The sequence below is a fragment of the Cornus florida genome, unplaced genomic scaffold, assembly GCF_030987335.1.
Source record: "Cornus florida cultivar Cherokee Brave unplaced genomic scaffold, ASM3098733v1 CherokeeBrave_3.0.0_Hap2_Chr08, whole genome shotgun sequence".
Lineage (NCBI taxonomy): Eukaryota > Viridiplantae > Streptophyta > Magnoliopsida > Cornales > Cornaceae > Cornus > Cornus florida.
In genome coordinates, this window is record NW_026775578.1 from 57,840,353 (window position 1) to 57,984,531 (window position 144,179).

Here is a 144,179-nt window from a genome sequence, read left to right on the forward strand (position 1 = left end):
AAAATCACTAACACAAAAATAGATACAAATTATTATTAGAAAATAAATAGCAATTTTCAAATTAATTTTTTTAAAAATTATTCTTCTTTAGCAGTAAGCCTCCAACTCATTTTTTTTTCTATTGATTAAAGGGATAATTACGTATAAATGGGGTTAGGGTTCCATATTTACTCATAGGCGGAGTCAAAGTTCCATATTTCCCTAAAATGGATTGCTGACGTGGCACATGGATTATTACTGTTCAAGAAATGTTTTGCCAAAAATGCCCTTATCACTATTTCAGCACATTTACCTTATTGCCCCCATTTAATTTTGTCACCCAAATTGTTGCCCTAAAATACACACACAGTCGTGCATCACATATCCATCTCACATCAGCGCCCCCTCTCTCTCTAACCAACGAAGCAAGACCAGGCAACCCATCTCGGCACACACCATCACCGAACATGGAGCCCTAACCCTCCGTCATCTCATTCGTGAAGAGCCCTCAAGAGCCCCCTCTCTTTCTTTCTCCCCCCCCCTCCTCTATGTAACAGGATTAAAGCATCCTTGGTTGAGCCCTAACCCTCATTCAAGCCCTCTCTCTTTCCCCCTCTGTAACAGCGAAGCACTTCTCCACGTCTAACCGTCATTGGTGCGCCCTCTGTCTCTGCCCCTCTCTATAACCCAGCGAAGCATTTCTCCACTTCTGCCATTCATTTATTGTTGTTCTTGAACTGAAGTAAGTACTCTCTCTCTGTCTCATACACACACATGTTTATTTTTTAGATGATTATGGCCCTGATTTAGTGGTATAATTTTTTTTTTTTTTTTTTTTTTCCAATTGGATGTCTGATTTTCATCTAGGTTATGTTTATATGTATTCTCCTCTTATAATTTCTATTATGCAATCATATATATATATAATTTCTATTCTGCAATCAAGATTGTTGTTGCTCTGTTTGTTGTATATGTTTGAAATGTGCGTAACAAAATGTTGCACAAATTTGGGCTAATTATAAGGGCTCATTTAAAAAATTATAAGGTAGTTCCTCCCCTGCACATGAATTATAATTTTTACATCTAACATTTTAAAATCCATTCTAATTACGTTGGTTTTAGCCTGCCTCTTTGTCTACTACCAAAAGGACATGAAAAAATAGTATATAATTGGAGAAGAAGAATTCAATAATCTCAAATTTTCAATCAATTTTTTAGTCAACTAATATAAATGAACACCAAAATCTATGTCACAGGTATATATTGACGGGTATAACAGACAATACAGTTTAGGTATAACAAGAAAGATGTCTGTAACAAGAAGACATGGAGAAGAAAACAATGAGAGAAAAGACAATGAAGAAGATAACAAGAGGAAAAAAACCTGGTAGATTAATAAATAATCTCCTATTGTGTACAGAATCACAACACTTACTCCAAAAACAAATATATATAATTATATATATATAATATTGTGAGTTGAGTTGAGAATTTCACTTGACAGAGCTTTGATGTCAAATAAATAAAGAAAGACAGGTTTCATAAATGAGGAGTGAAGAGGTTAAGGGAACACTGACAATATTTCTTTGTATTTTGCTTTGTTTTGAAAAGGCCACATGAGAGAGCTCTCTCTCTCTCTCTCTTTGAGGTGGATCTATTTTTTTTGGTCCAAAACTCTGGCACTACAATCAAACCAAAGACACCACCTTTATGTGAAGGTGAATACGGATACTACTTCTCTTTGCACGAGGGAAGGAATCAGAATCAAAATCAAAATAAAATTAAAAACAGCTAATGGGTGATATAAAGTTTTCAATTCCTAGCAGATAAGTGCAGTACTACTAAAGTCTCTTTTAAGAGATAAGCATTAAAACATGGTAGAGTTTATAGATTTTTGTAGGGATTGCTTTATTAAATCTGCCTATGCTCTTTTAGCTGCATTATATATTTTGATGAATATCGAGATATACATGGTTTTACCCCACTAATTCTCGGAGCTCCCAAAGAATTATTTGTACTCATGAAAGCGTAGTCTCAAAGAATTATTTGTACTTATGAGGAATCTAATTTTAAATCTGGTGCTTCATGTACTTTTATTATTTGTCCCTCAATTGTATCCAAACATCTTATTTTTTTATATTTCCATTAAAATGGTATCTCTCTTTGATTTTGGATCAGGTGTGTGATTATGAAATTATGTGTTGATTTGTAAGGTTGCTTTCAGCTTTGGACAAAAATAAAATGAAATGCTCTTTGAATTATCGACTCTCAATTAACTATGTTGGCAGCCTATTGCAATCGATTAGAATGATTAATAAATTCTTAAAATTTTGTTTCTTGTGAGGGAGGGTCTAATTTTGTAATTTTGCTTTAATGGTATTTGATAGTAACAGAAAAATTCAGTAAGTTAATATTTATATTTGGTTTTATACTAAGTCGCATAAAGTGGTAGATAGAGCGCAAAAGCAACAAAATTAAATTACAAACAAATCGTGAGAATGGGAGCTAGATTTACACCTGTTAAAAAGAATTGTATGACCTAGATTTTAACACAAACACACTTGTCATAGGCTAGCTACACCTATTGTAACTTCTGCGGCTAGCTATTGGTCACTGTTGGTGTTTGTTTGAGTGTGTTTGGATCATAAAAAAACAAACATATTTCAGCCACTACATGAATAGCTTCCCAATGAGATTGAGGAAAAACTTCAAGACAAAATGGCTGAGCTAAATCTAGTTTATGATTATGTTAAGTGCTGTTAGGAGGAGATTGAAACAGCACTGGACCGTCAATAAGCACATCAATCTTAAGAATCATAGTGTGAACTATACTCTAATACAGGTCCATAGAACACGTGTGCCATTAGGGGAGAGAAAACCCTAACGTACCTCGATTTGGAAGGAGAAAGAGAAGGAATGAGAGAAATGGTATAATAATACTTGTTTAACCTTCCAAAAAAAAAACCTTTAGGAGTCATCCAAACCAACATGAATTTGTTCTAATTTTTACAAGAGTTAGGCTGAAATATTTAAACATAACACGACTTTGTCATATATATGTATGTTTATACATGATTTTAACACACACACACTGGCCATAAGCCTAAATACCACACATTAACTAGTACATAATGGAACACATACACAAAACTAGTAGTAATCATGATGCAACTAATAAGCTCCATATGATCAAAGTAGTTTCACGGCTTATTTATCATTAAGCAGTAGTTGCCATGGACTGATATAGATATATATTTAAAGCATATAATTTTAAATTTTTAAGCTCATTACATCAACAAACTATCAAGACTTTCATTTTATTTTTGTCCAAATCTGAAAGCAACCTTACAAATCAACACATAATTTAATAACCACACACATGATCCAAAATCAAAGAGAGATACCATTTTAATGGAAATATCAAAATTTAGTTAAAACCATTAATACTGACCATGGTTATATCCATTTGAAATTTTAAATTCACATTGTCAGTTACAACCAATACACACCACAATATTGCTCGATAGCTATGAGTAGTATCAATTCACTCCGTTAGAAAATAATATCTATGTAAAATCAGCTATATCTGTATCCTCCTACAAAAAGAGTCAGAATTTATCAATTTTTTACTATTATTTTTTACATGGAAATTGAATCCTTATTTGGAAGCGACATGAGATACCACTCAAGCTGAGTCTCTTGGATGGGGAAGGGTGGTAATAGAAGTGGAAAAAGTAAGTAATACAAAAAATAAAAAATGGTTCCTATTAGAAAGAATTCTGAAACTTAACAATTTGTTCAATTTTAAGATAACCAGACTATTTACGGGAATCTTCCATGCCCACATAGTCAGAGGGCCAAAGAAGAATGATTTTATTTGTTTTGGTAGCTTTTTTCATTCAAGCTATATATTCAAGGCTCTTTGATGACTGCAGACTAAATCCTCAGCAGAACCTAGGAATTTAGGAGTTAAAATTCAAAGCCACCAACACATAGGTAGTCCAATTAGTTTTTATGTATAATTAATTATTATAACTCAATTTAGATCAAGAATTATTCAAGATTGTTGCCTCTTTCTCAAATGGCATGTAGAGTATACCTCTGTGTAATATGTCTTTAGGCATCTACGCACATGATAGAATTGATGCAAAAGCTAGCAAACTCTATAAATGAGGCTTTTTTAATATATGTATTTAGCATTAATTTATCAAAAAAAATGTATTTAGTATTAATTTATTATTCCAACATTCCCTTGTACTTGTCTCCCCCATTTTCAAGACTTACACATAAATTATGTGTGTGAAAAATATTCAACACTCTGCTCTCTCTCTATTTAACTCTCAATTTTTTATTTTCAATCTATATTGTCCCATTTAACTCTCTATTCATCTCATAATCTCCCTCATCTTGTATATATGTTTGTTGTACACATAGTGATACAATTATCTAGTAATCAATGGCATTGATTTTGTGGTTGTATTTTGATTTGAAAAAGGTCTGTAGTGTGTGTTTAGGAAAAGTTTAATCTTGACACCGCCTATCCCTATTGAGGGAATTAGTAGTGTTTCGCTGTAAATAGATCTCTAAATTACATTATATAATTATGATATTTAATTGTTTTATATTTCATTATTTTTTGAACTTCATATTTAGGTTTTTTTTTTTTTTTTTTTTTTTTTTTTTTTTAAACTAATGAGTCAATTTTCGAAGCAGTTGGACAAATGGATGAGAGACAAATTATATGCTATTGTCGATTTGATGGGAAAATTGACAAAAATGAGAATGGGGAAATTATATACATCGGCGGTGTCACAGACCCTTTTATGATAACAACAACAACAACATACGAATCATTTATAAATGAGTTACAACAACGTTCATCTTCAAACATGAGTGGTAAAGTCATATATTATACCACCGAATCTAACAAGAATGAACTTTTGAGGATGACGGGAGAATCTGGATTTAGAGTGATGCTTGTAGTGAGTGGTCCCATGCTAAATGTGTATATGGAAGATGCAGAGCCTGTAATTGCATCATGCACAATTCCTACTGATCATAGTGAGAGGTAAGACACATATATTTAAAGTAATACATTGATGTATGCGCTGCATAGGTTATGTGATTTTTAATATACCTTTTTATCCACTTGTAGACAATTTGTTGAAGCCACATCGCCAATTGGTCTTCTACAAAGTGTTGCGTCAACGTCTTCATTTCCTCCGATAAATGCGCATCAGGATTCTTTCCGACACATTGATGACATTCTTTGCGTGGATCAGCTTTTTGACAGCCCAAATGATTTCAAAGATGCACTTGTTTTGTTTGGTCTTCGTAATCATTTTCGGTTCAAGTACTTGGACAATAGCAGAAAATATTATAGAGTTGTGTGCGAGGTTAATAATTGTCCATGGAAATTATCAGCTGGTTGTGAAGGAAGTGGTGATATAGTGAGAATCAAGCGGTTTAATAATGTTCACTCTCACATTGCTCAAGGCATTTCAGATTATAAAGCCATTTTTTGGTCGAAGGAAATGGGTCGAGCTATTGTGAACAAGGTTAGGGACAATCCTAAATGCACCCCCAAGACTATTTCCACAGACATAAACGGTGAATTTTCTGCTAAAATGACTTACATGCAATCGTGGAGAGCTAAGGAGTGTGCACGTCATATCATTGAGGGAAATCCCAAGGATAGCTATATTTTAGTCCCGTGGTTGTGTGAACGAATAGCAGAATATATTCCTGGGACAATTACATCGTGGGAGTGCACGGATGATAGGAGATTTAAGCGAGTGTTTGTAGCTTATGGGTGCTCCATACGAGGTTTCATCAACTATTGCAGGCCCATGTTAGCAATCGATGCTTGCCACTTGAGTGGCAATTATAAAGGAACAATGCTTGGTGCAACGGGGTTCGATGCGAATGATGGCTTGTGGCCTTTGGCGTATGCTGTTGTTTCTTCTGAGAATGATGATGATTGGCATTGGTTCTGGAGCAAGGTGAAAGAGATTCTAGATGGTCGCATTGTGACAATCTTAACCGACAGGCATCCGAGCCTAATAAGTTGTATTAGAGATATTTTTGGCTCCCAGTACCACTCATGGTGTCTTCGTCACCTAACGGCGAATTTTTCTACATCCATTCTTGGGAGACAAAGTTTAGGATTGAGGGCTTCGGGTAAAGAGCATGCGAAAAAATTACTCGATAAAATTGCATATGCTCGAACTGTAGATGAGTATAAGAATGCATTGGCTGCCATGTGGGTATTTCGAGGGGAGTTATGCGATTGGGTTTTGGCAAATTCACCTGAACATTGGTCAAATGCTATGTTTACTTCCAAGCGTTAGGATAAATTATACACCAATCAAGCAGAGTCCTTCAATGCATGGGTGAAAGAAGAGAGGGTTTTTTCAATCACAAGGCTGATGGATACACACATGCAAAGACTCAGCAAATTTTTATACCAAAAGAGTTTGGACGTTCAGAAGTGGACTATCCGGTTGGGGATCGTATTGAGGAGAAAATAAAAAAAGAGCAAGAGTTAGCTCTTGGTTTTCAGTCGATGCGTGTTTCGCCTACTGAGTGTACAATATATGATCGAGACAGAAAACCATTCAGGGTGGTATTTGGCAGTGAAAATTCTTGTAGTTGTTTGAAGTGGACCATGAGTGGGATTCCTTGTTCGCATGCATGCTATGCCATCCATGAATTATCTTTAAATATTTATGAGATGGTTGATCCATGGTTTAGGGTTGAAACACAACAAAAACTATGTGAACATCTCATGTCTTCTGTCCCCATGCATGATATGCCGAATGCAGCTGCTGTTGCTGCTGCTGACGGTGAAGGTGCTTCCCATCTTAGGCCTCCTGCGGTAACACGTCCCCCTGGACGACCTCGTATTAAACGAATCGAATCACAATTTCAAAATGTAAGGTCGTTACACTGTTCGTGATGCGGCGAGAATGGTCATAATCGTCGAAAGTGCAAGGCTCCTATACCTGGATAGAATAGTTATATAATTGCTAATTCTGGTGGAGTTATTTTGTAAGGTGTTAAGGCCTTAAATATGGAATTATTTTGTAATTACTATTAATTCCTTAGAGCTCCCCTACTGCATTAGTATAACTATGTTGTGATAGTATTTCTAACTTATTTAGAAAACATTTCTAAGTATGATGTAACTTATTCTAAGTTGAATCTGTATTATTCGTCTGGTGGTTTATTTTGGTATTGAAATTATTTTCCTGGGTCCTCGTATGAGTCTCATGTGGAGTGTTATTTAAAAATCATAGGTGTGTGAGTTTTCTGGCAGTTGGAGGGTCGTGAAAGCAAGGAGGTTATGGGATTATGTGACAATGGACGGGCTTACATGTTACATGCTTACGGAAGGCTAGGAAAATAACATCATATTAAAGTCATTATGACTTGTTTCCTCACTATTAATTCCTTGGAGCTCCCCTACTGCATTATGACTGTTACTTCAACCACAATTTACCTCGTGAGTCTCTCTCTTCCTCACTTTCTTTGTGTCTCAAAAATTATATGAACATTGTGTTTACGTTATCAACATTGTTTGACAGATGAGGCTGAATGGATAAATCAGTACAAAGGAAGAGTGTTCAGTTTAAACGACAAGCCTGTGGTGCATAAAATTTGGCTGCCGAATGAGGAATGCCCCAGATTGGCAATGTCTAGAGCCTTTGGGGACTACTTTATTAAGGATTTTGGACTTATATCCGTCCCTGAAGTGAGGTGTTGTCACATATAACCAGCAGAGACCAATTTGTTGTGTTGCGAACCGATGAGGTATGTATGGCACTTTTTGGTATTTATCACTTGTTCTTTTTTATACAATGACAAAGAAAAAGACTTGTTTGTTTCTCTATTAAATGTCCAAAAGATCACGTGAACGAATACGTTTCAAACTCACGAGCATAATTGACAATAATCACTTCAAATTATGTGATATCAGTTATTATTAATGAGTTTACAGGTTTTTGTTTTGGCTCAAATTGATTGGATTTTGAAATTAGTATGGATTTTTGAAGTTAATCTTAACATTCTGTGATCCTTGTTTTGTAAGCAGAATTTTTCCTATCTTTTCCTTCAAACCTTATTTAATCGGTAAGAAAATTTATTGATTTAAATTGATAGAAGAAAAATTGTGTGTTTAAGCTTCCAATGGACTTGGTTTCATGCAAATTGTTTGAGAATTTCTTTTTATTGATTTTTCAAAGGGAAGTATGTATTTCTGGGAAAAATTGTTTCAAATAGATTTTTGGGCTTCCTTCTGATTTTTTGTGGTCCAAATAGTCCAATCATGTTTGATAGAATAAAAAAATAAAGAAACAATAATAAAAAGGATTTTGCTATAATCTTAGTTGACTACTGTTACCCCATTTATTTATTTATTTTGTTTAGAGTCTTGCTTTTGGTTACTAGCACCTAATAAAAAAGTTGTCTACTCATATGTCCCTTATTTTTGAGTTTTTTCATTTAACCATCTCCACTTGTACAATATTTTGGTGTTATATTTTGTTTAATTGATTTGCATGTACTTCAAATGTAGTCTTCCCGCTAGGGGCTGGGAAGAGATAACAACGGGAGCGTCGATTGCATGGCTATCAAGTACATCAAATTTGTAAGTTATATGGTCTTTATGTTCGATAAAAATCTTTTATGATTGCACATTTGTAATGCTTTTTATACTCATACTCGGGGGGGGGGGGGGGGGGGGGGGGTCACATGCCTTTAAGTGACCAATTTTATGGTGTATCTTGAACTTTATTACCTTATTGCTACATCGGCCCATGTGGAGGCCATTTTTTTTTTTTTCTTGTTTTAAAATGTTGAAAGCATGGGAGTATGGGATCATCGTATGTGGAGGTTTTGATTGATTGTTGTGGAGGAGAAGTTGTTGATATGTTGTTTAATGAGTTAATGTAAGTTCTCACGTTCTTCGTACATGTTGATATGTGGAGGTTTTGCTAATTTTCTCTTAAACCCAACTCATTCATCAACGCTCTCTTGCTCTCTCTCTCTCTCTCTCTAGTCTTGTTCATCGTTTTGCTAGGATTTCTACTCTGTTTTTATACAATTTTGATCCCTATATATATATATATATATATATATATATATGCTGTTCCTAAAACATCAATTTTGGATTCAGGAATTGGACACAAAAATGTCGCGATTCCCTCTCTCCGATCAGAAACTTCGAAGGCAAAATTTGTGCGAAAAAGTATGTGTTTCCATCTGCTTGTGTGTGTTTATGTATGTTCGCCAACCAATTGATATTTTCGGCTTTCTGTTTCGTTGCAATGAATTCAAGAAAACGAGAAAAGTTTAAATTCTTTTAGCTTTTGTATCGAATTCCTTTTGATTTTCTTTCTTTTGTTTGTCTTCGTGAATTTGTTGGACTTTTGGATTTACTGTGAACTACGGTTTCTTCGTCTACTATTTGAATGTTTCTTTTTTTTAGACGATATCTAGTGTTGTTTGCAATATCTTTAGATTTTTGTGGTTGATGTTCCCATTAATTTCTTGGATTTTGATTTTTTTTCACGTAAGGGTTTCTTTAGCATATTTGGATGGTTTATTGTCTACGAATATAAGTTTTCAAGAATTTAGGGTTTATTTGTTCAACTTGTATAGATTCTGCACGACTAGAATTTTTGACATCATTAGATAATTTTTTAAGTCATAGTCCTGTAGGTTTCTTGGTTTGGATTTCCATGGGATTCAACATGAAGATTCAGGGAAAACACACTCAATATGTTTTTGTTTCTATTTGTATAAATTTGGATTTACGTAGTTCTTTCTTTATTCAGAGAAATAGACCCAATAAAGTTTAAATAATCAATAGGTCCCATAATCTCTTGAGAGAGGTGCAATGAGATTGTGATCAAAGACACATCAAAAGAAGAAGTGAATTCAAATATATTTGATAATGAAGCAATAGGTATAGCCATTTTAGGGCTTTCCTTTCACAATTCCTCATTGGGGGGATCCACAACACTTCTCCCTTTTCCCCTTATAACTTCCTCCCACTAATTCGAATTAGGTCTAGCCGTCCTCCTTCATTCTCCATTTTTGTGTATGCTTAGTAGTGGGCTTAGAAGAGCAAGATTGGGTTGAATGACCAAAAGATTCACAATCTAACATCTGTGACTTCTCATATAGCTTCCTCTCTATATATACCAGTCTCGAACCTTGACCAGTGGGTTTATAATTCAAACCATAAGCCAACAGGCTATAAGGTGAACCGGTAAGCATTTTCATTTCTCCAGTTGTTAGGTTTCTAAGTGAGGAAAAGAGATAATAATGTAATATTATCTTATGTCCTATTGTCTTGGATTACAAAGAATTTTTACTCGAAAGGAACCAAAATAGTTGTAGAAGACAGTAACGATAGTTTCAGGTTTTGTTTTTGTGTTCCATATAAAGAAAATATTACATTTCAAAATATACTCTCTTTATTTATTTAATTTTTTTTTTAATATCTTTGCCTGCCTTCTTTTGTCATCGCAATAGGCTTCATACTAATCTTGCTCCTGGGTTTTAAACTCTATGGCTGATTTTTTCCTGTCATTTTGCCTTTATATATATATATATATAGGTTTTATTGGAAATTCACACTAATCTTGTTCTTTTGGGATGGCAGCTGGATAGGTTTATTCCCAACCGATCTGCAATGGATTTTGATTTTGCACATTACATGCTCAATGGTGGGATGGTGAGAAAGGAAAGCCCAACACCATGCTCTCCAGCCAAAGAAGCTTACAGGAAGAGGATCCTTGCTTTTAAGAACAAGTCTAGGAGATAGATTCCCCAAGTGGGTTTTCTTTCTTTCCTTTTTCTTCTTCTTATTGCTAAGCTCTCATTCTGATTTGTGTTTTGGATTGATTGCTTTCTTGTTGACATGTGTTTGTTTGGTAATTTAACAGTCTCCAGAAAGGATTCTTGTTGTTTCTGAGCTCCTAGATGAGTTTTATTTGAATTTACTGGATTGGAGTAGCAGTAACATTGTCGCTATCGAATTCAGTATATTTGTGGAATGCTGCTAATGGCGCTACTTCTGCACTTGTTGTGATTGATGAGGAAATTGGGCATGTGACAAGTGTCAGATGGGCGCCGGATGGAGTACATCTTGCTGTTGGACCCTTCATCTTGTCGGATGGTAAGAGTTTTCTTTTAATTATGCTTTCGTTTTTTCTATTTTATTGATCATTTATGCTTTTGTTTCTTTGAACAGATTATTGTAAGTAATTAGATGAGGCATGGTGAAAAGTTGGCATTCTTTTTTAATGTTGTTCTGTTAAAAAAAGATGACAAGCATTTTTGACTAGTTGTAAGAAACCCTGATCAATAAAGAAAAATTTTATTACAAAAAATGAGATGATAAACAATAAGATTCAAAACACATTCTCGCTGAAAGAAAATTTAAATCAGAGACGAAAAAGCCTAAAAATAAAGAATAGAGGCACTCACACCCCGAGTGGTTGGAGAAACGAAACGTTCAACTGAATAACTACAAACCAGGAACTCTGCTCTTTGATATTTCATGAACTCATGTTTTCCATGATATGTAGGTGCTAAGAAGAAATTGGGCTTCTGTCAGTTTCTCTAACTGCATTTTGTGTGGAAAAAGAAAAACTTAAAGAAAAACATGGGTTTAAATGCAACACAAGATGCATTTTTATATCCCATTTAAGTTCTGATAAAGTTGGTAGTTTCTTTTACCTTTTATTTAGTTTGGAAGAGAACAAAGTCCAGTTTAGTGGTGAAGTGCAAGGTTGAATGAGGCATGTATCATTGAAGATTTTATTATACTGATATAATGCATAAAGTGAACTACTATGAAGGATTATGGCTTGTATAGTTGGCCTATATTTTAGAAAACAAATATTAGAACTAAGAGTATTATATTCTTTATTTGGAGTGAAATGAAATGTATTTATTGCAAATTGTCACATTTCTCATGATCTAGGCATTAGATTTGATTTTTCTGGTGCCACCTCTCCATCCCGTACTCTAATTTTCTTGGTTTTTCTGAACAGCTGAGGACTTTGCAAGACGGGCATAGTTCACACACTGTATTAGAAAACTGTATTAGAAAATTAAAAGAAACCAAAAACTGTCTTGGTATGGATGATGGCTTTAGGATACTGCTGAAGAAAATACTAAAAAAAAAAAAAAAAAAAATAACTGTGTTGGTGTAGGAGTGATCCCGAAGTAGGGTTATTAAAGAAATTAAAGACTCAAAAGGTGATGTTTAACTGGTTAATCTTGAAATATAGTTGCAGTTTCTTTGTCCAGTTCTTTTATGATCTTGTTTTCTTACCCCTTGCTGAAAATATCCTATACTGGATCTTGGTTCCCTTTACTATTTAGTCTATTACTACTTACATATCTTGTTCACTGATAATCAAGTTAAATTATACTTGTACTTGAGAATCCAATATAATTAATTGGTCTTTCTGGGTGTATACCAAAATTTACATGAAAATACAAAACCTTTGGAATTAAATTAGGTGGGTCACGGGGATTTAGACCTCCATTACCCAAATTAATTGTATGGGAAAGCAGTATTGTTTATCAGGAGTAGGCGGAATTAAGTTGCCTACTGCCCAAATTAGCACTAGGCTCTCTTATCTTGGTTTTGTTTATTTATGTATGTTATTTTGTTCGTACGTTTTGGTAGTAGTTTCTTCGCTACATTTTGTTTGTCAATGATGATGATATCTATTTGATTCATAAATGACAATCTTATTCGTTCCTTTTTCTGATTAGCATACTGAATTTGAGACTTGTGTGATGCAGCTACTTGCTTGGATTTTGTACCGTGGACAATGAGGTGATTTTTTGACAAGTGCAGACTGAAACTCAAGTGCTAGAAGGTTTATAAATTTGGTAAATAGCAGTGCTAGAAGATTTTGTTCCTGTTTTGGAACATTGATGAATGGTGAATTGTTTTGGAACTTTAGTAAATGATGAATTTTTTTAATGTACAATGAATTTTTTGTTGTAGTGATAGGCAGACACCATTCATGCACAACTTGAAAAAGTGATGGATGAAATAATTTAAAGATTATCCAAATGATATAAATAATTTATAGGAGGAAATCTATTTAAAAATTAAATTAACATTATAATAGTTTTGTTAAAATAAAGACATTAGATTAGTAAATTGTAATTACAAATAGGGATGTCAATAGTCTGCCTCATGACAACAATGCCACTATTTATAACTTTTTCAAACACTAAGGCTTTTTCTTGATGATGTGACCATACCTCTTTATCTGCCATGGTGTAAGGCTGTTTTACATTATTTGGCTTTTTGTTCAATCACATGGCTAGACACAGAATGGGACTCTTACTGAATAAATCAGCTCTTGTAGATAAACAAAAGCAACCCACTTTCATATCTTATCATCACATGGCTAAAGTTAAAAATAGTGGTGCTAGGTGCATGAACTATTATGCAAAACACCCCACTTCCTGCCAAAGAGAGAGAGGTGTAAGTCCCTTTTGTCAAATCATCACATGGGTAAAACTCATTCACATGTCTGTGAATTGGGCTTTGTAAATAGACATATGGCATATGCACAATGCCATAACATTAGCACTAGTAAATCTCAAGGACTGAGTTTTTTTGAGCAATAACGGGGAGGTGGAATTCATACAAAATACTGCATAAAATAAATCAAAAATACATACATTTCATATACATACTGCATAAAATTTAACTCAACTACTAAGTTTTTTTTAGCAATAACGGGGAGGTGGAATTACAAAGTCATCATCCCCTGTATCTGAATAATCTGACAACTCTGAAGCAACTTATAAGTCTGGATCATTAGTAATGGCTTGAATAACTTCAATTGGATCCTTATGCATCTTCTTTGCAATGGAAATGCTCTCATTCCTGCAACATCTGACATATAGATTTTTTAATAGCTTTGATCAAATATGAGAAAAAATAAAGATACTACATAATCAAAGTGCACTTAGAAATCTATTTAAAAAATAAATTAACATTATAATAGTTTTGTTAAAATAAAAACTTTAGATTAGTAAATTGTAATTACAAATACGGATGTCAATACTCTGCCTCATGACAACAATGCCACTATTTATAACTTTTTCAGACACTAAGGCTTTTTCTTGATGATGTGACCATTCATCTTTATCTGCCATGGTGTAAGGCCACTTCAAATTATTTGGCTTTTTTTTCAATCACATGGCTAGTCACAGAATATGACTCTCACTGAAAAAATCAGCTCTTGTAGATACACAAAACCAATCCACTTTCTCATCTTATCATCACATGGGTAAAGTTAAAAATAGTGGTGTTAGGTGTATAACACGACAACTATTATGAAGACACCCCTATCATGCCAAAGAGAGAGATGTGTAAGTCCCTTTTGTCAAATCATGATATGGGTAAAATTCATTCACATGTCTGTGAATTGGGCTCTATAAATAGACATATGGCATATGCACAAAACCATAACAATAGCACTAGTAAATCTCAGTTGTTGATCTATGGACCGAAAGTATATAGAACGAAAGTACTCGTTAAGAGATGCATGGATTGAAAGTAGTTGTTTTACATTCTCAATCGTTCTCAAAACTATTCCATTTATAACTCCTCACATCGATGGTTCATTTTTTTTTGTAAAACTAACCTGGCATGTAATCGTCGTCACGTCCATCGAGATTTGGTGTGTATTTATTTTGCTATTATTTGGCTTCTATTCATTATAGCATTATAAGCTATTCCATTTTTAACTCCTCATATTTGAAACTATTCCATTTTTAACTCCTCACGACATTTCGTGAGGCCATGAGACCCCTCCGACGTATAGGATTTTGCTGCTTGCCATTGTCTTCAACCAGCAAATGTTCTTCCTTCATATATAAGAAAATACTAGGAAATCTCCTCAGTATATATAATAAGATACTAGGAAATTTTCGAACTCTAGTGAATTGTCTTCCATAAATTCATGCTAACCCTTGTAAAAATATTTTGTGTTATTAACCTCTCTCACTTCAACCCGCTACGATTTGCTTGCATAACTCCTAATTATAGACTTAGAAGGTAAAACTCTATCAAATTGCTTAAGGAACGCTGGTGGAAGTTGTAGTCGTTGAGAGCTCCGTTCCGGGAGAAAAACTTTGAAGAACTATGGACACTAATCAGGTAAGGAGAACTTTTTGCAAAGTACTATTTCATAATGGAACTGGCTTAAAAGCAGCTTCTTTACCTATTAGGGAGAGAATAATTGTTTTTAGGATATCTTATAGAATAAAAAAAAAAAAATTAGCTTATGTGTAATGTTTTAAGTGATGTTGGAGTATATTTTGTATTACTCATTCCCTCAAGTTAGATAGATTGGAATAAAGTTTGTACTCTTTATAGCACTAATGGACTTATTTATGGATGTAATGTGCAACCTAATTAGCGGTGTGGGTTATAATACCATTTTCAATTGCAAAAATAAATCCCTTTTGCGAAGGTAACACTTTTTTTCCAAAGGTACCACATTTTTGAACTGAAGGTACCACTTTTTGGCGTCAAGGTACCACGTTTTCTCTAAACACTTATTCATGGCGCTAATGGAGCTATTTATGGATGTAATGTGCAAGAAAATTAGCGGTGTGGGGTGCAATACCATTTTCAATTGTAAAAATAAGTCTCTTTTAAGAAGGTACCACTTTTTCCCCAAAGAGAACACGTTTTTGAACTGAAGGTACTTCTTTTTGGCGTCAGGGTACCACATTTTGTCTAAACACTTATTCATGGTGCTAATGGATTTATTTATGGATGTAATGTGCAACCAAATTAGCGGTGTGGGGTATAACCATTTTCAATTGCAAAAATAAATCTCTTTTGCAAAGGTACCACTTTTTTTCCAAAGGTACCATGTTATTGAACTAAAGGTACCACTTTTTGGCGTCAATGGACCATGTTTTCTCTAAACACTTATTCATGGCGCTAATGGAGCTATTTATGGATGTAATATGCAACTTAATTAGAAATGCGGGGTGTAATACCATTTTCAATTGCAAAGATAAGTCTCTTTTGCGGAGGTACCATTTCTTTTCCAAAGGTACCACGTTTTTGAACTGAAGGTACCACTTTTTGGAAAAAAGGTACCACGTTTTCTCTAAACACTTATTCATGGCGCTAACGGGAGCTATTTTTGGGTGTAATGTGCAACTTAATTAGCGCTGTGGGGTGTAATACCATTTTCAATTGCAAAAGTAAGTCCCTTTTGCGAAGGTACCATGTTTTTGAACTGAAGGTACTTCTTTTTGGCGTCAGGGTACCACATTTTCTCTAAACACTTATTCATGGCGCTAATGGATTTATTTATGGATGTAATGTGCAACCTAATTAGCGGTGTGGGGTATAACCATTGTCAATTGCAAAAATAAATCTCCTTTGCAAAGGTACCACTTTTTTTCCAAAGGTACCATGTTATTGAACTAAAGGTACCACTTTTTGGCGTCAAGGTACCACGTTTTCTCTAAACACTTATTCATGGCGCTAATGGAGCTATTTATGGATGTAATATGCAACTTAATTAGAAATGCGGGGTGTAATACCATTTTCAATTGCAAAAATAAGTCTCTTTTGCGGAGGTACCATTTCTTTTCCAAAGGTACCACGTTTTTGAACTGAAGGTACCACTTTTTGGAAAAAAGGTACCACATTTTCTCTAAACACTTATTCATGGCGCTAACGGGAGCTATTTATGGGTGTAATGTGCAACTTAATTAGCGCTGCGGGGTGTAATACCATTTTCAATTGCAAAAATAAGTCCCTTTTGCGAAGGTACCACGTTCTTGAACTGAAGGTACTTCTTTTTGGCGTCAGGGTACCACATTTTCTCTAAACACTTATTCATGGCGCTAATGGATTTATTTATGGATGTAATGTGCAACCTAATTAGCGGTGTGGGGTATAACCATTGTCAATTGCAAAAATAAATCTCTTTTGCAAAGGTACCACTTTTTTTCCAAAGGTACCATGTTATTGAACTAAAGGTACCACTTTTTGGCGTCAAGGTACCACATTTTCTCTAAACACTTATTCATGGCGCTAATGGAGCTATTTATGGATGTAATATGCAACTTAATTAGAAATGCGGGGTGTAATACCATTTTCAATTGCAAAAATAAGTCTCTTTTGCGGAGGTACCATTTCTTTTCCAAAGGTACCACGTTTTTGAACTGAAGGTACCACTTTTTGGAAAAAAGGTACCACGTTTTCTCTAAACACTTATTCATGGCGCTAACGGGAGCTATTTATGGGTGTAATGTGCAACTTAATTAGCGCTGTGGGGTGTAATACCATTTTCAATTGCAAAAATAAGTCCTTTTTGCGAAGGTACCACGTTTTTGAACTGAAGGTACTTCTTTTTGGCGTCAGGGTACCACATTTTCTCTAAACATTTATTCATGGCGCTAATGGATTTATTTATGGATGCAATGTGCAACCTAATTAGCGGTGTGGGGTATAACCATTTTCAATTGCAAAAATAAATCTCTTTTGCAAAGGTATCACTTTTTTTCCAAAGGTACCATGTTATTGAACTAAAGGTACCACTTTTTGGCGTCAAGGTACCACGTTTTCTCTAAACACTTATTCATAGCGCTAATGGAGCTGTTTGTGGATGTAATGTGCAACTTAATTAGCGATGTGGGGTGTAATACCATTTTCAATTGCAAAAATAGGTACCTTTTGTAAAGGTACTACTTTTTTCCCAAAGGGACCACGTTTTTTGAACTGAAGGTACTTCTTTTTGGCGTCAAGGTACCACGTTTTCTCTAAACACTTATTTATGGATGTAATGTGCAACCTAATTAGCGGTGTGGGGTATAAAACCACGTTTTCAACTGCAAAAATAAATTCCTTTTGCGAAGGTACCACTTTTTTTCCAAAGGTACCACGTTTTTGAACTGAAGGTACTCATTTTTGGCGTCAAGGTACCACGTTTTCTCTAAACACTTATTCATGGCGCTAATGGAGCTGTTTGTGGATGTAATGTGCAACTTAATTAGCGATGTGGGGTGTAATACCATTTTCAATTGCAAAAATAGGTACCTTTTGTAAAGGTACTACTTTTTTCCCAAAGGGACCACGTTTTTTGAACTGAAGGTACTTCTTTTTGCGTCAAGGTACCACGTTTTCTCTAAACACTTATTTATGGATGTAATGTGCAACCTAATTAGCGGTGTGGGGTATAAAACCACGTTTTCAACTGCAAAAATAAATTCCTTTTGCGAAGGTACCACTTTTTTTTTCCAAAGGTACCACGTTTTTGAACTGAAGGTACTCATTTTTGGCGTCAAGGTACCACGTTTTCTCTAAACACTTATTCATGGCACTAATGGAGCTGTTTGTGGATGTAATGTGCAACTTAATTAGCGATGTGGGGTGTAATACCATTTTCAATTGCAAAAATAGGTACCTTTTGTAAAGGTACTACTTTTTTCCCAAAGGGACCACGTTTTTTGAACTGAAGGTACTTCTTTTTGGCGTCAAGGTACCACGTTTTCTCTAAACACTTATTTATGGATGTAATGTGCAACCTATTTAGCGGTGTGGGGTATAAAACCACGTTTTCAACTGCAAAAATAAATTCCTTTTGCGAAGGTACCACTTTTTTTTCCAAAGGTACCACGTTTTTGAACTGAAGGTACTCATTTTTGGCGTCAAGGTACCACGTTTTCTCTAAACACTTATTCATGGCGCTAATGGAGCTGTTTGTGGATGTAATGTGCAACTTAATTAGCGATGTGGGGTGTAATACCATTTTCAATTGCAAAAATAGGTACCTTTTGTAAAGGTACTACTTTTTTCCCAAAGGGACCACGTTTTTTGAACTGAAGGTACTTCTTTTTGGCGTCAAGGTACCACGTTTTCTCTAAACACTTATTTATGGATGTAATGTGCAACCTAATTAGCGGTGTGGGGTATAACCAATGTCAATTGCAAAAATAAATCTCTTTTGCAAAGGTACGACTTTTTTTCCAAAGGTACCATGTTATTGAACTAAAGGTACCACTTTTTGGCGTCAAGGTACCACGTTTTCTCTAAACACTTATTCATGGCGCTAATGGAGCTGTTTGTGGATGTAATGTGCAACTTAATTAGCGATGTGGGGTGTAATACCATTTTCAATTGCAAAAATAGGTACCTTTTGTAAAGGTACTACTTTTTTCCCAAAGGGACCACGTTTTTTGAACTGAAGGTACTTCTTTTTGGCGTCAAGGTGCCACGTTTTCTCTAAGGAAGATCCAAACCAATTTTTCATTCATTAAACTATCCATTTATCGACACCATGGAACCAAGGAAGATCCAAACCAATTTTTCATTCATTATAAACTGCTTCAGTTTTAAAGTCCATCAAATTTGAAATTAGTACATTAATATAGTAGTGAAAGAAATTTCATTGAGACCCTAATATAATAAGCCATACAATACTAATTCCTGAAAACCCAAAAGAGCAACTTCATTTGATTTCATGTAAGGTAGATGCCAATATAATAAGCCATACAATAGTTGCAAAAATATACCAACCTAATCCACAATCAAAAGTTGCAAAGCTACTATTCTTTAAAACTTTAAAAATAGCTAACACCAACAGAGTGCAAAATGCATGAAAAAAAAAATGACACTATTGAACAATACAAATGTCCCATATCCCACATCATTGCAGGTACCACTTTTTAGAAAATTCAACGATCCTCCTATCCCACTTCCTCTAGCTTCCAACTGGGCAAATACTGGTATGTGAGGTTCCTTGAGGTAAATGGTACCTTGTTGGCTGATGGAGGTGATGTTAGAATCATAAAAATAAAAAAAATAAAAAAAATTACTAACCACAAGTAAGCTGATGGAAGCTTACTTGAAATCAACATGCTTGACCAAATGGATAAAGTGCTTTGTTCTTTACAAAATCCTTCATTTTGTTATTGTCATCTGAAAGCAAATTTGAAGCAATAATTGCACGTAATCTATCAACATCCACCTGCAAATTAAACCAGGTAAAGACAAATCATGAATATAGGATAGGGAAATGGACTTCATGCGTGAATACATATAAGTGTAAATAGATAGGAATCTAGTGTTGCAGAAACTATATATTTGATAAAGAAAACTTTTTCAACAATGTTGAATTTGGCATATGCACAAAATCTCGGTGATACTAAACTTTTATATGTGAAATATTGCATAAACAGGTAGCTTCATCCTTGGGAAATATGTTAGCAATTTGATCAGATCAGCACAGAGACAGAACATAAACAAAACCAAAACAAATCTAATAATACGAAAGATCTCCCTGTCCCAAAATAGTTATCCCTTTTTACTGATTCCAAACACTCAATGGCACGCACCTTTTTTCTGACATTCCAAAAGTAATCTTAAAGTGACTATTTATTTTGAAATTTTTTAATCATTCATTTCAATATGTCGTAGTTTCAGTATCTTTTGTGTTCGGTTCATTTTTAATGAGCACCACTAAGTACAGTGAAGTGACCATATAAACTGCAATATGTTCATTTAAAATGACAGGAGTCCAGTATTTGCGTATCTAATTGGTTAGGCGATGTAGGAAAAACAAGGTTGACTGATGATTTAAGCTACCGATCTCATACTGAATTCTTTGACAATGAAAAACTGTCTGAAAATATTTAAGAGTATGCTATTCATTTAAACCTCATCTAGCAAAGCTTGTTTCTACTCGATAGGACCCATTATACAGTGGATGTCAAACATTTTCTATATCATTCATTACATGGTTCATTTTATTGCTTACTTCATGTTAGATCCGTACTCACTAGAGCTGGATGCTTTCTCTTTAAAAAAAATGGCACACATTAAGGGTATACTGCATTAGGGGGTTCTAAGGTTGAAAATTTTGTTGCCTAAAGGGGGTGCTTACCGCTCTCTTTGTTTCAACACGTGTCGTAGTCCCCTGGTCTTCCCGCTATTGACACTACGACATTGCAGCCTAGCGGGGAGAGATCGGAAAGCGAAGTACTTGCACACAAACATGGGTTTAAAAGATGCAAAAAGAAAAAAGAAAGGTATAAGCTGGAAAACGTGTAAAAATAGAATAGGGAGTGCAGTGAAGAGGAAGGAAAATGTTATAGTGGATGCATTTTGTGGTTGGATTAATTTTTTAAATTATGTTTGCATGTATTGGAATTGAAGACCCTCCAGTTTCAACCCTTGAACAAAAGTATGTAGGAATGTGGATCAGTTTTACAAATATATTTTTTGAAACCTTTAAAGGCAAGACCCATTTCTTCCTTTGAAGACTAATGACCAGTGGGTGCTTAGATTAACAATGCACCAATGGTTTAGAAGAAAACAGAGAATTAAATGATTAACGAAGAGTATCGAGGAGATTGTGTGATTTAGTAATTCGGTATTTTCTTCATTCGGGGAAAAAAATAAATAAGACCCATGTAAAAAATAGAATTGGGCTTCACCTTCTCTTTTGGGTGACTGAGTGAACCATCCCATTTCTCCATGAAGTCCAATATGAAAGCACCACAACTATCACTGAATAAAAGACTGTTTAGGTATCTGTTAATTATAATTGTGAACATAATCAGTACACCAAACTAGGAACATTAAGTGATAAAATTACCTATCGGGCTGTTGAGGTACGTTGGGCACATTGTATATGAAGTTTTGTAGATCTCTTCTGGTGAATATCTCAACCAACATTACCTACAAATGCACAATATATAAATGATTAGAGTAAAAAATTCAGTACCACGTTCTTCAACTTGTATACTTTACCGTCCTAATTTAACAGTAAATGAATACATAATCAAAAAAATGAGCTCATATGTAATAAGCGTTTACCAAATCTTTTGACATCTTGTCTGGAGTACGCTTATCATGCGAACATTGCTTCATTGAATCCAACACATCCATACGACTATCGCAAATGTTAAAGACATACAAGCACCAGTGTTTCTCATTTACAAGTATTAGAAAGAAAAGCTGCATATTTAACAATGTAAAAATTTAATTACTTTTAGAATCATATTTTTTTTGATAAAAGTATAATAATTATTTATGTTTGTAAGCGATAAATATTACCATATTGAATTGGCAAACTTTGTTATCATCGACATTCCTTGTCCTTTTATACTTGTTCCAAACTGCTTGTATTTTACCTTTCCTATCAACCACTTTTGAAGGTATCTTGGAAAGTTCAATCTGAAAATGCACACAATTGATAACCTAATATGTGTCAAACAAACACTCACTATAGATAGAAGAATTTGTTACCCCAATCGAAGGCGGGAAGAAAAATTTGGTTCCTCTACGCTTTTGTTTCAGCTGGAGCATTTGGCAATAGACTTCAACCACCTACAATGATCACATTTAAACCATTAATGCATGCGTGTGATTGGTTTGAAAAATCAATGAACTTTAAGTGAACATACCATATTTGATATCCAATGATTGTAAGAGATTGTTCTCATCTCTTTTCTTGTGAGGAAAATATCATTTATGTTCACCAGCATTTCACTATAATTAAACAATAACATATTAAGTGTTTGAGCATAGAAAGTAAGTAAATATAGAGCAAATAAGAAATTATTTATATAATTTCTCACTCATCATTTCTGCTTTCATCCATGGCATATGAGATGACTGCCTTTGCTTCTGGACGAAGGACACGCAATCGGTTGACCTTCATTTCAACCCAAGGTGATCCCTTATGGCGCCCAGGCTTTATAACACGTAATAAAGGGATCACTGCTTCCTGCACATCACGCTCCTCTTCCATTGCTGTGGAGGTTCCCACTTCCTCCTCCATTGGTGCGGGGATTTCTCCTTCCTCCTCCATGGGATCGTGTTTTGTAAAAGATTGCCAGGGTGAGTTTGCTTGTCTTGTGGAGGTTTCGAATTCCTCCTCCACTGGTATGTGGGATTCATCTTCCTCCTCAATCGGATGGTGTTGTGCAAACAATTGCGAAGATGGGTTAGGTTGTCGTGTGGATGAACTGGGTTCTGAGGATCTCGACCCCCTGCCTTGGCCTACATTGTGCCGTTGCTTCCATTTCTTAACAACTTTAATAATTTCATATGCCAACTCCTAACAATTTTAAACAAGTTTAATAAATATATGTATCAGTTAATATATAAATGTAACCGTAGAGTTCCAAGTAATTATGAATATGCAAATATAACCGTATATTTAGTACCAATTATAAAAAGCCATAATTGACGTGATTACCTTATCGGCATCTTCAGATGTATCAGTTGTAAACTTTACCTCACCGAAGCCGAAACCATTATATTTATGCTTCTCTAAATTCAACCTCTCGCCTATTAATTTGTTGGTCCATCCACGTACGCAAGACATCTCAGGCTTCGGTTTTGGTCCATTGACATCCACACGGTGTAGGTAGAAAAGCTACAACATATAAGCCATTATAATAATGACATTATAGCTATTTAAAATAAAATGATAGACACATTACAAATATTATATCTTAGAACATACCATGAGAAAGAACAAGCATCCATGTATGTATGTACAACCTTCTCTTCCTTCCTTTCCTTTATAGGACGCAATTCCTTTTTTCAACCAATCTAAAACAAACTTCCCCCAATTATACGATTTAATAGCATCCACATTGTCAACCACTGCCAATAACCTTTTGCTTGTCTCATTTTTCGATATGGGTGCTATAAGTGATCCGCAAGCGAAAAGGACAAAAGCCCTCTTGAAGTCATCCCCAACAGGAAGAACGTCTAATTGATGCACTAATTTTGGCACTTCTATTACACCGTCCTTTAAAAAAATGCCATTTTCTAACCAATGCACACTTTGTACAATATAATTTGGCACATCTTCTCCTCTTCCCGAGGGTAGGCCAAGTACCTCTTCAACGTCACTTGGCGTAACATGGATCCGAGCGCCAGATTCAAGGGTGAGATGAGATGTTCTAGGGTCAAAGTGTTCTACCAACCATAAGCACAGGTTGCGCTTCAAAATGGTACACTCGATGTCTAAAAGGGACCCAAACCCAATCTCTTGTACGGCAACCTTTTTGTCTTCACTTAAATTGCAAACCGTTTCCTTGAATTTATTTGGAGACCGTTTCCTTGAATTTATTTGGAGAACACCGGGTATTCAACATCTACAAATAAATTACCAACACAGGCACATTAGATACAAAAAGGAAGGATAGAGCACATATATGGACATAACAGTCCAACTTAAATTTACCAATTTGCACTTCTACACATTACATGTTGAAAAGATTCAATCTCAAATCTGCTAGCTTACAAAGGCACTTGGGAGTACTCATATATTCCTAATTCATTAATTCAATACACATTCTTCGGAATTAATCCAACTAAGCACGTTAATGATAGGTAAAACACACAAAAAGAAGCATATATAAAGCATCACTTAACCCGATCGAATAGATAAAAGGAAAAAAAAAAAACACTTACAGTTTTTATTTTTATTTCTTTTATTGAAATTGTTGAAAAGTTCTTTTCCTTGGATGTTAATGGTCGTATGGTTTACCTAATAAGGGAAGGAGGAAGGATCCAATGTCCTCATACCATTTGTTATAGGAATGAAGGTTCTACCTCGTATTTTTTAATTAGAGAATAACTCTAGGGGGTTTCGATTACCATTGGAAATGCTCAGCTCAGAGGATAAGTAATGGACCTTTTTGTTGATGATCTTATGTTAATCGCAGCTGGGATGTTGAATCTGTTAAAATACTGACAGAATCAATAGCTCAATTTAGTTTTAACTTCTATTTCTAGCTTGATTCCAAATAATGCAAAGAGGTGTCATATTCTGATCTGGTATAGAGACTGCTACTCAAAACCTAATTCTCAGAAAGCTTAATTTCTCTATTAGGACCCTCCCAATTAGATATTTGGGAGTTTTATTATTGTCTAATAGACTGAATAAGCAGCACTGTGATCCTTTAATTGAGGAGTTTTGGACTACCAACTACTCATTTTGTGCTGGAAGGTTACAACTTATAAAGTCTATGCCATTCTCAGTGCAAGTTTATGTGGCTTCCCCCTTTGAATCTAGGACATTCAAAATTCAAACACACAATCAATTACCAATTAAGCACCCAAATTGGCCCACAAATATTAATAACATCAGTTTCTCGAGTCAAATAAATAAGTTAAGAATTATCCTTTTTCAAATAAAGTTTTATGACAACACCATGATAATGATGATTTTTATTTTTGGGAAGCACTGGAAGTGTTTTTGTTGCTTCTACAACTGAATAACTACACAAATCTTTCAACCTTCAAACACAAAAACACACACACAAAAGAAAGTAAAAAAATAAAAAAATGAAAATTTTGTTGTTTATATATTAATAAATTTTGTTACTTTATATTGTACTTTGTTTCATATACAATTGGGTGCCTGTCTTAATTGACAGATTTATGCTTCATGCGGTTAACATCCAATTTATTATTAGCATGAAAAAAACTGGAATAAAAAATATATATATATATTTAAATAATTAAAGATATGACTTACCAGTATGAAGTGATGAAAACACTCTAAAATATGGTAAGACCGTAGGGTGCTGCAATTGTAAAAATTATAATCCACAATAAGGGCCTTCAGCTTGTTCAAGACTAAAGTTCAACCCAAATTTACCAATTAGTCTTTCAAATCCTGCAAAGGGAGATCCTGTTTCAGTCATTATCTTCACAAATATTTATAACTAAAATTCATAAAAAAAAAAAGTATATAAAAAAGATCATAAAAATTTTCAACAAATAGGATTTAGTTTGCAAAACAAGAATTACAGTTACAAATCTCAGAACAAGATAACCATAAACACGATAAGCTAGAATGAACACGAACAGTCATCTTAAGACATATACACCAACTTATTAACTATTAATAGAAAATCGAACATGACACAGATATTCAAATTTATAAGTCCAGTCTTCATTTAAGCTGAGTCTTATGCAGTAGTTATGCTACAAAATAGGAACCACATGCTTTAGCTTTTATGTTACTATAATTATAAATTAAGGAAGGCTATTCTAAGTGTAAAGAAATAAGAAAGTGTGCATCAGAAACAAAGAAATAAAGAAAGAATTAATGAAAGAAAATAGAGTTAGCATGCTTAGGAATGCAAGGCTCTCTTCAAACTGGCAACTGTATGCTAAACTAAAAACTACTTCAACCCTTGTTTTCTTTAGATATACTCTTGTTGAAACTCAGAATTTGTAATTTGGTGGTTTGACAAATCTCACACATATATGTTACTTTCACAAAAATATGTGTACATGAGTCCAGTTAACTGATGGGAGATATTCTGATGACGTTTTCTTGAGTCTCCATTCAAGTTTCAAGCTTAAATAATTTATCCTATCATGAATTTATAAATAAGGTCACATCAAATCCAACTTCTAAATATTAATTTTTTTGTCTTTCTTAAAGGGCAATAAGAAAATTGAAGACCCAATCAGGGTCATCTCTCCTTTCTGCATTTCGATCAGCAAAAGGAGAAAAGGTTTTGGAAGTGGAAGGGACAATCACCAGCCAGCCGGTTCTTCAAGACGTGGGAATTTCTACATGGCCTAGTATATTTTTGTGATAGTTCAACTCTTTAGTATTCAAAATGCTACTTTATATATATATATATATATATATATATATATATATATATTTGATAAAAAAAAAAGGGGTCAGGTGACATGGTGAAAGCTTAAACTGGCCACTATAAGGAGACATATTTAAGTATGAGATCAGCCATTTCGTAGGCTGTAAACAAGCTGAGTCAAGCCAACTTTATAGAGCTTATGCTCAGCTTGGCTGGTTAGAAGCAGTGTCTGAGCTTAGTTTGAGCTTGGTTAATTTTTTAACAGTTGTGATCAAACTTGACTCACTCAAATAAACCAATTACTCAGCTCGGTTCGCATAAATGAATTGAGTTCTTAAGAAGTTTTGGAGGATGGGAAATTTGGAGCCTTGTTATCATAATTGTTAGTCAAAATAAAATACGCGCGTCATGCTTTGCAACTTCTCACTGTTGGAGCAAAAGATTGAGAAAATGTGTCTGTGTGACTGTAGATTCTTAGTTTTAATTGTTGATTAAATTTGGACCATTGACTTCTTTTTCTGTAAACAAATGAATATCAAATCTAAAAGATAGGTGAAACGCATGAAAAACTTAAATTAACAGGATAATTTGCCAAGGAATGCTCTACGATGTCTCTAAATGCTAGTTCAAAGTTTCAAATTATGTATCCACATAAGGTATAAAGGAAAAAACAATCATGAGACTTGCTACATCAACAATATTCAAACATATATACAATAATAACAATGAAATAGTAAAAAAAGGTTCAATAATTGCTGTACTACTTTCACAAGTGATTGAAATTTGCAATAAACTGTACATTATGCATAAAAAGGCTTCCTAATAACTATTGGAAAATCTGAAAATTTGGATACAAGTCCATTCAACCAATCTTTTCCTAAGTCCTTATACTTTATCCTATGTTTGGTTGCCAAGAAATTGGGAAAACAAGAAGAAATTAGGAAACATGGAATCTTGTAACAATTCTACTCCTTTATAGAAACTTGTTAATCTTAAAGTTTTTCTTCTTTCCTTATTTTCTCTGCTACCAAATAATGGACAGTTCAAAATTGTTGTGTTCTAGCCTAATTTAACCTACATCTTAACTTAAAAAGTCCAAGCAATGACTTAAACTTTTATAAAAGATTGGGATGATCAATACCAAAGTCCATGCCTTCTAGCAAACAAATTTAATGACATAGCTAGCCCTTTGTCCTACATTGTTAATTCTCAACATACACAAAGAAACATCATCCACATATGCTACAAAATGAAATTTTGCATATACACCATTATTAGTAAGACAAATCCAACAAAATGAGATTAATTAATCAACAATAATTTACTTATCCTAAATTATTTTTCAGTCAACTTGTTCATTCTATAGAGAAAAGAGTATCACCCAGTGGCCCAATTGATAGAGTGGCCAGCTTCCTGTGTTCGAGTCCTTTCTCCTTCTAGTTTGCCAAGGAAAAAAAAATAGAGAGAAAATACCATTTTCATGGTTGGGAATAACATGCACTTCTACTGTTACGTTATTAGAAATAATTGTACTTTAGCTTGATGGAATGTCTGGAACAAAATTTTAGCAACTTGAGGTATAAAATCTACAAAAGAAGTACATTATTCGCTTGGAATTCAACATTTTAATAGAAAGAAATCTTTAGTATGCATATGTTTCTGGTAAGGGGAGAAAATTGTGACATTTAAGTAATCAAATAGGCATAATATGGAATCTAATTCCTAATAATTGAGAAGTAAAGTTATAAGATTAAAGATGCAAAACTAAGACAAAGATGAAAACATTAACACATTTATTGTATAAGATAATTGCAATTGTTGGTAGAATATATCAACTACTTATTCCTATATAAGAGATTATACCTAGTTGATACTTCCATAATCATTATCTTCACCTTCTCACCAAAATTAAAGCACGTATGTAAAAAGCATGCTATTAACCACTATTAAACTTAACTAGAAAACTTAAAAATAATATTTTTGGAGTAATTATCTAAAAAACAAAAGTGACTAAACAAGATTCTTGAAATTGTACCAAATAATTGAAGAAATATAATGTTAGTATCATTATTGGAGGTAGTGCATACTATGTCCCAGGAGGTAGTTAGTAGCCAATACATATATACTCCATATCTTGTAGCAAATATTTTGTAGCCGTAGTTCCTTATTTTGTAGCAGATTAAGGTACTACTTCTTTCCGATATTCCCTATGGCAACCACTTAGTTATCGCGTATGTGTCTAACTTCTGGCTATAAAATAGCACTTTTAACTACACAGTCAGACATAGCATAGGTACGTAGTCTCTTCTATACATACCAATATTGAAGAGTTTCTTCCTTACATAACTACTACTATATTAGGAACTACTTGACTGCCTTACCCATTATACATGGATTTGTGCTCTATGGTAGATTGAGTTTATAAATTTGTATATAACCTCTCATCACATGGTACTAGTCACAGTTGTGAAGTCCTTGAAGAGAGTTCATGCTTATGGGTTTTTGGTGGAGTAGCTCTGATTGTCTTTTTGGGTTAATATAATTTATAGTGATTTCGATTATATTCTTAAGAGGATTATAGAACCTAACCTTCTAAAGTTCACAAGAACAGGAATGACATCAGTTTAAAAAATGTTAATAACAACTTCCACTTTATCTTCACTAGCTGAGAACTTATCCTGTCATTATCTACAAAAAATTGAAGTCAGTGAAGGTTTCCTGTCTCGAAACAACAGAAATTTGAGATTTACCACAACTTTATGAAATTCTGCATGATTAGTTGCAAGTGTTTCCCAATGAGAACTCATTAACATCATAGTTATTTTTCCCTTAACTTTTGGATTTGACTTATTTACTTCCTTGCATAATATATAACCAATAATTGTATTGCCATCACACCTACCATGAACAGAGGAGTTATCAATAGTAATCATAGTCATATTTACAATGAGACTACAAAGAAATTACCAGTATTACTGGTATGCAGTTATTTTGAAAAATCCTCTAATATTTTTTTTTCTTTTTTTTTTAAAGTAAAAAAAATCCTCTAATCTTATCTTTGGAGAAACAAGAAAGTTTATTTCCACTTTTTATTGCAAATTAGTATGCACCCAATTGGAGCAGTAGCACAACCAAAACCAAAAAGGATAAAACTGAATCATTCTTCTATTAAAAAAATAAATAAATAAAAGAAAATAAAAAAAACCAGCAACTTCATAAGACAGAAAAACACAGCTTACAGCATATGAATCCTCAAATCTAGTGAATATGTAAACAACACATGAATTGAAATCATGTCAGCAGAAAGTAACAACAACTTAATTGATTAAAATTTTCAACACATAGTATCATTTACAGAGAGACTCTACAACTTTCTAGGGGAAGGCAGAGATGAAAGAGGAAATTGGAAAATAGTACCCGGGTTAGAGAGGGTTAGGGCTTATCCCTATGCTTGAAGAAATAACTTCTGCGATTGAAGAAAAAATTAGAAAATTGATGAGAGTTCAGAGAAGGAAGAAAGCAGAATAATAAAGATCAATGAAAGTTTAGAAAAGGAAGAAAGGAGAACAAGGCCGGTACCTGGGCGATTTTCCTCTGAAGGTGAAACTTGCAAAAGACAAAGCTTCAAACAATCAGCCTTTGTGATTGAGGCAAAGTTATGTCAGTGCTTAGAAAGGGTTAGGCTTTCATTGATGGATTCAATAGAGTGAGGGCTAGGTCTCATTTGAGAATGGGAGAGAGAAGGGTCTGCACAAATAGAAATATGAAAGAGCATTAGGGCTCTAATTAGGTCAAAGTACCTATTTCAAGAGTTATAACGTGACCGGAGGCTGAGATGACGGTAAAAAACCCCAATTGTTTGCAACCGTCCAGTTATTGCCGCTACACCAGAAATTAGGAAGAGAAAGGTTAGGGTTTCAGCAAAGAGGGAAAGAGGAACCGTTGAGCCTGAGTATTTGATTTCCCTTTAGCAGATCGAAGATTGTTCGTGCCATGGCAGATTGTATCTGTATCGCAGGAAACAAGTGAGGGAGAAAGAGTCGTGAGAGAGGGTTACACCGAATGGAATATGAAAGGCCTTAGGGCTTGAAATTAGGCAAGTGTAGAAAAGGGCATTTTAGGCAACACATAAAATAGGAAGAAGGGTATTTTAGGCAACAGAAATATCAAACAGTATTTTTTCATGTGCCACCTCAGCTTTTGGGTCAAACCCATTTTAAAGAAACTATGGGACTTTGACTCAATCTCTTAGTAAATATGATACCCTAAGTCCATTTATGTGTAATAATCCCTATAATTTATAACGATTTCGATTATATATCCTAAAGAGTATGATAGTGTGCAGGGGTATTTTTCAGAGGATTATACATTCTTAAGAGGATTATAGAAACTAACCTTCTGAAGTTCACAATAACAGGAATGACATCAATTTAAAAAATCTTAATAACAACTTCCACTTTATCTTCACTAGATGAGAACTTATCCTGTCATTATTTACAAAAAATTGAAGTCAGTGAAGGTTTCCTGTCTCGAAACAATAGAAATTTGAGATATATCATTTTTCATATATTGGTCAAGTCAAATGCTCAAAGAATATTCTTTCAAAAGAACAAAGAGGCTCAAGAAAGATGCTGATTGCGAGTGTTAATCATCGAACACAGACAATTATGTTATGTGAAAACCATTGTAGCAGAAAGTACATAACCAATCCAATTATTTTAATGCATAATAGGATATAGCTTATTTTAACAAATCAACCATTTAGTGGGTACATTCAATTTAAAGCCACTGTCTAGAAAGCACTAAGTTTAAAAAGTATGGAACACATATTGGTTAGTATTTAAAGAGTATGATACGAGCACGATAAGAGTAATTCCTTGCTTCTTAAGTGACTACTCCTCAAATTTGAACTCTTGTTTTTCAATTGCAATGTAAAACATTTTATAAGTGCCAGCGATCCAACCCGTAAAATCACGCTCTCTACATTTTTCCTATTAAATTGAGTGAAAAAAAAAGGAGTTGCAGCCGGCTCCTTTTGTGTAGTCCCCTTATATCTAATAGTTTCTATCTTTCTTTTTAGAAAACCCAATAGCCTACAATAGCAAGATATTGACAAGATATTTAAATATTCTATACTCAAAAAACAGATAACACATTAACAAGATATATAAAGACTACCAAAAAAGAATATGGAGCTAGAGTCCCAAAAACTTTTAGGCCAATGATTAAATTGCAACGACCGTTCAAGACTCTATTTTATAAACCCAAACTGAATATATATATAATATTACAAGCAATAGATAATAATCAAGTTTCTATTTTGTTTTCACTTATTAGATGCATGAAATGGATCAAAAAGTTAAGACAAACACTAACTTATGAAATTAGTGTTACATTTCTGCATTTCCAAATAAACCTTTTAAATTAATAGTAAAGCTATCCAAAGATCTCCAGTTGACAAGAGCCATGAATTCTCTTTATGGATAGGACTGATATAAGATTCTCAGACTGTGTTTTTACATTCACAAATTACGATATTTTTCCCAATCCAATAGCCAGTGAAGAGAGCTTATGACTCTTTTCAAGAGAGGTTGACTTCTCCTTTAAATTGATGTCTATTTCCAGCTGAAAGTAACTTTCTTTGATAAATTATCCACCACCAACAAAAGTTACTGATCATAATGTGTGAACAAAAAATGAATTCTGAAGTTTGAGTGTCCATAGTGTAACATTAATGCCAGACACCCAATATGTTAATTATTATAAATATCATACTTTATCATCATATAAATAAGCCTAAATACTACAAGAAATTTCTTGAGACACCATGTATGTTCTCACCAGGACTAAAATGTTCTCATTTCATGACATCAACTGCTTTGTACTCATATTTGAGATCTATGTTGAAAGAGGCGATAACTAATGGTCAATAATTAACAAAAAAAATTTTTTTTTAACTAAAATCAAATAAAAAATCAGGGTTTTAGAAAGTGAAACCGGCAGAAGAAATTGACTGATCAAAATTTAGAGAGGGAAAGTAGTAGAGTGAGAGAGACCTTTGAAGTTGAGAGCGATACGAACACGGCAAGAGCAAGAGCTCCCCCAGGAAGAATATAGCTTCAGCTTCATTGGCTCCTCACCATTACTCGCCTATTCACAAACAACCAATAGCTTGTTAGACAGTTAAATCAATCAGTTGAGTCTGTAGTGATTGATGTGATGGTGCTCTGTGCAATTGATTGATGATGAAGTAAGAAAATTTTAGTGACAATTTCTTTTAAAAAAAAAATAAAAATTAAAATAAATTGGAAACAGAGCAACTGATTCACAACGAATTTGAGAGACACCAACCATAGTGCACGATAAGAGTAATTCCTTGCTTCTTAAGTGACAACTCCTTAAATTTGAACTCTTGTTTTTCAAGTGCTATGTAAAACATTTTATAAGTGCCAGCGATCCATGATGTAAAATCACGCTCTCTACATTTTTCCTATTAAATTGAGTGAAAAAAAAAAGGAGTTGCAGTTGGCTACTGTTGTGTAGTTTCTATATTTATTTTTGGAAAACCCAATAGCCTACAATAGGAAGAAAACCCTAATTTTACAAAACCGAATAGCCTACAATAGGAAGAAAACCCTAATTTTAGAAAACCCAATAGCCTACAATAAGAAGAAAACACAAAAACAAGAACCATTACAACAAAAAAGCTTAAGAAACACCAAATCATCATAACTCAATCCAAATTTACAGCCAAAAAAAGAAAACAAGAAAAATTCAACTGAAACAATGAAAATGCACTGACAAATGTATGGTTTGAAGCTCACCGAGAACCCTTGATCCCTCTTCTGAGCCCATTGTAGCTGGACTGAAAATTGAGCTGGGTTTCTCAATTCCTACAGCGATAAAGCTAGAGAGAGAGGGTGGAGGGACCGGCTTAGAAAGAGTCGTGGAGAAAGAGAGAGAGAGAGAGAGCAGCGATGAGAGAGAGCAGCGAATGAGAGAATTTTATTTTTAGGGCCAAAGAAGATCGTATTTACCGAACGAATTAGGGCAATATATTAAATTATGGAGAAAGGGCATTTTAGGCAACACAGAAAAAAGTGAGAAGGACATTTTTGGCAAAACATTTCTTGAACAGTAATAATCCATGTGCCACGTCAGCAATCCATTTTAGGGAAATATGAAACTTTGACTCCGCCTCTGAGTAAATACGGAGCCCTAACCCCATTTATACGTAATTATCCCTTGATTAAATACATTACTTTTTAACTTTAAGATGAAGTTAAAGTAAAAAGAATATATATATATATATATATATATATATATATATATATATATTAGGGTAAACAAATCACAACACAAGAAAAAAAGAGATGTAGAACTTTCATAGTTGACGACTTGACGTTAAATATTAATAGGATAGTTTGGTAATTATATTTATTAAAATGAGTAGGTGGAGAGCCAGAATATATTTGTGAAGTGTTAATATTTGCTCCCTATTAAAAAATTATATAGAGACATATAATAATTGGTCATTTAATATCTCCATTACGGAGGTCAACTAAATTTACATATTGATTGACCTTACTCTATATGGTCATCAATAAAAGTCATCAATAATACAATAAAAAGGTGATTTCATGATTTTTGACTTAGACAATAGTGATTTAAAGAAAAACTATGAATTACTTAATTAATTCAATTACTCACTTATTTAAAAAGGAACTACCTCACTTGCCTATTTGACCAAAAATATGATTGGTAGAGAGTAAATTGTTTTAGTTTTTAAAGAATTATAATCACATGATTTAGACATTTTATGCAAAGTATTAATTAATAATCTTATAAAATCACGTTGAGGTGCAAATATTATGTATGGCCAGCTAATCCTTTGAGTAATTTAGCTAACTAAATTTAAAGAGCAATTTACCTCACTTGTGATTTTGTTTGACCAAGGCATTAAATTCGAAGAATAAAATATTACTCTTTTTTTCAAGCAAGGATAATCACCTATTAAATTGCATAACATAATATGGTCCATGGTTGTTACATACATACATATATATATATATATATATATATATATATATATATATATATATATGGAGTCCTGATCTCTTGTTCCATGTGGAGCAAGAAAATTAATCCACACTTTTTATATAGACCGTTAGATTAAATCTAACGGTCATTTTTCAAACCCACCTACGGTATTTTTTTTTAACTCAAAACCACTCTCACCCTATTTTTAGTTTCTATCTTTAATTTTACTATTGTCACCTATTAACAATAAAAGGTAATTATCAAAATAAAAATAGAAACCTTTGAAAAAAAAATAATACTAGTATATTTTACTTAAAAAATTGTTTTTATTTAGATATTTCTTTAAAAGAAAAACAATACTCGTATCTTTCAATTTTGCAATAACAGTTTGATATTATAACATTGTCCAAAAAAAATCTTATTGTTCTCCGTATAAGTAAATTAATATACTTCTCTAGTATAAGTAAATTTACCAACAGATATACTGTAATATTTGCATTTTGGAATATCGAATTGATTTATTGGACTTGAAATTGAAGAAAATTTCATTTAAAGTTTGAACAAATATTCTTTCTATTTCAATTTGAAGTTGGGCATTTGGTGAAATTCATTATTGAATTTGTGAATCTGTGAGTTTGATTATTGGATGATGATGTACTGACTATGGTGGGATTGTAGAATCCACCTCAGAAACAACAAAGTAACCCAAAAAAAATAGGTGAAACTTTTTTCACAACCTTATACATGGAGAGTAATCATTTGTCCACAGTTTTGTCTATGGATTCAAATTCAACACACGAAGAAATGGAGAGAGAGTTGATAATTACATTTTATTGTTATGTAAGTGGTAATGATAAAATTAAATATAAAAACTAAAAATAGGATGAAAATGGTTTTGTGTTAAAAGAAAAGGCCAAAGGTGGGTTTGAAAAATGACCGCTAGATTTAATCTAACGGTCTATATAAAAAGTGTGGATTAATTTTCTTGCTCCATGGGGAGCAAGAGATCATGACTCTATATATATGTGTGTAAGATTGCAAACACAGAGTTGCACCTCAACTCAATTTCAAACCCTTATGCTACGTTTGGTGTGCAGGAATGGAATGCCCATTCCAACCATTCCTTTGTTTGGTATGCAACTTAAAGTGGGAATGGTTATTCCATTGGAATGAAAATTCATTCTTAGGAATGAAAATCCATTCCACAACTAAACCTATGGAATGGCCGTTCCATTCCCAAGTAATTTATTTTAAAAAATCGACTTCCTAAAACACCCTCATATTCCAAGTCCAAAAACCACCATTACCTTCCACCACAATCATATCCGCCTTTCACCACCACCAACTTTCACCATCGCCCACCACTTTCCACCACCACCGCCGCCACCGCCTTTCATCACTGTTACTGCCACCGTTTGCTGTAACCACTGCTGCCGTCTTTCACCACAGCTACCGCCACCACCACCACTGCTATTGCCTTCCACCACCTTCCACCACCACCGCCGCCATCGCCTTTCACCATTGCCACCACTTTCCACCACCACCACTGCTATCGCCTTTCACTACCACCACCACCTTCCACCACCGTCACCGCCACACTGCCGCTGCCTCCCGCCACCGCTACCACGACCTTTCACCACCACCGCTGATGCCTTCCACAACCACTAACACCGCCGTCATCGCCTTCCACCACCGCCATCGCCTTCTACCACCTTCCATCACTACCACCACCACCACCGCCACCGCCACCACCTTTCACCACCACTACCTTCCGCTACCGCCACCACTACCACCACCGTCGCCACCTTCCACCACCACCACTATCGTTAATTTAATTTAATTTATTTGTTACTAAGAGGGATATTTTGTAGAATTCAATTAGAAATTTATTCCATTCTAAATTTTAAATTAATCCAATCAAATACTAGAATGGTTATTATCATTCAATTCCTACACATTTCATATTTACAACCAAACAATAGAATGGGAATGACCATTCCATTCCATTTCCATTCTTATTCCATTCCCACTTGCATTACATTTCATTCCTGCACACCAAACGTAACATTAATTCTTTCCTTTCCAAAGAACTCAAAAAGATGAGTTTGTTTAACAAATGTCTAATTTTACTTGCTTTGTTCACTTTCCTATAGAGTGGGCTTGTCATCTCTGTTCGCCTTGATGCTACCATAAAATATGGACAACATTTGCCTACTCACCGATGAGTAGGGAGTCTTTACTGACTCAATAGGTGGTATAACAAAATTATGACAAGTGTTTCAAATTTTATAAAATATAAAATATAACAAAAATTTAACCAGAATGTATTTAATCCATTTTAATCGGGTTAACCGCATCTTTCTCTCCATATATATCTATACACACACTTGTACATACATAGGTACAAAATAGGCTTTAAAAATTGGCTTGTACAAAATTAGGATTCAAGCTTCCTAAAATAATACCTTCTAAAAACAAGATCTTCCTAAAACAATATATTGTTTTTGTTCTTCGGAATCAAAAGATCAAAATTTAGGTTTCACCATAGCTATACAAATATAAATACATATATATATACTTACATATATATATATATATATATATATATATATATATAAACAAACAAAAATCATGTTATTAAAATACCCATTCATCTCCACTTCTAAAGTAATTCTTATTCTCATTGCAACAATCCTAAGTTGGACAAGAGAAGGGTAAGAATTTTTTTTTTTTTTTTTTAAGCACAAACTGGAAGCATTTTATGATTTTAGCAATGGTTCTTTATATCAATCACATATTTTCCACTTTGAGAATGTAGAGAGCAAAACCAAGCCCTCAAAACACTATTGCTATATCTCAATTCAATTATTTTTTTATAACGCCTAGACACATATTCTGATATTTCTAGGAATAGAGGTTAAGGATGTATACAGTGTATTTTTAGAAAAATTGTGTTATATCATATCAGTTATGAGGTAAAAGATAATATCAATCCAATTAAAAATGGGTTAACCCAGTTCTAATTCTATTTTTGTTATATATTTTTTAAAAAAAATTTAGGACACTTGTCATAATTTTATTGTACCACCTACCTAGTCAGTAGAAATTCCCTACTCACCGGTGAATAGGCAAGTATTTTCCATAAAATATAATGCATGGGCTAAGCGTATAATAATTATTTACAACATCACATAGGGGGTAAATCTAAACATTGATTGTAAATCAGGGGACAATTGAAAAGATGGAAACAAGATTGAATTTGCTTGAATAAATATTATTGATACTGAATCGTGTATTTGTACAGGGAGATTTCTAATCATTCCTACAAGTCAGGAATCTTTTACTACATTACAGGTTGTCTAGCTATAAGTCAGGCATTACAATAGGAAAGATAATATATAAAGATTATCTATTCTTAATATAGAAGATATGAAAGTTTGACTTCCTAACACTCCCCCTCAAGTTGGAGAGTGGATATCTTGCACTCCCAACTTGTGAATCATAGGAACAAAGATCTCTTTCCCCAAAGGCTTGGTCAAGACGTCTACTAGCTGATGTGCAGAATGTACATACCTTGTAGTCACATAACCATCTTGGATCTTCTCTGTAATGTAATGGCAATCTATCTCAATATGCCTAGTTTGCTCACGAAAAACTGGCACTACAAGAAAAGTGGGCTTTTACGACATAGTATTTACGGGGCTTTTTTATTTTGCCTTGTGATTACCACCATTTACGGAGTTTTTAAAAGAATCTTCATAATTGTTATATTATATGACATGCTTTCACGAGGATTTTATAGAATTATCGTAGAAAATTATTTTTACGGCATATTAAAGAGCCCGTGAATATTTAGATATATTTACGGCATATTTGTACACCTTTAACGGGATAAATGTTCATCGTTGAAGAAGCACTAAAATTTCACATTTAAGGCCTTTTTTTTTTTTTTTTCCCGCAAATAAGCTTGAATAGGCACAATATATTAATAAAATTACTTAAAAAATATACACAGGAAATAATGGAAAAATGAACTTAAGTTCTTTTGCGGTGTATTAAAGGGCTTGTGGATAAATTTCACATCTAAGGCTCCTTTTTTGCCCCGTAAATAAGTAATAAAAGTTTCCCACCACCCAATTTTTACTCCCCCGCCAAATTGCCAAAGTAAACAGGTGGTCGGGCACAATTAATAAAATTACTTAAAAAACCAAGAATGAATTTCACATCTAAGGTGCCTTTTTTGCTCCGTAAATAAGTAATAAAAGTTTTTCTCCCCCAGACATTTTCACTCCCCCGCCAAATTGCCAAAGTAAATAGGTGGCGGGCACAATTAATATATATAATCCGCTTAAATATATATACTGGACAAAAAAAAAAAGGAGGAAGAAGAAGAAGAAGAAGGAGGCCCAACTTCTATCAATTACTTCCTAAAAGAAGCTTCAACGAGGTTAGGGTTTTCAACCAGCGAAGAGGGCACACGGTGGACTAGCAAGTGCTGGTACGTCCATAACCTCCTCAAGTACGAGTTCAATCTCCAATTCGACATCCCCGTCACCTACCCTTCCACTGCCCCCGAGCTCGAATTGCCCCAACTAGATGGCAAGACCCACAAGGTTCGATTAGGTTTAATTTTTTTTTTTTTTTTTTTTTTTTTTTTTTTTTTTTTTATCAAATTTTGTTTGTCAATTTTTTTATCTGTGTGTTTGTGTGTGTGGGAATGATGTAATTTGATTTGGGTTTTTGCGGATTTTGTTAGATGTATAGAGGAGGGAAGATTTGCTTGACTGTGCGTTTCAAACCACTCTATGCTAAGAACTGGTATGTCCTTTATTATTATTATTATTATTATTCGTTTGAAATTCCCCTATTTTTTTCCCCAAGAAATTCGAACCACCAGCTCTCCAAACATCCCATTATAAAGAACAAATGGAAGAGGTTCAACAAGGTCCCACGGACACCTCTATTATGCAAGAAGTTGGGTTTAACACTAAGATTTAAAAAGGTTCACAATCAAGAACGGAGTTACAATAAACATAAATAAATAAGAGAGAAATGTTTTTTTTCTTTTTTTTTTTTTTCAGGAAAAAATGTATATTCAAAGAGCCATTTAGGTTTCACAACACAGTCACTGCAATAAAGTAACATTTGAGCATGCAATTTATCAATGCATTACTCGTCCAATACAGAGAACTGCCTTTCAACAACTCATATTGTAGGAAACATACATGGATTAAGATAGTAACCACCAAGTCATCAAAGAATTAAGAATCCAAAAGAAAAGAATAAACACGTACCCCTATATTTGCAAATCACATTAATTCCATGAAGAATCCTGACTTGTGAATCAGCACAAGTGATCATTAGTTTACTGGGGTCTTGTGGATAAAACTGGAGTAGAGTAACATGACATTAGGAGAATTTCACACTTTATAATAGAAACAAGATGGTAACATAAAAAGGCAACAAGATAAGCACAAATGGGAGAAAATTGACTACCTGGAAGCCAGTTATTCTTTTGTATGGTGACTTCTTCTTATTGTGTAAGCATATCTGAGATTCCAGTTGGAAGTGATTATCTGGTCAAATCAGGAAAAAAAAAAAAAAAAAAAAGCAGTTGATCAATTACAAGTCTTTTTTGGAATCCTTGAGGTTCAGAATTATCTTAATGTAGCTATATAGAAGGCCACATCAACCTAAGACTCAAAAGTATAGCAAGTCAATAAATTAGTTCTTAGTAGAAATAGCTTCTAATTTCATTTTAGATAGAAGGCACTCAGAGAAAGGCAACTAAAGTAACTCAATTACTGTGAGTAACTTGATATTGTAAATTCATAAATATTCTACCTGGAAAGTGCATTATTTTGGTATAGTATCTTCATGAAAAGGCTAAAAGACAGGTGAATGGCCATCACGATGGTGTTATGATGACATTTGATTTACTTTTCAAAATATTGCATAATGGATGACTGTTTAATAAATAATGAGTTAAGCTAAGCACAAGCTATATAGTTTGAGCACTATTTCCTGTTATACTATAAAATCATGATGATTGCACCTCATAATGCCACTGAATTTTTGGTTTGTAGTTGATGTATGTTGTGTTCATTGATATCAAATACTGAAGTTTTTGTTCTTTATCTTAACTCAACTGAAGTGACTTCATTTACTTGCTCTCATTTCCACCCTCTGTAAGTGAAGTAGATCTTTGTGAACACAATTTTTTATTTTATTTTTTTTTATTATAGAATTTTTTGATCTTAATTCAATTTCTTTAGCAAGTATTTATTCGATTTCGTTACAAAATACTTTGAGATTTTTGTGCATCACTAATTCATCTTTCATTAATCATGCACGCATTTGGTGGTAGAATAATGATTTGTTATTTTTTGCACAACTCTAACTTTGCGAGATGAACTAAATTTTTGTAATTGTGTACAAAACTTTATACCTATGAATTGTATAACATATGATGTAGTTGAAAGAGTTAAGACAAAAAAGGACAAGCGTGTTAAGGAGATTTGAAAATATATTAACAAGTCAGTAAATGTGATCTTATAACTAGATATGTTTATTTTGGTGAACAATGAGGGGAGAGCTTCAACTACCATACTAAAATATTGTTTTGCAATTATTTTCAGGCCTTTATCTTTGCACATCGTTGTTTTTTACTGTTGTTTCGCATTGACATTTTTCTTTCTCTTTCATAGTGATTTAGAGAAAAGATATTAGAAGGAAGAAAGTCTTTGCTCCTTGCTCCCTGGTGTTACAAGGTCTGTGTCATATCATTGTTGCTAAAATAAATTAAGTTATTTTCCCGGATTTGCTTTTGGTTCCTCCTTTTCCTCTGTCATTATAGCCCTTGTCTTTTAATTATGTTTGCAGTTGGCCAATGACCAAGAAAAGGATTTAAAATTTTCTTTCATAGGATTATATGGACTAAAGTATATGTTTAATAATAAAAATCTGCCTTTCAATTTGAGAAGCTTTAATAATAAAAATCTGCCTTGCAATTTGACAATTTTTTTTTTTATCTTTAGTGATAGGTTACTAGACAAAATAATTAAGCAAATAGTGATGGATAAAGAATAAATGCACATGACTTACAGGTTATTATATGTAGCGGAGTTTGCTTATAAAAGTTAATATTGTCTACACTAATTTTATGTTTAATTAAATGTTAAAGCTTTAATTTTATAGAGTTAATCTAAAGTATTTAAAAGGAGCACGGAGGTTTGCTGATCAGGCGCAAGCGAATGTGGGCTATCCAGAGAAGATTTTATGCCCTTGTAATTGTTGTCTAAATGCAAAGCACTAACACTTCGACATGGTGTTTAGGCATTTATTGGAAAATGGAATGGATTGGTGTGGTCGTAGCACCAACGTCTAAAAGATATGCAAAATAGTGTGGCCAAGTTTTAAATTTATAAATGACACTATTACCACTAATTAAAAATATAGCTAGGGTGAGTAGGGATTGTCCCAACGGATTATAGGTGCACTAGCAATGGAGACAATGTACAGGGTTAGTAGGTCGAGTGATCAAGAGATGGTGTGTTTAGGTTGATTAAACTATAAACTAAACTAAACAAGTTCAATGTAACACAAGCAATTTAAGTGAAATTTAGAAAAAACAAGAGAGTGAGATCTTGATCGGTTGATCAACTATACATCAACCTTCGCAATAGCACGAATCATTGCAAAATAGGGCTATTGGTCGGGTAGGTCGAACCACTGGGACTGCGCTAATCTATGGCAACCTAAGTGTCTAGAGTCATTTTAGAGTGATAAGGTGTAATAAAGAGTTGTTGATTGGTTTGTCACTAAGCTAGAAATGTAAAGATGCATAAAATAATAAATTGAAGGAGATTAAAAGGAGTGAAACTTAGGTGGAGAGGACTAGGGAAATGAATCCACCATACACCTCATAAACATGCTAGCTTGCAATTAACTTGGGGAGCTACTTATGTAAATGACCATGATATGTAGAGATGCATGATAACTACACTATCTTCAAGAAGTTCATACAATCAAGAGCTAAGTATAAACCATCTAAGTATAATCCAATAGGAATGGCCTATCAAATCCCTTACTTTGTATGGTAAATACACATGTAATCAAAGACTAAGTATAATCCATCCACGGTTGGTATGAACCATCTAAATTACATTAAACTAGGGGTGTAGTATGGTTCATCGTTCCTAGGAATGGACTATCAAAACCTTCACAGGACATGCCAAGAAAACCATTTCATAATCTCATCTCCATTCTCACTATGAAGATGCAAGTTATAAAATCATGAGAGAATATAACCTAAAACAAGATGATAAAACTCAACATAATCATTAATAGAAATTAAGATCCATTACAACATATGTAGAGCTCTAGATTATGAAAAATACCACATACATACTTCATTCCCCAAATTAAGAACAAAACTAGAGTATGCTTACAAGGGAGGCTTCATCACCTCCCTAGAAGAAAAGTTAGTTACCCATTGGAGCCTTAAAATGAAGAAGAAGCTTGAACTCCATCTCCAATTTTCGAGCTCAACTTTGTTAGCTTGAAGAACTCTTTTCTTTTTTCTCTTCTCCCTCCTCTTATCTTGTAAAAATGAAGGATATGAAATGTGTGGCCTTTGGTTGCCTTTTGTCCTCCAACAAAGCCCTCTCTCTCCTCCAAAAACATCCCCAACCACCTCATAAAGAAGTAAGTAGAAAATGAGGAAACCAATGCACAAGTGGCTGTCAAAATGAGAATTCCCAAAGGCAATTCTGCCCCAAATTCGAGCACTCTAAGCAAGGCCTTGAGCACTCGAAAATGGAGCAGATTGCTCCATACTTGCTTTGATTTGCCCGGACCTACTTTGGTGAAATGGCCATAACTTTGCGCTCCAAACTCTGAATGAAAAACCGTTTGAAGATTTGGAAAGCTAATTCAGAGGTTTAAATAATTTATGTTTTGGTGGAGATCCAATTCTCAATGATGGTTGGTCGAAAATGAAGATCAAGGCAGAATTTCATTGCTGCCAGGCAGTTCTGCGCACCTCTAGTAACAAGGCCATAACTCTCTGCTCTGAGCTCCGAATGAAAAACCGTTTAAAGATTTAGAAATATAATTCAGAGCTCTAAATCTTTCATGTTATGATGGAAGTCCAGTTCTTGAGTTTGCTAGGTCAAAATGGCGAGCAAAGTTCAGGATCCACTGCTGCCAGAAATTCAGCTTTGTGCCTTTTGATGGTCAAAACTCCACAAAGCATCCTTCTTGCTTCTTTTTGGCCAATGGACCTGAAAATATACAAAAACATGTAAATGGAGATAATCTACATAAAATAATCAATTAATGGACTTTGTTAATGTAATTTAGGGCGCTTGAATATACAGTATTCGGCGCTTATCACACCCCCAAACTTACATTTTGCCAGTCCCTTAGCAAAACCAAAATGCAAAGCTCAATGGAATGAAAAACATGGGAATGCTATTTCAAAAATATCCACCATGGCAAAAATAAACATAAACATAGCTCAAATACAACTTGAAACAGATAAAGAGCTGGAGACGGGATCATTGGGAAGACTACCTTGCATATATAAAGCATTGATACAAAAATTGGCAAAAACCATTTCAACATGCATGCATCAACATCATAGTCCATATAAATAATTCAATTGTCATCTCTTTAAATGGAAATAACTCAAACTCCAGTAAAAGTGAATTGAATTCTCAACATGCGGCTTTTACTTTCTTTTCCAATTCCAAGGCACAAGTTTTCAAATCAATGAATTCCCCTTTACATGAAGTCCCTAAGGCATGATTTTATTTTCAAGACAACTTTTGTTGCCTGTTAAGAATTTATTATAACTCAAAAGTGAAACATAAAATGGTTGTGCAGCGTTGAAATCCTTTAAGCTTTCTAACCAACCTATGTAGCGAGCGTTAGGCCAACAACTCCCAAACCAGACGGCTTTAGGGTGCTAAGCGTAAAGACACTCCTAGGGCTTAATAGCTCAAGTTGGAAAGGCTACGAATTCCAACAAACCATGTTTATTACACACATATTTTTGAATGACCGTGCAATGTTTAAGTCCTTTAAGCTTTCTAACCAACCCCTATAGCAAGCGTTAGGCCAACAACTCCCAAACCAGACGGTTTTAGGGTGCTAAGTGTAGAGACACTCCTAGGGCTTAATAACTCGAGTTGGAAAGGCTACGAATGTCAACTGATCATTATTTTCTTTCTTTCTCAGTTTTTTTTTTTTTTTTTTTTTTTTTTTTTTTTTTTTTTTTTTTAGATTCATGCCAAAAGTATTCATCCATTAGGTTCATCAAATCAGATTAATTAGGCCAAGGTCAAGGTCAATCAAGTTGCATGCCTCACAGTTAAGTTTCTAATGTGCATTTGTGCATTGTGAAACTCATAAGAGTGTAAATCCAGTAAGAATCTAATTGAGGCATTTATACAGACTATATTGTATTTTGCATGATTACTTCAAATTCAAATTTCTTTATTTTCAAAAATTTCTCAATTGCTTCTATACACAAGGTATTAAACATATGCTTTGTCTCCGACAAGTTTCAAGCTATACTATCATTGCTTTACAAAATAGTGATACCAAAACTATGCCAAAAATGCAATATTGCACCCCCAAACTTGAAATACACAGTGTCCTCAATGTGGGATATGGAGTAAAATTGATGACAAAAATGACAGAGAATAAAAAGGAACAAAAATACCCAGGGGGAGGAAACGGCATGGTGAAACAAAACCCCCAAAGTTGAAATGAACTGCGCCACCTGGAGAGCATGACAAAGAACAAAAAGAAACGACCACAAAAGGCATTAATAGCACAAGCACATATACAGAAAAATAATGAACAAAAAGATAACAGAAAAGAGAGAATGTGCATTCAAAAGGGAGTGTACATGATTACAAAAAGAGTTGTACATGGATCATGTCTACTAGAGCAACCTATACATAGCAAATTCTTACAGTGCAAAAGTAAAACAACAGATACAAGAGAAATATGCACATATAAAACAAAAGATAAGGTCTAACACTCGCAGTAGCTATGGTCCAGAGGGAAGACGGGCGAGGATGGAATGGAGGAGAGACTGAGTCTTACGCCGGTCGGCCTGAGCCAAACGACGTTCCTCAGTTGCAATACGGCGGTCTTCAGCAGCAAGACGACGATCTTCTTCGGCACGTGAAGAAGTCTCACACATAGTCCGAGTGTACGCGGACAAAGAATTTTCAAAACGATCCATCCGCTCATGAATACCGGCAATGCTAGCCCGGATGAAAGCCTGGTCCTGCTGAGAGTCGACCAAAGGCTCTACCCTTGCAGCGGCTGCTGCCGTGGAAGCATCCTTAGAAGGAGGAGGAGGTGGAGCTTAGATGAACAGGGGGGCAGCAGGCTGAGGGGTACTAGAATGGCTAAGAACATTGATCCACCGGCGCTTGGTAAAAATTTTAATCTTTTTGCCTTTTGGTTCATGGGGAGGAACAATGAAACCTTTGTGCTTTAGGAGCCGAGTGATGAAAAACGGCAAAGGCAATTTCCGATTTTCAACTCGCGGAGCCCGTGCATTATGAGCGTCATGCGAAAACTTTATAAATGTGGTCCAAATGAGCTTCGGGACGGAGAACCATTGGCCTTGGTCTATGGCATATAAGGCTTGCAAAAGGAGGCCCCTACGCTCGGTGCTATGCACCAAAGGGCAGACATTGTGCTTGAAAACAGTGTTAATGAACCAGAGGCGTTCCGGAAGATTGGTTTTGCGGATAAAAGACCGGGGCCTATTAGGATCGTCAACATTGCAAATGGCAGCGACAATCTGCTCCACAGTTAATGTATCCGGCTCCTCATATAAAGGGAGATTCTCACGATTGACAATGTCATCGGGGCACTCAATGGGGCAACCAGAAACCTGAATGATGTCAGTCATAGTGAAAGCATAGGTGGTGCCATCAATGGATGTAGTGAGAGAAATGGGTGGCTCTTCAAGGCATTGGAGATTCTGGTTGAAGAGGCGCACTACACGGGGGTAGGCAACCCTGGCGAGAGGCGAGCAAATGTGCTGCAGACGCCTGTTAGTCAATTCGGCTACAGCCCACGAAGTAGTGGGTAGAATGTCGAAGGCATCTGTGAGCGGAAAAGAAAGCTCGTAGTTGAGTTGTTTGCGATCCCAAGGATCACGTGGTTGCTCACGATTGACAGCACGGGCACCTGCAGAGGGTCAAGGAGGCCGAGAAGGACCGGCACGAGACATTTTAGAGAGGTGGACTTGGTTGAGGAAATTTAGCGAACACCTGGCGTGCACCACAAAAAGGAGAAGGTAAAAATGAGTGGGACGGATGATGAAACCCAAAAATTTTGGCAAGAAAACAAGGTATATCATAGAGCAATCATCAAAAACATTCAACACAACCTCCACAATGTATCCCCACACTCCGTATAATGGAAATAAAGACAAAGAAAGGAGGAGAATATGAAGCTTACATACCTTGAGAAGAAGAAGAAGAAATGAGGTGCATGGATGGTGAGTAATGTGGGGTGGTGAGTGATGGAGGGATGGAGGTTGGGGTAGCCTAGAGTTGAGAGGGAGAGAAGGTGGTGGTTGGTTGTGGGTGGTGAGGACTTGGATTTAAAAGAGGAGGAGGGTGTGAGTGTGTGGGGTGAGGTGGGTTTTAAAATAGGTAGGAAGTGGGCTTGGTTCGAGTGCTTGAAGCTGCACTTTGAGCACTCGAAATGGGGTCAGTGAGTTGGATGCATGGGTTTGAGAGGTCGAGCATTTGCGAGCACTCGAAGCTTGGCTTTGAGTGCTCAAAAATATTACAGAGAGGTGAAGGTGATGTTTGGTTTGCCGGTTGGATGAGAGAGTGGAGAGTGGTTGTATGGTGAGGTAGCCGAGAGAGAGAGTGCTGTGTGTGCAAGGTCGTGGGGTTAGGGAGAGTTGGTTGAGAGTGTTCGAGCATGGTGCTGTGTTGGGTTTGCATGGTGAGTTGTGGTGAGGGTTGGAAGGTTGGGGTTTGTGGTCTATGCATGGTACACTCGGCATGGTGGGTTGGTGGATGTTTTGAGGTGGCCGAGTGGTGGAGGTTGGCTGCGTGGGTTTTCATGCATGGGCATGCATGGTTGATGGGCATGCATGAGGTGAGGAAGTGGGTGGGTTGTGAGATGCAGAGGAGGTATGTATTGGTGCATGCAAGGGGTTGGGTTGGGTTTGGTTGTTATAAGCCGAGAGAGAGAGTGGGGATGATGGATTGTGTATGGAAGAGAAATGAGGGAGGTGGAGTGAAGAGGAGGTTGGTTTGAGTGTGGGTTGAGGTGAGAGAAGTGGTTTGTATGGTGGTGAGGTGAGGATGATGTCGGGATGGTGAGGTGGGGTTGAGGTTGAGTTGGTGTGGTGTGTGAGGAGTGGGTTTGAGAGGTGGTTGGAGGTTAGGATGGGTTTGCATGCAAGATGGGCATGTAGGAGGGGTTGCATGGGAAGGGAAGTTGATGGTTTGGGTTGAGGTTTTGGATAGTAGGTCGTGGAGTTGGTTTGGTTAGTGCCGAAGTGGGGTAAAGGTTGAGATGCTGTGCAAAGCTGTGGAGGTTATGAGTTAGTGTGGTGGTTGCATGGTCGTTTAGAGAGAGAGAGAGATGGTGGGTTTGGATGTTGGGGTTGGCATGGTGCATGGTGTTGATCGGTTGATCAACTATACATCAACCTTCGCAATAGCACGAATCATTGTAAAATAGGGCTATTGGTCGGGTAAGTCGAACCACTGGGACTGCGCTAGTGTATGGCAACCTAATAGTCTAGATTACTTTTAGAATGATGAGGGGTTATATAGAGTTTTGTTGGTTTGTCACTTAGTCATTAGAATTGAAATGTGCTTAAAGAAATAAATGCAAGGAATTTAAGAGGAAGAAGTCTAGAAAAGGAGCTCTAGGGAAGTGAATTCACCACCAATCCTATAAACATACTAAATTTCTATTAACTTGGGAAACAATTTCACTACATGGCAATGATATGTAGCAATACTAGATTGCTACATTATCCTCAAGAAAATCATAGGATCAAGATTTAAGTATAATCCCTCAAAGAGCCACATACTAGAACTACCTAGATTAGGGTGTAGCCATAACATGCTCACTAAGCTAGGGACCATCAAACCCCTCAATCACTATGGTAATAGCACATGAAGTCAAGATACAAGATTAATCCATCAAAAGGAAGTCTTAAGCTATGGATTAACAAATTTCTCATACAACATGCCTTTAAACCCATTTCACAATTTCATTTCCATTCTTACTATGAAGATGCAAGTTATATAATCATGAGAGGATAAAATCTAAGACAAGATAATGAACTCAACATGATCATTTATAGGCATTCAAATCCATTACAACAAGTGTAAGTGCTCTAAATCATGAAACTACCATGTACATGAATCATTCCCCAAATTAGATGAAATTAAAGCATGCTTATAAGAGAGAGCTTCATCACCTCCCTAGATGGAGGTTTAGTTATCCATGGATACAAAAATGGAAGAAGGAAGCTTGGAAGAATAAGCCATTTTCGAGCTCCCTTCCTTTGGCTTCAAGAACACACCCTCCTTGCTCTCTTCTCTCTCTCTATCTTCTCAAAAAAATGAAGCTTAATGATATGTGTGGCCTTCCTTGCCTTATCTCCTTCAACAAAGCTCTCTCTCTCCTCCAAAAACATCCCCAACCATCTCATAAAGAAGTAAGTAGAAAATGAGGAAACCAATGCACAAGTGGCTGCCAAAATGAGAATTCCCGAAGGCAATTCTGCCCCAAATTCGAGCACTCTAAGTAAGGCCTCGAGCACTCGAAAATGGAGCAGATTGCTCCATGCTTGCTTTGATTCGCCCAGACCTACTTTGGTAAAATAGCCATAACTTTGCGCTTCAAACTCCAAATGATGAACTGTTTGAAGATTTGGAAAAGCTAATTCAGAGCTCTAAAAACTTTATGTTTTGGTGGAGATCCAATTCTCAAGTCTGGTTGGTCGAAATTGAAGATCAAGGCAGAATTTCATTGCTGCCAGGCAGTTCTGCGCACCTCTAGTAACAAGGCCATAACTCTCTGCTCCGAGCTCCGAATGACAAACCGTTTGAAGATTTAGAAAGATAATTCAGATCTCTAAATATGCCATTTTATAATGGAGGTCCAGATCTCGAGTTTTCAAGGTCAAAATGGCAAGCAAAGTCCAGGTTCCACTGCTGCCAGAAATTCAGCATTGTGACCTTTGATGTTCAAAACTCCACAAAGCATCCTTCTTGCTTCTTTTTGGCCAATGAACCTGAAAATATGCAAAAACGTGCATATGAAGGTAATCTACATAATTAAACAAACAATGGACTTAAATAATGCAATTAAGGGCGCTTGAATAAGCAATATTCGGCGCTTATCAGGTGTGTATTGATATGTTGATGGCATAGTGGCCGAGAGGTGGTGTGAGTGAAGTTGGTGTAGGTTGGTAAGAAGGGTGAGTTGTTTCTTGCATGGTGGCTCATGCATTTGGGGAGGGTTGCAAATGGAAGGTGATTGCTGGAAGTGGGTTGTTGCCGAGAGAGAGAAGGTTTGGAGTTGGGCATTGTCGAGCAATCCAAATGGGTGCTAAAGGTGCTCAGAAATTGGGCAGTGAGATTGAGAGAGGTTAGTATGGGATGGAGCAAAATTCGAGCACTCCAAAGAGGAAGCTGGAGTGCTCGAGCTTGGGGCAGAGAGAATGGCCAAGATGTGGAGGGATGTCGAGCACTCAAAATGCCAATTCGAGTGCTCGAAATTGGATCAGTAAGCTCGGGAAAATGAAGAGGCTTATGAGATGAAATGCTGAGCACTCGGAATGGGTGCTAGAGCCCTCGAACTGGAGGCAGTGAGCATGCTAGGCGGATGAAATCACTGGGAAGGATTTTTGAACAATTGCAACATTATGCCAATGGAAAATTTTCCAAGCTTGATACATTGCAACATGATGCAAAATGGATGAATTTCTCAAAAATGAAATTTTCAAGCTTGGCATGCATGGGAAGAAATGGAGACTTTGTATTGGAAAATCATTGAAAACTTTGCATGCCATGCCCATGTAGGGAAAGATTTTTAAAGCTTTGCATGGCAGTTGGAAAAATATTTGAAAACTTTGCATGCCATTCCATGCATCGAAAATTTTTCATGTCATTCCCATGCATTGAAAAATCATTGTAAGCAGCAGCTTCAATTCAAGCCATGCATGGAAAATTTTAAAACTTTGCACATTATTCCAATCTAATGCATGGATAGATTTTTAAAGCTTTGCATGCATAGAAAGAAATTGAAATTTTGCATGGGACAATGCATGGGGAATTTTGAAAAATTTTCAAACATTGCAAATGCATGGAAAAATTTTAAACAGTGCAAGAATTTCAATGCATGGATGATTGTGCGAAAATTTTCAAGAATGTATTACAAATGAGACATTATGCACTGATCGGTTGATCAACTATACATCAACCTTCGCAATAGCACGAATCATTGTAAAATAGGGCTATTGGTCGGGTAAGTCGAACCACTGGGACTGCGCTAGTCTATGGCAACCTAAGTGTCTAGAATTGTTCTTAGAATGATAAGGGGTTTATAGAGGTTTGTTGGATGTCACTTAAGCTAGGAAATTAAAAGTGCATAAAACAATAAATTGCAAGAATTCAAGGGAGTGAAGTACAAGTAAAGAAGGCTAGGGAAATGAATCCACCTCCATCCCTATACACATGCTAGGTTAAGAATAATTTAAGGGAAAAACAACATATATGATAGTCATGATACATAACAATACTAGGTTGCTATAATATCCTCAAGAAGTTCATTTAAATAGGAAGGCAAGAATAAATCATCAAAGGTTCACATGATCAACTACCTAAACTAAAATGTAGCTTAGAACATGTTTACTAAGTCAAGGATTATCAAGCCCTAATTTAATTGGTGAATGCACATAAAGCAAAGAATCAAGTATAGACCATCAAAGGGAAACCCTAAGCCATGAACTATCTAGGCTCTCCAACTCTATGCCATTGAAACCACTCCATGATCTAACTTCCATTGTCACCATGGAAGTGCAAGCAATATGATTACGAAAAGTAACCATCCAAGACAAGATGAATAACTCACAATAATCATTTATAAACATTCAACATTCATTACAACAAAAATGAGGCTCTTGACCATGGAAAGACTATCAAAAATACATTGTAATCCCCAAAAATAAACTATACTAACACATGCTTACAAGGGAGGGGTTTCATCACCTCCCTAGAAGAGGAGTTAGTTACCCATTGGAGCCTTAGAATGAAGAAGAAGCTTGAACTCCATCTCCAATTTTCGAGCTCCCCTTTGTTAGCTTCAAGAACACCTTCCTTTCTTGCTCTCTTCTCCCTCCTCTATCTTGCAAAAATCAAAGATAAATATTGTGTGGCCCTTGGGTAGCTTTTTATTCTCCAACACACCCTCTCTCTTCTCCACGGAACACCTCCAACCACTTCATAAAGAAGGAAGATGGCATTGAGGAAACCAATGTGCAAGTGGCTGAAATTGAGCCATTTCCGAGTGCAATCTGCTTGATTTTCGAGCACTCGAAAAGTGATCTCGAGCACTCTAACTTAGTGCAATGTGCAACATGTTCCTCTTGCTCAGCGCTGACTTATTTTGGGAAAACTGCTATAACTTTGTGCCCCAAACTCCAAATGATGATCTATTTGAAGATTTGGAGAGCTGATTCAGTGTTTTAAAAACTTCATGTTTTGATGAAGACCCAATTCTCAAGTCTGTTTGGTCAAAAATGGGGAGAAAAGCAGTACTTTAGTGCTGCCAGGCAGTTCTGCGCACCTCTGTTACGAAGATCATAACTCTCTGCTCCGAACTCTGAATGATGAACCACTTAAAGATTTGGAAAGCTGATTCAGAGATATAAATCTTTCATGTTATGATAGAAGTCTAGTTCTTGATTTTGCTAGGTCGAAAATGGCGACAAAAGTCAGGATCACTGCTGCCAGAAATTCAGAAATGGCATCCTTTTTGCTCAAAATTCCACAAAGCATCATTTTTGCTTCCTTTTTGCACTTTAACCTGAAAATGCATAAAAACATGCAAATGGAGTTAATCTACATAAAATAATTAATAACTGGACTTTGTTAATGTAATTTAGGGCGCTTGAATATACAATATTCGGCGCTTATCACACCCCCAAACTTACATTTTGCTAGTCCCTTAGCAAAACTACAATGAAAAACATAATGAAAAGACAACCATGGGCATGCTACTACAAAAATATCATCCATGGTAAAATGAGATAGATACATAGCTCAAATACAACTTGAGACAGACAAAAACTGGAGATGGGGTCATTGGGAAAACTACCTTACATATATGAAGCATTGATACAAAAAATGGGAAAAACCATTTCAACATGCATGCATCAACATCATAGTCCATATAAATAATTCAATTGTCATCTCTTAAATGGAAATAACTCAAACTCCAGTGAAAGTGAATTGGATTCTCAACATGCGGCTTTTACTTTCTTTTCCAATTCCAAGGCACAAGTTTTCAAATCAATGAATTCCCTTTTACATGAAGTCCCTAAGGCATGATTTTATTTTCAAGACAACTTTTGTTGCTTGTTAACAATTTATTTCAACTCATAAGCGAAACATAGAATGGTTGTGCAATGCTAAAGTCCTTTAAGCTTTCTAACCAACCTATGTAGCAAGCGTTAGGCCAACAACTCCCAAACCAGACGGCTTTAGGGTGTTAAGTGTAGAGACACTCCAAAGGACTTAATAGCTCAAGTTGGAAAGGCTACAAACTCTAGCTAACCATGTTTATTACAATTTTTTTTTGAATGACCGTGCAATGTTTAAGTCCTTTAAGCTTTCTAACCAACCCTTGTAGCAAGCGTTAGGCCAACAACTCCCAAACCAGACGGCTTTAGGGTGTTAAGTGTAGAGACACTCCAAAGGGCTTAATAGCTCGAGTTGGAAAGGCTACGAACGTCAACTGGTCATTTTTCATATATATATATATATATATATATATTTTTTTTTTAGATAACTTAAATCATGCCAAAGATATTCATCTATCAGGTCCATCAAATCAGATTAACTAGGCCAAGGTCAAGGTTGATCAAGCTGCATGCCTCACAGTTAAGTTTCCAATGTGCATCTGTGCATTGTGAAGCTTATAAGAGTGTAAATCCAGCAAGAATCTAATTGAAACATTTATACAGACTAGTTTGAATCTACATGATCATTTCAACTCAAATTTTTCTTTATTTTCAAAAATTTCAATTGCTTCTATACACAAGGTATTAAACATATGTTTCATCTCCGACAAGTGTCAAGTTATACTATCATTGCTTAGCAAAAATTATGAAACCAAAAATATGCCAAGAATGCTTTGATGCACCCCCAAACTTAAACTACACAGTGTCCTCAATGTGGGACATGGATGCAAGTTAGAGACAAAAATGACAAAGAGTAAAAAAAAAGAACAACAATACCCAGGGGGAGGAAACGGCAGTTTGAACAAAAACCCCCAAACTTGAATTGGACCGCGCAACCTGGAGAGCAACATGAAGAACAAAAAGAAACAACCACAAATAGCATTAATAGCACAAGCATAAATACAGAAAAAGAAGGTAGCGAAAGTTAACAGAACAGAAAGAATTTGCATTGCAAAAAGAGTTTACATGATGACAAAAAGAGCTGTACAGGGATCATGTCGACTAGAGCAACCTATACATAGCAAATTCTTACAGTTTAAAAGGAAAACAAAAGATACAAGAGAAATAGTTACAGATGAAACAAAAAGAGAAGGTCCACACTCGCAACAAGCTACTGGCCAGAAGGTAAACGGGCGAGGATGGAATGGAGGAGAGATTGAGTCTTACGCCTTTCAGCGGAAGCCAAACGACGGTCCTCAGCAGCGACACGGCGGTCTTCAGCAGCAAGACAACGATCTTCTTTAGCACGTGAAGAAGTCTCATACAGAGTCTGAGTGCACGCGGACAAAGAATTCTCAAAACGATCTAGTCGCTCATGAATACCGGCAATGGAAGCCCGGATGAAAGCCTGGTCCTGGTGAGAGTCGACCGGAGGCTCTACCCTTGCAGCGGTGGCGGCGGTGGAAACCGCCTCAGAAGGAGGAGGAGGTGGAGCGTGGATGAACAGGGGGGCAGGAGGCGGAGGGGTACTAGAATGGCTCAGAACATTGATCCACCGGCGCTGGGTAAAAATTTTAATTTTTTCGCCTTTTGGTTCACGGGGAGGAACAACGAAACCCTTGTGCTGAAGGAGCCGAGTGATGAAAAATGGTAAAGGCAATTTCCGATTTTCAACTCGCGGAACCCGTGCATTATGAGTATCATGCCAAAACTTCATAAATTTGGTCCAAATGAGCTCGGGGATGGAGAACCATTGGCCTTGGTCCATGGCATATAAGGCTTGCAGAAGGAGTCCCCGACGCTCGGTGCTATGCACCAAAGGGCAGACATTGTGCTTGAAGACAGTGTCAATGAACCATAGGCGTTCCGGAAGATTGGTTTTGTGGATAAAAGACTGGGGCCGAGTAGGATCGTCAATAGTGCAAATGGCAGCGGCAATCTGCTCCACAGTTAATGTATCCGGCTCCTCATATAAAGGGAGATTTTCACGATTGACAATGTCATCGGGGTACTCAATGGGGCAACCAGAAACCTGAATGATGTCAGTCATAGTGAAAGCATAGGTGGTGCCATCAATGGATGTAGTGAGAGAAATGGGCGGCTCTTCAGGGTATTGGAGATTCTGATAGAAGAGGCGCACTACACGGGTGTAGGCAACCCGGGCAAGGGGAGTGCAAATGTGCTGCAGACGTCGGTTAGTCAATTCGGCGACAGCCCACGAAGTTGTGGGTAGAATGTCAAAGGCATCCGTGAGCGAAAATGAGAGTTCGTAGTTGAGTTGTTTGCGATCCCAAGGATCATGTGGTCGCTCACGAGTGACAGCACGGGCACCCGAGGAGGGTCGAGGAGGGCGAGAAGGACCGGCACAAGACATTTAGAGAGGTGGACTTGGTTGAGGAATTTCAGCGAACACCTGGCGTGCACCACAAAAAGGAGAAGGTGAAAATGAGTGGGGTGGAGGATGAAACCCAAAAATTTTTGGCCCTGCAATTGTAAGAACGACTCCCAAACAATCACAAATCTCCATTGCATGCAAGCCCATCCTCCATTGATACCAAAAATGTGAAAGAGAAAGAGAAGGAGAAACTTACCCCACAATGGAGAACCAAAGGCCCTGTGTGCGTGGGATAAATGGTGGGGATGGGTGGGAGGTTGATGATGGTGCTTGGGTTAGAGGAGAGTGGGGAAAAAGGTGGAGGAGGTGAAGGTGGGTTTGCATGGGGTGGTGAGGTTGAGGGTGGTTGGGTTGTGGAGTTGGTGGAGGAGAGGGGTTGGCAGCCGAGGAGAGAAGATGAGGTTGAGTGAGAGTGGTGGGCTGGGGTTTTAAAAGGGAGGGAGAGAGAGGCTTGGTTCGAGCACTCGAAGGGTGCCTTCGAGTGCTCGAAATGGGGGCAGTGGCCTCGGCTGGTTTGCATGAGAGAGCCCGGGCATTGGCGAGCACTCGAAACTTGGGTTCGAGTGCTCTAGAAATCGGCAGAGAGGGGTGGGTTTGGGTTGGTGGGGTGGTGGGTTGGTTGTGGAGATGGTTAGCATGGTGTGTCGGGCATGGTTGTGACATGCATGGCTGCATGGTGGCTGAGAGTGGAGGTGGTGATTGGGGTTGTGAGAAGGAGAAGGAAGGTTGGTGGAGGGAATTTGGTAGTGTGTGAGGTGGGATGCATGCATGGGGTGTGCATGCGAGCTGGTTGCTTGGTTGTGGGGTGGTGGGTTGGTTGGTTTGGGTAGAGAGAGAAAGCTGGTTGCATGGTTGGCAAGCATGATGGGAGGTGGATGTGTCGAGAGGGTGGTTGAGATGGTGGAGTGTGGAGATGCCGAGAGGGTGGCATAAGAGAGTGAGGTTGGGTTGTATGAAGTGGGTTGTTTGGTTGGAGATGAGGCTGGGTTGGGAAGGGAGAAGTGGTTGGGAAGGTTGTTGGGTGGTCTTGCATGCATGGGCATGCATGGTGGTGGGTTGAGAGGAGATTGAGGTGGGTGGTTGTGGTGTATGAGGTTGATCGATGGTGGTATGGTGTGGGAGGGTGGTTGGTTGAGGGGCATGCATGCATGGGCTTGCATGCATGGGCTTGCATGCATGCATGCAGGGCATGTAGCTGGATGCTGGAGGGTTTAGGTTGGTGGGTTGTGGTTCTTGGAGTTGTTGTCGAGCACTCTAAACATGGAAGTAGAGTGCTCGAATTGGGACCAGTAGCCTCAGCAGCTTTGGGGTTCAAAACCCAAGCAAGGTCGAGCACTCCAAATTGGAGTTTAGATTGCTCGAAATGAAGCCAGAGAGTTTGGGTTTGCTGGGATGAGGCTGGGAGCACTTGAAGCTGGGTGGTAGAGTGCTCTAAACTGGATCAGTAGGCTCAGCATTGTGGGTTGAAGAATTTGGAGCACTCAAATTGGAATTTGGAGTGCACGAAAGTGGCTCAGTAGCTTGGAAATGAACTGGCATATGGAGATTGAATGTGTCAGCCAACTTGAATGCATGGATGATCTTGCATGGATTGATTTCATGGCTGCATTGTGAGTGCATGGACGAATGCAATTGATGGATTGCCATGCATGGTGCTTCCAACCATTCATCCATCATGTAGGATTGCAACAAAGAAATGCATGGGATGCATACAACATAGAAATGCATGCAACACAAAAAAAAAAAGAATGGAATGCATGCAAGCAAGGTGTCTAGGCATGCACAACTGCAATATGGAATGGAATGCCGTGCATGGTTGCATGGATTTGGAGGTAATGAAGTCCCATTTTTATTTTTTATTTTTTTTATTTTTTTTATTTTTCAAACTTTGCAATTTCTAATGCATGGAAAAATTGCCAACTTTCAGAACATCACACAAAGCATGGGTGGATGTAAGAAAATTTTCAAACCTTTGCAACAGCACACAATGCATGAATGAAATTTCTGGAGAAAATTTTAAACTTGCAAATTCATTCCATTCCAATGCATGGGAAATTTTGAAAGTTTTGTTTTGAAACCTTGCAATTTTTCAACTTTTTAATCATCTCAAATGCATGAAGAATTTTGAGAAAATTTTTAAACTTTTCATTGAAAATGAGAAAATATGCACATGAGTCGTATTGAAAAAAAAATCTAATAAAATTGCTAGAAAGCGATGGAGACTTCCGGGAATGAAAAATAGAGTTGAGAAGGTCTAAGAAAAATCAAATTTTTGGCTTTCCTAAACCGTTTCCCAGAAAATTTGCAAGGCTCGAGCAATTTCAAAGAGAAGGAAGCTTGGAAATTGAAAGAATTGCTTTCCTTGAGTTGCTAAATTTAATGTCGATAGCTAGACCAAGCTAGAGCAGGCACTAATCCTCATAAATTGGATCCGTCAAGAGGACTTCCTCAACTTTTCGGGTTAGAATTGTGCCGTCAATGCAAGGCTTAAGCCTTTGGCCATTTATCTTGAAGAGTGATCCACTTGCAGGATCATGAAGTTCGATTGCTCCATGAGGAAAGACGGTAGTGACAATGTATGGACCATCCCATCTTGACCGGAGTTTACCGGGAAAGAGTTTCAAGCGGGAATTGAAAAGCCAGACCTTTTGTCCCGGGGCAAAAGACTTTTTGACGATATGTTTGTCATGAAAAGCTTTAGTCTTTGCCTTGTAAATTTTTGCGCTTTCATACGCGTCATTACGCAATTCCTCAAGTTCATTTAATTGCAACGCACGATTAGAGCCGGCTTGTTTGAGATCAAAATTGAACCTTTTTATGGCCCAATAAGCACGGTGCTCTAATTCTACCGGGAGGTGACATGCTTTGCCAAAGACAAGTCGATATGGTGACATGCCAATGGGTGTCTTATAAGCTGTCCGGTAAGCCCAAAACGCATCGTTTAGTCTTACGGACCAATCTTTGCGGTCCGGTCTAACCGTATTTTCCAAAATGTGCTTAATCTCCCGGTTAGAAATCTCTACTTGACCACTCGTTTGAGGGTGGTAAGGTGTAGCAACCTTATGAATGACGGAATACCTAGCAAGGACGGATTTTAGATAACGATTTCAGAAATGAGATCCGCCATCACTAATGATTGCTCGGGGCGTACCAAAACGACTAAAGATGTGAGACTGAATGAAATGGATCACGACTTTATGATCATTGGTTTTGGTAGCCTCGGCTTCAACCCATTTAGACACATAATCCACCGCTACAAGGATGTACTCATAGCCATAAGAAGATGGAAATGGTCCCATGAAGTCAATCCCCCACACATCAAAAATTTCAACAATTAAAATGTTGGTGAGGGGCATCATGTCTCTTCGGGCCATGGATCCAAGTTTTTGACATCGTTCACACGATTTGTAAAAATTGTATGCATCCCGGAACAAGGTAGGCCAAAAGAATCCGCTTTGAAGGACTTTGTTAGCGGTCTTTTTGGCACTGAAATGGCCTCCGCAAGCAAGAGTATGGCAAAAATTTAAAATGCTTGTGGCCTCGGTTTTAGGAATACATCACCGGATGATTTGGTCCGGGCAATACTTGAATAGTTCCGGATCTTCCCAAAAGAAATGCTTGACTTGGGAGAAAAACCGGTCCCTCTCTTGTTTGGACCAATGAGCTGGAATTTTGCCAACCGCAAGATAATTGACAATATCCGCAAACCATGGAAGAGTAGAATGTGAAACTTGAAGAAGTTGCTCATCCAGAAAGGAATCACGGATGGCTGCAAATTCTGAAGATTTCTCAATAAGTAAGCGAGAGAGATGATCGGCGACAACATTGTCGGTCCCTTTTTTGTCCCGGATGTCAATGTCAAACTCTTGAAGTAAGAGGATCCATCGAATTAAGCGGGGTTTTGTCTCTTTTTTCGCTAACAAATGCCTAACAGCGGCATGATCTGAAAAGACGATGACCTTGGAGCCAAGAAGATAAGAGCGAAATTTATCCAAGGCGTACACCACCGCTAGCAATTCTTTTTCAGTGGTGGTGTAGTTCAATTGGGCATCGCAGAGAGTTTTGCTAGCATAATAAATGACATGCGGAAGTTTATCCACACGTTGGCCCAAAACCGCCCCTAATGCATAGTCGGATGCATCACACATGATCTCAAAGGGAAGAGACCAATTAGGGGGTTTCATGATCGGGGCAGAGGAGAGGAGAATGTGAAGTTTGATGAAAGCTTCCATGCAAGCGTCATCAAATTTGAACGGAACATCCTTGGCTAAGAGATTACACAAGGGCCGTGAGATTTTGCTAAAATCTTTGATGAAGCGACGATAGAATCCGGCATGGCCAAGAAAAGAACGGATTTGACGGACGGAATTAGGAGGAGGAAGATTAGAGATTAACTCAACTTTTGCCTTGTCTACCTCGATTCCCCGCTTAGAAATGACATGTCCTAAAACAATGCCTTCTTAGACCATAAAGTGGCTTTTCTCCCAACTTAGAATGAGATTCGTCTCTTTGCATCTTTGGAGCACAAGAGATAAATTTTTGAGACACGAGTTAAAGGAGGAGCCAAATACGAAAAAATCGTCCATGAAAACTTCCAAGAACCTTTCAACCATATCGGAGAATATGGACATCATGCACCTTTGGAACGTTGCCGGTGCATTGCATAGACCAAAAGGCATGCGTCGATAGGCAAAAGTACCAAAGGGACATGTGAATGTTGTTTTCTCTTGATCTTGGGGGGCGATTGCCACTTGGTTATAGCCGGAATAACCATCAAGAAAATAATAGAAGCTTTGGCTGGCTAACCTTCCTAGGATTTGATCAATAAATGGGAGTGGGAAATGATCCTTCCTAGTTGATGAGTTGAGTTTACGATAGTCAATGCACACACGCCACCCGGTGGTGGTTCGTTGTGGCACGAGCTCGCCCGCTGAATTTTCAACCACGGTGAGCCCGGATTTCTTGGGGACAACTTGTGTGGGCCTCACCCACTTGCTATCAGAGATAGGATAGATGATTCCCGCATCTAGCAATTTGATCACCTCTTTGATGACCACTTCCTTCATGTTTGGATTTAATCGGCGCTGGACCTCTCTAGTAGGCTTTGCGTCATCCTCCATATGAATGCGGTGCATACAAATGGAGGGGTCAATTCCTTTCAAATCTGCCACTGTCCAACCAATAGCTTCTTTATGTTCTTGGAGCACCGCTAAAAGGTTGGCCTCTTGGTCGTTTCGACGGTCCGAGGCAATAATGACCGGAAGGGTTTGCTTTGGACCAAGGAACACATACTTGAGATGGGCCGGGAGCGGCTTAAGCTCAAGTTGGGGCGGAGATAACAATGATGGGACCGGAGGAGTGGTGGAAAGTTGGGGAAGTGGTTCTTTTGGAATTTTCCAAGGAGGTACATCCATGATAGCATTAATATCAAGCAAGGAATTGACTTCTTGAATGGCTTGATCAACATCAAAGTTTGAGAAGTCAAAATGGGACATGCAAGTTTCAAGGGGATCTTTGCTTAGGATGAAGGGGAGAGATTCTTCGACCACTTCATCGATGACATCCACAAGAAAACAATCATCCTCATTGGAAGGATGTTGAGTTGCATGAAAGATGTGGAGTTTGACTTGCATGTTTCCGAAAGCAATGTCCATCACCCCGGTCCGGCAATTAATTGATGCATTAGCCGTGGCTAAAAATGGCCTACCAAGGATCACGGGAATGTGCTTTTTTGGGTCATGGACTGGTTCCGTATCAAGAACCACAAAATCTACCGGGAAGTAGAATTTGTCCACTTTGATGATAACGTCCTCGAGAATACCTCGTGGATGCTTGACCGATCTATCGGCAAGTTGCAAAACCACGGAAGTCGGCTTAAGATCTCCCAAACCAAGTTGTAGGTAGACCGAGTATGGAATTAAATTCACGCTAGCTCCTAAGTCAAGGAGGGCCCTCTCAATTTTGCTGTCACCAATGACGCACGAGATTATGGGGGCACCTGGATCCTTATACTTCGGGGGAGTGCTGTGCTGAATGATAGCACTAACATTTTCAGTTAACCTCACTTTTTTTGGCAAATGATTTTTAGAAGTGCGCTTTTGAGTGCACAAATCTTTGAGAAATTTTGCATAGGGAGGGATTTGCTTGATAGCATCCAAGAGGGGCAAGTAAATCTTCACTTGCTTGAAAACTTCCCACATGTCTTCAATTTTACAATTCTTGTTCCCAAAATGTGTCGACTTTTGAAGACGTTGAGGAAACGGAGCTTTTGGCTCATAAGTAGTTTCCACATTTGGGGAGACATGTGTGGGATTTCCGTGAATGGTATTTGAACAAGAATTTGGATTAGAAGAGCTTGAATTTGGATTTTTTAAAGGAGAAACTTCCTCACTTTTGTCTCCATCGACCTTGTTGTCAACCACTCTACCACTCCGAAGGGTGGTGATAGCTTGAACTTGTTCATGAGTCGGCCCACTCGGAGGAGGGGTTTCGTCAATCACATGCATTCCTCTAGGATTTTCAAAAGGTTGAGAGGGAAGCTTGCCCTTGTCCTTTTGAAGCAATTGATTCACCGAGTTAGCTATTTGGCCCACTTGATTTTCGAGATTAGCTATGGATTGAGTATGAGAGTGAACCATTTGGAGAGTAGGCTGCAAGGATGTCAAGAGTTGCTTGTTGGCATCCATTATTTGCTTATTTAATGATTCCATCATTTGCTTGTTTGCAGCTACTATCTCGTCAGTTGGACACACAGGAGGTTGATTGGAGACATTTGGATTGTAAGGAGGACGGTAGCTTGAAGAGGCTTGGAAAGGTCTACCTTGATATTGAGAAGAGGGCTGATTTTGCAGCCCTTGGTTTTGGAATTGGGAATTCTGTGGGGCTTGTTGCCGCCACGAGAAATTCGGATGATCTTGCCAACCCGGATTGTAGGTGTTGGAATATGGATTGTTCCCGGGCCGCGAGAACATGGCATTAGCTTGCTCTTGGTTGGGACTAGGAAATTGCTCCGGTGTGGGGCAATATTCCGAGAGATGGAATGGACTAGTACATGAAGTACAAACTGAACTTGCCGAATTTTGAGACAATGAAGGAGGAAGATGTGGTGTCATCAATTGGTAGAATTTATGAGCGATGGCATCCACTTGAGATGATTCCTCCCTTATTGACTTTGGTTGACAAGGGTTGATGTTGTCTGGAGTGGTTGCGGTCAGAGCCCTATGAGAATTGTGTTGAAGTGAATTTTCACTCAAATTCTCAAGTAAGGTCCAAGCCTCATCCTCATTCTTGGATATGAACATCCCACCACAAGAAGAATCAACCATGAATCTATGGGTTTCGGTCAAGCCAGCATAGAAAGCTTGCACTAATTGCCATTTTGGGATCAAATGATGAGGACATTTTCGAAGAAGATCTTGTAGCCTTTTCCAAGTCTCGTGGAGTTGTTCTCCATCAACTTGAGAAAAACTTAGAATGGAACGCCTCATTTGGTTGGTTTTACTCACCGGATAGTACTTCTTAAGAAATTCTTGTTGCAATTGAGCCCAAGAAGTAATAGAGTTGGGAGCGAGGGAGTTCAACCAATATTTTGCCTTATCCTTTAGGGAGAATGGGAAAAGATGGAGATGAAGTGCATTGTCCAGAAAACCTCTCAACCGGATGGTCGAACAGATTTCAAGGAACTCATCAAGATGCTTATATGGATCTTCATTATCAAAGCCATGAAATGATGGAAGCATTTGAATGGTACTAGACTTGATCTCATATTGAGCTGCATCGATGTTTGGCATCACTATACAAGAAGGAGAAGCATAGGTGGTAGGAATGAAATGATCTCTAAGAGTCATTGGTTATACATTAGGAATTTCAGCCCTTTCATTCCCCGGATTTCCTACGTTATCCCCCATTATATTGAATTCAGTTTTAAGGTCCCTTGTAAGAGTGGGTTCCCTAAGGTTCCGTCTAAGAGTTCTTTCAAGTGAATTTATATCAATAGGCGAGTCAAGTGTGGGAAGAGAGAGCGACCTACGGCCAAACATCAACAATTCACAACAACATCATCACAACAAATCTTTATCATCAACTCCACATACGATGTTTCCTTTCTCCTCAATTATCAAGACAGAAAATAAATGGCCACGACAAGGACCGATGCTTGGAATTGAAAATACACAATTGAAATAGCCTCGACAAGGGCTTGCAATTTATCTACTTCTAAGCTTAACACATGCACGATATTCACAATTCGAAACTAGAAGTCACGAGACTTACCTGGGGTCCTCTAGACTTACAATTTGCTAGCAATCCCACGGCGAGCTTCGAGTCCCTAAAATCTTACAACACGAAGAAGATCAAAACACACAAGGAATATTCACAAGACACAATATTAACAATCAAACTAAAATTAACCCTAGACTTTGGTTGCTAAACCGTATGCAAGTCCCCGGCAACGGCGCCAAAAATTGATCGGTTGATCAACTATACATCAACCTTCGCAATAGCACGAATCATTGTAAAATAGGGCTATTGGTCGGGTAAGTCGAACCACTGGGACTGCGCTAGTCTATGACAACCTAAGTGTCTAGAATTGTTCTTAGAATGATAAGGGGTTTATAGAGGTTTGTTGGATGTCACTTAAGCTAGGAAATTAAAAGTGCATAAAACAATAAATTGCAAGAATTCAAGGGAGTGAAGTACAAGTAAAGAAGGCTAGGGAAATGAATCCACCTCCATCCCTATACACATGCTAGGTTAAGAATAATTTAAGGGAAAAACAACATATATGATAGTCATGATACATAACAATACTAGGTTGCTATAATATCCTCAAGAAGTTCATTTAAATAGGAAGGCAAGAATAAACCATCAAAGGTTCACATGATCAACTACCTAAACTAAAATGTAGCTTAGAACATGCTTACTAAGTCAAGGATTATCAAGCCCTAATTTAAATGGTGAATGCACATAAAGCAAAGAATCAAGTATAGACCATCAAAGGGAAACCCTAAGCCATGAACTATCTAGGTTCTCCAACTCCATGCCATTGAAACCACTCCATGATCTAACTTCCATTGTCACCATGGAAGTGCAAGCAATATGGTTACGAAAAGTAACCATCCAAGACAAGATGAATAACTCACAATAATCATTTATAAACATTCAACATTCATTACAACAAAAATAGGCTCTTGACCATGGAAAGACTATCAAAAATACATTGTAATCCCCAAAAATAAACTATACTAACACATGCTTACAAGGGAGGGGTTTCATCACCTCCCTAGAAGAGGAGTTAGTTACCCATTGGAGCCTTAGAATGAAGAAGAAGCTTGAACTCCATCTCCAATTTTCGAGCTCCCCTTTGTTAGCTTCAAGAACACCTTCCTTTCTTGCTCTCTTCTCCCTCCTCTATCTTGCAAAAATCAAAGATAAATAATGTGTGGCCCTTGGGTAGCTTTTTATTCTCCAACACACCCTCTCTCTCCTCCAAGGAACACCTCCAACCACTTCATAAAAGAAGGAAGATGGCATTGAGGAAACCAATGTGCAAGTGGCTGAAATTGAGCCATTTCCGAGTGCAATCTGCCTGATTTTCGAGCACTCGAAAAGTGATCTCGAGCACTCTAACTTAGTGCAATGTGCAACATGTTCCTCTTGCTCAGCGCTGACCAATTTTGGGAAAACTGCTATAACTTTGTACCCTGTACTCCGAATGATGATTTGTTTGAAGATTTGGAGAGCTGATTCAGTGTTTTAAAAACTTCATGTTTTGATGAAGACCCAATTCTCAAGTCTGGTTGGTCGAAAATGGGGAGAAAGGCAGTACTTCAGTGCTGCCAGGCAGTTCTGCGTACCTCTGTTACGAAGATCATAACTCTTTGCTCCAAACTCCGAATGATGAACCACTTGAAGATTTGGAAAGCTGATTCAGAGATCTAAATCTTTCATGTTATGATGGAAGTCTAGTTCTTGAGTTTGCTAGGTCAAAAATGGCGACAAAAGTCAGGATCACTGCTGCCAGAAATTCAGAAATGGCATCCTTTTTGCTCAAAATTCCACAAAGCATAATTTTTGCTTCCTTTTTGCACTTTAACCTGAAAATGCATAAAAACATGCAAATGGAGTTAATCTACATAAAATAATTAATAACTGGACTTTGTTAATGTAATTTAGGGCGCTTGAATATACAATATTCGGCGCTTATCATGCACATGAGTAGCATTCCCAAGATCCGGTGAAATTGCTAGGAAGCAATGGAAATTTCCGGGAATGAAAATTAGAGTTGAGAAGGTCTAAGAAGCCAGTCTAAAAATGTGGAACACAACTTAAGATAGTTCTAGAGAAAGTTAAATTTTGGCATTTCTTAACCATTTCCCAGAAAATTTCATGGCTCGGACAATTGAACATTAGGGAGGCATTGAAGTAGAAAGAATTGCTCCCCATAGGTGCTAAATTTAATGTCGATAGCTAGACAAAGCTAGAGTAGGCACTAATCCTCATAAATTGGATCCGTCAAGAGGACTTCCTCAACTTTTCGAGTTAGGATTGTGCCGTCAATGCAAGGCTTAAGCCGTTGGCCATTTACCTTGAAGAGTGATCCACTTGCAGGATCATGAAGTTCGATTGCTCCATGAGGAAAGATGGTAGTGACAATGTATGGACCATACCATCTTGACCGGAGTTTACTGGGAAAGAGTTTCAAGCGGGAATTGAAAAGCCAAACCTTTTGTCCCGGGGCAAAAGACTTCTTGACGATGTGTTTGTCATGAAAAGTTTTAGTCTTTGCCTTGTAGATTTTTGCACTTTCGTACGCATCATTACGCAATTCCTCAAGTTCATTTAATTGCAACACACGATTAGAGCCGGCTTGTTTGAGATCAAAATTGAACCTTTTTATGGCCCAATAAGCACGGTGCTCTAATTCTACCGGGAGATGACATGCTTTGCCAAAGACAAGTCGATATGGTGACATGCCAATGGGTGTCTTATAAGCTGTCCGGTAAGCCCAAAGCGCATCGTTTAGCCTTAATGACCAATCTTTGCGGTCCGGTCTAACCATTTTTTCCAAAATGTGCTTAATCTCCCGGTTAGAAATCTCTACTTGACCACTCGTTTGAGGGTGGTAAGGTGTAGCAACCTTATGAATGACGGAATACTTGGTAAGGACGGATTTGAGATAACGATTTCGGAAATGAGATACGCCATTGCTAATGATTGCTCGGGGCGTACCAAAACAACTAAAGATATGAGACTGAATGAATTGGATCACGACTTTATGATCATCGGTTTTGGTAGCCTCAGCTTTAACCCATTTAGACACATAATCCACCGCTACAAGGATGTACTCATAGCCATAAGAAGATGGGAATGGTCCCATGAAGTCAATCCCCCATACATAAAAAATTTCAACAATTAAAATGTTAGTGAGGGGCATCATGTCTCTTCGGGACATGGATCCAAGTTTTTGACATTGTTCACACGATTTGCAAAAATTGTATGCATCTCGAAACAAGGTAGGCCAAAAGAATCCGCTTTGAAGAACTTTGTTAGTGGTCTTTTTGGCACTGAAATGGCCTCCACAAGCAAGAGTATGGCAAAAATTTAGAATGCTTGTGGCCTCGGTTTCAGGAATGCATCGCCAGATGATTTGGTCCGGGCAATACTTGAATAGTTCCGGATCTTCCCAAAAGAAATGCTTGACTTGGGAGAAAAACCGGTCCTTCTCTTGTTTGGACCAATGAGTTGGAATTTTGCCAATCGCAAGATAGTTGACAATATCCGCAAACCATGGAAGATTGGAATGTGAAACTTGAAGAAGTTGCTCATTCGGAAAAGAATCACGGATGGCTGCGAATTCTGAAGATTTCTCAATAAGTAAGCGAAAGAGATGATCGGCGACAACATTGTCGGTCCTTTTTTTGTCCCGGATGTCAATGTCAAACTCTTGAAGTAAGAGGATCCATCGAATTAAACGGGGTTTTGTCTCTTTTTTCGCTAATAAATGCCTAAGAGCGGCATGATCCGAAAAGACGATGACCTTGGAACCAAGAAGATAAGAGCAAAATTTATCCAAGGCGTACACCACAGCTAGCAATTCTTTTTCAGTGGTGGTGTAGTTCAATTGGGCATCGCAGAGAGTTTTGCTAGCATAATAAATGACATGCGGAAGTTTATCCACACGTTGGCCCAAAACCGCCCCTAATGCATAGTCGGATGCATCACACATGATCTCAAAGGGAAAAGACCAATTAAGGGGTTTCATGATTGGGGCAGATGAGAGGAGAGTGCGAAGTTTGATGAAAGCTTCCATGCAAGCGTCATCAAAATTGAACGGAACATCCTTGGCTAAGAGATTACACAAGGGCCATGAGATTTTGCTAAAATCTTTGATGAAGCGACGATAGAATCCGGTATGGCCAAGAAAAGAACGGATTTGACGGATGGAATTCGGAGGAGGAAGATTAGAGATCAACTCAACTTTTGCCTTGTTTACCTCGATTCCCCGCTTAGAAATGACATGTCCTAAAACAATGCCTTCTTGGACCATGAAGTGGCTTTTCTCCCAACTTAGAATGAGATTCGTCTCTTTGCATCTTTGGAGCACGAGAGACAGATTTTTGAGACACGAGTCAAAGGAAGAGCCAAATACGGAAAAATCGTCTATGAAAACTTCAAAGAACTTTTCAACCATATCCAAGAATATGGACATCATGCACCTTTGGAACGTCGCCGGCGCATTGCAAAGCCCAAAAGGCATGCGTTGATAGGCAAAAGTACCAAAGGGACATGTGAATGTTGTTTTCTCTTGATCTTGGGAGGTGATTGCCACTTGGTTATAGCCGGAATAACCAACAAGAAAACAATAAAAGCTTTGGCCGGCTAACCTTTCTTGGATTTGATCAATGAAAGGAAGTGGAAAATGATCCTTCCTAGTTGACGAATTGAGTTTCCGGTAATCAATGCACACACGCCACCCGGTGGTAGTACGTTGTGGCACGAGCTCACCCGCTGAATTTTCAACAACGGTGAGACCAGATTTCTTGGGAACAACTTGTGTGGGGCTCACCCACTTGCTATCAGAGATAGGGTAGATGATTCCCGCATCTAGCAATTTGATCACCTCTTTCATGACCACTTCCTTCATATTTGGATTTAACCGGCGTTGGACCTCTCTAGTAGGCTTTGCGTCATCCTCCATATGAATGCGGTGCATACAAATGGAGGGGTCAATTCCTTTCAAATCTGCCACTGTCCAACCAATAGCTTCTTTATGCTCTTGGAGCACCGCTAAAAGGTTGGTCTCTTGGTCTTTTTGAAGGTCCGAGGCAATGATGACCGAAAGGGTTTGCTTTGGACCAAGGAACACATACTTGAGATGGGCCGAGAGCGGCTTAAGCTCAAGTTGCGGCAGAGATAGTAATGATGGGACCGGAGGAGTAGTGGAAAGTTGGGGAAGTGGCTCTTTTGGAATTTTCCAAGGAGGTACATCCATGATAGCATTAATATCAAGCAAGGAATTGACTTCTTGAATGGCTTGATCAACATCAAAGTTTGAGAAGTCAAAATGGGACATGCAAGTTTCAAGAGGATCTTTACTTAGAATGAAGGGGAGAGATTCTTCGACCACTTCATCAATGACATCCACAAGAAAACAATCATCCTCATTGGAGGGATGTTGAGTTGCATGAAAGATGTGGAGTTTGACTTGCATGTTTCCAAAAGCAATGTCCATCACCCCGGTTCGGCAATTAATTGATGCATTAGCCGTGGCTAAAAATGGCCTACCAAGGATCACTGGAATGTGCTTTTTTGGGTCTTGGACCGGTTCCGTATCAAGAACCACAAAATCTACCGGGAAGCAGAATTTGTCCACTTTGATGATAACGTCCTCAAGAATGCCTCGTGGATACTTGACCGATCTATCGGCAAGTTACAAAACCACAGAAGTCGGCTTAAGATCTCCCAAACCAAGTTATAGGTAGACTGAATATGGAATTAAATTCACACTAGCTCCTAAGTCAAGGAGGGCCCTTTCAATTTTTCTGTCACCAATGACGTAAGAGATTGTGGGGGCACCCGGATCCTTACACTTCAGAGGAGTGCTGTGCTGAATGATAGCACTAACATTTTCAGTCAACCTCACCTTTTTTGGCAAATGATTTTTAGAAGTGCGCTTTTGAGTGCACAAATCTTTGAGAAATTTTGCATAGGGAGGGATTTGCTTGATAGCATCCAAGAGGGGCAAGTTAATCTTCACTTGCTTGAAAACTTCCCACATGTCTTCAATTTTACAATTCTTGTTCCCAAAATGTGTCGACTTTTGAAGACGTTGAGGAAACGGAGCTTTTGGCTCATAAGTAGTTTCCACATTTGGGGTGACATGTGTGGGATTTCCGTGAATGGTATTTGGACAAGAATGTGGATTGGAAGAGCTTGGATTTGGATTAGAAGAGCTTGGATTTGGATTTTTCAAAGGAGAAACTTCCTCACTTTTGTCTCCATCGACCTTGTTGTCAACCACTCTACCACTCCGAAGGGTGGTGATAGCTTGAACTTGTTCATGAGTCGGCCCACTCGGAGGAGGGGTTTCATCAATCACATACATTCCTCTAGGATTTTCAAAAGGTTGAGAGGGAAGCTTGCCCTTGTCCTTTTGAAGCAATTGATTCACTGAGTTAGCTATTTGGCCCACTTGATTCTCGAGATCAGCTATGGATTGAGTATGAGAGTAAACCATTTGGAGAGTAGGCTGCAAGGATGTCAAGAGTTGCTTGTTGGAATCCATGATTTGCTTGTTCAATGATTCCATCATTTGCTTGTTCGCAGCTCCTATCTCGTCAGTTGGACACACAGGAGGTTGATTGGAAACATTTGGATTGTAAGGAGGACGGTAGCTTGAAGAGGCTTGAAATGGTCTACCTTGATATTGAGAAGAGGGCTGATTTTGCTGCCCTTGGTTTTGGAATTGGGAATTTGTGGGGCTTGTTGCCGCCACGAGAAATTCGGATGATCTCGCCAACCCGGATTGTAGGTGTTGGAATATGGATTGTTCCCAGGCCGCGAGAACATGGCATTAGCTTGCTCTTGGTTGGGATTGGGAAATTGCTCAGGTGTGGGGCAATCTTCCGAGAGATGGAATGGACTAGTACATGAAGTACAAACTGAACTTGCCGAATTTTGAGACAATGAAGGAGGAAGATGTGGTGCCATCAATTGGTAGAATTTATGAGCGATGGCATCCACTTGAGATGATTCCTCCCTTATTGATTTTGGTTGGCAAGGGTTGGTGTTGTTTGGAGTGGTTGAGGTCGGAGCCCTACGAGAATTATGTTGAAGTGAATTTTCATTCAAATTCTCAAGTAAAGTCCAAGCCTCATCCGCATTCTTGGACATGAACATCCCACCACACGAAGAGTCAACCATGAATCTATGGGTGTCGGTCAAGCCGGTATAGAAAGCTTGCATTAATTACCATTTTGGGATCAAATGATAAGGACACTTCCGAAGAAGATCTTGTAACCTTTCCCAAGTCTCGTGGAGTTGTTCTCCATCAACTTGAGAAAAGCTTAGAATGGAACGCCTCATTTGGTTGGTTTTACTCACCGGATAATACTTCTTAAGAAATTCTTGTTGCAATTGAGCCCAAGAAGTAATAGAGTTGGGAGCGAAGGAGTTCAACCAATATTTTGCCCTATCCTTTAGGGAGAATGGGAAAAGATGTAAGTGGAGTGCATTGTCCAGAAAACCTCTCAACTGGATGGTCGAACAGATTTCAAGGAACTCATCAAGATGCTTATATGGATCTTCATTATCAAAGTCATGAAATGATGGAAGCATTTGGATGGTGCTTGATTTGATCTCATATTGAGCTGCATCGATGTTTGGCATTACTATGCAAGAAGGAGAAGCATAGGTGGTAGGGATGAAATGATTTCTAAGAGTCATTGGTTCTACATTAGGAATTTCAGCCCTTTCATTCCCCGGATTTCCTACGTTATCCCCCATTGTATTAAATTCAGTTTCAAGATCCCTTGTAAGAGTGGGTTCCCTAAGGTTCCGTCTAAGAGTTCTTTCAAGTGAATTTATATCAATAGGCGAGTCAAGTGTGGGTAGAGAGAGTGACCTACGGCCAAACATCAACAACAAAGCATATATTCAACAACACAATTCATCATCAATACTCCACATACGATGTTCCCTTTCTCCTCAATTATCAAAACAAAAATAAATGGCCACGACAAGGACAGATGCTTATACATATAATTAAAACAATAATAAAGCCTCAACAAGGGCTTGCAAATAAATTAATTACTTCTAAGCTTAACACATGCACAATATCCACAATTCGAAACTAGAAGTCACGAGACTTACCTGGGGTCCTCTAGACTCACAATTTGCTAGCATTCCCACGGCGAGCTTCGAGTCCCTAGGATCTCACTTACAACACAAAGATGGTTAAAACACACAAGAAATATTGACAAAACACAGTATTCACAATCAAACTAAATTTAACCCTAAACTTTGGTTGCTAAACCGTTTGCAATCCCCGGCAACGGCGCCAAAAATTGATCGGTTGATCAACTATACATCAACCTTCGCAATAGCACGAATCATTGTAAAATAGGGCTATTGGTCGGGTAAGTCGAACCACTGGGACTGCGCTAATCTATGGCAACCTAAGTGTCTAGAGTCATTATAGAGTGATAAGGTGTAATAAAGAGTTGTTGATTGGTTTGTCACTAAGCTAGAAATGTAAAGATGCATAAAATAATAAATTGAAGGAGATTAAAAGGAGTGAAACTTAGGTGGAGAGGACTAGGGAAATGAATCCACCACACACCTCATAAACATGCTAGCTTGCAATTAACTTGGGGAGCTACTTATGTAAATGACCATGATATGTAGAGATGCATGATAACTACACTATCTTCAAGAAGTTCATACAATTAAGAGCTAAGTATAAACCATCTAAGTATAATCCCCTAGGAATGGCCTATCAAATCCTTTACTTTGTATGGTAAATGCACATGTAATCAAAGACTAAGTATAATCCATCCACGGTTGGTATGAACCATCTACTTAATTACATTAAACTAGGGGTGTAGTATGGTTCATCGTTCCTAGGAATGGACTATCAAAACCTTCACAAGACATGCCAAGGAAACCATTTCATAATCTCATCTCCATTCTCACTATGAAGATGTAAGCTATAAAATCATGAGAGAATATAACCTAAAACAAGATGATAAAACTCAACATAATCATTAATAGAAATTAAGATCCATTACAACATGTGTAGAGCTCTAGATTATGAAAAATACCACATACATACTTCATTCCCCAAATTAAGAACAAAACTAGAGTATGCTTACAAGGGAGGCTTCATCACCTTCCTAGAAGAAGAGTTAGTTACCCATTGGAGCCTTAGAATGAAGAAGAAGCTTGAACTCCATCTCCAATTTTCGAGCTCCCCTTTGTTAGCTTGAAGAACTCCTTTCTTTTTTCTCTTCTCCGTCTTCTTATCTTGTAAAAATGAAGGATATGAAATGTGTGGCCTTTGGTTGCCTTTTGTCCTCCAACAAAGCCCTTTCTCTCCTCTAAAAACATCCCCAACCACCTCATAAAGAAGTAAGTGGAAAATGAGGAAACCAATGCACAAGTGGCTGTCAAAATGAGAATTCCTGAAGGCAATTCTGCCCCAAATTCGAGCACTCTAAGCAAGGCCTCGAGCACTCGAAAATGGAGCAGATTGCTCCATGCTTGCTTTGATTCGCCCGGACCTACTTTGGTGAAATGGCCATAACTTTGCGCTCCGAACTCTGAATGACAAACCGTTTGAAGATTTGGTAATCTAATTCAGAGCGTTAAATACTTTATGTTTTTGTAGAGATCCAATTCTCAAGGATGGTTGGTCGAAAATGAAGATCAAGGCAGAATTTCATTGCTGCCAGTCTGTTCTGCGCACCTCTGGTAACAAGGCCATAACTCTCTGGTCCAAGCTCCGAATGACAAACCGTTTGAAGATTTAGAAAGCGAATTCAGAGTTCTAAATCTTTTATGTTATGATAGAAGTCCAGTTCTTGAGTTTGCTAGGTCAAAATGGCAAGCAAAGTTCAGGATCGACTGCCGCCAGAAATTCAGCTTTGTGCCTTTTGATGGTCAAAACTCCACAAAGCATCCTTCTTGCTTCTTTTTGGCCAATGGACCTGAAAATATACAAAAACATGCAAATGGAGATAATCTACATAAAATAATCAATTAATGGACTTTGTTAATGTAATTTAGGGCGCTTAAATATACAGTATTCGGCAGTTATCAGATCTTGAAGTCTAGAGGTCACCACTAAACATCACCATTCTAGACATTCAATGTATAATTAATGAGGGGAAACATGTGTTGCAATTTGAAAGTGTGTGATTGATTGTTTCAATAAGCATGGATGACCAATTAAGTTTATATTGTCTAAGTAACCTAGTGAATAGCACAGTACATCAAACTAAGCCATTAATCTTTCCTTTAAGCTCACAATCCAAACACATCATATGGTTAAAGAATAATACTACTTGCATTAATAAGCATGGAACATCAAACAACAAGCATGGATTGTCCTCCCATCTAACAACTAAGGTAACTACACTACAACTAAGCTAAGGGCATGAAAATTAAACTAAAGAAACTAAGGGAGAGACACAATCCATCAAGATATGAGTATGAACCATCAAATAAACCACAATAGTATTCTATTAAGTACTAAGCCTTGACAATCTCTAGATTTATAGCATCAACACACATAGACATGCATCAATAACACAAAAACTAGAGATAAACACATGAACATCTATTCTAGCATATATAGACATATAGATAGAATGAAATGATCAATTGGAAGTATTAAACCACACAAATCATTGAATAAACAAGCTTCATATATAAAATAATTGTCAAGACAAAGTTACAACACAAATTCCCTCAAAATACAAAGCATTAGAGTCTAGAAGGCATGCTTAGGGATAACTCTAGCCCCAAGAATATGTTTAGCCACTCATTGAAGTAGTCATCCAACTCTCAACCCTTAACACTCAACCCTCAAGACCTCCTTCTTGATGGAAACCCTAGAAGAATGGAAGAACTCCCAAGAATGTATCTCTAGCATCTCCTCCTCTCTTTTCTTCCTCTCTAAGAATATGATATTTTAGATATGTGTTATATGATGTAAAAGTGACTCAAAATCCTTATATAGGAGGCTCAAGTGTCACCCCCAATGGTCTGAACTCATGCACTATGGCCTTTGAATTGATTGCACTCTAAGCCAACTTTTAATGAGCTAGAACGTTATTTTTTTCGGACTTGAGGAGGTTTGATCGATCGAACTTACTTGAGATTGATCGAACATGGTTGGGATCCATCAAAAACTGCAGAGATCGATCATCCTTAGTGGCGCCTTTTTGAATAAAGACAAATCTTTGAGATATTTTGGGAAAAAGACAAAAGTGGTAGGTGGGGTGGTAGGTGTGGATAAGGTTGAATATGTTCGATCGATCATAGAATTGTTGGATCGATCGAACATGCTAAGATCTTTTGGATAAGACCAGTTGCTTGGATCTATCTTGAAATGCCTAGATCAATGTTGCTTCGATCGATCGAAGAAATGTTGTGATCAATCAAACTTGCTGATTTTCACACTTTGCTTCATTCTGCTTCCACTTTACTCCTTTCTTCCATCCAGCTTGAGTTAGCTTCTTTTAAGCTCTTATTTGGCTGAATTAACTTATTTTTGGGATAAGTGCCTTAAAAGGGCAATAACATGAAATTAGTTTAAAACGAGACAGTAAGATAGATAAAAGTCGTAGAATACCTAAGTTTAAGGGGTTTAATTGCGCACTTTTCAATGCTCATCACACCCCCAAACTTAAATATTACTAGTCCCTAGTAATGAACTATAAAGTAAAGGAATGGAATGAACAACAATACAAGTATGAACTAGTAAGTAATAAATGAAAAACGTCACTTTCGTAGGGAACACGATTGCATTTAGCACATGTAACAAGCCTTTTAAACCCCTAGGTTACCCCTAGTGGACAAGTGAAGTCTCGTGAGGATTTCCATAAATGATACCCACAAACATTAAGCTCATTATCACAAAAGAGGTACCAATATTACAAACAAGCATTGGGAGAAAACAACCTTAAGTATGCAATTTTTTAACCATTTGTAAGCAATCTCCCAAAATTTTAACATCAAGCAAATAAGTATGGTCCTCCACACATCAAGAAAATGATCATTCAAATCAAAACAACACTAGAATCTTTTTGAGTGGACTGACATTAAATGTGTTGGAATCTAAGCCAACTAAAGAAATGATCACATCCTTACCCTTAAACTAGCACACAAATCTAGCACCGATCATCAAAACAAAGAGTGGACCTTTTACTAAAGCTTTATTGAACTAGGTGCGCTTATTCTTTTCACTGAATTTTTACTTTTTTTATTTTTTGTTTTTAGAGGATCAAAGATGGAAGTATGGTGCAATGTAGTGATCTATTAAGCTTTCTAGTGATTCATGAGGTCGAGCGTTAGGTCAATGACTCCCAAACCAGACGGCTTTAGGGCACTAGGTGTTCGAACACCCCTACGGACTTACAAGCTCAAATCAACTAGGCTACAAATCAAAACAATCGACATTTAATCATTTCCCACTTCTTACCTTTTGGGAGAAGTCTTCATTTTTTTTATTGCTTTTGTATTTTTTTTTTTTTTACCTTTTAATTATTAACCTAAAGTTTGGGCCATCCACCTTTCGGCGCCAGAAATTCAATGCTTGATGAGGCTAGAATCCTGGCTACTCAATGAAATGGGATTGTTATCCACTTTTGTCAAAATGAAAGCTTTCAATGCACTACTAGCCAAATTGGAACATAATCAATTCAATAATCAACAAAGCATGTACCCCACAAATGAATGCTAGTGTGCGCCTGTGCTAGTGTAGAATCCTAAAGTGAATCTCAAAACAATTACAAAATAGTCCTCAAAAGATCTTTGAGATATTTTGTGATATTTTGGGAAAGAGACAAAAGTGGTAGGTGGGGTGGTAGATGTGGATAAGGTTGAATATGTTCGATCGATCGAAGAATTGTTGGATCGATCGAACATGCTAAGATCTTTTGGATAAGGCTAGTTGCTTGGATCCATCTTGAAATGCCTAGATCGATGTTGCTTCGATCGATCGAAGAAATGTTGTGATCGATCGAACTTGCTGATTTCCACACTTTGCTTCATTCTGCTTCCACTTTACTCCTTTCTTCCATCCAGCTTGAGTTAGCTTCTTGTAAGCTCTTATTTGGCTGAATTAACTTATTTTTAGGATAAGTGCCTAAAAAGGGTAATAACAAGAAATTAGTCTAAAACGGGAAAGTAAGATAGATAAAGGTCTTAGAATACCTAAGCTTAAGGGGTTTAATTGCGCACTTTTTAGCGCTCATCATAAATCAATCATACATGATCTGGTACTTTCATAGGGAAAATCTGAGTGAATCTCTCTAACATGGAAGTGATGTAAATGACGTTGAAATGCCCGAGACGTATCAGATTTATAGAGATATTTTCTTTGATGGAGATGATGATGATGTTTCAGATCCAAACTATGAAATAAGAGAGTCTGAGTTTAAAAAGGAGTTGGAATATGTTGAGACCCCTTTATTTTCTTTGATGGTGATGATGATGATATCGGGACCAATTCTCATAACATGTATCTATTTTTTTTTTCCCCCTATTATCTAAGGGTCAATCATTTCTATTACATAAACAATGGGAAGATTTTCTTTTTATTGATAAATCTAAAAGCTCCATGTATATTTTATAAATGAGAATTAGGATGAGTTTAGAAACAACTTTAAGGAAGAGAAGTTGTTATAGGCCAGTGATATAAACTCCTGATAGCCTTTTACGCATATATCCTATGGGTTTAGCTTCTTAGTTTTTGTCAAAATCAATGGATCATATGCTTATCTTTGGATTGTTCTGCTATGTGATTCTTGGTTGAAAACACAATCCAATCATGGCAGGATTTGCAACTGAGAGCAAATCAACACAATCTACTGCACTTGATTTCTTAAGGGTTTTTTTTTTTACATGTGGTTAGTGTTTTTAGACTATATAAACCATTATCAACCTAGTTAGGTGAAGCTAATTAATTATTTGTACTGCGGGTAATTTATAGTAAAAGAAAACAAAGAATATATTATTAATACACAAAACTTATACACTGAGTGTAATCAGTCAGGTGATTCAAAAATGCCATGGACACCTGATCACTGAGTGTAATACAATTTTAAATTTATGGTTCGAGTCGGCTAGAATATGTATTCTCTTTATCTCATTAATATAAAGAGATTATGATATTATCTGTTCTAATACATCCTTGTAAAAATCTAGTATTCAATTAAGGAATATTATCTGCTTGAAATATTTTTGGCTGATCTAAGGAAGAAATTCCTAGCAAAATGTTTATGTTTGATTCATAAATGATAATCTTATTCTTTTCCTTTTTTATTAGCATTCTGAATTTAAAACTTGTGTGATGCAGTTACTTTATTGGATTTTGTACCGTGAATTTTAAAGCTACTTCCTTAGATTTTGTACAGTGAGTTGGTTTTTTGATAAGTGCAAACAAAAACTCAAGTGCTAGAAGGTTTATCAATTTTTCAACAGAAGTGTTAGGAAATTGATGATTTTTTTGACAGATGGATTTACTTTCTTTTTTGGAACATTGATAAATGTTGAATTATAAAAATGTTTTAACTCTTTTGATATGTTTAATGGGATATGTTTTTTGAATTGAATTATAACTGAAAGTGATGTGAATTACAGGTTGTGGATGATTGATTAACTGACATTAATTAAGGGAGCTTTATTTATATATATATATATATATATATATATATATATATATTATTTACGGAGAGTTTGAAACCCCGCAAATAAAAGGTCATATATTAGTGAAAATCCCGGTAAATAACTTTTCTACGGCATACATGGCATCTCTTGAGAATGGTTTATATTTTTTGTGCATAGTTAAAATTCGCCATAGAAAACTTTTTTACAACATGTGTCAGTCTCTCGTGAGATTATTTACGGGTAATTAATATTCACTGTAGAAAATGCCCCGTGAGATTATTTACAGGTAGTTACAATTCACCGTAAAAAACTTTTCTACGAGTAGTTACAATTTGCCGTAGAAAAATTTTCTACGGCATGCGTTAGTGGCTCGTAAATTAATTATTAAAGGGAAAATATCCATGTTGTAAATAAATTTAATATATAAAAAAAAAAAATTTCTACAGCGAGTCTATTATTTTTCTACGAGATAGATTTTTTCCCGTAAAAAAAATTAAGTATTTACGGAACCCTCATACACGATGGCCTATAATGCGTCGTGAATATGTTTTCACGGCGTTTTTGGCCCCTCGTAGAAAGCCTTTTTTTTTCTTGTAGTGTGGGTTGGCGGTAATGTGTAAGATAGCCTTGTTGTCTCAATATAGCAAGGCAGATTCATAATGGAAAAGTCCCAAGTCCCTCAATAGATATCGGAGCCATATCAACTCACAGCAGGCTCCTGTCATTGCACAGTATTCCGCCTCAGCGAAAGAGAAAGAAACTATTTTCTATCGCTTCGACCTCCAAAATATCAATAAAGGTCCAAGAAAGACACAATATCCCGTAGTAGATCTCCTAGTGAGTGGGCAACCTGCCCAATCCGAGTCACAGTAAGCCCTCAACTTGAAATCACTATTCGAAGAGAAAAATAGGCCTTGGCTAGGTGCACCTTTTAGATAACGGACAACCCGAAGAGCTGACTCCATATGAATTTTTCGGGGTTGGTGCATAAATCTACTCAAGATATGTACTGCATATGTTATATCTGGCCTCAAAATAGTCAAGTAAATTAATCTATCAACTAATCTTCTAGACTGACCCAGATCTTTGAGCAAATCACTCTTGTCCGATAATTTTAAACCTCGTTCCATAGGAGTATCAATAGGGGTTGCGCCCAACAGCCCTGTATCCTCAATGATTTCTAATGCATACTTACATTGGGAAATAAAAATCCCGTTCTTAGAAGCAGAAACCTCAATACCAAGAAAGTTTTTCAAATCACCAAGATCTTTAAGATTAAAATGACTGCAGAAATTTTTTAGTTGCAACAATGCTAACAGGGTCATTTCCAGTAATCAAAATATCATCAACATATACTAAGAGAGCAGCAAAGGACTTGCCTTATTTTCTGGTGAATAGAGAATAATTGGCTCGAGATTGCACATAACCAGTGGAGCGAATAACTTCTGAGAACTTGGCGAACCACTGGCGAGATGCTTGTTTCAAACCGTACAATGACTTATGAATGCGACACACCAAGTTTTCCTCCCTATGTCGCTGAAGCCCTGGCAGCAGAGACATATATATTTCTTCAGCTAAATCGCCATGATGAAAGGCATTGTTGACGTCCATTTGATGAAGGGACTAACCACAAGCTGCTGCCAACGCGAGCAAGCAGCGAATGGAGATGATCTTGGCAGTGGGGGAAAAAGTATATTGATAATCGACACCTTCCAGTTGAGTGAATCCCTTGGCGACCAATCGGGCTTTGTACCTCTCGATAGATCATTCTGAACGATGTTTAATTTTATACACCCATCTGCAGCCAATTGGTGTCTTGCCAGCCGGGAGTGGAGTAAGAGACCAAGTGCCGTTGGCTTGGAGAGCCTGCAATTTGGAACGCATTGCTTCTTGCCATTCAGGATAAGCAGCAGCTTCCGAATAAGACCTAGGTTCTGTGATATTACTGATTTAAGAAACAAAAGATCGATATGTAGGCTTATATCTTCGATATGAAACATAATTAGCCAATGGATAGTGTGTACCTTTGGTCTGACCAAGCAGTAAGAAGGCCGATTGGTTCGAGCAAACGTTAGAGCAGACATAATAGTTGAGCTTGACCGGTGGACCGGTAAGGCGATTGGAGCGATGAAGCAGAGCGGGTTCGGGTTCGGGTTCGGGTTCAGATGAGAAGAGAGGTGATTGTGGAAATGGATTGGGGAGCGGTTTTGATGAGGATTCTGGCACCGGAGAGGGTGAAGTGGATGGTGGTGATGGACTTTCAGAGACGATGAGAGAGGATGGGTCGCAACGATCGACTGGGTCAGATCGATCGAGCGGGTTAGAGTGGATGCGTAGGATGGCCAGATGATAGGGAGATGGTGGTTCCGGCGGAGGAGAGGAGGCAGACGCGGGCAGTGGACTTAGAGAAGAAGGAGGCGATGTGTTTGGATTTGGAGTGACTGTATGATCGTTTGGTGATGTGTTTGGGTGAAAAATGTTTGGATTGGAAAAAGGATAAGTGATGTTGTGGGACACAAGAGGAATTGGGCCAGAATTTGTGTTTGAAGGAGAAAGAGCATAATTGGGCTTGACAGAAGCATAAGGAAAAATATTTTCATGAAAATTTACATCGCGGCTAGTGAAAACCTTTTTGGTCGACAAATCAAATAATTTGTATGCCTTTTGACCTATGGGATAGCTAATAAAAATTGAGGGTATGGAATGATGGTCAAATTTGTGAGAAGTATGGACATTAGTAGCATAGGCTAAACAACCAAAGACATGGAGATGAGAAAAAGAAGGCAGTTTTGAGTAGAGGAGTCAAAAGGTGTTTTGAAAGAGAAAACCGGAGAAGGGAGTCGATTGATGATGTGTATAGCAGTAAGAGCACACTTCCCCCAAAATTGGGTAAGGAGTTGAGCTTGAAATTTCAAAGCTCGAGTTACTTGTAAGATGTGATGATGCTTGCGTTCCACAACCCCATTTTGTTGAGGTGTGTAAACATAAGAATGTTGAAAAATGACACCATTATCTTGAAAAAAAAGAACGAAGTGAGATAAATTCCCCACCATTGTCACTTCGAAAAATCTTAATGTGAGACTCAAATTGAGTGAGAACATAACTGAAGAATCGTTTTAAAAGTGATTGTGTTTCATCTTTGTGTCGCATCAAAAAAATCCATGTGAAACGTGTATAATCATCAATAATAGTAAGAAAGTAATGGGCACCAAAAGAGAAGGGTGTCGATAATGACCCCAAATGTCACAATGAATTATTTCAAAAGGTTTAATAGAAGAAATTACATTAGGACTGAAAGGTAAACAACTCTGTTTAGCCAAAGGACATATAGGGCAAACATTATTGGATTGAACAGAAAAATTTTAAAAATTCTTGGCAATGAAACTTAAACGAGGAGGTGATGCATGGCCTAAGCGGTTATGCCAGAGATCGGTGGATGAGATGGTGAGATTGCAGGCTGGTTGGTTTGTGGGTAAGGAAGAGTTGGTCACGGATTTCTTCGTCGCTAGTGCCACCAAATAGTATAGTCTGTCACGTTGTTTACCCAAACCAATCATCCTCTTCGTAGCTAGATCCTGCAAAATACACCAATAAGGAAAAAATATTACTGAACTATTTAGGCCTCTCATCAGACGACTACCTGACATTAAATCATCTTTAAATGTAGGTACACGTCGCACATCATACAAATAATAGATGGAATTCAGAGGCAATGATCTTTTTGCAACAATATTAGCTTGTTCTCTGCTAGGAAGTTGTACAGGAGGCAATGAGCAATTTTTATCTTTGGGGAAAAATAATTTAGATTATGAAGAAATATAATCTGTCACCCCGCTATCAATGATCCAACTGCAGGAAGCGACTTTAGACAAACCTGGCTTGGTTACAGCATTTGCTTGAGAGCTAGATCCTTCATTTTTGTTGTCAAGAAGCGATAAGAGCTATTTTAATTGAGCCTCCAAAATCCCAACAACTTGGTTTCTGTCTTTTTTAGAAAAGCCCTCGGACATATGATTAGCTGCAGGCTTGTTATTGTTGCTGAAACGTCTTGGGCTTGAATTATACTTTGCCTTTGGATGGCCCGCTAGATACCCATATAGCTCATAACAGGTTTAGACCTAATGTCCCATTTCTCCATAGTAGGTACAATGAGGGCGTCCTCTTCCAGAGCCAAAATGAGGCTTGTCTTGATCAAATTAGTGTCCTCCACTGATCGAAAATCCTGTGACCCATATGGGAATGTCGGATCGCTCGGACCTCACTGGGGTGGGTTTGTTGCTGTTACTTCGAACTGTCATGGTGGTGCTGCTGCCAGAATCACTTGCAGCATGCGTTGAGCTCAGGAGACGCTACTTTTCTTCTTGAAAGACGGAGGAATATGCTTGGCGAACTAAAGGAAGGGGATTCATCATGAGGATTTGTCCACGAATAGCACTGTAAGAATCATTCAATCCTATCAGAAATTGCATCAATTTTTGTTAATCTTGTTGTGCCTCATGTACTGCATCATTGTAGGAAGCTAGTTCATCCCATAGGCCCTTCAATTTTGTGTAATAGGTAGAGACAGAGGGTAATTCTTATCGAAGATAGGCAAAAGCTTACTGAATCTCAAGGTGTGAAACTTCTACTTGCCCACTTGTTTGAGGATGGTAGGGAGTGGCGACTTTATGAGTGACGGAGTACTTAAGGAATAATTGCTTTAAGAATTGATTGCAAAAATGCTTTCCTCCATCACTAATCATGGCTCTTGGCATACCAAAACGAGTAAAGATGTTGGATTTAATGAATTGCACAACCACGGAGTGGTCATTAGTTTTGGTAACATAAGCCTCCACTTACTTAGAAACATAGTCAACGGCAAGCAAAATGTATTGATATCCATAAGACAGGGAAAGGACCCATAAAATTAGTGCCCCAAATGTCAAAAATTTCAGCAACAAGAATATTGGTCAAGGGCATCATATCCCTTCTCGATATTGACCCTATTTTTTGACATCTTTCACACTTTTTGCAAAAATTGTAGGCATCTCTATCAATGGTGGGCCAAAATAACCCACTTTGAAGCACCTTCAAGATAGTCTTCTTTGCACTAAAATGCCCACCGCATGCAAGAGTATGACAAAATACAAGTACACTTGGAATTTCACTCTCGGGAATGTACATCCTCACAATTTGATCGGGATAATAACGAAACAAAACAGGATCTTCCCAATAATAATTCCGGATGTTAGCAAAGAAACGCTTCTTCGCTTGCTTTGACCAATTGGTCGGAAGTTTGCCAATTGCCAGAAAATTCACAATGTCGGCAAACCAAGGCATTTGTCCATTAGAAACTTGGAATAGTTGTTTATCTGGAAATGAATCGTGAATGGGTGGACTCGAGGAAGATTCTACCACTAATCTTGAAAGATGATCGGCAACCACATTTTCAGTGCCTTTCTTATCTTTGATTTCAAAATTGAATTCTTGAAGAAGCAAAATCTACCATATTAAACGAGGCTTTGTTTCATTCTTAGTCAAAAGGTGCCTCAAAGTAGCATGATTAGAGTAAATAATGACTTTTGACCTTAAAAGGTAGGACTGAAATTTGTCAAGAGCATATACTACTGCAAGTAATTCCTTCTCGGTAGTGGAGTAATTCAATTGAGCTCCCGAGAGGGTCTTGCTTGCATAGTATATAGCGTATGGAAGTTTTCTACCATTTGTCCCAAAACTGCTCCCATAGCATAATCAGAAGCATCACACATGATTTCAAATGGTAATGACCTATTGGGAGGTTGCATAATAGGAGCAGATGATAACAAATCACGCAACTTATGGAATGCATTAAGGCGTGCTTAATTAAAGACAAAATGAGTTTCCTTGGTAAGAAGATTGCACAAAGGTCTAGCAATTTTGCTAAAATCTTTGATGAAACGGCGATAGAAGCCGGCATGACCTAAAAAGGAGTGAACTTCTCTTACCATAGAAGGTGGAGGTAATTCAGAAATGAGCTCAACTTTCGCTTTATCCACCTCAATTCCCTTTTTGAGATGACGTGACCCAAAACAATACCTTCTTGAACTATAAAATGGCTTTTTTCCCAACTAAGAACAAAGTTTGTTTCACAACATCTTTTAAGTACCAAATTTAGATTTTTGAGGCATGCATCAAATAAAGACCCAAAGACAGAAAAATTGTCCATAAAAACCTCTAGATACTCTTCCATCATGTCTGAGAAAATTGACATCATACACCTTTGAAATATGGCAAGGGCATTACACAAACCAAATGGCATCCGTCTATAAGCAAATGTACTGAAAGGACAAGTAAATGTGGTTTTTTCTTGGTCTAAGGGGTCAAAGGCTACTTGATTGTAACTCGAATAGCCATCAAGAAAGCAATAGTATTGTTGCCCGGCCAATATCTCTAGGATTTGATCAATAAATGGTAAAGGAAAGTGATCTTTCCTAGTGGCGACATTCAATTTTCGGTAGTCAATGCATACTCGCCATGAATTGGCGGTACGCTTAGAAATTGCCCCACCTTTTGCATTTTCAACCACCATAATTCCCAATTTCTTAGGAACTACTTGAGTTGGACTCACCCATTTGCTATCAAAGATTGGATAAATGATACCATCATCTAAGAGCTTAACTACCTCTTTCTTAACCACTTCTTTCATGTTTGGATTTAATCTCCTTTAGGCATCTCTAAAAGGTTTTGTATCTTCTTCCATAAGAATGCGATGCATACAAATGGAAGGGTCAATTCCTTTTAGATCCGCTACACTCCACCCAATGGCTTCTTTATTGTCTTTAAGTACATTCAAAAGAGAATTCTCTTAATCTTTTTCAAGATTTGAAAAGATGATGACTGGAAGAGTCTCTTTCAGACCTAAAAATGAATACTTAAGATCGGGAGGGAGAGTTTTGAGCTCAAGAGTAGGTAGAGAGACTAGAGATGGAACCGATGGAGTGCTAGAAAGTGGAAGAATAGGTTCTTTTCGATCTTTCCAAGGTGGAAAATCCAAACTTGCAACGGATTCCATTAAGTTATTAACTTCATTCATTGACCCTTCACTATCAAACCCACAATTACCATACATTTCAAGAAGACAAGATGCAAAGGGGTCCTCTAAAAGAAAAGATGAAAGATATCCTCGGTTGGTTGTTTCATAACCATGGTTGGAATAGATTCCTCAAAAACCTCATCCAAGACATCTATAAGACAACACTCGTTTTCATCTATGGGATATCGACTTGCATTGAAAATATTAAGCTTAACCATCACATTACCAAAAGAAAGGTCTATGACACCGGATCTACAATTAATGGTAGCATTTGCGGTAGCAAGAAATGGCATTCCTAAGATGATGGGGATGTGATTGGTGGGATTTGCAACTGGTTCTGTGACGACGCTAGTTTTTAGGCCAACGTGTCCTGTGATGAACCACGAGGATGATCCGATAACAGATCCGAATGCGGAAGCGAAAATGGAAAACAAGACTCTAAGAAGTCAAAGTGACCTTCCATGAGGTCGTGGAACTCAACAAGAACTGATGCGAAAGCAAAAGATCGAAAACATGACAAATAAGCCCCCAGGGGCAAAATAGTCATTTCTGAAAACTATAGATTCGGGTGCCACCGAGCACACCGCTGGAAGGACAATGAAAAACTAATTAAAATGGACTCAAGAATCGCATAATTCGAAGTCCGGACGAAGAAGAAACAGCATGACGACGAAAAACGGACACTTAAAGCTTTAAGGGTAAACGGGTAATTATCCAGAAGAATCTGGGTGTAACTGATCATATCATTGGATAGACAACGAAAAATTAATCAAGTTTTAAAAAAAATTCACTTAAATCGGAGTCCAGACGAAGGAGAAAAGCCCAAAAGAAGAATTGACGTCACGGTGGCCCGACGAGGGGCCATGACAGCCCCAAAAGCATGCCCATGCGCGCGCCCATGCTTGACACGCGCGCGCTGGGTGTACCATGGCTGGCAGCAGCAGCCCATAAAGCTACTGTGGGGTTGTTTTTCAGAAAAATCCAGAACAGAGGCTGAATTTGGAGGCCTAGATGAATTTTTTTGCAAAAACACAAAGAAGAAACCCCCTCAAAATTGACTTTTCTACGTGACTCGCGTGAGAATTTAAAAAAACGCAATGCAAAATGCTCGAAATGCCCCTCTATGAAATCTGGTCATGGAGGTCCAAAAAGCTGCTAAATTGAAAAACTGAGAGCTGAACTTCGTAAGTGATTTCCAATATCAAGACGACATTTTCTGTAAAAATACGGAAAAGAAACCCCCCCTAAAATCATGCTTTCTATTCAACCATATTGAAAGAAGAAAATAAAACCACCGTGAAAAATCTATAATGCCCCTAGATCAGAATATGCAAAAAAAGTGCGAAATGAATTCACAAGAAGCTCAAAACACAAACGATAAGGTTTTGTCCAGAAACGACCATGCATGCAAACGTAACTTACCTATTTGGATGTGCTACAATGGTCCACGACTTAAAAATACCACCGATACAAAATCCGACCCCCTAATGGGCAAAAAGGCAAAAATGGAACTTGGAATGAAAACTCGGAATCCAAAAATACAAAACGGGATCAAATGACTGTTTGACCCTTGGCCACACTTCAAACAAGATTTATAAGACCCCATAAAAGAATGAAAATGGAATTCCCATACCCGATGCAACCATGGTGAAGCAATGACTTGCGATTTTTTCAAGGTTTTCATAACATTTCATGAAGTTAAAAAGTTGCATAGAATACAATATACATGTCATTGGCCTCCGACCTCATCTCATACATATCAAATACATTGAAAGGAGTGTACTTAAGTACACATTACATACATGGAATCAAATATACATATTTTGACATATAAGTCTACAAAATGACATTTCATGCTAACATTTGCATGAAATGGAAACTTGAAAGCTACACGACATCCAAGGAATGCTAGGCTTCACGAACCAAGTCTTCGTACCTGAAATATGCCCCAGTATCGTAGGGGTGAGTAACATAAAGCTACTCATAGGAGATGAGCATGCATCGACCTAGCATTTTAAAAATTTATCACCTTAAGGTGAAACATGTTAAAGGGGTTCATGCCACCTAACGTCTATATCGAAATGAGACTCAGGGAGTATCCTAAGCTACCTTAGAGTGTTTCTAGCATAAATCACTTCATCCATGCATTTCAACAACATAGAAACATGTTATACAAAGAAACATGAATCATGATATAATACATAAATGAGACAAATCAAAGTTGGAGTAATCCGATTAATACAACGAGCTTGTAGTTACCACGGGTCACATTATCAATGTAATTGAACAAAGTCTAGAGGAATCCATAGAACATAACAAAAGCATAGTTGAATACAAGTTAAAAAGAATTACATTATCTATGCAATTCAACATCAAAAGAGCATGTTATACAATGCAACAAGGTATAAGTTCTCAAAACCATCAACTTAGAATCTAAAGCACAAAATAACCGTAGTAGGTCATGCCACCTAACATCTAAGTTCTAAATGAATCAATAGGATCATTTCTAAACTATGTTAGAACGTCAAAACACAATTTTCAATATCGATGTATTTTAACCAACATTGGGACTTCCAATACAACACATAAAGCACAATTTCACAAAGTTAACATCATGTAACTTAAAATGGAAAGACAAATAAGGAACAACAAGTTACAACATCATCTAGTTATCAACTTGAAAATGAAATGCGAAGTCAAACAAAGTGGATACTCGGACGTCACGCCGGATCAGACCGACAACATAGTTACTTTAGGGTTACTAGCCCATGGGTAACCTCCCTATGTGCGCACTAGACTATATAGAGGGACTATCCCCCGTACTAGAACCACGTCTTAGCCATAGTCAAACAACGACATCCCCAAGTTTCCAAAATCAACAAGTTATGCAACAACGCATATATCAACAGGAATATGCAAGAAAATCAACTATCTACCAAGCACAACCAAATTTGGAAACTTATACAATACATGCTCTAAATCCACAACTAATATGATATGATGAATGTCGAATCTTCAGTGTGCGATTCGTTACACGCTATGCATAAAAGATGTTAAATACGAAGTGTGCAAATCATTACACAAGGCAACAATATATTCAATAAGGAAAACATATTCTCATGAGTACAAACATAGCAACTATGTTATCTAATGTTCAAAACATAACCAAATGAATGTACAATAAGTCTAAGTCCATGATTTGAATATAGAAACCACTTCTAAAACACAACTAGATCATGGAGCAAATTGATAGAATTTAAATAGATAAACAAAATAAAATTCTCTAGATTCCATTCAATTCCAATTAACCTCAATTTAATCCATGTTAAAAGACATGGCAATGTCATCACCTATATCCATTCTAAAACTCAATTAGGTTGTTAGAACAACAAAGTAGAACTTTAATTAAATCATGATAATTTAAATCCCAAGGTTCTAAAACAACTTCAGATAGTCCCAAATTAATATATACTAGTAACAAGTCATGGCCAATACAAACAACAAATTAAAACCTTAATTAAGCTAATAGGACCACAAAATAGATTTTAATTAATTCTTTTAATTAAAATTTTTAGATTTTCAAACTTAACCAAATGCTCTCAAATTAACCTATGTTGGAAAACATGCCAAGAACTAATGTAATATCACATTATAAGTTTATTTCATTCAATTTACGACCATGCGAATTAAACTTTCACTAAAGTTAAATATAAAACAAAAGTTGCAATTCTCATGCAATAAATCCCAATTTAATACATGTGAACAACCATACCAAAACTTAATTTTCTAGCATGCCACAATACAATTCCAAGTTGTATATCACCATGAGGATTAAATCTTAAACATGGAATTTAATTAAATAAAAGGCTTCAAAACCTAACCGAATATTCTAAATCAAATATATGTGAAGCTATATGACATGTAAATCAAGAATATTAAGTCGGAATTCAAATAGAGTGAATAGTGCACTCGGGGCAAATTAATTAATTAAATTAATTAATAATTACTAATTTTCAAAACACCTCCAATTACTTTCAAATTCAACTATGTTGGAGAGCATGCTAAGACCTAATTTAATATGCTAACACATATTGATTTCAAGCTAGTTAAGGCCATGTGAATTAATCTTTCACCTAAGATAAATATTAAATAAAATCTTTAATACTTATTCAAATGTTCCAATTTTAATACACGACAATGAGCATATCAAGGGGCAATATAAAATCATGCTACATGTTTAAACCAAGTCATGAGCAACCGGGAAAATTAGATCACGTACAAGAAAAATAAATAATAAAATCTCTAGATTTTATATTTAATCATGCAAACAAGTAGTATAAGCATCACAAGCTTGCTATATAACAAGAATTTAAACCTAGAACATCCCCTACCTCAATTTGAGATGAAATCTCAAAGGCCCACCAAAATAAAAGTGCTCCGAATTCGACGATACCGAGAGGTTTTGTAGGGGACAACACCGTGAACAAGAATCCGCAAGAAGCCCCATGAAAATCTCAACTTGACTCCAAACCCGAACTCAAAAAATCGTCAGAAATGGATTCTAATAAGGGCAAAAGGTAGAGCACGGCGAGGGGAATAACAAACGTTAAGGCCGAAGACTTTCCATCAAGGAAAAGTGAACCAAAAGAGGAGAGAGAAGATGGCAGCACCCCTTGGGCTGCTATGGGAGCTCTAGGTCGTGCATGAAGAGGGGAGAAGATGAAAAATGAAATATCTCACCCCCCCCTTTTATAGAAATCTCAAAAAGTGCCCCGAACGGGCCCCGCCGGGTCTGAAAAAGTAAAATTTGAGCAGACGAGCTCAAATGGGAAAACTTTGTGAACAAAAAAGATTCAAAATGATAAAATATGAATAATGGAAGAAACAGCGTAAAAAACTGAGTCCCGATCAGAAAGTTATGCCCAAAACAAGTTTGGCGAAAATTGGGGCCAGAAACCTTGAAACTGGAAAACATCGACCAGGAGGAAATTCCAAGAGTACACAACTCGACGAAATGTGAAAATGAATCCCGTACGAGAATCTAGGCTCAAAACAAGACATTTTGCAATAACTTTCATTAATTGCACAATGGCCCCTCCAAAAAGTGAAAACTGCACTTATGGCCCAGAATGAAATTATCTTTCAAAAATATTTTCTTAAAAACCCCTAAAATAAAATATCTTCAAAAGATATTTACAAAAAACACCCCAAGAAATGAAAAAGATTCTAAAGAATTGTGCATCCATGCCCTTGTGGGCACCGAGAGCAACCAGAGTACTTTCTTACAAAAGTAAAGATACGTATTTTGAGGAAACCACTCAAGATGATGGCACGTGAAGTCAAAAACCGACTCCGAGCATGAGAAGTGAGGTTGTGCCAAAAACTGAAAAACGAAGATAAAACAGAATAGGGAAAAGGACAAAATAGCGCATAGTGTCAAAAAACGAAAAATGTGAAAATGACTCGGTCCTCAAAGGAAGTTGTCAATCCATGAAAAAGAGTCTCAGGAACCAATTCCAAGCACTCGAGATGACACTAAGCGACATGAAACAGAGCTCAGAAAAGAAAATTAAACGAAAAAAATTCATTCGTAAAATTTCAGGAAAAATGAAAGGAAGGCAAATGACCGGGTCGTTATAGGTTCGGTATCAAGAACTACGAAATCAACCAGGAAATAAAACTTGTCAACCTTGATGAGTATGTCCTCAATCATGCCCCTAGGTGTTTTAATGGATCTATCGGCCAATTGAAGCACCACCGAGGTTGGCTTCAATTCATTCAAACCTAGTTGGACATTCACGGAGTAAGGAATCAAATTAACACTTGCCTCTAAGTCAAGAAGAGCTCTACAAACTTCATAGGTTCCAATTACACATGAGATGGTCGGCGCACCGGGATCTTTGAACTTAGGTGGAATGTTATGTTGAATGATGAAGCTCACTTGCTCCGTTAGGAACACTTTTTTAGGGCCTTATCCCTTGCTCTTCCTCTTTTGTGTACAAAGGTCTTTCAAAATTTTTGCATAAGGCGGAATTTGCCTAATTGCATCCAAGAGAGGAAGATTTATATTAACTTGTTTGAAAACCTCCATCATGTCATAAATTTTTCCCTCTTGCCTCCCAAAAGGCGAAGTTTCTTTCAAAGCATAAGGAAATGGAGCTTTTGGCTCAAAAGACCTTGCAACTTGAGGGGATAATGAAGAAGGTTGAGAATTCCCTCTAAGGCCATGCTCATCCAAGGAAGTAGGAAAAGGATTGGAAACGGGATGGGTGTCAACTTTTGGTTGCACCAGTTCACTATCTTCACTTGGTTGTTCAACCTTATTATCAACTTGTCTACCACTTCTCAAAGTAGTAATTACTTGCACTTGCTCTTAGGAAAAACACCCCGATGTGGAGTTTACTTCCCCAAAATGTTGAGCTTTTGGGTTCCTTTCGGGTTGGCTCGGCAATTTACAAATTTCCCTCGCATTCAATGCATTAGCTATCATCCCGATTTGAGACTCAAGCTTTAATATCGAATGAGAATGAGAATGCAACAAATAGGTGTTCATTTCTAAACTACCCAAAGCTACTAAGACCTTATCTTCAAATGTGGGGTTGCTAGAAAGTGCATGAGGGTGATTAGAGCTATTTTGAGAATTATAAGCTTGAGGATGAGAGAAATGGTTCATTCTTTGATGAAAAGAAGAAGGTGAGATGAATCCTTTTGAGCCTCTATTTCTTTGATGAGGAGGAACATACCGGTTTTAAAAATATTTAGCTTGAAGAGGATTTGAATGTTCACTCCACACCGGAACATAAGCATTCGAAAGAGAGTGAGCAAATGTGGCATTGACTTGTTTATAGTGTTCATCAAGTACATGTCCATGGGGACAATTCGAAGTAATATGCAATACACTTAAACAAGTCATGTATGGCTCACAAGAATGATGAAGATGATTAAGAAGAGGAGATGATTGTTATGCTGACTTTTGACTCAATAAAAATCGATTAAGTTTTTGAGTTAGAGTTTTGACCTCGGCAACAATCTCCATTGGACTTTCAATTTGACACACTTTCAAATTTTTCTTTTTGTTATTAGAATCATGACTCAACCGAGAAGTTCGACATTAATGCAATGAATTTTCACTCATTTTCTTAAAAATGTGCCAAACATCATCTTCATGTTTCCTAAAATATGATCCTCCACATGAGGTATCAACTATGTCCTTATGAGTGTCGGATAAGCTTTCATAGAAATATTGTACAACTTGCCATTTTGGAATACCATGATGTGGGCACTTTCTTAGCAAGTCATTCAATCTTTCCTAAGCCTCATGTAAAAGTTCTCCTTCCCCTTGAGAAAATTCACGAATAGAAGTTCGCATAACATAGGTCAAACTCACGGGGTAAAATTTCTTTAAAAATTCATTTTGCATTTGTAACAAATAAGTTATTGAATTTGCCCCTAAGTTGTTGAACCATTGCTTAGCCTTATTTTTAAGAGTGAAAGGGAAGAGAAGTAACCTAAGGACATTCATATACCTTGCGGTGGAGCATATTTCAAGAAATTCATCAAGATGTTTATATGGCTCCTCATCATCTAAGCCATAAAATAGTAGACACATTTGAGTGGTCTCGAGCTTAATTTCATATTGATTGGCCTCAAAATTAGGAAGCATGATACAAGTTGGTGCATGGTATTCATGAAAATTATAATGATCACAAAATATCATTATAGGAATTGGAGCTTGAACTCCGGGAGGAAATTGGTTGAAAGGAGGATGCTCCATGAAGTTCGGGTCTAAATAACCAAGATGACCCTCTAGATTTTCCATTAGTTATGATGGGGTTGGTTAAGACTGCATAAAATTCAAGAAACACAATAATGAAATCAACTAAGCAAATACTTCACCCCCGCAATAAATCAATCAACAAATTTCCACATATAATGATCCCATACTCCCATGCTTAAACAACATTCAAAGAAAAGTAAATTGCCTCCACGCGGGCCGACGATTTAACTAGAGCTTGAGTTAGAAAGATCTCACAAAGGGTCCTTAAGCAACTTCAATTCATTTTCAACTTCCAAACTTTGCTATGCTTTGCATTTTTTTAGATTTTTAGTCCTTTTTGTGCTTAGCTTAGCTCATTGCATTGAAGTTTCCTTTGCTTAACCTCCTTGCTCAATTTCACCTAGCCAAATATAAACAAATACAATAAGTAACCAAAAATAAAATAAAGAAAAAACACAATTAAAAGAGTACTAATCCCTAATTGTTTCCAAAACACGGCGTTGCCAATTAAATCCCCGGCAACGGCGCCAAAAACTTGGCGTGCCCGTCGCGGTGTGCAATCAAATTTATGCAAAATAGTGTAGCCAAGTTTTACATTTATAAATGCCACTACTACCACTAACTAAAAATATAGCAAGGGTGAGTAGGGATCGTCCCTAGGGATTAAGGGTGCACTAGTAGTGGAAACAAGGCTTAGGGTTAGTAGGTCGAGTGATCTATGTATATGAATATGTCAAAACATGTATTACAACATAAATCCCCTCAAAAATACATGAATCAAGATAAAGAAAGCATGCTTATGGCTAACTCTAGCCCCAATAAAATGTCTAGCCACTCATGGATGGTGTCCTCCAACCCTCAAGGGCTATCTTCATGGTAGAAATGCTCTTCTTCTAGACGAAGGTGGAAAACCTCTCAAGAATGTCTCTAACCTCCTCTTCTCTTTTCTTTCTCTCTAAGAATTGTCTCTCAAAACTATAGACCCAAAAGCATCTTGTTGGTCCTTTATATCGTAGGTTGCGGTGACCACAAGCTTGGAGAAGCGTGCAATTTAGGCGAGGGCCAAGTTTTACATTTGTAAAAGCCACTACTACCTTTCACTATAAATATAGCTAGGGCGAGTAGGGATCGTCCCAAGGGATTGGAGTCGGAGTTGATTGTGGAATCGCTATTAGGGTTAGTAGGTCGAGTGATCAAATAATTGATTAGTTGGTTGATTAGATTAGAGAGCAACTAAATTAGACTAAGTAATTGCAAAAGAATGTAATTAAGAGTAAGTAAGATAGAGAAGAGTCTTGGGGTTTAAAGATCACCACCAAGCAATGCATTTCTATATTATTGACAAATGATTAATGAGGGCAATTAGGGTGTTGCAATATTGGTGTGTGTGTATTTGGTTGATTCAACAAGCAAGGATGACTAGTTAAGCATGTATTGTCTAAACATCATGTGAAAGGCACAATATATCTAAGCAATGAAGCATTTATTGTCTAAACAACATGTGAAAGGCACAATAAATCAAACCAAGTCATTAATCCTTTCATTAGGCTCACAATCCAAATACAACACAAGATTAGAGATATATGCTAATTGCATTCAAAAGCTTGGATCATCAAATAACAAGCATAGATTATCCTCCCATTTAACACTACACTACAACTACACTACATCTACACTACTAACATGCAAATAAACTAGGGGAGAAGCATAATCCATCAAGAGATAAGCATGAACCATCAAGAGAATCACAAAAGTATTCTTTTAAGCACAATGTTTTGACAATCTCTAAATCTATGGCATCAATACACATGGACATGCATCAATAACACAAAATCTAGAGATAAGAACATGAACATCAATTCTAGCATACATAGACATATGAATAGAATGAAATGATCAATTGGAAGCATTAAACCACATAAATCATTGAATAAATAAGATCTATATATATCAAAGTGTCAAAACATCAATTGCAACACTAATCCCTCAATAATACACAATATTAAGATATAAAAAACATGCTTGGGGCTAACTCTAGCCCCAAGAAGATGTCTAGCCACTCATGGTGATGATGTTCCAACCCTCAAGGGCTAACTCCATGGAAGAGGTTTGCTCCTTGTTAATGAAGATCACCAATGGTGTCTCTAGCCTCTTCCTCTTGTAAACTTCCTCTCCAAGAGATGATATAAAAGTAATGTAGGCTCTCCCTTATGAAAAAGTAATCCTTATCCTTATATAGGTAGGTTAAAATGATACCCAAAATGAGCTGGGGTCGTGCACACAATATTCCCTAATGATTGGATAAAGGACAACTTTTAATGAGATGGAATTTTAACTTTTTCGCACTGGAGGAAGTTCGATCGATCGAAAGTAAGTGAGATCGATCGAACTTAGGCTGGATCGATCCATCTGGCTGAGCTTTTTGGAAAAAGATAAATTCGAGATATTTGTGGGAAATATTTATGGGAAAAGGACAAAAGTGGTTAGTAGGTGGTACAGCTGTGGATCTGATCAATCATTTGGATAAGAACAAAGGTGTTCGATCGATCGAACAATGATGTTGGATCGATCGAACTTTTGGACTTAAGTGCTTTGGGTCAAGGCTTGGATCTATCTTGAAGTGCTGAGATCGATTGATGTTCGATCGATCGAACCTTGGACTTGGATCGATCGAACTTGCTACTTTATTTCATTTTGCTTCTTTCTTTCTCCACTTTGCTCCTTTCTTTGTTTAATCTCAGAATTGCTTCAATTAAGCTCTTATTTGGCCGAGTTAGCTTATTTTTAGGATAAGTGCCTGAAAATGGAAATAATACGAAATCAATCTAAAACGGTAAAGTAAGATAGATAAAGGTACTAGAATGCCTAAGCTTAAGGGGTTTAAATATGTACTTTTCAGTGCTCATCACATCTATCTAAGCATATATGCAAAAGTGGCTCATATTCCTTATATAGGTAGGTTAAAATGTCAAACCCAATAGTCTGGGCTCACACATCAATATTCCTCCAATGATTTCACCATGAGCTAACCTTTAATAAGCTAGATTTTATCTTTTTTCGGGCTTGAGGAAGTTCGATCGGTCAAACTGTGGTGAAATCGATCGAACATGGCTGAGATCCATCGAATACTGAAGAGATTGATGATCTATGGCAGCGCCTTTTTGAATAAGGATAAATCTCTGAGATATTTTGAGATATTTTTGGGAAGAAGACAAAAGTGGCAGCTGGAGTAGTACATGTGGATAAGATCGAGCACTTCGATCAATCAAATAGCTGTTGAGATCGATCGAACTTTGTGGAATCTTATGGATAAGGACAAAAGCTCAGATCTGTTTGGAACTGCTTAGATCGATGAACTTTCGATCGGTCGAATATATTCCTGAGATCGGTCGAACCTGCTGAATTCCATACTTTACTTCAATCTGCTTCTACTTTGCTCTTTTCTTCCATCCAGCTTGAGTTAGCTTCTTTTAAGCTCTTATTTGACTGAATTAGCTTATTTTGGGGATAAGCATCTAAAAAGGGCAATAACACGAAATTAGTCTAAAACAGGTAGATAAAGGTCCTAGAATACCTAAGCTTAAGGGGTTTAAATGCGCACTTTTTAACGCTCATCACACAACTTACGGATTAGCAATGCATTGACAAAATTATAGAGATAACTTATGGGGAGGTCCCATTTTGCTATATTAGGACTGATGGAGGTTTGAGGTACAAGGAACGGTTAGTGGTACCTTCTACTGATGATTTGAGGAAAGATGTGATGTTTGAGACTCACCACTCTGAGTTTTCTGTTCATCTAAGAAGAGATAAGATGTATCAGGATATGAAGTGGCAGTTTTGGTGGCAGGTATGAAGACGGACATTGCTATTTTTGTCTTTCGGTTTTGTACTTGTCAGATGGTAAAGATTGATCATCAGCGGCTGCTAGGAGCTCTACAGCCACTACTAATACTAGAGTGGAAATGGGAGAGCATTTCTATAGATTTCGTGGAGGGATTGCCTAATTCCTATAAGGATCACAATTCCATTTGGGTCATCGTGGATAGGTTGACTAAATCATCTCATTTCTTGCCTATTCGTACTGACTTTACTTCGGAGCAGTTGGCGAGACTTTACATTACAGAGATTGTGAAGTTGCATGGTATTCCATTGTCTATTATATCAGACAGGGATTTGAGCTTTGTGTTAGGATTTTGGGAGAGTTTTCAGCAGGCTTTGGGTATAAAGTTGCATCTTAGCACTGCTTATCATCCTCAGACTGATGGACAGACTTAGAGGGTTAATCAGATCATGAAGGATATGTTTCGATCGTATGTTCTTGACTTCAAGGGCCACTAGGAGGATTATTTGCTACTAGTGGAGTTTGCATATAACAATAGTTTCCAGAAAACTATTGGTATAGTACTGTGATACCCCTCGGATCCGAGACACGGGTTGATAGTATTCTAAAACGAACACAGAATATAAAAATGAAATATTAAATAGAATAAAGCTAAAAGAAATACTAATTATAAAAATCCTCAACTAATAAAGATTAAATAATCCAATCCTTTCAAAACCTCTAAGAGTACAACTCGAAAATCTATCTAGTGGACCCCTAAATAAAATCCCAACTGAAACTGAATAACCGAAATAAAACCAAGTCTAAAACATGGAATGAAATCCTACATCGTCAGTAGAGTGAATGACCACCTCTGCTCAGCTGAACAAGCCCTAAGACTGGAACCGTCCGTTACCTGAATAATATAAGGGTGGGTTAGGCTCACGACCAAGTTCTAATCTAACTGCAATGCATACAGTGACCTGATACGCAGATACATCCTAGATATCTCAACAATATTTATTTAGTCCATACATATATATATATATATATATCCACAGTAAGGGCATTCACTAGACTATATAGGGGGTTTCAACCTGAATAGAAGGCAACATGCAAAACACACCTAAGTAGGCATGAGTACCTAAGCCTAACAAGATATACCTCAACCTATCATAGCCAGCTACACATCCACTGCATATACGCGCCCTAACCATCGACTCTGAGACTCAAGCTCATATCGTGGTACCATAATCATATATATAAAGTCCGTCCAAAACCAGATTATGTCATTCAATTCTTTCTTGATCTAACATAAGACTCTTATTCTGGTTAGCCACTCAACTTACTCAGTCGATCTGACTTAACCGCGAATAACAATAAATCCAGGTAGTCATTCAACTTACTTAGTCGATCTGATTTAACCACAAACACAATTAATCCAGATAGTCACTCAACTTATTCAGTCGATCTGACTTAAACAAAATTAGGATTCAATATTTTACAATCGTTTCCTTTAATCCAATAGGATAGGTCTTAGCATTTTGAGCTAAACTATCACTAGTATGCCACCATCCCATACCGGTGCATAAAATCCCCAACATCCAGATAATTGGCAGAATTTAACATAATAATTCAGCAATTAAAGTCCAAAACCATGTAAATTACAGACCATAAATAATAGTACAAAAATTTAAAATCCATAACCATAATCCAGGTAATTGCGGAATAGAGTCTAATATTCCAGCAATTAAAATCCAAGCGTTAATCCATGTAGTTGTAGAAAAAGGTTTAATATTTCAAAAATTAGCATCCAGAGCATGCATAGACCAAAACTAATAAATAAATGACCCTATCATGCATATAAAATAAGTTTTATAATCAGACCATATCCCATTAAATTGCTAAAATTAAATTAAGCAATTAATTCCCTTCCATCTGTTAACAGCATCACCAGTGCATTAATTTTCTACTGCTTGTCCCATTAAATTAGAGGTAAACTTTAATCAATTAAAAGTCTTGATAACATTTAAAATTAACTTCTTAATCCCTCTATGAAATCCTAGAACCATTCAGAATAGTTCAACCCTCAAACAGTCTCAAAATAGTGTGTGAAAAACACCATTGGTGGTGTTGTCGCCATCCTACACCAAGCTTAGAGAGTGTGCATTAAGGCGAGGGCCAAGTTTTACATTTATAGAAGCCACTACTACCTTCACTAAAAATATAGTTAGGGTGAGTAGGGATCGTCCCAAGGGATTGGAGTCGAATTTGGTTGTGGAATCACTATTAGGGTTAGTAGGTCGAGTGATCAAACAAATAGTTGGTTGGTTGATTAAACTAGAGAGCAAATTAAACTAAATAATTGAATGCAACAAAGAGTAAGTAAGAGAGAGAGAGAGAGATCTTGGGGTTTAGAGGTCACCACCAAACAATACTTTTCTACACCCTTAACAAGTGACTAATGAGGGAAATGTGTGTTGCAAAATTGATGTGTGTGTGTTGGTTGATTCAATTAGCAAGGGTAACCAATTAAGTATATATTGTCTAAGCAACATGTGCAAAACACAATATATCTAACAATTAAGTATATATTGTCTAAATAGCATGTGAAAAGTACAATATATCTAACAAGTCATTAATCCTTTCATTAAGCTCACAAGCTAAATACACCACAAGGTTAGAGACATATGTTACTTGCATTCAAAAGTATGGAACATCAAACAACAAGTATGGATTGTCCTCCCATCTAACAACTATGCTACTACTACACTATAATTAAGCTAATGACATGAAATTAAACTAATTAAGCTAAGGAAGAGGCACAATCCATCAAGAAATAAGCATGAACCATCTAGAAAATTACAAAAGCATTCCATTAAGTACAATGTTTTGACAATCTCTAGATCTATGGCATTAATACACATAGACATGCATCAATAACACAAAAAATAGAGACAAACACATAAACATTTATTCTAACATGCATAGACATATGGATAAAATGAAATGATTAATTGGAAGCATTAGACCACATAAATCATTGAATAAACAAGATCAATATATATAAAAGTGTCAAAACATGTATTACAACACTAATCCCTCAATAATACACAAAATCAAGATGTAGAAAGCATGCTTGGGGCTAACTCTAGCCCCAAGAGGATGTCTAGCCACTCATGGTAGTGCTTCTCCAACCCTCAAGGGCTAACTCCATCATAGAGATTTGATCCTTGGTTGATGAAGAGTCTCCAATAGTATCTCTAGCGTCCTCCTTCTCTAAGCTTCCTCTCCAAGAGTTCTACAAGGTATGATATGATATGATGTGATGTGATGTGATGTAAAAAGTAATCCTTATCCTTATATAGGTAGGTCAAATGACACCCAAAATAAGCTCGGGTCGTACGGCCAATATTCCCCAATGATTGGATAAAGGACAACTTTTTGTGAGCTGGAAATTTAACTTTTTCGCATTAGAGGAAGTTCGATCTATCGAACCTTGAATTTGGATTGATCGAACATCGCTGAAATCTATCGAAATTAGGTTGGATTGATCCTCAATGGCGGCGCTTTTTGGATAAAAACAAATCTAAGATAATTTGAAGATATTTTTGAGAAAAGGACAAAAGTGGTTGGTAGGGTGGTATAACTAGATAAGATCAATCATTTGGATAAGGACAATGTTATCATGTTGATCGAAGAATGATGTTGGATTGATCGAACTTTTGAGATCTCTGAAAATGTCATCATGGCTCTGATCCATCTTGAAGTGCTGAGATCGATCATGTTGGATCGATCGAACTTTGATCTGAGATCGATCGAAGATGTTGATTTCCACATTTTTCTTCCTTTTGCTTCCACTTAGCTCCTTTCTTTGATTCATCCTAGAATTGCTTCATTTCTGCTCTTATTTGGCTGAGTTAGCTTATTTTCGGGATAAGTGCCTGAAAATGGAAATAATACGAAATCAATCTAAAACGGTAAAGTAAGATCGATAAAGGTAGTAGAATGTCTAAGCTTAAGGGGTTTAAATATGCACTTTTCAGCGCTCATCTCACCCCCAAACTTAAATATTGCTAGTCCCTAGCAATGAACTAGAAAGTAAAGGAATGAAATGAATAACTAAACAACTATGAACTAGAAAACAATAAATGGATGATGCCACTTTCGTAGGGAACACGATAGCACTTAGCATATGCAACAGGCCTTTTAAACCCCTAGGTTACCCCTAGTAGATGAGTGAAATCTCGTGAGGGTTTCCAAAAATGATACCCATAAACATTAACCTCATTCTTTCAAAAGAGGCACCAATATTGCAAACAAGCATTGGGAGAAAACTACATCAAGTATGCAATTTTTCAAACATTTCTAAGCAATCTCCCAAAATCTCAACATCAAGCAAGCAAGTATGGTCCTCCACACATCAAGAAAATGATCATACAAATAAAAACAACTCTAGAATCCTTTTAAGTGGACCGGCATCAAATATGTTACTATCTAAGCTAACTAAAGAATTAATCACATCCTTACCCTCAAACTAGCACACAAATCTAGTACCGATCATCAAGATAAAAAGTAAACCTTTTATTAAAGCTTTATTATTCTAGGTGCACTTATTCTTTTCACTCAAATTTTATTTTATTTTATTTTATTTTATTTTATTTATTATTATTTTTTTTTAGGATCAAAGATGGAAGCATTGTGCAATGTATTGATCTATTAAGTTTTCTAGTGATTTATGAGGTCGAGCGTTAGTCAATAACTCCCAAACCAGACGGCTTTAGGGCACTAGGTGTTCAAACACCCCTACGGACTTACAAGCTCAAATCAACTAGGCTACAAATCAAAACAACCTCCATCTAATCATTTCCCACTTCTCACCTTTTGGGAGAAGTCCTCACTTTTTTTATTGCTTTTGCAACTATTTTTTTATTTATTTATTTTATTTTTAGATTGAATTGTTAACCTAGAGTTTGGGCCCTCCACCTTTCGGCGTGAGAAGTTCAGTGCTTGATGAGGCTAGAATCTGGGCTACTTAGTGAAAAGGGGTTGTTATCCACCTTTATCAAGAATGAAAGTTTTCAATGCACTACTAGCCCAATTGGAATATAACCAATTCAATAATCAACAAAGCATGTACCCCATAAATGAATGCTAGTGTGCGCCTGTGCTAGTGTAGAATTCTAAAGTGATTCTCAGAATAATCACAAAATTAAGATGATGTAGACCACAAGTGTAAGCAAGATATCAATTTTTTGAAAAATTTACTCATAAATGGCATCCACAAGGCATACAAGGAGTATTGGACTCTCAAGTCGAGCAATTTTTAAATTTTCAGTGATATAGTCCTCAAAGATCAAAATCATAGCTAGATATAGACCAATCATAGAAAATCTTTCAAATACACAAGTCATGCCTAAAATTTTGAAATTTAAAGCTAACACTGTAAAGTACACCATTACCCCCAAACTTAAACGGCACAATGTCCTCAATGTGGGCACAATGTCCTCAATGTGCAAAGAGAACAAAAGGAAAGAGTATACTGGTACAATTGAGGCAAAGAATGGCTAGGACTGAAGTATCCAAAGTGAGTGGCATGGCCCCCCCAAACTTGGGATTAACTGTCGTCCTGAAATTTGGTACTCGGATAAACTTATCAGATAACAAAAAGGGATAATCAGTGCACAGTGGCGACGGGAATGAGGGATGAGGGTTTGAAGAGCGAGAGGGTTGGATCGATCTTTGGTGATCGATCTAACCCTAGATCTATTTTTAAAAACACCCCTGAACCAGTTCGATCGATTGAACTGAAATTTCAGATCGATCGAACTTGGATCGATCCACCTTTCAATTTTTGGAATTTTGATTGATTTTTTTTTTGAAAAATTAAAAATTAAAAATTAAAATTGAAAAATAGAAAATATTTTTGGATTTTTGAAAAATAAGAATAAAAATAAAATAAAGAAAATAAAACCTTTTTGGATTTTTGAAATAAATAAAGTAAAAATCTTCCTCTTCCTTTTTTTTTTTTTTTTGAAAAATTAATTAAATAAAAGAAAATAAAAGAAAATCTTTTTTTTTTGTACTTTTTGGAAAATGAAATGAAATAAAATAAATATTTTTGGATTTTTGAAAATTAAAAAGTCAAATAAAGTCAAACAAAAGTCAAAATAGAGAATTGAAGAACAGAGATTGATCTGAACAAAATGTTCGATCGATCAGACAGAGAGCAAAAATATACAGGTTTTTGGTTCAAAAATTTGGCTAAGTGTTGGAACTTGCAGATCGATCGAACTTTTAAGTTGGATTGATCTTGAAATGTTTTCGATCGATGAGATAAAGAGCTGAAATATGCAGGTTTTTGCAGGCTCAAAATTTTTCTAAGTGTTTGAGCACGAGATCGATCAAACTTTGAAGTTGGATCGATCAAAGAACTTCTGATCGATCTGAGAATAAGTTCAAACGATGGGACAAAGAGGTGATTCGGATGCAGGAGGATGCAGGTCGAAAATTTTTCTAAGTGTTGGATGCAGGTGGAAGTTCGATCGATCGAACTCTCGTTTGAGATCGATCGAACTTATGCAAAATGCTCAATCACAACATAAAAGTTCATGCAATCCTAATCACAGTCCCTAGCCAAGTATATGAACCCAAAGCCAATATCTAGACTTCGCAAGAAATGAAATTTAAGATAGAAATGAGGGAGGAATAGGGTTTTGACACCCTACGAAATGTTTTGCTAGTTTTTAACGTCTCTAGCAAGACGTTGGGCTCTTTTAGCCCAGATCAAAGATCTTGTAATGCATACCCTCCTTGTTGGGGTGATAGATGCTTTGAACTCCACCCAACAAATGGTTCTTTGAAGAACTTGTTAGATTAAGCTCAAAAGAAACTTTTGATCCCTTGTCAATGCAATCACAATCTTTGGGCTTCCATGCCCTTTTAAGGCAAGAATTTGAAACAAGACTTTGAGAATGCAAGGTTGAAAATGATCCCTTTGAAGTTTTGGTCTTACACAAAAGCTCACTTCCTTGACATTGAAGATCATGACATTTATCTACAACATTAACCTCCCCTTCATATTTGTTAAATGAATTGGGTGTGGGGTTAAAGATATTCAACTTCACCTTTATGTGGCCAAATGAGATCTTCATTATTCCCGTCCTACAATTGATGTTGGCATTAGCAGTTGCCAAAAAAGGACGGCCAAGGATAACGGGAATTTGGCTTTTAGGATTGAGGACCGGTTCCGTGTCAATGACAACGAAATCAATGGGGAAGAAGAATTTGTCAATCTTTATCAAAACATCCTCAATTATACCTTTAGGCTTCTTAATGGATCGGTCGGCAAGTTATAAAACTACCGACGTCGGTTTCAATTCACCTAGGCCCAATTTGACATAAACCGAGTATGGAAGAAGGTTAACACTTGCTCCTAAGTCAAGAAGTGCCCGATTAATGATATGATCACCAATAATGCACGAAGTAGTAGGTGAACCGAGGTCCTTAAACTTTGGTAAAGTGTTATGTTACAAAATTGAGCTCATTTGCTCGGTTAAAACCATTTTTCTTGGTGCTTGGCTCTTGTTCTTCCGCTTTTGGGTGCACAAGTCTTTCAAGAATTTGGCATAAGCCGAAATTTGCTTGATTGCATCCAAAAGTGGAAGATTGACTTTCATTTGCCTAAACATTTCCATGATTTCATTGGTTTTTGCTTTTTTCTTGTCTTTTGAAATGGATCCTTTTAAGGCATTCGGAAATGGAGCTTTTGGCTCAAACACTTTTTTAGCATTTCCTTTTGAAAACTCTTCAACACAAGAATTTTTCAAATCACTTTGTTTCAAATCATTTTTCAACAAAATCTGTTCAAACTCATTTTTCAGAAATTCTTTCTTCAAATCATTTTTAAAATCATTCTTCAAATCACATTTTGAAGCTTTCTCATTCTCAAGATCATGTATATGCAATAAAGGAGGAATGAGATGTGAAATGGGGCGGATGACAACTTGAGGTTACACTAGTTCACTCCCTTCATTGGACATTTCAACTTGATTGTCTACAATCCTACCACTCTGCAAGGTAGTCACCGCATTAACATGCTCAATGGTGTGGCCTTCCGATGAGGAATGGGTTTCCACAATACATTGTTGCTTAGGTGGGGCATTCATAGGCATATTTCCCTTCTCTCTTGCATTAAGAGTACTTACTATTTCCCTACTTGGGTTTCTAGCTTCGCAATAGATTGAGAGTGGGAATGAAGCAATTGTGTATTTGTCTCAAGAGTGCCCAAAGCATTTAAAACTTTTTCTTCAAAGGCGGGACTTCTAGCATTTCCTTGGGAATAAGATTGGTCCGGAAAATGAGAGTTAGCAAATTGATTCCCTTATGATTGATAAGGTTTACAACCTTGGGATCCTTAGTTTTGAAGTGGAGGTGGAATGTACGTACTTCCCTTAAAAACTGCCTTGGGAAGGGTTTGAGCCCTCTCCTTGGTTTTTCCAAGAGAAATTTGGATGATTTCTCCAACTTGGATTATAATGAGTACCATAAGGATTGCTCCCTTGGTTCACAAAAACTGCATTAACTTGTTCATTAGGTTCATTTTGCACTTGTCTGTGAGGACGATGAGAAGTAGAATGAAGAACACTAGAACAAGTCATACATGTTTCATTTGATGCACGATGAGAATGGTTAGGGAAGAAAGATACTTGGTTCACCGAGTTTTGGTTAATCAAAAATTGATCAAACCTTTGAGATAAAGACTTCATTTCGGCAGCTATTTCATTTGAATGGTCGACTTTATGTAAGCCAACACTCTTCCTACCTTGTGAATTTCTACCATTCTTGGATGATAATGTTCTATGCAAAGAATTTTCACTCATGCTCTCATAAAGACGCCACATGTCATCCTCATGCCCATCAATATATGAGCCACCCATGGAAGTATCAACCATGCCTTTGTAATTGTCTGATAAGCTCTCAAAGAAATATTAAACTAATTGCCATTTGGGCATGTCATGATGTGGAAACTTCCTAAGCAATTCATTAAAGTGTTCCCATGCCTCATGAAACGTTTCTCCATCCCTATATGAAAATTCCCGAATTGAGGTTCTCATGGCATTGGTCTTAGAAACCGGATAGTACTTCTTCAAGAATTCTTGTTGCATTTCTGCCCAAGAAGTGATTGAAAAAGGCCTAAGATTATTAAACCAATACTTTGCCTTATCTTTTAAGGTGATTAGAAAAAGTTTGAATCTTAAGAACTCTTCCAGTATGTCCATATATTTTACGGTGGAACATACTTCTAGAAACTCATCCAAATGCTTGTAAGGTTCTTCACTTGGAAGTCCATGATAGTTAGTAAGCATTTGAATGTTTTGTGGCTTAATTTCATTGTGATGTGCTCTAAATGGTGGCAATTGAATGCATATGGGTGCATTGTATTCATTAGGCACACAGTGATCTCTTAAGGCAAGTGGAGGATTAGCAATTTGAGGTGCAACATGGGTACCTTGATTTTGATTTCCTTGAATGATGGGAGGTTGTGGAGCATACATTGGCCTTGGCATTCCAAATGGAACTTGGCCTTGTTGTTGTTGTGGTTAGTAAATGAATTGCCTAGGCATGTCTAATGGTGCTTATATGTTCTCATGATGCACATTTGGATGGAGGATACCTTGTTGGTCTATTTGACTAAGGTCCTCTACATGCTCTTCATTATGGCCTTCCATTGATGTAATGAATCGGGTAGAACTAGAACTTCCTCTTCCCCTAGGATTTCTAACTACGGATTCAAGATGCAAATCAAGAGGGACAAAAGTTGGTCTTAGTGATCTACGATTTTTTTCTGCACAATGTAAAAACACACAAACACAATGAATGAACAAATACTTCGACTTCACAACAATTCAATAAATCTTCCTCCACAAAAACTTAACCCATACTCCTTTGCTTTAACAATAATGATGCAAAGAACAATTTAAAATGCCTCCACACGGGCTCACGATTTATCTAAGAATTTAAAAACAAGCCTCCACGCGGGCCGACGATTTAACTAAGGGATTGAGTAAGAAAAGCTCACAAAGGTCCTTTAGCACTTCAACTCCAAATTTAAAGCTTAGCATAGCAATTTTTTTCTTTTAAATTTTTAGCATTTTTCCTTGCTTGCTTAGCTCCTTTGCTTGCTGGCACTTTTGCTTGGTCCTAGCTCAATGCTCCTTGTCAAAGATGAACAAACACAATAAGTAATCAAAAGAAAAATAAAAATAAAGTAAAGACATGATCAAAAGAGTACTAATTCCAAATGAATTCCACAAATACGACGTTGCCTAATCCCCGGCAACGGCGCCAAAAACTGGTGGTGTTGTCACCGTCCTACACTAAGCTTAGAGAGTGTGCATTAAGGCGGGGGCCAAGTTTTACATTTATAGAAGCCACTACTACCTTCACTAAAAATATAGTTAGGGTGAGTAGGGATCGTCCCAATGGATTGGAGTCGAATTTGGTTGTGGAATCACTATTAGGGTTAGTAGGTCGAGTGATCAAACAAATAGTTGGTTGGTTGATTAAACTAGAGAGCAAATTAAACTAAATAATTGAATGCAATAAAGAGTAAGTAAGAGAGAGAAAGATCTTGGGGTTTAGAGGTCACCACCAAATAATACTTTTCTACACCCTTAACAAGTGACTAATGAGGGAAATGTGTGTTGCAATATTGATGTGTGTGTGTGTGTTAATTGATTCAATTAGTAAGGGTGACCAATTAAGTATATATTGTCTAAGCAACATGTGAAAAGCACAATATATCTAACAATTAAGTATATATTGTCTAAATAGCATGTGAAAAGCACAATATATCTAGCAAGTCATTAATCCTTTCATTAAGCTCACAAGCTAAATACACCACAAGGTTAGAGATATATGCAACTTGCATTCAAAAGTATAGAACATCAAACAACAAGCATGGATTGTCCTCCCATCTAACAACTATGTTACCACTACACTACAATTAAGCTAATGACGTGAAATTAAACTAATTAAGCTAAGGGAGAGGCACAATCCATCAAAAAATGAGCATGAACCATCTAGAAAATTACAAGAGTATTCCATTAAGCACAATGTTTTGATAATCTCTAGATCTATGGCATTAATACACATAGACATGCATCAATAACACAAGAAATAGAGACAAACACATGAACATCTATTCTAGCATACATAGACATATGGATAGAATGAAATGATTAATTGGAAGCATTAAACCACATAAATCATTGAATAAACAAGATCTATATATATATAAGTGCCAAAACATGTATTACAACACTAATCCCTAAATAATATACAAAATCAAGATGTAGAAAGCATGCTTGGGGCTAACTCTAGCCCCAAGAGGATGTCTAGCCACCCAATGGTAGTGCTTCTCCAACCCTCAAGGGCTAACTCCATGGTAGAAATTTGCTCATTGGTTGATGAAGAGTCTCCAATGGCGTCTCCTATAAGGTATGGTATGATATGATGTGATTTGATGTAAAAAGTAATCCTTATCCTTATATAAGTAGGTCAAATGACACCCAAAATAAGCTAGGGTCGTACATCAAATATTTCCCAATGATTGGATAAAGGACAACTTTTTGTGAGCTGGAAATTTAACTTTTTCGCATTGGAGGAAGTTCGATCGATCAAACCTTGGACTTGGATCGATCGAACATGGTTGAGATCTATCGAACTTAGGTTGGATCGATCCTCAATGGCGGCGCTTTTAGGATAAAAAAAAAAATCTGAGATATTTTGAAGATATTTTTGAGAAAAGGACAAAAGTGGTTGGTAAGGTGGTACAACTAGATAAGATCAATCATTTGGATAAGGACAAGGTAGTTCAATCGATCGAAGAATGATGTTGGATCAATCGAACTTTTAAGATATCTGAAAATGTCATCATGGCTCTGATCCATCTTGAAGTGCTGAGATCGATCATGTTGGATCAATCGAACTTTGATCTGAGATCGATCGAAGATGTTGATTTCCACCTTTTTTCTTCCTTTTGCTTCCACTTGGCTCATTTATTTGATTCATCCCAGAATTGCTTCATTTCTACTATTATTTGGCTGAGTTAGCTTATTTTTGGGATAAGTGCTTGAAAATGACAAATAATACGAAATCAATCTAAAACGGTAAAGTAAAATAGATAAAGGTACTAGAATGCCTAAGCTTAAGGGGTTTTAATATTCATTCTTCAGTGCTCATCAATAGCATCCCTAGTGCATTAATTTTATACTGTTTGTCCCATTAACTTAGGGGTAAACTTTAATCAATTAAAGGTCTTGATAACATCCAAAATTAACTTCTTAATCCCTCTGTGAAATCCCAGAAGCATTCAGAGCAGTTCAACCCTCAAACAGTCTCAAAATAGTGCGTAAAAAACCTTCAGAAAAGGCAAAATTGAGAGAGCTTGCTCCATACTTTGGGAGCTGGATCTTTTATGCATCGAGCCAGCTCCATGACTCTTGGAGCCAGCTCTAAGGGTGTGGAAGCCGGCTCCCACTTCCATGGAGCCGGCTCTCTCCCTCTTTGAGAGCCTCCAGTCCAGTTATGCTCCGTTTCTGACCATCTGCTTCGTCTCCGGCCATTCCAACCCTTCTGTTCCTCTTTAATATTGAACCTAAGTGTCTTATTTAATCCAAGTAGCATCCCAATGGTTTAATTAAAATAGTTGGAATTAATTATAGTGATTAGAGCCGCTACTGATTTAACATGCATAAAGACCAAACTGAAATGCAGACTTGCAAGCACCATGACAGATTAAATTCAACACATTTATACGATCAATCTAACATATAACAAACATGCAAGATTTAATTAATGTCCAATTAAACTTCTAGAGACTATCTAGGTGCACAGAATATAGGCCAACGGGAGAGAGAAAGAAAAGAACTTGCCTGTGATTTCAGTTATGAAATCTTGGCGTCGTCTATACGTTTCCGGTAATTTCTGAATACCATCAAGCCTCCTATTGTTCTATTTTAATCCACCACAACACCTCATTGGTCTTCTCTATTTTCCTCCTTGGTAGCCCTAATTGTGTCTCTATTCTTTCAACCCTCTCTTACGTGAACAAACTTTAGGTTATGTTTCTGTGTAATGTTCTTAAAACCCTAAACCACCTTAATGATATATTTATAGGCTTAGAAACATACAACCCTAATTCTAACTATGATATGAGAAGGAAAAGAAAACAATTCAATCCGTAAACTAAGTCAGCTAATACAGAACCGTAACTGACTAAAATCCTAATTAATTAACCATCCTAACTTAATCCAAATAATGCCATTTATTCCATTTAAATTAACCATTACACTAATTAAATTCAATTAAACAAATAATTAACAATAAAACAAATAATTTTACAATTAATCAAATCACAACCAATTAACAAACAAATACAATTAATTAAACAAACAAATATAATTAAATACCCAATTAATTCAAATAACAAGCAAATACACAATAAAAGTACTAAAAATGCAATTAAATAATTAAAATACTAGGACCATCCTTTTAAAATTAGGGGTATTATAGGCACCATTTGAGGCATTATACGGTCGACTATGTCGATCGCCTGTTTGTTGGATGGAGGTTGGAGAGAGCAGATTTTTGGGTCCTGAGTTCATTAAGGATACTTCTGAGAAGATCTCTCTTATTAGGGATTGCATGCGCACTACCTAGAGTAGGCAGAAGAGTTACACAGATCGTCGTACTCATGCATTGGAGTTTCAGGTTGGGGATCAAGTTTTATTCAAAGTGTGAAAGGAGTAATACGCTTTGGGAAGAAAGGGAAGTTGTCACCGCGGTTTGTCGGTCCATTCATAGTTATAGATCGAGTTGGAGTTGTCGCTTATTAGTTGGCACTTCCAGATAATTTTGATCGTGTACATAATGTGTTTCATATTTCCATGTTGCGGAAATTTCTGCAAGATGAGGATCGGTATTAGTATATCAATGTTGGGGAGATTGAGTTACAGCCAGATGCAACATATTTGGAGCCACCGTGTTGGATTGTCGATCGACGGGATCAAATCCTTCGTAATAAGGTTATTCCTTTGGTGCGTGTTCAGTAGAGTCATCACAATGAGGCTGAGTCTACTTGGGAATGGGAGGATGTCATTCGCTCGTAGTTTTCTGAAATATTGGAAGAAGGTAAGAGCGAATTCCGAGGACCGAATTCCTTTTGTTAAGGTGAAGAATATAATACCCCTAATTTTAAAAGGATAGTCCTGGTATTTTAATTAATTATTTAATTTCATTTTTATTGGGTTAATTGTTTAATTGCTTGTTTGTTGGAATTAATTGAATTAATTGTTATTATTTGACTTATTTGAATTATTTGAATTAATTGTTATTATTTGAATTACTTGAATTAATTGATTAAATTGTTATTATTTGAATTACTTGAATTAATTGATTAAATTGTTTTCTTTTATTATTATTTGTTTTTAATTGAATTATTGTAATTGTTTAAGTATTTAAATAAGTTAATTGGATTTAATTAGGATTGTGTTATTCTGTTATGTTTCACGTTATAGCCGACTAGAATTTAACTTAGGGTTTTCAATCTCTAATTCTAAGTGGACTAGGGTTTTCAGAGACGACTATATATATATATATATATATATATATATATATATGATGTCTGTCTAGGGTTTACAACATAAACCACGAACAGAGAGTATTGAGAGGCAGAGAGGGAAATTTGAGAGATAGACAGAGAGTTTTAATGAGGATGGGACGGAGTGCTTCTGGGTTGAACCAAGAGCATCAGAGGAGTGGAACGACAGTCTAGGAAGTGGTCAGAAAACTTATAGAGAGAGGTTTAAGATTTCTAAACTGAAATCAGAGGCAAGTCTTGTTCTAACTCTTTCCCCTAAACCTGTGTTCTGTGCTTGCCTAGGTAGACTCCTGGGGTTTAATTAATGTTAAAACAAGTCATTTATGCATCTTATAACTATATTTAATTTTGTTGAATTAAACTGGGTTGCAAGGTCTTACAGTTCTGTTAACTAATGCATGCTCTATTTGAGTTTAAGCTTAGTTTAATTAATGTCGTTGATACATGTCGATGCTTTATAATTGTTCTAGGACATTGATTAAACATTTAAAGAAGTTTTTAAAAGAATTAAAGAGGCCTGGGTATCGCCGAAGGCGAGGAAAACGAAGCAGAAATCGCAGAAAGGCTTTAGAGAGAGAGAGAGGGCTCCCAAAAGGAGGGAGCCAGCTCCCTCATCAATGGAGCCGGCTCCAAGGGGTGTGGCGGTGGCTCCTAACTGCTTAGAGTAGGCTCCCTAAGTTAGGGAGCTGGCTCCCATGCCAAAGGACCAGGCTCTCAACTTGTGAGAACCTGCTCTTGCCCAGAATTGCGTAAAGTTGAATGTTATGGCGCTGTTTGGACTGTGCAGGGTATTTTTACTTCGTTTAAGTTGTGTTAAATGATGTTTATGATTGTCATAGACTTGTAAAAATATAGGGGAATAATAATTCATAAATGGATTAAGGACTGGATATGGAGAACTTAGGGAAAAATCCTACATGTTGCACTTTGATTGTTAATCAACTTACATACTGGAACTTGGAGGTTATTGTATATATCATTTTAATACTATTAATCATATTTAAACAGAGATAGAAGTATAGTGAATCACTTGAAATTAACTATGCTTGATTTAGAATAAATTGATACGTATTTGCTATTTAACTACATCAATTTATGGGCAATTTGGTGGATGTAAATGCTTATATTTATTTTAGTAGTTTACATTGTTGGAATATGAGTTTTTAGGCTCTATAATGAATGCCTAATATTGATATATATGTATTAGTGTATATGGATGCATATTTTGGAGAATGGTTGATGAATACCTAGTGTTGTTTTATCAACTATGCTATTTGTAGGATTGTACGCACCGGTATGGGACGGTGGCATACTAGGGATGGATTAGTTCAAATATTAAGTCCTACCTAATCTGGATTGAGGTATGGATTAACCATAAAGGTTAAGTCCAACTCATAATTGTGTCATGTCATAAAATAATTGAATGACATACTTTGGTTTCTAGATGGATTGTTATACATATATCAGGCCACTATACCAGATCGATGATATTTTGTATTAGGAATATACGGACTTTATATATTTATGTTATGGTGCCATGGTATGAGCTTGAGTCTTAGGACCATGGTTAGGGTGCGTATATCGCCTAGGATGGATATCTGGACAGTAACTGCTGTTCTCTGGTAGGTCTAGGTTCACATAACCACGTTATGTGCGATTTGCATGGTATCTTTACTCAGGCTGAGACAGACCTATTGGACCAGTGAGCGTCCTATAGTGTGTACTTATACATATATGGACTACTCTAGTTATTGTTGAGCTATCTAGGATGTATCTGCGTATCGGGTTTCTATATGGATCGTAGTAGAATAGGACTTGCATGTGGGCCTAACCCACTCTCTTATTTTTCAGGTGCTTGTCAGTTCCAGGGTTAGAGCTTGGTCGTACAGAGCAGATACAGACACTCATTCCTCCGACTACGTAGGACTACTTTCTATATTTAGCTTTAGATTTTATTTTAGTTATTTCCTTTTCAGTTTGAGATATTTGATAGGGGTCCACTAAATGGATTCCCGAGTTGTTAAATTAATAGAGGTTTTGGATTATTGGATTTTAAATATTTAAATTTTAAGGATTTTTAGTTTAGAATTCTTTCAGCCTTTAATTATTTATTTCTTAATTTATTTTGTATTCTGTGTTCATTTAAATATTAATTGTTGGATATTTCCCTTGGGTTTGGGCTTGGGCCTGATCAACCTATGTCTCGGATCCGAGGGGTATCACATCCTATGTGTCTGAACTAGATTCCAGTGTTTTCCAGAAACAATTTAATTCTTTATTCATTCACCGACATCTATCGAAACATGAATTATGCAAAAAGAATTCAGAACGAGCAATTACTCATTCATGAACACGTACTAGTTCAAGTAATCAACAATGCGAACTAGATTGATTTTAATGTTTCCCCAAGTTTTCCAGAACTAATTAAATGCTTTATTCATCAATTATCATCAATTAAATCACGAGTTATGGAAGAAAAAAAATAAAACAAGCAAGTAACAGTTCATAAACACATGCTGCTTAAAATCACACAAACATGTGAACCAGTTCAATTTTAGTGTTCATCTACCCTTGGAGTTGTGTTAGGCCTGTAAAGAACACGAGTCAAAGGAAGAGAGTTAGGAACAGAACTTGCCTGCAAGATTTCGGTTCAAAATTTTAGCGTTGTCTTCCTAAGTTTTCCGGCGGTTCCTACTGTTCCCGACTCCTCTATTGCCCTTGATTCCAACCACGAACCACACTCATTCCTTCTTACCCTAGTTGAACCTTTAATCCATAGCCGAGACACTAACTAGTTCCCTCTATTTCTCTCTGTTTCTCTCCGTCTCTCTGTATACGTGAACAGAGTTTTTGATTTCTAAACCTTAAGCCGACGTCTAATGATATATTTATATAGGTTTAAGGAAAACCTAATTCTAATTTATAATACGATACAGAAACCTAAACTAAATATACTAGTCGGCTAACCCGTGAAACATATCAAACCCTAAAATTATAATAATAAATAAAAAATAAATAAACAATTAAATAAAATAAATACTGTAGTTAACTCAATTAATTAACAATTAAAACAACCAAGCAAATAGCCAAAAAACACATAAAAATGCAAAAATTACAATAAAATCATAAAATAAACTACCGAGACTGTCCTTTTAAAATTTGGGGTATTATATTTATTGATTCTAAGTTTGGGGGTGCACTTTTTCCCAATGGATCACTATCGGGCTTCGTGTCTTTGCTACCACAGTATATTCTTTCCATCTTTTTCATTGTTCTCATTGCACATTGAGGATAATGTGGGGTTTGAGTTTGGGGGTAAGGTGTCCTAGTTCCATTCTATTTAAAGTTGAGTTTTAAATGCATGATTGAGATTGGAGATCCATGACTAGCTATGATTTTGATCTTTCGAGAACTATATTGCTTAGAATTCAATAATTATTTAACTCAAGAGTCCAATACTCCTTGTATGCCTTGTGGATGCCATTTAGGAGTAAATTTTTTGAAAGATTGATACAATGCTTGCATTTGTGGTCCACATCATCTTAATTTTGTAATTGTTTTGAGATTCACTCTAAAATTCTACACTAGCACAAGTGCACACTAGTATTTGTTTATGGGGTACATGCTTTGTTGATTATTGATTTGGTTATATCCCAATTGAGCTAGTAGTGCATTGAAAGCTTTCATTCTTGATAAAGGTGGATAACAACTCCTTTTCACTAAGTAGTCAGGATTCTAGCCTCATTAAGCATTGAATTTCTCACGCCGAAAGGTTGAGGGCCCAAACTCTAGGTTAATGCTAAAATAAAAATAAAAAAGAAAAAAAAAGAAGAAGTTGCAAAAGTAAATAAAAAAGTGACTTCTCCCAAAAAGTGAGAAGTGGGAAATGATTAGATGGAAGTAGTTCTGGTTTGTACCCTAGTTGATTTGAGTTTGTAAGTCCTTAAGGGTATTTAAACACCTAATACCCTAAAGCCGTCCGGTTTGGGAGTCATTGACCTAACGCTCGACCTTATAAATTGCTAGAAAGCTTAATAGATCGAAACATTGCACTATGTTTCCATCTTTGATCCTTAGGGATTAAAAATAAAATAAAATAAAATAAAATAAAATAAAATAAAAATTGAGTAAAAAGAATAAGTGCACCTAGTTGAATAAAGTTTTAATAAAAGGTTCACTCTTTGTCTTAATGATCGGTATTAGATTTGTGTGCTAGTTTGAGGATAAGGATATAATCATTTCTTTAGTTGGCTTAGATAGTAACATATTTGATCCTGGGTCACTTAAAAGAATTCTAGAGTTGTTTTGATTTGCATGATCAATTTCTTAATGTGTGGAGGACCATACTTGCTTGCTTGATGTTGAGATTTTGGGAGATTGCTTGAAAATGATTGAAAAATTGCATACTTGAGGTAGTTTTCTCCCAATGCTTGTTCGGAATATTAGTGCCTCTTTTATGAAAATGAGCTTAATGTTTGTGGGTATCATTTCTAGAAAACCTCACGAGATTTCACTCATTCACTCTAACGACCCTAGATTTTTCAACCCAGTGTGTCCTGTGATGACCCGAACCGGATCCAAGATGCAGAAGCAAGAAACAAGACAATGGTCTCCTGAGGCATAACACACCTCTAAGACCCTAAGATGACCTTCTATGAGGTCACGGAACCCAAAGGAAATAAATACGGAAGCAAAAGATAAACTAAAGTCTTAAGAGGTATAGATCATCTTTTAGACGCAAATGTGACCTTCTATGAAGTCACGGAACTCAAGGAGATAACCGGAAGTGAAAACTAGGATAAAAAGGTCAAAGGTACCCTATGGCACCAATGACACCCAAGGAACAAGATCTAGTTCAAACTAGACCACGTACACCATTAAATGGCTTGAACAAGATCAACAAGGTCAAGTGGGAACGAATGAAACAAGGTTAACCTATTTAGGCAACAAACCAAACAAGACCCACAAGGCAACTCCATTTCGGTCGATCGAAATGGAGCTTCGGTCTGCCAAAATGAACCAGGAAAAAAAAAAGGGGAAATGAGCCTTTAGTTCGGTCGACTGAAATGACAAACCGGTCGACCGGTTTGTGGCTCTAAGACTAAAAAGGTGCTTCGGTTGACCGAAGTAGAAAACCGGTCGACCGAAATGAGCCTCAAATAAAGAAAATGGCTACTGGAATTGGAGTTTTTACTGAACAATTAAAATCCAAAAAGGGGTTCGATTGATTGAAATAAGCCACCGGTTGACCGAAACTGGTAAAAAATGTGCATATGAACCTGTTATGCACCAAAATGAAGAAAAAACCCTAAGTCTTATATGAATCCCTCATGGCATGATTAATTTACATTATTTGCTAATGTGTGATGATGTGAACATACATGCAAGTGTAATATGACATTTTAAACATGCTACAATGGCCTACAGCCTCGTTACATTCCATTTACAAGATTTGACATGCCAAACCTCTAAGGTTAGAAAAGTTACATTTCAAAGGCAAAACTTGATGTTTAGATACATACACTTGAACTTTAAAGTTTGTGTCCTTTGGCCTCATGTCATACATATTAAATAGGTCACAAATAGTGTATCTAAGTACACTTTACATGTTATAAGGAAAAAATAGCATATTGAACCTAGCATCTACATTAAAGTTAGACTTAGGGTTCATCCTAAGCTATCTTAGAGTATAATCAACAAGAATCATGATATATATATACATATATGAAACGAATCAAGGTTGAGATAATCCAAAAAACACGACAAGAAGGATACTTGAACATAGGTTAACGTGAATTGCATTATTAATATAATTAACAAGATTGGAATAATTCAATTCACACTACAAGAAGGATACTTGGATATGAATTACGAGAATTACATTATCAATGTAGTTTAACATGATTGGAACATACCAATTAACATGATAGGAAAAATATACGAAGTCAAGGATAAGGCACAATATCTATGCAATTAACAAGGTTGGAGCATTACACACAACACGACAAGCTTTTAATCTTCAAGGAATAGCAACTTGAAATTTAAAGAGTGAAATCGACCAATGTCGAAACTCGGATATCGCCCGGATTAAAACCGTACTCTTGAGATCACTTTAGGGATACTAACCCATGGGTACCTTTCCCCTAGTGCACACTATAGTGTAGAGGGGCATTCCCCCGTACTAGAACCAAGTCCTAGCCATGTCAATTCTTGATTGATATCCCAAGTCCCAAAATCAACATGTTGTGCAAGTCAAGATTATATCAAAATACAAGAAATGCATTAACCACATTTCATACACAACCAAGATTTTGGAACACACAAGTCATGCCCTAAGTTCATCAACTATGATGGTATGTGAAATGTCAAGAAATCACAGTGTGCATCTATATAGACTAGAACCAAGATATATAGCACAAGAAATCCATTGAAATAAGTATACCACAAGTATAAGATACATGATTCAATTACCTACTAATCAACACATGTGTAATTAAACCATTCCAAGACAATTGTATGAGTCTATGAAGTACATTAATGAAACCAAGATACAAGGGGTCATGATTAAATCGATGGAAACATAAAAGGAAGATTTAATCTACTTAAATGATTAAATTATCAAGATTACAAGGCAAGTCCTAATGTTCTACGAACAAGGCATGTCAAGAATCATGTCAAGGGCAAGTTCAATATCAAGTTACAGTTCATTTCATACAACACACAACTATGTGAATTAAATTCCATACAAAGGAAATAAATAAATGTAAACCTCAAAACTTATCCGATTATTCTCAAATTGATATACGTGAAGGAACTTGTCAAGGAAATCATGACTACCTAGTTAGAAACTTAATCAAGCTCATAGAACCATTGAATGGATTTTAATTAATTCTTTTAATTAAAATCTCTAAATTTTGAAACTCATCTAAATGATCTCAAATTAACATATGTCATACAACATGTCAAGACTTAATTTAAGAACATGATACAAGTACATTTCATGCAAGGTACGGCCATGAGTATTAAACTTTAATACTTGAAAAATAATAATTGAAAGGTTTCAAAACCTAATCAAATATTCTAGATTTAATATATGTGAAAGCACATAACATGCATATCAATAAAATCAAGTCGGAATTCCGATGGAGTGAATAGTACACCCGAAATAATTAATTAATCAAATTAATTAAGTATTACTAGATTTCAAAACATCTCCGATTACTCTCAAATTTACCTATGTTGAAGAGCTTACCATGGCCTAATATAATATGCTAACACATATTGATTTCAAGCTAGTTAAGGCCACACGAATTAAATATTTACTCAAGATAAATATTAAATAAAATCTTCATTACTTATCAAAATACTCTAAATTTAATATATGTCAATTAACATTTCATGGTGTAATATAATGTCATGCCACAAGTATAAAACATGTTATAACCCACCGAGAAAATTAAATCTCATACTAGAAAATAAATAATTAAAAATTTTAGATTCGATATCCAAGCATGTAAATGAGTTGTATATGTATCACAAGCATGCAATATAACAAGAAAAAAAATTATAACACCTCCTACCTCAATTTGAGATGAAAATCTCAAATCCCCACCAAAAGAAAAGTGTTTTGAATCCAACGATACCGAAGGGTTTTGTCGGGGACAACACGATGAACAAGAATCGTAAGGAAGGCCCATGAAAATCACAGCTTGACTTCAAACCCGAACTCACAAAATGGTCAGAATTGGGTTCTCATAAGGGGAAAAGGTAGAGCACGTCAAGGGGAATAATAAACGTTAAGGCCGAAGACTTTTCACCAAGGAAAAGTGGTTCAAAAGAAGAGAGAGAAGGTGGCAGCCATGGAATCTGGCCAAGAGAGGGGAGGAAGATGATCAATTCTGATTTTTTGGCTTTAAGTCCCCTGTTTATAGAAAAACCCTAAAAGGGTCCCGCCGAGTTCGGAAAAGTGGAATTGGAGCAGATGCGCTCAAATGATAAAACTCTATGAATGAAAAAGATTTAAAATGAGAAAATATGAACAACGGAAGAAACAACGATAAAAACTGATTCCCGAGCAAAAAGATATACCCTAAACAAGTTCGGCGGCAACTGGAGTCAGAAACTGGAGAAAAATGACCAGAAGGAAATTCTAAGAATACGCGAGTCGACGAAATATGAAAATGAATCCCGTATGAGGATCCAGGCTCAAAACAAGGTATTTTTGCAATAACTTTCGTTAATTACACAATGGCCTCTACAAAAAGGGTTAACTGCAAAACTACTCCAGAATGAAAATATCTTCCAAAAGATATTTTCTTAGATACCCCTAAAATAAAATATCTTCAAAAGATATTTATGAAAAACACCCCAAGAAAAGAAAAAAAATTTTAAAGAACTGTGCATCCATGCCCCTATGGACACCGGGAGCAACCAAAGTACTTTTCTGCAAAAGTAAGAATACGTATTTCGTGGAAACCACTTAGAATGAAGATACGTGAAGTCAAAAACTAACTCCAAGCACGAGAAGTAAGGTTGTGCCGAAAAGCAACAAACGGGGAAAAGACAAAATAAAGAAAGGGACGAAATAGTGCATAGTGTCCGAAAGGTGAAAATATGAAAATGACTCAGTCCTCAAAGGAAATTGTCAATCCAAACGAAAGAGTCTCAGAAACTATTTCCGAGCACTCGAGACGACACTATTTGATGAGAAACAAAACTTAGAAAAGAAAATTAAACGGAAAAAAGTTTATCTGTAAAATTTCAGGAAAAAGAAAGGAATGAAAATGACCGGGTCATTACATTCATTAGGGGTAACCTAGGGGTTTAAAAGGCTTGTTGTATGTGTTAAATGCAATCGTATTCCCTACGAAAGTGGCATCATCCATTTATTGCTTTCTAGCTCATAGTTGTATAGTAGTTTATTATATTTCTTTACTTCGTAGTTCATTGCTAAGGACTAGCAATATTTAAGTTTGGGGGTGTGATAAACATTGAAAAGTGCGCATTTAAACCCCTTAAGCTTGAATGTTTTACGACCTTTATCTATCTTATTTTCCCGTTTTAGTTTAATTTTGTGTTATTTCCCTTTTAAGACACTTATCCCCAAAATAAGTTAATTCAGCTGAATTAGAGCATAAAAGATGCATTCTCAAGCTCAAAGGAAGAAATGAGCAAATTGGAAGCAAAGTGGTGAAGGAAGCTCTCCATGATCGATCGAACCCAATCCCTGATCGATCACACAGTGATCGATCCATCAAAACTACAGTGATCGATCCAACCAAGTTTTGATGGATCGAGCCTTTTGTTCTTATCCTTAGAAAAATATCTTGTTCGATCAATCCAATATTCTTCCTGATCGATCGAACATTTTGATCTTATCCCCACCTACCACTTTTGTCCTTTTCTTAACAATATCCCAAAAATATCTCAGCCTTGTCTTATCTAAAGAGGCACCGCCAAGGTTCGATCCATCCGAGCAACCTCATGATCAATTGAACTGCCTCAAGTTGTGTGAAAAGTTGATTTCAAACCAAATTAAATGTGTGGGCCTAATGCATGAGGTCTGACCATTGGGCGTGACATTGGAGCTACCTATATAAGGATTTTGGCTATTTTGAGGAAAGAGATTGATTTTAGTTGGGAGGTTTGGTTAGAGATTAGAGAGAGAATACACAAATTGCGAAAGTTTTTCCTCTAATCTAGGGTTTACACAAGAGGAGGAAGATGAGCTCTACCATGGAGAGAGCCCTTGAGGGTTGGATGACAACATCAATGAGTGGCTAAACCACTCTCTTGGGGCTAGAGATAGCCCTAAACATGCCTCCTAAACTTTGATGTTTTGTAACTAATGGGGATCAGTGTTGTATTTCTTGTCTTGATATTTGATTCATATAAATCTTGTTTCTACAATGATTTTGTAATTCTATTCATATGTCTATGTATGTTATTGTCACGACCCAAAAATTTTACTAAAATCCTCAATTCATTCAAATCCAAATACATCAAAATACACCCAGGATCATAAAAAAAGATTCTCTCTTTTTATACAAAGTCAATTTCCTTAAATATACATAAAACTTTCTAAATAAATAAAATAAATCCTGCAACGCCGACTCTTCAGCCTAAGTCCGAATCGAGCAATCCCTGTTCATCATTGGTACCTGAAACTGGAGGGTGGTAAGACAAAAGACCCAATAGGAAAAACTATAACAAGAATTTCATGGAGGTTTAACAAAATAGCTTCACAAAATATACATATTCATGTGAGTAGATAAACAAAATATATATGCATTTAAATAAAACATTTAATATAAACATTTAAAGCAAAACCACCCCATGCCATTCAAGGTATAGAGAACCCTACACTAAAAAAGAATTTCCTCACTGGATCATCAAGCCTCAAGCTTCTAGCCTCCTCTCTGGCTCGACTCTATCTTTCCTCAAACTCTCAGCCTATCTGCAACTCTTTCTGTATCTCTAATTTTTCCTTCTGTTTGCTTTCTTACCAAAGTCCCAAACACTTAATATATAGGCATTTCACCGACTTACAAGTTAGGACAGCTCACCATTACAAAATCAAAATATCAAGCAAAGGACAATCTCTTTTTTCCAAAAAGTTGGACAACCCATGTGAAGGAAATCAAAGAAAGAAGAAAATTTGGCCCAAAAATCTTTAGTGGGCCCCGCAAGTACACAACCATCATTACTCATCAGATGACACACCACACAAATCCACCAACAGCCCACGTGAACTGTACCAAAGTCAAAGAAATCTATCCATTAAAATCACATGTGGGACCCGCGCCATTATCACATTACAATCACATCTTTCTTTCCTTTATCTCTCTCTAAGTCAGTTGCCACTCATTTTGCTGCCTATCAGACCAAACAAGAAATATATATATCGCATATATAAATATATTCATAACACCAAACCAATTAACCCACAAAAAAAAAAATCATAAGTGGGACTTGCCCATCAAATTCACATTTCTATCTTTCTTTCACTCATCACTTCGGTCACTGCACCCTCACTCCATTAGATTGCATAAATATATATATATATATATATATACGCAGTGAAACAAAACAAAATCCCCATTAAAATATCCCGTGGAACCCACCAAACACACCTTACCATTTTTCCCTCTTTTCCATTTTGATAGCCTTGCTCCCTTCAGATGCTACACACAGAAATAAAATCACTAAAAATCCAAATCCACTAAATGAGTCTCCAATTTAACTAAAAAAATAAAATTAAAATCCTAAAAAAAAAAAAAATCGGGTTATCACAGCTAGATGGATGTTGATGTGTTATTTATAGATTTTGTGACATTGATGCATGTCTATGTGTGTTGATATTATAAATCTAGTAATGGTCAAGGCATGGTGCTTAAATTGAATACTCTTGTGGTTATTTGATGGTTCATACTTATTTCTTGATAGATTGTGCCACACATTTAGCTTAACTAGTTTAATTTCCATGTCACTAGCTTAGTCGTAGTATAGTTGCCTTACTTTCTTAGATAGGTGGACAATTCATTCTTGTCATTTGATGTTCCATATTTATGAATGCACATAGTATATTTCTCTAATTTTTTGAGTGTACATTGATTGTGGGCTCATGGAAGGATTAATAGCTTAATTTGATATGTTGTGCTACTTTCTAGATTGATTAGACAATATATGCTTACTTGGCCATCCATGCTAATATTTCAATCAATTGCACACACTTTCATTTATAACACAAATTCCCCCTTAATCCATCAAAGGTTAAATGTCTAGGGAGGTAATGCTTAGTGGTGAACTCTGCGACTCAAGACCTCTCTCTCATACTCTCTACACCTTACTTACTTTAGTTGTTTCACATCGCTTTTGCTTAGTTTAAATTGTAGTTTAATTAACCAATCAAACCATTTTTGATCACTCGACCTACTAATCCTACATTGATTTCCAAGCAAAAATACACTCCATATCCTTTGGGACGATCCCTACTCGCTCTAGCTACATTTATAGTTAGTAGTGATAGTATCATTTTCTAAATTTAAACTTGGCCACACTACCATCTTTTGCAACTTTGGTACGAGACACACCAAAAGGAAAGCTTTTGAAAGCAATTCTGTCATCAGTGAGCTTGGGAAGAAGATCATCATTCTTGAGGATAAGGTAAGTATTGCTAACTCATTAAAGGAATGTCTTACTTTGAAAAATGATAATCTTGAAATTGAATTGAAATCTAAACAAGATAAACTGAAAGGATTCAATTTGAGTCAAAACAGTTTGAATAAGATAATCAACATGAGTAATTTGGCCAATTAAATTATAAAACTCGGTCAGATTTGTTTTGACAACGAAATTAGCCAATTGCAAAATATATATCTTACAATCTCCCCCTTTGACAATTTCGGGACAATATCCTAAAAATAACTTATAATCTACCTAAGTAAAAAATACCAAATTACAATGATTGTCAAAGAAATAAAACACAGAACTTTTCTTAAACCACATGAAGCTCAACACTTGTAGCATCTCTAACTGTAATCTGCACATCAGGTCAACAAAGCTACTCATGAAACTTAATCAAGAAAGATAAGCACAAGCATAAAATAGCAATTGAACCTAATAACGCCAAAAGTCAATGCAATACAAATGCAATGATCAAGTGTTCTCCCCCTAAGTATCTCTCCCCCTAAATAATAACACCTCTTCACTTTCTCCCCCTTTTTTTGTCAAAAATTGACAAGGGTCTAAAGGAAGAAAATTGATTATTTGTCTACATTTTCGTTCCAAGACTTTCGGACACGAAATTTGTGTGTACACATTTTCAATGACATATTTGGAATTATACATTAATTAAAAAGGAAGTGGGCTTTGCCAAAAAAAGAAAGAAATGTCGTTTTTTCCACACAATCAGATCACAGATAATTGCATCTATTTTTTGAAAATTAATAAAGTTGATTATTTGTCTAAATTTTCGTTCTTAGATTTTTGGACACGAAATTTGGGTGTACACATTTTCAATGACATTTTTGGAATTATACATTAATTAAAAAGGAAGGGGAGCTTTGGAAAAATAAATAAATAAATAAATTAAATTAAATAAAATAACAACAACTAGGGGGAGAATTTTATGGAAAAATGAATTAATGCTACCATGGATTGATTTGAAACGTTGCGAATGAACCAATTTCTTGTCTTTCGTTGATTTTTTCTATTAGTTGAAATACATTTATAAAGTACATACAAAATGTAGGTTAAAGGAGACAAAAATGAATGATCTGTGTGATGCGCAACAAATAACTCAGCGACCTCCTGAGCATGTTTATATAGATTAGATAGATCATATTTACCCAAAAAAAAAAATGTTTATATAAATTAGATTGCTCGCTATTTAATAAGCAAAATCCTAATTGCAGCAACCTACCTCGACAGGCACAGGCGGAGCTAGTGTATGCCCACCCCGCCATCTATAATATATATATATTAAATTTATGTGTTTTTTTTTTTTTTTAATATATATAAATGAAAAAGAATTATCCTAATATCCAGTATAAGATATAGTAAAATTTCTATAGTAGTTAAATTTAATTCATTAATGGTTCAATTTTTACCATCTTGTATCATTAAAACACTGATTTTCGTTATTGTGTACTACCAAAGATCTACTAACTTCTTGTAATTTGTGCAGTAAATAGTTCTCTTAAATGCGAAACAATGAATGAATCAGAAATTCATATGTACAAAAAAATTAAAGAAAAAGGAAAATGGGAAAAAATCTGCAAACATAAACAATGCTTACATGACACCCCAGCATCAGAAATTGAAGGAAAAAATCGATATCTAAGCTAGAATATATATAGAAGTGCAAACATACCCAAAAGTCTCAATTTCTTTGATACTACAATATATGCACACATTTTATTTAGGCTTGACGTAATAAATATTATACATCTACAGAGAGATAAGTACTGGTATTATTATGTCATTTTTATATTTCTAACGACAATTTTACATAATCGCGGCGAAGAAGTTAAACTTATTTTGTTGCAGTTATGTAGTAATTCCAAAAGGTAAAATGTGGTATCCATTCTCCAACAGGCTAACAAGATCATTAGGAAAAGTATTACACAAAAGCAATTATCTTAAAAAGCCAATTTGCAGAATTAGGGGTTATAATAGTAATTGGGTATACAGAGTATCTCAAGAATTGTATTACCTTCATTAACAAATCATAAACTACCCTTGAAAAAAATAAGAAACCTAACGCCCATATATATATATATATATATCCGTTCAAATTATTAAAATTTTGATAATTTCATCCCTTGAATATGACAACACTTCACTTTTATTATTTCTAAACTCATATAAGAACTAGAGCAAGAATATTCCTTATAGTGAATAGAAACCATTATGGTAAATTATTAAATAAGGTGCATAAAATAGAAACACTCCAATTATTACAACATATCACTGATTGCAAGAGGATGGAGTATTAGCTTATATGTTTCAATTCTTTGTCTCACCACCCAACCTATTGAAAAGTCTCTCAGATTTTGGCGGTGCTCCCCACTTGAAGAAAAGTCTCTCAGTTCCAGTTTCATTATCATTGTATCCATGCACCCCATCTGTTTTCGCTCTCCAAACACACTGTTCGCAATGAATTGCGTCCCTTTTTGTAGTGTAGACGTCGAAAACCAAATTCTCATTTTGCCAAGACATACCACAAAAAAAAAGTGTAGTCCCCCAAAAATTGTCATGGAACTTCCATTGAAAGGAGTTTCCAAAAGACAACACTTGAGGACCAAGATCATCGTCCCCTGATTTACAATGAATGTTTAAATTTACCCAAGGTGCAATATTGTTGTAAATGATAACTGTACGCTTAGCCCATGCATTATATTTTATGGTAGCATCAAGGGGAGCAGAGATGACAAGCCCACTCCATAGGACAGTGAACAAAGCAAAAAACATTAGACATTTGTTGAACAAACTCATTTTTATGAGTTCCTTGGAAAGGAAAGAATTAAGGTTTGAAATTGGGATGAGGTGCAACTCTTGTGTTTGCAATCTTACATATATATATATAACAACTGTGGACCATATTATGTTATGCAATTTAATAGGTGATTATCCTTGCTTGAAAAAAAGAGTAATATTTTATTCTTCGAATTTAATGCCTTGGTCAAACAAAATCACAAGTGAGGTGAACTGATCTTTAAATTTAGTTGGCCAAATTGCTTGAAGAATTAGCTGGCCATCTAATATTTGCTGCTCTATATGATTTTATAAGAATATTAATTAATACTTTGCATCAAATAGCTAAATCATGTGATTATAATTCTTTAAAAATAAAAACAATTTACTCTCTTCCAATCATATGTTTGATCAAATAGTGGCAAGTGAGGTCCAGTTCCTTTTTAAATAAGTGAGTAATTGAATTAATTAAGTAATTTTTAATTTTTTCTTGAAATCACTATTGTCCAAGTCACATACCATGAAATCACCTTTATATTGTATTATTGATGACCATACAGAGTTAGGTCAATCAATATTTAAATTTAGTTGACCTCCTTACTGGAGATATTAAATGACCAATTATTATATTTATCTCTATGTGATTTTCTAATCGAGAATTAATATTAACACTCCACGAATATACTCTGACACTCCACCTACTTATTTTAGCAAATACAATTATCAAACCACCCTCTAAATATTTAACATCAGTTTTACGTCATTTTTTTTTTTCTTGTGTTGTGATTTGTTTACTCTATTTTTTTTTTTTTTATTATTATTAAATTCTCTTTAAACTTTAACTTCATCTTAATGTTAAAATGAGCATAATGTGTATGTGGTTACTGTGTCTGTGAAAGTACAAAAATAAATCATAGATACACTCAAAAAAAAAAAAAAAAAACACGAATCCTTTAATATAAATGAGCATAATTTTAGAGGACCAAATAAAAAAATCATAAAAAAACATAAAAGAGAGATGACACCAGGAAGGGTTAGATTGGATGCAGAAGTGAAGCTGGAGCTGCTCAGTTGGAAGAAAAAAAATAGGCCTTTGGCTGCTACAAGTGGTAGCGGGGTGTCGGGGGTGGCGGTGGTTGGTGGTGGCTACTGTCTCCACCATTGTTGTGTCTTCAGTCTTTGTTTTTTTTGTACTGAAAATCTTGTGTGTGTTGGATTGGGATACAATTCTAACCTTTCCAAAATCACTAACACAAAAATAGATACAAATTATTATTAGAAAATAAATAGCAATTTTCAAATTAATTTTTTTTAAAATTATTCTTCTTTAGCAGTAAGCCTCCAACTCATGTTTTTTTCTACTGATTAAATACATTACTTTTTAACTTTAAGATGAAGTTAAAGTAAAAAGAAAATATATATATATATATATATATATATATATATCTTAGAGTAAACAAATCACAACACAAGAAAAAAAGAGATGTAGAACTTTCATAGTTGACGACTTGACGTTAAATACTAATAGGATAGTTTGGTAATTATATTTATTAAAATGAGGAGGTGGAAAGCCAGAATATATTTGTGAAGCGTTAATATCAGCTCCCTATTAAAAAATTATATAGAGAGACATATAATAATTGGTCATTTAATATCTCCATTAGGGAGGTCAACTAAATTTACATATTAATTGACCTTACTCTATATGGTCATCAATAAAAGTCATCAATAATACAATAAAAAGGTGATTTCATGATTTTTGACTTGGACAATAGTGATTTAAAGAAAAACTATGAATTACTTAATTAATTCAATTACTCACTTATTTAAAAAGGAACTACCTCACTTGCCTATTTGACCAAAAATATGATTGGTAGAGAGTAAATTGTTTTAGTTTTTAAAGAATTATAATCACATGATTTAGACATTTTATGCAAAGTATTAATTAATAATCTTATAAAATCACATAGAGGTGCAAATATTATGTATGGCCAGCTAATCCTTTGAGTAATTTGGCTAACTAAATTTAAAGAGCAAATTTACCTCACTTGTGATTTTGTTTGACCAAGGCATTAAATTCGAAGAATAAAATATTACTCTTTTTTTCAAGCAAGGATAATCACCTATTAAATTGCATAACATAATATGGTCCATGGTTGTCACATACATATATATATATATATATGGAGTCCTGATCTCTTGCTCCATGTGGAGCAAGAAAATTAATTCACACTTTTTTTTATATAGACCGTTAGATTTTTCAAACCCACTTACTGTATTTTTTTTTAACACAAAACCACTCTCACCCTATTTTTAGTTTCTATATTTAATTTTACTATTATCACCTATTAACAATAAAATGTAATTATCAAAATAAAAATAGAAACCTTTGAAAAAAAAATAATACCGGTATATTTTACTTAAAAAATTGTTTTTATTTAGATATTTTTTTAAAAGAAAAACAATACTCGTATCTTTCAATTTTGCAACAACAGTTTGATATTAAAAATCTTATTGTTCTCCGTATAAGTAAATTAATATACTTCTCTAGTATAAGTAAATTTACCAACAAATATACTGTAATATTGCATTTTGGAATATCGAATTGATTTATTAGACTTGAAATTGAAGAAAATTTCATTTAAAGTTTGAACAAATATTCTTTCTATTTCAATTTGAAGTTGGGCATTTGGTGAAATTCATTATTGAGTTTGTGAATTTGTGAGTTTGATTATTGGATGATGATGTACGGACTATAGTGGGACTGTAGAATTCACCTCAGAAACAACAAAGTAACCCAAAAAAAAAATAGGTGAAGCTTTTTTCACAACCTTATACATGGAGAGTAATCATTTGTTCACACTTTTGTCTATGGATTCAAATTCAACGCACGAAGAAATGGAGAGAGAGTTGATAATTACATTTTATTGTTATATAAGTGGTAATGATAAAATTAAATATAGAAACTAAAAATAGGATGAAAATGGTTTTGTGTTAAAAGGAAAGGCCAAAGGTGGGTTTGAAAAATGACCGTTAGATTTAATCTAACGATCTATATAAAAAGTGTGGATTAATTTTCTTGCTCCATGGGGAGCAAGAGATCATGACTCTATATATATGTGTGTAAGATTGCAAACACAGAGTTGCACCTCAACCCAATTTCAAACCCTTAATTCTTTCCTTTCCAAAGAACTCAAAAAGCTGAGTTTGTTTAACAAATGTCTAATTTTACTTGCTTTGTTCACTTTCCTATAGAGTGGGCTTGTCATCTCTGTTCGCCTTGATGCTACTATAAAATATGGATAATATTTGCCTACTCACCGATGAGTAGGAAGTCTCTACTGACTCAATAGGTGGCATAATAAAATTATGACAAGTGTTTCAAATTTTATAAAGTATAAAATATAACAAAAATTTAACCATAATGTATTTAATCCATTTTAATCGGGTTAACCGCATCTTTCTTTCCATATATATCTATACACACACTTGTACATACAGAGGTACAAAATAGGTTTTTAAAATTGGCTTGTACAAAATTAGGATTCAAGCTTCCTAAAATAATACCTTCTAAAAACAAGATCTTCCTAAAACAATATATTGTTTTTGTTCTTCGGAATCAAAAGATCAAAATTTAGAGTTCACCATAGCTATACAAATATAAATACATATATATATACATACATACATATATATATATAAACAAACAAAAATCATGTTATTAAAATACCCATTCATCTCCACTTCTAAAGTAATCCTTATTCTCATTGCAACAATCCTAAGTTGGACAAGAGAAGGGTAAGAATTTTTTTTTTTTTTTAAGCACAAACTGGAAGCATTTTATGATTTTAGCAATGGTTCTTTATATCAATCACATATTTTCCACTTTGAGAGTGTAGAGAGCAAAACCAAACCCTCAAAACACTATTGTTATATCTCAATTCAATTATTTTTTTATAACGCCTAGACACATATTCTAATGGTCAAGGATGTATACAGTGTATTTTTAGAAAAATTGTGTTATATCATATCAGTTATGAGGTAAAAGATAATGTCAATCCAATTAAAAATGGGTTAACCCAGTTCTAATTCTATTTTTGTTATATATTTTTTAAAAAAAATTTAGGACACTTGTCATAACTTTATTGTACCACCTACCTAGTCAGTAGAAATTACCTACTCACCGGTGAGTAGGCAAGTATTTTCCATAAAATATAATGCATGGGCTGAGCGTACATTAATTATTTACAACATCACATAGGGGGTAAATCTAAACATTCATTGTAAATCAGGGGACAATTGAAAAGATGGAAAAAAGATTGTATTTGCTTGAATAAATATTATTGATACTGAATCGTGTATTTGTACAGGAGATTTCTAATCATTCCTACAAGTCAGGAATCTTTTACTATATTACAGGTTGTTTAGCTATAAGTCAGGCATTACAATAGGAAAGATAATATATACCGATTATTTATTCTTAATATAGAAGATACGAAAGTTTGACTTCCTAACACTCCCCCTCAAGTTGGAGAGTGGATATCTTGCACTCCCAACTTGTAAATCATAGGAACAAAGATTTCTTTCCCCAAAGGCTTGGTCAAGACGTCTGCTAGCTGATGTGCAGAATATACATACCTTGTAGTCATAGAACCATCTTGGATCTTCTCTGTAATGTAATGGCAATTTATCTCAATGTGCCTAGTTTGCTCATGAAAAACTGGCACTACAAGAAAAGTGGGCTTTTACGACATAGTATTTACGGGACTTTTTTATTTTGCCTTGTGATTACCACCATTTATGGAGTTTTTAAAAGAATTTTCGTAATTGTTATGTTATAGGACATGCTTTCACGGTGTATTAAAGGGCTTGTGGATAAATTTCACATCTAAAGCGCCTTTTTTGCCCCGTAAATAAGTAATAAAAGTTTTCCCACCACCCAATTTTCACTCCCCCGCCAAATTGCCAAAGTAAACAGGTGGTCGAGCACAATTAATAAAATTACTTAAAAAATCAAGAATGAATTTCACATCTAAGGCACCTTTTTTGATCCGTAAATAAGTAATAAAAGTTTTTTCCCCAGACATTTTCACTCCCCCGCCAAATTGCCAAAGTAAATAGGTGGTGGGCACAATTAATATATATAATCCGCTTAAATATATATACTAGAAAAAAAAAAAAAGGAGGAAGAAGAAGAAGAAGAAGAAGAAGAAGAAGGAAGCCCAACTTCTATCAATTACTTCCTAAAAGAAGCTTCAACGAGATTAGGGTTTTCAACCAGCGAAGAGGGCACACGGTGGACCGGCAAGTGCTGGTACGTCCATAACCTCCTCAAGTACGAGTTCAATCTCCAATTCGACATCCCCGTCACCTACCCTTCCACTGCCCCCGAGCTCGAATTGCCCCAACTAGATGGCAAGACCCACAAGGTTCGATTAGGTTTAATATATATATATATATATATATATATATATATATATATATATATAATCAAATTTTGTTTGTCAATTTGTTTATCTGTGTGTTTGTGTGTGTGGGAATGATGTAATTTGATTTGGGTTTTTGCGGATTTTGTTAGATGTATAGAGGAGGGAAGATTTGCTTGACTATGTGTTTCAAACTGCTCTGTGCTAAGAACTGGTATGTCCTTTATTATTATTATTATTATTATTATCTTTCGTTTGAAATTACCCTATTTTTTTCCCCAAGAAATTCCAACCACCAGCTCTCCAAACGTCCCATTATAAAGAACAAATGGAAGAGGTTCAACAAGGTCCCACGGACACCTCTATTATGCAAGAAGTTGGGTTTAACACTAAGATTTAAAAAGGTTCACAATCAAGAACGGAGTAACAATAAACATAAATAAATAAGAGACAAATGTTTTTTTTCTTTTTCTTTTTTCAGGAAAAAATGTATATTCAAAGAGCCATTTAGGTTTCACAACACAGTCACTGCAATAAAGTAACATTTGAGCATGCAATTTATCAATGCATTACTCGTCCAATGCAGAGAACTGCCTTTCAACAACTCATATTGTAGGAAACATACATGGATTAAGATAGTAACCACCAAGTCATCAAAGAATTAAGAATCCAAAAGAAAAGAATAAACACGTACCCCTATATTTGCAAATCACATTAATTCCATGAAGAATCCTGACTTGTGAATCAGCACAAGTGATCGTTAGTTTACTGGGGTCTAGTGGATAAAACTGGAGTAGAGTAACATGACATTAGGAGAATTGCACACTTTATCAAATAGAAACAAGATAGTAACATAAAAAGGCAACAAGATAAGCACAAATGGGAGAAAATTGACTACCTGGAAGCCAGTTATTCTTCTGTATGGTGACTTCTTCTTATTGTGTAAGCATATCTGAGATTCCAGTTGGAAGTGATTATCTGGTCAAATCAGAAAAAAAAAAAAAAAAAAAAAAAAAAAAAAAAGCAGTTGATCAATTACAAGTCTTTTTTGGAATCCTTGAGGTTCAGAATTATCTTAATGTAGCTATATAGAAGGCGACATCAACCTAAGACTCAAAAGTATAGCAAGTCAATAAATTAGTTCTTAGTAGAAATAGCTTCTATTTTCATTTTAGATAGAAGGCGCTCAGAGAAAGGCAACTGAAGTAACTCAATTACTATGAGTAACTTGATATTGTAAATTCATTAATATTCTACCTGGAAAGTGCATTATTTTGGTATAGTATCTTCATGAAAAGGCTAAAAGACAGGTGAATGGCCATCACGATGGTGTTATGATGACATTTGATTTACTTTTCAAAATATTGCATAATGGATGACTGTTTAATAAATAATGAGTTAAGCTAAGCACAAGCTATATAGTTTGAGCACTATTTCCTGTTACACTATAAAATCATGATGATTGCACCTCATAATGCCACTGAATTTTTGGTTTGTAGTTGATGTATGTTGTGTTCATTGATATCAAATACTGAAGTTTTTGTTCTTTATCTTAACTCAACTGAAGTGACTTCATTTACTTGCTCTCATTTGCACCCTCTGTAAGTGAAGTAGATCTTTGTAAACACAATTTTTTATTTTATTTTATTTTATTATAGAATTTTTTGATCTTAATTCAATTTCTTTAGCAAGTATTTATTCGATTTCGTTACAAAATACTTTGAGATTTTTGTGCATCACTAATTCATCTTTCATTAATCATGCACGCATTTGGTGGTAGAATAATGATTTGTTATTTTTTGCACAACTCTAACTTTGCGAGATGAACTAAATTTTCGTAATTATGTACAAAACTTTATACCTATGAATTGTATAACATGTGATGTAGTTGAAAGAGTTAAGACAAAAAAGAACAAGCGTGTTAAGGAGATTTGAAAATATATTAACAAGTCAGTAAATGTGATCTTATAACTAGATATGTTTATTTTGGTGAACAATGAGGGGAGAGCTTCAACTACTTTACTAAAATATTGTTTTGCAATTATTTTCAGGCCTTTATCTTTGCACATCATTGTTTTTTACTGTTGTTTCGCATTGACATTTTTCTTTCTCTTTCACAGTGATTTAGAGAAAAGATAGTAGAAGGAAGAAAGTCTTTGTAGGAACTTGCTCCCTGGTGCTACAAGGTCTGTGTCATATCATTGTTGCTAAAAGAAATTAAGTTATTTTCCCGGATTTGCTTTTGGATCCTCCTTTTCCTCTGTCATTATAGCCCTTGTCTTTTAATTATGTTTGCAGTTGGCCAATGACCAAGAAAAGGATTTAAAATTTTCTTTCATAGGATTATATGGACTAGAGTTATGTTTAATAATAAAAATCTGCCTTTCAATTTGAGAAGCTTTATTAATAAAAATCTGCTTTGCAATTTGACAATTTTTTTTTTATCTTTAGTGATAGGTTACTAGACAAAATAATTAAGCAAATAGTGATGGATAAAGAATGGATGCACATGACTTACAGGTTATTATATGTTGTGGAGTTTGCTTATAAAAGTTAATATTGTCTACACTAATTTTATGTTTAATTAAATGTTAAAGCTTTAATTTTATAGAGTTGATCCAAAGTATTTAGAAGGAGCACGGAGGTTTGCTGATCAGGCGCAAGCGAATGCAGGCTATGCAGAGAAGATTTTATGCCCTTGTAATTGTTGTCTAAATGCAAAGCACTAACACTTTGACATGGTGTTTAGGCATTTATTAGAAAATGGAATGAATTGGTGTGGTCGTAGCACCTACGTCTAAAAGATATGCAAAATAGTGTGGCCAAGTTTTAAATTTATAAATAACACTACTACCACTAATTAAAAATATAGCTAGGGTGAGTAGGGATTGTCCCAAGGGATTATAGGTGCACTAGCAATGGAAACAATGTACAGGGTTAGTAGGTCAAGTGATCAAGAGATGGTGTGTTTAGGTTGATTAAACTACAAACTAAACTAAACAAGTTTAATGTAACACAAGCAATTTAAGTGAAATTTAGAAAAAACAAGAGAGTGAGATCTTGGAGTCTAGAGGTCACCACTAAATATCACCATTCTAGACATTCAATGTATAATTAATGAGGGGAAACATGTGTTGTAATTTGAAAGTGTGTGATTGATTGTTTCAATAAGCATGGATGACCAATTAAGTATATATTGTCTAAGCAACCTAGTGAATAACACAGTACATCAAACTAAGCCATTAATCCTTCCTTTAAGCTCACAATCCAAACACATCACATGGTTAGAGAATAATACTACTTGCATTCATAAGCATGGAACATCAAACAACAAGCATGGATTGTCCTCCCATCTAACAACTAAGGCAACTACACTACAACTAAGCTAAGGGCATGAAAATTAAACTAAAGAAACTAAGGGAGAGGCATAATCCATCAAGACATGAGTATGAACCATCAAATAAACCATAATAGTATTCTATTAAGCACTAAGCCTTGACAATCTCTAGATTTATAGCATCAACACACATAGACATGCATCAATAACACAAAATCTAGAGATAAACACATGAACATCTATTCTAGCATACATAGACATATAGATAGAATGAAATGATCAATTGGAAGTATTAAACCACACAAATCATTGAATAAACAAGCTTCATATATAAAATAATTGTCAAGACAAAGTTACAACACAAATTCCCTCAAAATACAAAGCATTAGAGTCTAGAAGGCATGTTTAGGGATAACTCTAGCCCCAAGAAGATGTTTAGCCACTCATTGAAATAGTTATCCAACCCTCAACCCTCAACACTCAACCCTCAAGACCTCCTTCTTGATGGAAACCCTAGAAGAATGGAAGAACACCCAATAATATATCTCTAGCATCTCCTCTTCTCTTTTCTTCCTCTCTAAGAATATGATATTTTAGATATGTGTCATATGATGTAAAAGTGACTCAAAATCCTTATATAGGAGGCTCAATTGTCACCCCCAATGGTCTGAACTCGTGCACTATGGTCCTTGAATTGATTGCACCCTGAGCCAACTTTTAATGAGCTAGAACGTTATTTTTTTCGGACTTGAGGAGGTTCGATCGATCGAACTTTCTTGAGATTGATCGAACATGGTTAAGATCCATTAAAAACTGCAAAGATCAATCATCCTTAGTGGCGCCTTTTTGAATAAAGACAAATCTCTGAGATATTTTGGGAAAAAGACAAAAGTGGTAGGTGGGGATAAGGTTGAATATGTTCGATCGATCAAAGAATTGTTGGATCGATCGAACATGCTAAGATCTTTTAGATAAGGCCAGTTGCTTGGATCTATCTTGAAATGCCTAGATCGATGCTGCTTCGATTGATCGAAGAAATGTTGTGATCAATCGAACTTGCTGATTTTTACACTTTGCTTCATTCTGCTTCCACTTTACTCCTTTCTTCCATCCAGCTTGAGTTAGCTTCTTTTAAGCTCTTATTTGGCTGAATTAACTTATTTTTGAGATAAGTGCTTGAAAAGGGCAATAACATAAAATTAGTTTAAAATGAGATAGTAAGGTAGATAAAGGTCGTAGAATACCTAAGCTTAAGGGGTTTAATTACGTACTTTTCAACGCTCATCACACCCCTAAACTTAAATATTACTAGTCCCTAGCAATGAACTCTAAAGTAAAGGAATGGAATAAACAACAATGCAAGTATGAACTAGAAAGCAATAAATGAAAAACGTCACTTTCGTAGGGAACACGATTGCATTTAGCACATGCAACAAGCCTTTTAAACCCCTAGGTTACCCCTAGTGGACGAGTGAAGTCTCGTGAGGATTTCCATAAATGATACCCACAAACATTAAGCTCATTATCACATAAGAGGTACCAATATTACAAACAAGTATTGGGAGAAAACTACCTCAAGTATGTAATTTTGTAATCATTTCTAAGCAATTTCCCAAAATTTTAACATCAAGCAAACAAGTATGGTCCTTCACACATTAAGAAAATGATCATTCAAATCAAAACAACACTAGAATCTTTTTGAGTGGACTAACATTAAATGTGTTGCTATCTAAGCTAACTAAAGAAATGATCACATCGTTACCCTTAAACTAGCACACAAATCTAGCACCGATCATCAAAACAAAGAGTGGACCTTTTATTAAAGCTTTATTGAACTAGGTGTGCTTATTCTTTTCACTCGATTTTTATTTTTTATTTTTTTAGAGGATCAAAGATGGAAGTATGGTGCAATGTAGTGATCTATTAAGCTTTCTAGCGATTCATGAGGTCGAGTGTTAGGTCAATGACTCCCAAACCAGATGGCTTTAGGGCACTAGGTGTTCGAACACCCCTACGGACTTACAAGCTCAAATCAACTAGGTTACAAATCAAAACAACCGACATTTAATCATTTCCCATTTCTTACCTTTTGGGAGAAGTCTTTATTTTTTTTTATTGCTTTTGCATTTTTTTTTTTTTTTTACCTTTTAATTATTAACCTAAAGTTTGGGCCCTCCACCTTTCGGCGCGAGAAATTCAGTGCTTGATGAGGCTAGAATCCCGGCTACTCAAAAAAAATGGATTGTTATCCACTTTTGTCAAAATGAAAGCTTTCAATGCACTACTAGCCAAATTGGGACATAACCAATTCAATAATCAACAAAGCATGTACCCCACAAATGAATGCTAGTGTGCGCCTGTGCTAGTGTAGAATCCTAGAGTGAATCTCAAAACAATCACAAAATAGTCCTCAAAAGATCTTTGAGATATTTTGGGATATTTGGGAAAGAGACAAAAGTGGTAGGTGGGGTGGTAGATGTGGATAAGGTTGAATATGTTCGATCGATCGAAGAATTGTTCGATCGATCGAACATGCTAAGATCTTTTGGATAAGGCTAGTTGCTTGGATCTATCTTGAAATGCCTAGATCGATGTTGCTTCGATCGATCGAAGAAATGTTGTAATCGATCGAACTTGCTGATTTCCACACTTTGCTTCATTCTACTTCCACTTTGCTCCTTTCTTCCATCCAGCTTGAGTTAGCTTCTTTAAAGCTTTTATTTGGCTGAATTAACTTATTTTTGGGATAAGTGCCTGAAAAGGGTAATAACATGAAATTAGTCTAAAACGGAAAAGTAAGATAGATAAAGGTCTTAGAATACCTAAGCTTAAGGGGTTTAATTGCGCACTTTTTAGCGCTCATCATAAATCAATCATACATGATCTGGTACTTTCATAGGGAAAATCTGAGTGAATCTCTCCAACATGGAAGTGATGTAAATGATGTTAAAATGCCCGAGATGTATCAGATTTATAGAGATTTTTTCTTTGATGGTGATGATGATGATGTTTCGGATCCAAACTATGAAATAAGAGAGTCTGAGTTTAAAAAGGAGTTGGAATATGCTGAGACCCCTTTATTTTCTTTGATGGTGATGATGATGATGTCGGGACCAATTCTCATAACTTTTATCTATTTTTTTTTCCCTATTATCTAAGGGTCAATCATTTCTATTACATAAACAATGGGAAGATTTTCTTTTTATTGATAAATCCAAAAGCTCCATGTATATTTTATAAATGAGAATTAGGATGAGTTTAGAAACAACTTTAAGGAAGAGAGGTTGTTATAGGCCAGTGATATAAACTCCTGATAGCCTTTTACACATATATCCTGTGGGTTTAGCTTCTTGGTTTTTGTCAAAATCAATGGATCATATGCTTATTTTTGGATTGTTCAGCTATGTGATTCTCGGTTGAAAACACAATCCAATCATGGTAGGATTTGCAACTGAGAGCAAATCAAAACAATCTATTGCACTTGATTTCTTAAGGGTTTTTTTTTTTTTTACATGTGGTTAGTGTTTTTAGACTATATAAACCATTATCAACCTAGTTAGGTGAAGCTAATTAATTATTTGTACTGCGGGTAATTTATAGTAAAAAAAAACAAAGAATATATTATTAATACACAAAACTTATACACTGAGTGTAATTAGTCAGGTGATTCAAAAATGCCATGGACACATGATCACTGAGTGTAATACAATCCTAAATTTATGGTTCGAGTCGGTTAGAATATGTATTCTCTTTATCTCATTAATATAAAGAGATTATGATATTTTCTGTTCTAATACATCCTTGCAAAAATCTAGTATTCAATTAAGGAATATTATCTGCTTGAAATATTTTTGGCTGATTTGAGGAAGAAATTCTTAGCAAAATGTTTGTGTTTGATTCATACATGATAATCTTATTCTTTCCCTTTTTTATTAGCATTCTGAATTTGAGACTTGTGTGATGCAGCTACTTCATTGGATTTTGTACCATGAATTTTAAAGCTACTTCCTTAGATTTTGTACAGTGAGTTGGTTTTTTGATAAGTGCAAACAAAAACTCAAGTGCTAGAAGGTTTATCAATTTTTCAACAAAAGTGTTAGGAAATTGATGATTTTCTTGACAAATGGATTTATTTCCTTTTTTGGAACATTGATAAATGTTGAATTATAAAAATGTTTTAACTCTTTTGATATGTTTAATGGGATATGTTTTTTGAATTGAATTATAACTGAAAGTGATGTGAATTACAGGTTGTGGATGATTTATTAACTGACATTAATTAAGGGAGCTTTATTTATAAATATATATATATATATATTTTATTTACGGGGAGCTTGAAACCCCGCAAATAAAAGGTCATATATTAGTGAAAATCCCCGTAAATAACTTTTCTACGGCATACATGGCATCTCGTGAGAATGGTTTATATTTTTTATGCATAGTTAAAATTCGCCATAGAAAACTTTTTTACAGCATGTGCCAGTCTCTCGTGAGATTATTTACGGGTAATTAATATTCACTGTAAAAAGTGCCCCGTGAGATTATTTACGGGTACTTATAATTCGTCGTAAAAAACTTTTCTACGGGTAGTTACAATTTGCCGTAGAAAAATTTTCTACGGCATGCGTCAGTGGCTTGTAAATTAATTATTAACGGGAAAATATCCATGTTGTAAATAAATTTAATATATAAACAAAAATTTTTTCTACGGCGAATCTATTATTTTTCTACGAGATAGATTTTTTCTTGTAAAAAAAATTAAGTATTTACGGAACCCTCATACACGATGGCCTATAATGCGCCGAGAATATGTTTTCACGGCGTTTTTGGCCCCACATAGAAAGCCTTTTTTCTTGTAGTGTGGGTTGGCCGTAATGTGTAAGACAACCTTGTTGTCTCAATATAGCAAGACAGATTCATAATGGAAAAGTCCCAAGTCCCTCAATAGATATCAGAGCCATATCAACTCACAACAGGCTCCTATCATTGCACAGTATTCCGCCTCAGCAGAAGAGGGAGAAACTGTTTTCTATCGCTTCGACCTCCAAAATATCAATAAAGGTCCAACAAAAACACAATATCCCGTAGTAGATCTCCTAGTAAGTGGGCAACTTGCCCAATCTGAGTCACAATAAGCCCTCAACTTAAAATCACTATTCGAAGAGAAAAATAGGCCTTGGCCAGGTGCACCTTTTAGATATCGGACAGCCCGAAGAGCTGACTCCATATGAATTTTTCGGGGTTGGTGCATAAATCTACTCAAGACATGTACTGCATATGTTATATCTGGCCTCGAAATAGTCAAGTAAATTAATCTATCAACTAATCTTCTATACTGACCCAGATCTTTGAGCAAATCACTCTTGTCCGATAATTTTAAGCCTCGTTCCATAGGAGTATCAATAGGGGTTGCGCCCAACAGCCCTGCATCCTCAATGATTTCTAATGCATACTTACGTTGGGAAATAAAAATCCCGTTCTTAGAAGCAGAAACCTCAATACCAAGAAAGTATTTCAAATCACCAAGATCTTTGAGATTAAAATGACTGCAGAAATTTTTTAGTTACAACAATACTAACAGGGTCATTTCCAGTAATCAAAATATCATCAACATATACTAAGAGAGCAGCAAAGGACTTGCCTTATTTTTTGGTGAATAGAGAATAATTGGCTCGAGATTGCACATAACCAGTGGAGCGAATAGCTTCTTAGAACTTGGTGAACCATTGGCGAGATGCTTGTTTCAAACCGTATAATGACTTATAAATGCGACACACCAAGTTTTCCTCCCTATGTCACTAAAGCCCTGGCAGCAGAGACATATATATTTCTTCAGCTAAATTGCCATGAAGAAAGGCATTATTGACGTCCATTTGATGAAGGGACCAGCCACAAGCTGCGGCCAACGCGAGCAAGCAGCGAACGGAGATGATCTTGGCAGTGGGGGAAAAAGTATATTGATAATCGACACCTTCCAGCTGAGTGAATCCCTTGGCGACCAATCGGGCTTTGTACCTCTCGATAGATCCTTCTGAACGATGCTTAATTTTATACACCCATCTGCAACCAATTGGTGTCTTGCCAGCCGGGAGTGGAGTGAGAGACCAAGTGCCATTGGCTTGGAGAGCCTACAATTTGGAACGCATTGCTTCCTGCCATTCAGGATAAGCGGCGGCTTCCGAATAAGACCTAGGTTCTGTGATATTACTGATTTAAGAAACAAAAGATCGATATGTAGGCTTATATCTTCGATATGAAACATAATTAGCCAGTGGATAGTGTGTACCTTTGGTCTGACCAGGTAGTAAGGAGGCCGATTAGTCTAAGCAAATGTTAGAGCAGATATAATAGTTGAGCTTGACCGGTGGACCGGTATGGCAACTGGAGCGATGAAGCAGAGCGGGTTCGGGTTCGGGTTCAGGTTCAGATGAGAAGAGAGGTGATTGTGGAAAAGGATTTGGGAGCGGTTTTGATGAGGATTCCAGCACCGTAGAGGGTGAAGTAGATGGTGGTGATGAACTTTCAGAGATGATGAGAAAGGATAGGTCGCAACGATCGACTGGGTCAGATCGATCGAGCGGGTTGGAGTGGGTGCGTAGGATGGCCAGATGATAGGGAGATGGTGGTTCCGGCGGAGGAGAGGAGGCAGACGCGGGCAGTGGACTTAGAGAAGAAGGAGGCAATGTGTTTGGATTTGGAGCAACTGTATAATCGTTTGGTGATATGTTTGGGTGAAAAATGTTTGGATTGGAAAAAGGATAAGTGATGTTGTGGGACACAAGAAGAATTGGGCCAGAATTTGTGTTTGAAGGAGAAGAGCAGAATTGGGCTTGACAGATGCATAAAGAAAAATATTTTCATGAAAATTTACATCGCGACTAGTGAAAACCTTTTTGGTCGACTAATCAAATAATTTGTATGCCTTTTGACCTATAGGATAGCCAATAAAAATTGAGGGTATGGAATGATGGTCAAATTTGTGAGAAGTATGGACATTAGTAGCATAAGCTAAACAACCAAAGACACAGAGATGAGAAAAAGAAGGCAGTTTTGAGTAGAGGAGTTCAACAGGTGTTTTGAAAGAGAGAACCGGAGAAGGGAGTCGATTGATGATGTGTATAGCAGTAAGAGCACACTCCCCCCCAAATTGGGTAAGGAGTTGAGCTTGAAATTTCAAAGCTCGAGTTACTTGTAAGATGTGATGATGCTTGCGTTCCACAACCCCATTTTGTTGAGGTGTGTAAACATAAGAATGCTGAAAAATGACACCATTATCTTGAAAAAAAAGAACGAAGGGAGATAAATTCCCCACCATTGTCACTTCAAAAAATCTTAATGTGAGACTTAAATTGAGTGAGAACATAACTGAAGAATCATTTTAAAAGTAATTGTGCTTCATCTTTGTGTCGCATCAAAAAAATCCATGTGAAACGTGTATAATCATCAACAATAGTAAGAAAGTAATGAGCACCAAAAAGAGAAGGGTGTCGATAATGACCCCAAATGTCACAATGAATTATTTCAAAAGGTTTAGTAGAAGAAATTACATTAGGACTGAAAGGTAAACAACTCTGCTTAGCCAAAGGATATATAGGGCAAACATTATTGGACTGAACAGAAAAATTTTAAAATTCTTGGCAATGAAACTTAAACGAGGAGGTGATGCATGGCCTAAGCGATTATGCCAGAGATCAGTGGATGAGATGGTGAGATTGCAGGCTGGTTAGTTTGTAGGTGAGGAAGAGTTGGTCACGGATTTCTTCGTCGCTAGTGCTACCAAATAGTATAGTCTATCACGTTGTTTACCCAAACCAATCGTCCTCCTCGTAGCTAGATCCTGTAAAATACACCAATAAGGAAAAAAAATTACTGAACAATTTAGGCCTCTCATCAGACGACTAACTGACATTAAATCATCTTTAAATATAGGTACACATAGCACATCATACAAATAATAGATGGAATTCAGAGGCAATGATCTTTATGCAATAATATTAGCTTTTTCTCTGCTAGGCAGTTGTACGGGAGGCAATGGGCAATTTTTATCTTTGCGGAAAAATAATTTAGATGATGAAGAAATATGATCCATCACCCCGCTATCAATGATCCAACTACGGGAAGCGGCTTTAGATAAACCTGGCTTGGTTACGGCAACTTGGTTTTTGTCTTATTTAGAAAAGCCCTCGGACATATGATTAGCTGCAGGCTTGTTATTGTTGCTGAAACGTCTTGGGCCTAAATTATACTTTGCCTTTGGATGGCCCGCTAGATACCCATATAGCTCATAACAGGTTTAGACCCAATGCCCTATTTCTCCATAGTAGGAATAATAAGGGCGTCCTCTTCCAAAGCCGGAACAATGCTTGTCTTGATCAAATTAGCATCCTCCACTGATCGGAAATCCTGTGACCCATATGGGAAGGTTGGATCGCTCGGACCTCACTGGAGTG

The 144,179-nt window shown here is 36.3% G+C and overlaps 2 protein-coding genes and 3 long non-coding RNA genes across 5 annotated transcripts; all 5 read left to right on the forward strand.

Annotated features, from left to right (window-relative positions):
* The first annotated feature begins 4,700 nt into the window (after positions 1-4,700).
* LOC132270327 (uncharacterized) lies at positions 4,701-6,329 on the forward strand. Its single transcript, XM_059771507.1, has 2 exons — positions 4,701-5,047; positions 5,135-6,329. The coding sequence occupies exons 1-2, from the start codon at positions 4,701-4,703 to the stop codon at positions 6,327-6,329; spliced, it is 1,542 nt and encodes a 513-aa protein (XP_059627490.1).
* Positions 6,330-6,367: 38 nt separating this feature from the next.
* On the forward strand, positions 6,368-6,937 carry LOC132270328 (uncharacterized). The gene has a single exon (XM_059771508.1). It carries the CDS (start codon positions 6,368-6,370, stop codon positions 6,935-6,937), a length of 570 nt encoding a protein of 189 aa, XP_059627491.1.
* Positions 6,938-7,586: 649 nt separating this feature from the next.
* LOC132268663 (uncharacterized) lies at positions 7,587-9,601 on the forward strand. Its single transcript, XR_009469332.1, has 3 exons — positions 7,587-7,791; positions 8,555-8,626; positions 9,155-9,601. It is a non-coding gene; the product is annotated as an uncharacterized LOC132268663 (long non-coding RNA).
* Positions 9,602-38,956: 29,355 nt separating this feature from the next.
* Positions 38,957-114,083, forward strand: LOC132271791 (uncharacterized). The gene is made up of 4 exons (XR_009469831.1): positions 38,957-39,299; positions 39,443-39,504; positions 41,394-41,456; positions 113,842-114,083. It is a non-coding gene; the product is annotated as an uncharacterized LOC132271791 (long non-coding RNA).
* Positions 114,084-131,982: 17,899 nt separating this feature from the next.
* LOC132268664 (uncharacterized) lies at positions 131,983-134,737 on the forward strand. The gene is made up of 3 exons (XR_009469333.1): positions 131,983-132,395; positions 132,545-132,606; positions 134,513-134,737. It is a non-coding gene; the product is annotated as an uncharacterized LOC132268664 (long non-coding RNA).
* The last annotated feature ends 9,442 nt before the right edge of the window (positions 134,738-144,179 follow it).

Excerpts from the sequence above, each read along its gene's own strand:
- LOC132270328 (XM_059771508.1), top strand. The coding sequence starts at position 6,368 with ATGGGTGAAAGAAGAGAGGGTTTTTTCAATCACAAGGCTGATGGATAC.
- LOC132270327 (XM_059771507.1), top strand. The coding sequence starts at position 4,701 with ATGGATGAGAGACAAATTATATGCTATTGTCGATTTGATGGGAAAATT. Across the intron at positions 5,048-5,134 it reads CCTACTGATCATAGTGAGAG|ACAATTTGTTGAAGCCACAT; the intron begins GTAAGACACATA and ends ATCCACTTGTAG.